At 41.6% G+C, this 133,442-nt stretch overlaps 9 protein-coding genes across 14 annotated transcripts in view; 2 read left to right on the top strand and 7 right to left on the bottom strand.

Annotated features, from left to right (window-relative positions):
* Window positions 1–18,621: 18,621 nt before the first annotated feature.
* On the bottom strand, window positions 18,622–52,221 carry kctd6a (potassium channel tetramerization domain containing 6a). Its single transcript, XM_004547375.2, has 6 exons — window positions 52,083–52,221; window positions 49,330–49,421; window positions 39,589–39,758; window positions 28,443–28,695; window positions 19,429–19,587; window positions 18,622–19,296 (listed from the first exon to the last, which is right to left on the bottom strand). Exons 2-6 carry the CDS (start codon window positions 49,354–49,356, stop codon window positions 19,186–19,188), a joined length of 720 nt encoding a protein of 239 aa, XP_004547432.1. The 5' UTR covers window positions 49,357–49,421; window positions 52,083–52,221; the 3' UTR covers window positions 18,622–19,185.
* Window positions 52,222–53,003: 782 nt separating this feature from the next.
* On the top strand, window positions 53,004–60,151 carry LOC101485703 (uncharacterized). The gene is made up of 5 exons (XM_076884199.1): window positions 53,004–53,887; window positions 55,184–55,351; window positions 55,464–55,642; window positions 55,742–55,982; window positions 57,421–60,151. Exons 1-5 carry the CDS (start codon window positions 53,315–53,317, stop codon window positions 57,877–57,879), a joined length of 1,620 nt encoding a protein of 539 aa, XP_076740314.1. The 5' UTR covers window positions 53,004–53,314; the 3' UTR covers window positions 57,880–60,151.
* A 1,387-nt stretch (window positions 60,152–61,538) lies between these two features.
* On the bottom strand, window positions 61,539–65,864 carry pdhb (pyruvate dehydrogenase E1 subunit beta). The gene is made up of 11 exons (XM_004547374.3): window positions 65,715–65,864; window positions 65,571–65,630; window positions 64,544–64,651; window positions 64,385–64,447; window positions 64,248–64,283; window positions 63,591–63,781; window positions 63,410–63,504; window positions 62,891–63,001; window positions 62,716–62,807; window positions 62,504–62,645; window positions 61,539–62,279 (listed from the first exon to the last, which is right to left on the bottom strand). The coding sequence occupies exons 1-11, from the start codon at window positions 65,751–65,753 to the stop codon at window positions 62,134–62,136; spliced, it is 1,083 nt and encodes a 360-aa protein (XP_004547431.2). The 5' UTR covers window positions 65,754–65,864; the 3' UTR covers window positions 61,539–62,133.
* A 4,820-nt stretch (window positions 65,865–70,684) lies between these two features.
* pxk (PX domain containing serine/threonine kinase) lies at window positions 70,685–93,079 on the bottom strand. Of its 2 annotated transcripts, XM_004547373.3 has the most exons (19): window positions 92,837–93,079; window positions 88,659–88,709; window positions 87,294–87,341; window positions 85,911–86,097; window positions 84,410–84,487; window positions 83,558–83,631; window positions 82,708–82,782; window positions 82,324–82,428; window positions 81,462–81,563; window positions 81,195–81,356; window positions 80,854–80,971; window positions 80,659–80,737; window positions 79,292–79,340; window positions 79,121–79,198; window positions 78,011–78,097; window positions 77,794–77,857; window positions 77,503–77,562; window positions 76,241–76,269; window positions 72,715–72,835 (listed from the first exon to the last, which is right to left on the bottom strand). In XM_004547373.3, the coding sequence occupies exons 1-18, from the start codon at window positions 92,936–92,938 to the stop codon at window positions 76,253–76,255; spliced, it is 1,536 nt and encodes a 511-aa protein (XP_004547430.1). In that variant the 5' UTR covers window positions 92,939–93,079; the 3' UTR covers window positions 72,715–72,835; window positions 76,241–76,252. The 2 variants fall into 2 exon arrangements, with proteins under 2 accessions (XP_004547428.1, XP_004547430.1); XM_004547371.4 differs by lacking the exon at window positions 76,241–76,269 and having other exon boundaries at window positions 70,685–72,835.
* A 1,202-nt stretch (window positions 93,080–94,281) lies between these two features.
* Window positions 94,282–94,959, bottom strand: LOC101465350 (hydroxyacyl-thioester dehydratase type 2, mitochondrial). The gene has a single exon (XM_004547368.5). It carries the CDS (start codon window positions 94,957–94,959, stop codon window positions 94,483–94,485), a length of 477 nt encoding a protein of 158 aa, XP_004547425.1. The 3' UTR covers window positions 94,282–94,482.
* On the bottom strand, window positions 94,907–99,253 carry rpp14 (ribonuclease P/MRP 14 subunit). Its single transcript, XM_004547370.4, has 6 exons — window positions 99,098–99,253; window positions 98,415–98,567; window positions 98,242–98,326; window positions 96,652–96,728; window positions 96,455–96,533; window positions 94,907–95,043 (listed from the first exon to the last, which is right to left on the bottom strand). The coding sequence occupies exons 2-6, from the start codon at window positions 98,504–98,506 to the stop codon at window positions 94,987–94,989; spliced, it is 390 nt and encodes a 129-aa protein (XP_004547427.1). The 5' UTR covers window positions 98,507–98,567; window positions 99,098–99,253; the 3' UTR covers window positions 94,907–94,986.
* A 759-nt stretch (window positions 99,254–100,012) lies between these two features.
* LOC101485424 (abhydrolase domain containing 6, acylglycerol lipase) lies at window positions 100,013–109,660 on the bottom strand. 3 transcript variants are annotated; one of them, XM_076884197.1, is made up of 10 exons: window positions 109,501–109,660; window positions 108,993–109,080; window positions 106,112–106,242; window positions 104,377–104,536; window positions 103,306–103,419; window positions 102,977–103,109; window positions 102,736–102,893; window positions 101,844–101,898; window positions 101,141–101,241; window positions 100,013–100,655 (listed from the first exon to the last, which is right to left on the bottom strand). In XM_076884197.1, the coding sequence occupies exons 3-10, from the start codon at window positions 106,228–106,230 to the stop codon at window positions 100,476–100,478; spliced, it is 1,020 nt and encodes a 339-aa protein (XP_076740312.1). In that variant the 5' UTR covers window positions 106,231–106,242; window positions 108,993–109,080; window positions 109,501–109,660; the 3' UTR covers window positions 100,013–100,475. The 3 variants fall into 3 exon arrangements, with proteins under 3 accessions (XP_076740312.1, XP_024658112.2, XP_076740313.1); XM_024802344.2 differs by lacking the exon at window positions 108,993–109,080 and having other exon boundaries at window positions 109,501–109,659; XM_076884198.1 differs by lacking the exons at window positions 108,993–109,080; window positions 109,501–109,660 and adding an exon at window positions 108,875–108,976.
* A 2,939-nt stretch (window positions 109,661–112,599) lies between these two features.
* On the bottom strand, window positions 112,600–130,791 carry lmcd1 (LIM and cysteine-rich domains 1). Of its 3 annotated transcripts, none has more exons than XM_004547367.4 (7): window positions 130,575–130,791; window positions 121,759–121,862; window positions 121,125–121,380; window positions 119,503–119,652; window positions 119,127–119,369; window positions 116,546–116,764; window positions 112,600–115,299 (listed from the first exon to the last, which is right to left on the bottom strand). In XM_004547367.4, exons 1-7 carry the CDS (start codon window positions 130,599–130,601, stop codon window positions 115,189–115,191), a joined length of 1,110 nt encoding a protein of 369 aa, XP_004547424.2. In that variant the 5' UTR covers window positions 130,602–130,791; the 3' UTR covers window positions 112,600–115,188. The 3 variants fall into 3 exon arrangements, with proteins under 3 accessions (XP_004547424.2, XP_014268750.2, XP_076740311.1); XM_014413264.3 differs by lacking the exon at window positions 130,575–130,791 and adding an exon at window positions 122,618–122,739; XM_076884196.1 differs by lacking the exon at window positions 130,575–130,791 and adding an exon at window positions 121,547–121,615.
* A 2,075-nt stretch (window positions 130,792–132,866) lies between these two features.
* Window positions 132,867–133,442, top strand: part of mcm2 (minichromosome maintenance complex component 2) — an 8,484-nt gene continuing 7,908 nt past the window's right edge. Inside the window, exon 1 of the mRNA XM_004547366.4 lies at window positions 132,867–133,008. Coding sequence (XP_004547423.1) covers window positions 133,003–133,008 — 6 coding nt within the window. The 5' untranslated portion in view covers window positions 132,867–133,002. The remainder of the gene's footprint in view (window positions 133,009–133,442) is intronic.

The following is a 133,442-nucleotide window of genomic DNA, read 5'->3' as shown; positions in this document are numbered from 1 at the left end:
CTTGCCTGCAAATACTTGCTAACTACTAGCTAAGCTAGTAAAATTTGCCAAGCAAGGAGGGTCATGAAGCCCTAAAATCCGGCAGCTTAACTGCCACAGCAAAAATTAAAACATACAGCTCTGCAATCACTTCCGACCTAAATTAAGACAGAAAACTAAACAGCAGTGGCGTTTGTAGGGTTACTGAAGTTGGGCTAGCTGGTATATAATGATGTGCTCTGTGTTGGCTAGCCACACAGCTATGGTTAACATAATATAAATACAGTGAAGCAGGAAGCAGGTTTCATCAGGTCATCCCTTAAAGATTGGATATCCCACCTGCTTTGAATGTTTTAATGCAGTACAGTTGTTATTATTATCACTTGTCACCAGTGTTGGGTGTTACTGTATTTAAATTACTTTTCCACTGAAAAAGTAGAGTAACTAATTACTGTTCATTTTTAGGTATTTTAAATACAGTTACTTACAATGTACTTGCGTTACATTGTAAAATAACTAAACTCGCTGAAAATCATTATTTAATTTCAATAATTTATCTTCTAAAGGTAAAAATAAACTCTGCCGCTTTAACATCGCTGTAGTGCAGCTGTACGTCATTTCACGCCAGTTTCCCGCATAGTCGTATTCTACAGTGGAAGATGTCGGACTCGGCTGAAGCGAGGGCCTGTTTTATGAAATGGAAATATTCCCGTCACTTAACTTTTCTAAAACAAGCAGACAAGAACATTACGGTAATATGTAAGCTATGTCCTGGGGAGAAAAAATTATCGGCCGCTGTCAATAGCACGAGTAATCTGCTGAAGCACCTGACACGGCAGCACAGACAAAGCCTTCTGAGTGAGCCATCTTCATCATCCATGGATAACACCGCGGCAACTCCTGCTGAGCAGACGAAACTTGATTTCACTTCAGCAACACAGAAAGTGTCTGATGGTGAGCTTAAGAAAATGATTGCAGGCTACGTTGTGGAAGAGATGCTACCGCTGCGTAATGTAGAGTCTCCGTCTTTTAGGTGCATATTAAACAAAATACCTGTGTGTGGCAAAAAGGCAGCACTGCATGATCGAAAAACGTTTTCTACTTACTTAGATAAGTGTTATGCTGACATGGAAATGGAGCTTAAAGAGACATTCGAGAGTTTGGAATATATTTCCACGACTGCTGACATTTGGACCAGCCATAACAAAAGTTTTCTCAGAATGACGACACACTGGATTGATCCTTCTACTGTTGTAGAAGGACATGCAGCGCTAGCATGTAAAAGAGTTCGAGGGAGACACACATATGATGTCATCGGCAATGAAATCGAGCAAGTACATTTGGCTTATGGACTGAGCTCTAAAGTGACAGCCACTGTGACAGACAACGGGTCCAATTTTATCAAAGCTTTTAGAATGTTCCAAAAATCAGACTCTGATGAGGAATCGGAAGAAGATGGAGAGGTGACATTTACTGATGTTGAGCAGACCCTCTCCACAGAATCTGAAGGACAGTTTTCTCTCCCTCCACACTTAAGGTGTGCATCACACACACTGAACTTAATTTTTCATGATGTTGAGAAATGGCTTCAAGCAAATGAGGCAAAATTCATCTACAGAAGTGCAACTTCAAAGTGTTCTGCAATGTGGACAAAAGCAAACCGTTCTTCTGTTGCTTCAGAGTTGGTAGATAATTTTTTCAAGAAAAAACTCATAGTACCTGTTTCAACACAATGGAATTCATTTCACGACGCTCTGTCCAGGATCACTGACATTCCCCTTGCTGAATTAAATACTGTCTGCACTCAGTTTGGAATCAAATGCTTCACTGGTCGGGAGTATCTGTTCCTAAAGGAGTACTGTATCGTGTTGAAGCCACTCACTGTTGCACTATTGCAAGGAGAAGAGAACTGCTATTTTGGAATCCTTCTTCCAACTCTGGAGATTCTAATGTCCAGGATGCTGGCACTGCAGAACGAGCTTAAGCTGACAGCATCCCTCCCCGATATCATTGTTAAGGTAATCTATATATAGCCTTACCCTAAAATAAATTTTTGTTTTATTTATCATGCTCTTATGTGAAGCGTCTGATGTATTTTTTTCTTATAGGCGATCAAGGTGCGCTTTTCTTCAATGATGGACAATAAAGAAGCTCTCCTGGCTGCAGTCACTTTGCCTAAATTTAAGTCACGCTGGATCAGAGAAGAAGAGAAAAAAGACATGGTTAGGGCAATGCTTACTACAGAGTGCCGTGGGTTGTCTCTTGAAGACCAACAACCTGCTCAAGATCACAAGAACCCTGCTAACTCCACTGATGACTTTTTTTCATTTGAGGAGGACGACTGTACCTACTCTGCTGAAACAGAGGTGATGGAATATTTGAAATCTGCTGGGTCTGAGCTGGGTGTTCTTAGCCAGTTTCCCAGGATTAAGGCCATTTCACTGAGGTACAACACAGCCACACCATCAAGCGCACCAGTCGAAAGGCTTTTTAGCCTTGGTAATCTTGTGCTTACACCCAGAAGGAACAGACTGTCAAGTGAACGCTTTGAGAGACTTACATTAATGAGATACAACAACTTTTTCAAAAACAACACAGCTAAGTAGTACAAAAAATGTTTTGGAAAACATGAGTGCATACAGCATGCAGGAAATATGGTGCTCATTGGTTTGAGGAAATTTCAGAGGAATTCTGTTTGTTAACTAAAGTTCAGAGTTAACTTCACTTTGTTGAATCACATGATTACATACATTATGTATGAATATGTTACTCATTGCTTTGAAAATGTAAAAATTTTAATGTTTACTGCGTGAAATATGTCATGTATAACATTTCTTAAGTTAAGCTTTTTTGTTATTCAGATATGTTGCAGAAAAATATATTTGTTATTCTGGAATTGTGTTTCTTAGCTAAAGAAAGTTACATTCCTTACTAAAAAATGTAATTATTAAAGAATGTTTTTTTATAGAATGTAATAAAGATGATTCAGGAAGCAAAAGGGCTAAACTATTTCATGTTGACTCGTATTTTTTAAAAAATTATTTATTATTTAAAGAGTTTAATTTCTATTGTTTGTCCACTCAAGGTATATGGGGATTTTAATAAGTATTTAGTTAAATTACTTATTGAGTAATTAAGTTACTTTTCAGACACAGTAATTAGATAAGTATTTTAAATACAATATTGATTAAGTAATTAGTAATACTAATTAATTACTTTTTAAAGTAACTTACCCAACACTGCTTGTCACATCCTGTTTATGACAGTTAAAATAAATAACATTCATATAAGAAATAAAATTGTCTGTGTAAACTGCTCGTGGTGTTAAATAGGCCTATACTACTGTACTTTAATGTTGGTCATAAGAGTAGTACTTCAAGAGCCATATATTTTATGAGGTGGTACTCATTGTAAAAAGTTTGAGAACAACTGATCTGTGGTATGCTCATTGGCTAACAATTTTGGTGGTGATTTTACAGTCAGACTTATCCATCTCTCATCACATGAAGAGCTAAACTGGTGCCCATCACATCCATGACATCATCCAGCATGGAGGAGAAACCTAGATTTCCCTCATCCTGGCCACCTCACTTGAGAGGAAATCCAAGTCAGCCAAGAAATGCAATTTCTCATCTCCCCAAGGAGGTATCCAGGAGGCATCCTAATTAGATGCCTAAACCATCTCAAATGGCTCCTTTCCATGTAGAGGAACAGTGAGTCCACTTTGTCTCTCTCAATTTACAAAGTTTCTCACCCTATCTCTAAAGGAGAGCCCAGCCAGTCTTTGCAGGAAACTACTTTCCACTACTTGTATCTGAAATTTCATTCTTTCAGACTACCCAGAGCTTGTGACCAGAGCATTGATTGCCCAGATTCAAAGTGGCCACTAAATTCATTTCCGACTGAATACCATGGTCTTGGAAATGTTGATTCTCATTCTCACCACTTGGCTGCAAACTGCTCCCGTGCAAGTTGGAGGTAACCAAATGATGAAGGTAATAGAACCACATCATCTGCAAAAAGCGGAGATGAGATTCTGAGGCCACCAAAATAAAGACCCTACACCACCTGGCTTATCTCAGACACTGTTGTTGGAAAAGAAGGCCTGGTTCGCAATCTCTGCTCTAATTCATTCTATCAGACTAGGACAGGACAGGGCTCTATTTAGGCCATAGGCTGATGACCCCAACCTCTCATCCTAAACATTTTTTCAAAAAAGCCAACAGGCTTGGAGGCTTTAAAACAAGTCTTTACAAACCAACCACCAGTTATCCCACAAACCAATAGCTGATGTTACAGCCACAACACATTTTTTTTAAAAACTTGTCCCTCTTTGGGGGGGATACCTCCACTGGGTTTAAATCTGGGACTCTCTGCCATTTGACCTTAGAACTGAAGAAGAAGCTTCTCGGATGAGAGGTGAAACGTCTTCAAGCAACTTAAAGAAGTCCAGACGCTTTTCTTTACAAGCTCCTTTGACAATGGTCAGCATGCTGTTTATTTTAGGACATTGTCTTGAGTAGTGTGGACTGGGTCACTTTCCAAAGGTGTGTCTGTGAAGGTTCTCAGTCATCCAGGTCATCGTAGTCAAAGGAGATTGCAAAGAAAAGCGTCTGGACTTCTTTAAGTTGCTTGAAGACGTTTCACCTCTCATCCGAGAAGCTTCTTCAGTTCTAAGGTAAAATGGTGGGGAGTCCCAGATTTAAGCCTAGTGGGAGTATCCCCCCACAGAGGGACAAAAGGACCCTCTGATGATCCTCTAATCGCCTGAGCCAAGGTGTGAAACTGGGTGTGGGTCCCAATCAGCCAGGGTTTCGGGTGAGCTCATTGTGAAACCTGGCCCCACCTTATCATGCGAATTCCTGAAGTCAGATGGCCCAGGATGTGAGTGGGCGTTAAGGCGTCTGGGGAGGGAACTCAAAACTGGATTATAGATGGCAGACAGTTGGTGTCGTAAACCACCGCCTCTGTTCAAAGATGGTCGCTCACAGTGGACATAGATGGCTTCTTTCACTCCTCTTTCAAATCATCTGTCCTCTCTGTCCAACATGTGAACATTGGCATCCTCGAAAGAGTGTCCTTTATCCTTAAGATGCAGATGGACAGCTGAGTCTTGTCCTGTGGAGGTGGCTCTTCTATGTTGTGCCATGCGCTTGTGAAGTGGCTGTTTGGTCTCTCCAATGTAGAGGTCTGGGCATTCCTCACTGCACTGTACAGCATACACCACATTGTTAAGCCTGTGTTTTGGAGTTTTGTCTTTTGGGTGAACCAGTTTTTGTCTGAGCGTATTGCTGGGTCTGAAATGCACCGGGATGTCATGCTTGGAGAAAACTCTCCTGTGTTTTTCTGATACACTGGCTACATAGGGGATGACAATGTTGTTGCGTCTGTCCTTCTTATCCTCCCTCGCTGGTGTCTGATCTTCTTTTCTGTGCCTCTTTGCTGACTTTAAGAACGCCCATTTAGGATAGATGCACGTTTTGAGTGCTTCCTTTACATGTGTGTGTTCTTTCTTTTTTCCTTCAGGCTTAGAGGGAACATGTTTTGCCTGGTGGTGTAGGGTCCTAATTTCCAAAGGTGCCGACAACGATGAGATGATGGTGGACAGATGGGACATTAGGTTCCTGTCACATGGATTTATTTTGTCATTCTTTCTCTGAAACAGAACTGCAGGTTCCCCTGAACCAGAAGCATCGATGTCAACAATAAATGGAAAACACAGGTCAAGGGTTAAGCCAGGATTGGTGCAGAGTGTTTGAGAGTGTTAAATGAGTACTGTCAACCTGCATGGGCTTTGGATCTGACACCGCCATGTGTTCTCTGCCTGCTTGCTACTCAGCAAAAAAACGCTCTAAGGAATGTGGAAATTCCATAGGATTAGAGTTCACGGACCCAGCTGGTCCGGCGGTGTTGATGCTCACGCACATGGTCTTCCAACGTAACGAACATAGAAACAAGTTTATAAAGAGAATGGGTAAATCTTTTGCAGCGAACTCACTTGCCATGTCGTCATTGAAGCCATGGAGGAAAGCACCACAAAGCACTGTTTCCTCCCTGCCTGTCTCCTCAGGGAGGAGTATCCACAGAGTAATCTGCAGCACTTTGTTTTCCTTGTTGGATGATGAATATGCAATATCTGCGGAATCTGAGCTAGTCCTTTTTACAAAAACACATCTGAACTTATTCATAAACTCAGCATAGGATAATTCAACATTGGAATTAATTAGTGCTTGAGCGCACTGCAGTGTCCTGCCTTTCAGATTCAGTATGTAAGTAATTTTAGCCATTTTCTGAAGCATAGGTCCTGCAAAGCTTCTTTGTAAACCTGGGAAAGAAAACCTTGTGCTTCATCCCTCTCACCAGAGAAGGCTTTGGTTGAAGGCAGATCCTGTGGAAAAGGGCTGGGGTTGACCAAAGCAACACTGAAACATTCCACTAAGTTTATTTACCGTCTGAAGTAGAAAGTAGATAACTCTTTATTGTCATTGCACAGTCATACATAGTACAGTAGTACAATGAAATTGGAAAACTGTCCTACGTCGGCACTACATATAACACAACACGACACGATATGACACATCACAACGCAACAAACAGCACAACACAGTATATTAACTTAGTATAAAAAAGAAGAATAAGTGTATTTGTATTGCACACTGTTATTATTGCACATTAATTATTATTGCACCTTGTTATAAATATAAATATTATTATTGTTATTATTTTAAACATTGTTACCTCCCCCCTAAAAAAGTCCAGGGAGGTAGCCAGTCAGGGCAGCTATTTACATTGATCAGGGCTATTGCCCTGTTGTAAAAGCTGTCCTTGAGTCTATTTGTTCGGGACCTCAGCAGCCTGAACCTCCTGCCAGACGGCAGCAGCTTAAATACCCGGCGTCCTGGATGTGTGCAGTCCCGTAGGATGCTGCGTGCCCTCTTGAGACAGCGAGTGATGTACAGGTCCTTCAGGGAGGGAAGAGGATGTCCAATGATTTTTTGGGCCATATTGATGACCCTCTGGAGTGCCTTTCTGTGTGCTGTGGTGCAGCTGGAGAACCACACACCGATGCAATATGTCAGCACACTTTCAATGGAGCAGCCGTAGAAGACGGTCAGCAGCTCCTTCTTCAGGTTCATTTTTCTGAGGATTCTCAGAAAGTGGAGACGCTGTTGGGCCTTCTTTAAGACCGCAGAGGTGTTAGAGCTCCATTGGAGGTCTGTGTCTATGTGCACACCCAGAAACTTGAAACTGGAGACCCTTTCCACGCACTCCCCGTTGATGCTGACAGGCTGCAGCTCGGACTTCCTCCTTCTGAAGTCAACTACCAGTTCTTTTGTCTTGGTGGTATTGAGGTCCAGGTTGTTATCTACACACCAATCTGACAGCCTCTGAACTTCAGCTCTGTATGCCGTCTCATCTCCCCCTGAGATGAGCCCCACCACGGTGGTATCATCTGCAAACTTGATGACTGTGTTATCTGGGTGGGAACTAACACAGTCATCTGTGTACAGAGTGTACAGTAGGGGACTCAGTACACAGCTTTGTGGAGAGCCGGTGTTGAGGCTGAGGGCTGAGGAAAGATGAGGCCCCACTCTAACTCTCTGTACACGGTCTGAGAGGAAGTCTCTGATCCAGCGGCAGGTGGTAGAAGGAAGTCCAATTTCCAGCAGTTTAATGATTAGTCTGTCCGGGAGTATCATATTGAAAGCAGAGCTAAAGTCAACAAAGAGCAGCCTGGCGTAACGGCCCTGCACTTCCAGGTGAGAGATGGTGGTGTGGAGCGTTGTAGCAATGGCATCTTCAGTTGATCTGTTAGCTCTGTATGCGAACTGGAGCGGGTCGAGTGTGGGTGGCAAGCAGGACATGATGTGACGTCGGACCAGTTTCTCGAAGCACTTCATTATAACAGGTGTTAGAGCAACTGGTCGGTAGTCGTTGAGGCTGCTAATGTTAGTACGTTTTGGCAGTGGGACAATTGTGGCTGACTTTAGGCACGACGGGATGCAGGACTGGGACAGTGAAGTGTTGAAGATCTTAGTGAAGACCCCAGCCAGCTGGTCTGCACACTCTTTTAGGATCTTTGCGGTTACCCCATCTGGTCCGGCGGCCTTCCTGGGGTTCACTGCCCTCAGTGTGCGCCTCACCTCATATTCCTGCACTATGAGGCTTGGGCTGCTGCTGCTGTCCGATGTTTTTGCTGCTGCTGCCTCTGGTCCCTTCACCTTAAAGCATGCGAAGAAGTGGTTCAGCTCCTCCGCAAGCTCCGCATTACCCAACAAGATGGCGCGGCCACGTCCAGACGCCTTCCTGACCGCTCCGCTCCGACTATCTACTTTTCTTGTTTTTTTACCTATTTTTTGCTCTGGTTTACATCCCAAAATCCTCTAGTCTTATAGTTTACGACAGCGGATCACTTGTAAACATCGGTGCCAAGGTTGCACATCTAATCTTGGACACTTTTAAACCCGACCCTTCCTGGCCGCCAGAGATTCTACGCGGCGCGGAGAACAACAAAGGACGGGCCGCTCATCCGAGGCGCAGAACAAAGAAGCGCCGGGGGAAACGCGCTGGTATTAGGAACATACTGAGACAGCAGGCGCATCGCGCACCACTGCCCAGTATCCTACTGGCCAATGTACAATCCATGGAGAACAAGCTCGATGACCTAAGAGCAAGGGTCACCTTCCAACGTGACATGAGGGACTGCAACATTCTGTGCTTCACGGAGACATGGCTGACCCCCACCATGCCGGACCAGGCCGTAACTCCGTCAGATTCATTCTTTGTGCTCCGCGCGGACAGAACGGCAGAGTCGAACAAAACCAAAGGTGGAGGAGTGTGTTTCATAGTAAACAGAAAGTGGTGTGATGCCAGGAGCATTTCTACTCTCTCCAGCGGCTGCTCGCCACATCTGGAGTTCCTGAGCATTAAGTGCCGCCCTTTCTATCTGCCCCGTGAGTTCACCTCGGTCATCGCCACGGCGGTCTACATCCCACCCCAAGCGGACACAGGTATGGCTTTGTCCGAATTACATGATGTGCTGAGCTCGCTTCAAAACAAGGACCCGGGCGCAGCCCTCATTGTAGCAGGAGACTTTAACAAAGCGAACCTCAGACAAGTCATGCCAAACTTTTACCAGCATGTCTTGTGTCCAACGAGAGGGGATCGAATTTTGGATCACTGCTACACGCCATACAAGCAGGGCTACAAAGCTGTCTCACACCCGGCTTTTGGGAAGTCTGACCACAACGCCATCTTCCTCATTCCCCAGTATAAACAAAGCATACGGAGGGAAGACGTGACCACGAGGAAGGTAAAACGGTGGACTGCCCAATCAGAAGCTACGCTACAGGACGCACTCAACGACGTCGACTGGGACATGTTCAGAGCATGCGCAGTCGACATCAACGAGTTTACGGAAGTAGCAGTATGCTTCGTCAATATGCTAGCGGAGGAGATTATCCCCACTGTGAGAGTCACCACATTCCCAAACCAGAAACCGTGGATGGACAGATCGATCCGCACTGCAGTAAACGCCAGGACCGCCTCCTACAACGCGGGTCTCGCCACTGGCGATATGAGCGCCTACAAAGCGGCCTCATACGGCGTGCAGCGTGCGGCGTGCGGTGAGAGATGCCAAACGCCGGTACCGGGAACGTGTGAAGTCCCGCTTCCACCAGGGGGACACACGGAGTATGTGGCACGGACTACGCACCATTACGGACTACAAAGCCAGGGACACTGCGCCGATCAACGCCGACTCTGCATTCACCAACGAGCTGAATCAGTTCTACGCCCGTTTCGAGGTTAGCCAGGCGGCTAATGCTATCTGCCGCCTGACTACCGAGGACAGTGACGTCATCAGCGAGAGACCGGTGACCAGCATTGCGGAGCATGACGTCCGAGCGGCTTTGAGGAGAGTGAACACAAGGAAAGCGGCGGGGCCAGACGGCATCACCGGCCGTCTGCTGCGCTGCTGTGCTGACCAGCTAGCAGGTGTGTTCACTTACATCTTCAACGAGTCCCTGGCGAAGTCTGTGGTCCCCACATGCTTCAAAAGATCCACCATCATCCCTGTGCCCAAGAACAGCAAACCCTCATCCCTGAACGATTACCGGCCAGTTGCACTGACCTCGGTAGTAATGAAGGTGTTTGAGAGGCTGCTGAAGAACATCATCTCCTCCTCCATCCCAGACACCACAGATCCACTGCAGTTCGCCTACAGATCCAACAGATCCACAGAGGATGCCATCGCCCACGTCCTACACACCACTCTCAGCCACGTGGACAAGAAACAGGGTAACTATGTGCGAATGCTGTTTGTTGATTACAGTTCAGCGTTTAACACAATAGTGCCCTGCAGACTGTTCACAAAGCTCAGGGATCTGGGACTTAACAGCCGTCTGTGTGCATGGGTGTTGGACTTCCTCACTGGCAGAACTCAGGTAGTGAGGGTGGGCAGGTGCTTCTCCAACAGCATCACCATCAACACAGGAGCACCTCAGGGATGTGTCCTCTCGCCACTGCTCTACTCCCTCTACACTTCAGACTGTGTGGCCACCCATGGCTCCAACACCATTGTGAAGTTTGCTGACGACACAGTGGTGTTGGGTGCCATCTCCAACAACAATGAGGCGGCCTACATGGATGAAGTGAAGAATCTGGCATCATGGTGCCAGGACAACCACCTCCAGCTGAACGTCGGCAAGACCAAGGAGCTGGTGGTGGACTTCAGAAGGGGTCAGCACAGAGACTACAAGCCCATTATCATCAATGGAGCTCCAGTGGAGAGGGTGCAGTCCTTCAAGTATCTTGGTGTTCACATCTCCTCAGACCTGACATGGGCTGCCCACATTCAGGTCCAGACCAAAAAGGCTAGGCAGCGCCTGTATCACCTACGACAACTGAGGAAGTTCAGGGTCTCTCCAAAGATCCTCAGGATTTTCTATACAGGCGCTGTGGAGAGCATCCTCACACAGAACATGACATCGTGGTTTGGGAACAGCTGTGTGAAGGACCAAAAAGCTCTCCAGAGAGTGATCCGTACAGCAGAACGCTGCTGCAGGATTGCTCTCCCCCCGCTTCAGGACACCTACACCAGGAGATGCCGGACTAGAGCAGCGCAGATACTGAAGGACCCGTCCCATCCTGGCAACAAACTGTTCCAACTTCTGCAATCTGCTAGAAGGTTCCGCATCTTCCGGGCAAGGACAGAGAGACTCAAGAGGAGCTTCTATCCCCAAGCCATCCGTGCCCTAAACACACACACCCGCCCGCTCACATCATCTCACATCATCTATAATTGACTGAGACAGGACTCTCTTCCAGACACTAAACCAAGGAACAATGTACATTTCAAATTCCTTTAATTTTAAACATGTTTATATTGTCTATCCTGTAAAATAGTCAGATGTCTATTCATATTAATGTACAGAATTCACCTGCTTGCTGCTACTGCTACTACTGCACATTCACCCAATGTATATACTATATGTGTATATATATATACATATGTATAATGTTCTTCCTCTACAGCCCCCCCCCCCCCAATTTTTGCACATGTCGAGGACTGTGTCAGGCTACATTTCACTGTGTGTTATACTTGTATAACTATGCATGTGACAAATAAAGAACCTTGAACCTTGAACTCTCAGTCAACATGGTATTGCAAGGTTTGTAGTTGGTTAAGTGCTGAACTCCCTGCCATACCTGTCGTGAGTTGTTGGTGGTGAAGTGGTCTTCGATCCTTCTCTTGTACGCTGCCTTGGCCTCTCTGATGCCTCTTTTCAACTCAGATCTGGCTGCACTGTAATGCATACCATCACCGGATCTAAAAGCGGCGTCACGTTGCTTCAGCAGGACCTGGACCTCTTTAGTCATCCAGGGTTTGTGGTTGGAATACACCCGGAGACGTTTGTCCACAGTGACACTGTTGACACAGAAGTTAATATATGAGAGCACTGATGTTGTGTGCTCTTCAAGGTCCTGATGTTCGAACATGCTCCAGTCCGTGTTTTCAAAACAGTCCTGCAGCTGATGTGATGCACCTTCTGGCCAGGTTTTCTCAGTTTTTGTGAGTGGGGGGGCTCTTCTCCTAATGGGAGTGTATGCAGGGATCAACAGCATGGACATGTGGTCTGACAAACCTAGATGTGGTAGAGGGGTTGCTCTGTAGCCTTTTTGGATGTTGCTGTAGGCTTTATCCAATGTGTTTTCCCCCTCGTTGCACATTTAATATGCTGTTCAAATCTGGGGAATACTGACCTTAAATCAGCGTGGTTGAAGTCCCCAGCTATAATGTGCACTGCATTTGGATGAGAGTTCTGCTGGTTGCTTATTGTCTTGTGCAGCTCCTCCATGGCCAAGTTCGCATTAGCATCGGGTAGTACATACACGGCCATTACCATGACAACAGTAAACTCGCGAGGTATGTAGACAGGTCTGCACTTCACAGTCAAATATTCCAAATCCGGGGAACAATGGCTGTCTACAGTCTTTGTGTTTTTGCACCAGCTGTCATTGGTCTAGATGCATAAACCCCCTCCTTTGATCTTACCGGAGTGGCCGTTCCTGTCGTGACGGTGGACCGTGCGGCCTGCTAGCTCAATAGCCGAGTCCGGAATTGATGGCTGCAGCCAAGTCTCTGTGAGTAATATTATGCTGCTGTCCCGTACACACTTGTTGACTGCGATTTGTAATCTCAGTTCGTCGATTTTGTTGGTTATGGACCTGACTTTGGAGAGGAAAATACTCGGAAGCGGTGGCTTAAATGGCTGTTTCTTTAGCCGAGCTAGTGGGCCCGCCCTGCAGCCATGCTTTTGCCTCCTTTGTTTACGTTTCCTCTTTGTCTTGCCGCTGGGAAGAACCAACCACGGAGACCCTGGAGCTCTTATTATGTCCTCTGGAATGCCGTGAAAGTGGTGGTAGTCCGATGTAATGCTCCTTGCACAGCGTAATCCCAAACTCAGAAGGTCCTGACGACTGTAGGTGGACTCGATGTATAATAATAAAAAACACACACATCCACACAGATACACGTAGAAAAAGTAAAAAACAAAACACCGAATGTGAGGAGCAGTGAGCCGCTGCGTCTGTGCGCGCCGCCATCTTGTGACTATAAGTCTGGATTATAGGTGAGCTGACAAAAAACTACTGTGTGCGCTCCAAGCTCTTATTCCTCCCTACAGGGAGATTGGGTCCAAACCAAGATTAGTGTTGTTGGGTTGATGGTTGGAAAGATTGTTCTGTCATAAGAGGACAGAAGGATGGACCAACAGTCTGAGCCCTGGAACGGTTTAACATATTTATTTACAAGTTTGTGAGTTTAAAACCCATTAGCACAGTTGGTGATATTTCCAGGCAAACTGTCAAGGTAACACTCCTTGATGTGCTGCACAGCATACACCATGTTTTTTAGTTTGTGTCTGTGAGTTTTGGGAAAGTGTAGCTGAGTGCACTGGTATGTCATGCTTGGAGAAAATTCTCCGGAGTTTCTTTGACAAACATGAGACATAATGAATAACAATGTTCTGTTTGTCCTTCTGTTTCTCTCTAGTTGGTGTTTGACCTTCTTTCCTGTGCATCTTTGCTGATTTGATGAAGGCCCGGATGGATAACCACAGGTTTTAAGTTTTCTTTAAATGTTTGTATTCGTTTCCTCCCTCTGCTTTAGAGGAAACAGTAGGTTCTAGTCTGCGTGTGTGAGTTTCCAGTAAACCTAAATCTTGAGGTTTTAACCTTTCCACCTTTTGTTTTTAGACCTAAAGAAGCCTCTAAGATTTAAGATTTAAAGAACTCAAGGCGTCTTTTTTTTTTAAGCTCTTAAGAGTACCTGCATCAATTTGCTCAGCATCAAACTGAAGACCAGTTGCACCCTCATCCAAAATCTCTGGCTCTTCTATCTATAACCTATAGTTCTTCTAAAGGAGATCCTCCAAATTTTCCTTCCACCACCTGACTATTTCTGCATTCCAGTTACCTTGGAACTCAGATGTCAGAGCACAAAATTGACATCGCCCCCAAGTTAGTGTGTTCTAATAGTAAAGTTGGAAAAGCACTGAAAAAGGATTTGTTTCGCTTCTTAGCAAGGTAGAGACATTCGTGAATGACTAGCTATACGGAAAGTTGAGAAAAATTTCAGATCTAGTCTAATGCCTGATACCAGACATTATTCACCCATTGTTGCTTGAAGTTGTGAAATGTGATTCACTTTTTACTGTTTGTGGTTGCTGCATCACTTTCAGTGTGACTGGAGCTGGAGAGTCCGCGCCCAGTGACACAAGCTGTTACCTGTCAGACAGGAATATAGTGATCCAGGTCCAGACGGGAACAGACACTCAGCTGGGAGAGCTTGTTTTGAAGCATTGCCGGAATGCTGGTAATGAAAGTAGAACTAAAGTCGATAAAAAGTAACTTGGCATAACTTCCTTAGGAGTCTAGGTACTGGAGGATCGAGGATGAAACGTAGTACTATGTCAACTGGATCACTGACCACGGCATCATCTCATTGGAGATTTCAGAGGGTCCAGGAGATGTCAGCAATGGATTAGAGATGGGACAGTGCAAAGTGCTCATATGATAGGTCAGGAAAAATAGTTGCTGTGACCTTTGAACAGAGAGGGTTGCTTACGACACCGACTGTCTGCCGCCTACAATACAGTTTTGAGATTCCTTCCCAGGCGCCTCAACCCCCACTCACATCTTGTGTTAGTTGACCTCAGTAGGTTACGTGATTGCATGAGGCAATGTCTCATAATGGTTTCACCAAAAACCTCTGGTGATAATGACCTAAACCTTGTTTCACACTTCCTGTGATGAGGCACATGATCAACATTGGGTCAGTGAAACTCTTAAAGGATAACCCCACTGGCGTTTAAATACCTGGGACTCTTTACGATTTGGTTTTAGACTCGAAGAAGCTCTCAAATAAGGGGTGAAACGTCTTCACAAAACCTACACAAGTCAAGTCACTTTATTTCAAGCTCATTACAATAGAACGAGGGGGAAAATTCAGGCTTAGGACTTCTTTAAATGCAGAGTTTTAGACAGCTTCATCTACACTTGGCTCTGTTATATAGAATCACAGGTGACCGAGCTCAAGAGTTTCACCAACCTGCTATTTATATCTTCTGCTGATTAGGGTCAACCAATCAGAAGAATGTTGGCTTAAGACAGTGGTTCTTAAAATTTTTCTGCCATGGCTCACTTTAGAAGCTACAGAAAATAAAAATGTCCGGCAAACCCCATAATAAAATAATCTTCATTTTAATAAAACAAACAAGGCACAATAGCATGAGCTATAACCCGATTTCAAGAAAAGTTGGGTCGTTCTTTCAAATTACACAAGTCAATATTTTATTCACAACAGAACATAAATAACATAACATGTTTAAACTGAGAAATTGTACACCTTATCCACTAAATGAGCTAATTTAAAATTTCAAGCCTGCTACAGGTCCCAAAAAAGTTGGCATGGGGACAAAAAAGGGCTGAAAGGGCAAGAAAGTTCAAAAATATTTACCTGGGATAACATCTAACAAGTAATTCATTTAACTGATCTCAGTATTCGGTCTGTAACATGATTAACAATATAAGGGATGTATTAGAAGGTCTCCTCTGTTCCTCAATGTCACATTGCAAAGGCTTTGCAACTCTCATTATCTACAGTGCATATCATCATCAAAAAATTCAGAGAAACTGGAGCTATCTCTGTGCATAAGGCACAAGGCCAAGGATTATTATTGGATGCCCATGGTCTTCGGGCCCTCAGACAACACTGCATCTCTCATCAACATGATTGTGTCACTGACATTACTAAATGGGCTCAGGAATACTTCCAGAAACCACTGTTGTTTAACACAGCGGTCCCCAACCCCCGGGCCTCGGACCGGTACCGGTCCGTGAGTCGTTTGTTACCGGGCCGCGAGAGTTGAGGCTCAGGTGTGAAATGTATGGTTTTTAGGGGTTTTATCGGTTTTCAGCGTTATTTTGTTATCATTTTTATTGTTAACTCAGTTTTCCTGGGTCTTTTCATGTGTGTTATGAATAAATCTTCTTTTTTTCATTACCGGTACTAGTTTTATTTTGTTGTATTTATCCACGACACCTTAAAGGCCGGTCCGTGAAAATATTGTCGGGCATAAACCGGTCCGTGGCGCAAAAAAGGTTGGAGAACGCTGGTTTAACACATTCCACTATGTCTTGTTGAGATCTAGCAAGAGTAGATAGTTGCTTGGACAAAATTCACAAGATCACACAAGATTTCAAAGTGCAGGAAAATCTCTGGGGTTATAAGAGGCTGTAAAGCATACACACACAACGTGTATTCTATTGCTATTTATTGTGGTTTAACATGTCAAGGACAAACATATAATATTGTCTGTCTCTCTGTGTTAGCCCTGTGATAGACCGGTGACCCGTCCAGGGTGTACCCTGTTCCTCGACTCCAACCTTTTTTTTAAGCTTCAGTTATACGAAACATACTAAATAACTGACAAATAACTAACCACATCTGCTTAATCATCTCCAACACCCTGAAGGACAGCGGGGAGGACAGCATAATTTGCAGTCCACAAATATAATTAAAGAGGACATGAGCGATTTTGGATTTTGCAAAGCATGGCGTTCCCTTCAACTCAACCGTAAGGAATATACTTTTTTTCCCCTCACATGTCCATCACTCATACTCTTGTCTGGATTATTTCCTAGTCAACAGCACACTGACACTGAAATACACCCTATAGTTGTCAGCAATCATGCTTCTGTATCTTTAATTTTAATACATAAGAAGATCATTCCGCCAAGTAAAAACTGGAGATTTGATACATCATTGCTTACAGATGAAGATTTTATTAAATATTTTAAAAAACAGTGGGCTTTATATTTAGATTACAATGATCTCTCTGCAACATCCACATCTGTTCTGTCTTTTTGTCCCACCTTCGTTATTATACTTGATGTGGGGGGTGGGTAAAGGCGTAGAGTGTCTGGGGATTGCCTAGCGACAAGTTTTTTGGGTGGGTTCAACCCGGGGGCTGTGGTCATGACCTGGATGGGGCTCTGGTCGCTCTTGGGTGGTATTTTTCTGGCGGCTGGGGGAGGGTCTGTGTCGGCGGACGTAGGTTACCGGCCGTGGGTCCGGGACGGGTTTGGTGACTTGGGGTTCTGGGGATGCTCCGCCTCCGGGCTGGGGTTCTGGCTGGGCCTTGGTGGCTTGGGTCCTGGTTGGTGTGTCGCCAGGGTTGTGGGTAGGTGCATGCCTGGGGGCCCACCCCTAGCGCATGGGGGCCTCTGGTGCGTCATGGTTGGAAAACTGTAATTCATTATTATCAGGATGTCCTATTACTCCCTGAAAAGCCTTCAGTTGATCTAAAATACTGCAACCAGAGTAATGACCAGGACTAGAAAGAGAGCGCACATCTCACCCCGTATTCGCTGCCCTTCATTGGCTCCCTATTAAATCCAAAATCGATTTTAAAATCCTGCTCCTCATATATGAGGTCTTGAATAATAAGGCCCCTGCTTTTAAGGTCCAACCCTACTTCCCTACTTTTAAGATCAGGCTTAAATGTTTGTTTTTGATAAAGCATATACTTAGGGTTGGATCAGGTGACCTTTAATCCTCCCTTATGCTGCACTGACTGTTTCTTCTTCAGTCACCTTTTTCACTCACAATGTGTTTATACCTCTCTGCATTTAATCATTAGTTGTTATTAATCTCTGGCTCTCATCCACATCACATGTTTGTCCTTTCTTCCTCCCCTCACCCCAAACCAGTCATGGGAGATGGGTGCCCCTCCCTGAACCTGGTTCTGCTGGAGGTTTCTTTCTGTTAAAAGGGAGTTTTTCCTTTGCATGGTACCAAAGCACTTGCTCATAGGGTTGTTTATATGATTGCTGTGGTCTTTCCTGTTCTCTTTGTATTATTGTAAAGCACCTGGAGGCAACCACTGTTGCACGATATATTAAAAAAAAAAAAGAAAAAAAAGAATTTGAACTAAGTAGAAAATTAAATTAATCACCAGCACTGTGTCCTCTGGGTTAAAGAGGGAGACCTTCCAGCATGTTACCAGCATTCAGTTCAAAAGGTAGATTCTCTGATGATATTGGGGTACATAAGTGCATACAGTATGGGCAGCTTGCATTTTTTGGAAGGAACTATGAATGCTGAAAAGTATATAAAGGTTTCCCTATAGAGAAAATATGGCACATCATTAAACGAAAAATACGTTAAAGACAACCACAAACTCTTCAGCAGCTGGAAACCTATATCAGGCAAGAATGGGAATTCCAACACCAAATCTCCAGACTTATAACCTCTATGCCCAGACGTCTTCAAGAAGTTTTGAATAGAAGAGGAGATGCTACACCATGGTAAACATGCCCCTGCCCCAATTTTGAGACCAGTAGCAAGCATCAAATTTGAAATGAGGTAATTCTGTGCATAAGATTGTAAAACTTCTCAGTTTAAACATTTGTTATAGAATTTATGTTCTGTTGTGGATAAAATATTGGCTTGTGTCATTTTAAACTCTTTTACGTGTCATTTTGTTCAAATTCAAAGTTTAGACCCCCCCCCCCCCCCAAAAAAAAAAAAAAAAACACCCCTAAAACCCAATTCTGACCAATTTTAATAACACAAAACTAACCTTTTTTTAAAAAAAATTTTTTATTTGTAGTGAACAATGACTGGCAGACAACCAATTTTCGACCCCACTGACGTGCCAAAACTGTATCCAACACTCACAATGTACTGAAAGATATGATGAAGCATTCAAGGTATTTGATAACTGAACACCTGCATTTAAAACCATGAATATTAAAATCAATCAACTATAATCATTTTCAATCTGTTGGTTTACTCCAGATTAGTGAAGTCCAACACTGAGGAAGTGACGTGATAAGCAGACATTCATAGATCCAGCTCATCTCAAAAGGTGCTTGAGGGTCAAACACAGACAGATTCCACATGCTTGAAGTCTGTCTGTAAACGTTTGTCCATTGGGTGTTTGTTTTAAAGCAGTAGTAGTATTTGTTGAAGTTCTCATGATGTCAGTGGCCTCACTTTGTACTTTAACTTTGAGTGGATTAACTCAAAAACACAAAACATACAATGTTTTCACAAAACAACAAACACAAAGAAGTTTCTGTCAGTGCCTGATGGCACATTAAATATCTGTAATGTAAATCAATCCTTTGTTTCATCCATCACTCATCGACTTTGCGAGCTCGGCGGCAGAATGTCCAGTGATGTTCCACTGTGTTCTCATTAGCCCGTTCGCTCATGTGATGAACACGTGTGTTGCGTATCGTAAACCCCTGAAACATGAAGATGGACACAAAGTCATAGCACCACATTAAATCCAATTATATTATTGACTATATTTGGTTTTTAAGATAATTTATTTCTACACACAATGCTAGCGGTGAGCTAAAATAAAATGGACTCACAGATTTGGAGATGAAGTCGAGGAGGTGGACACGCAGGCTGACCTCCTGTTGGTGGTCACATGGCCCGAAGGTGAAGGACACCTGGTAATCTCTGGTGTCCATCATGTGTTTGTTCCATTTTGTGAAACTGCAGGAGATTGACTCCAGCATTGCATGGATCTGGAGAAAGAGAGAACTGTGTGAGTGGTTAAACTTTAACACCATCTCCACCAATTATGAGATTTTCTGGAGCAAATATGAAGATATTGACTCATCAATAGCGATAAAGCTTTCACCAAGGTAGGAGAAGGTGTTGAGGTTGTTACATATGTACAAAAGTACAGCTGTGCATCGTCAGCATAGCAATAGGAGAAGCCCTTGAAGCAGTTTAGTAGATGATCCAGGGTAATATGTATAAAGAAAACAGAACTGGATCAAGAATTGAGCCCTGAGGTACCCCTCACATGGGGGGCACAGATGAGGACAATGTAGTTATTAATAAGAATTCTGATGGATCTTTTAACTGAGTATGATCAGAGCGATCATAGTGGGGATCAGTGGGGACCCAGAATGCGGGCTCGACATGTTGTTCATATAGACTTCAAAGTAAAAATGTATACATAATATAATTATACAAAGTGGTAACAGAAAACCTTACAGTGCCTGCCTTCGTGACATACGTAGTTATTATTCATCTCCAATTCTCTTCTACAATTTGTCTTTTGTCCTTCTTTCTTTGTTAGGTAGATAAAATAGAAGAATAGGATTTAAAATTCAAAATAATTATCACGATAATTCAAAATACTGTTTGGGCTTCTTTTGTAGGTATACAGTGGAAGTAACACAAATTATGTCGCTTTTATCGGCACCTAGTAATTAAAACCTTAAAGAACACACCTAAAGGCTGTCAGCCTCTGTAACCATTTGCTTCCAAGTGACTAAATTTATACCCACATTCCAGAAGTGTGTGATTTACCATCAGGTACTGTATTTAAGTTTGTGTATCACAGTCAAAGCTGCTGTTGTTAATTTTTCAACATTGTATGCTAACCAACCCCAGTCGCAACTTAGTATTTTTTGTTATTACTAATGGAATATAGATTTTTAAATTATTATAATTTTTGTTTATCTGTCAGATTTTCTTCATTGTGTTGTCAGTAATTCCACAATAACTCAGACTGAAAATAATCTTAATGACAAATGAATTTAAGACTTTCAAAAGAAAGGATGCGATTGTCATGTGACTCTCGGTACTGTTAGCTGACATCAGAATGATTCGGTGGACCAGCATGAGGTTTGTTTAGAAAACACATTTCTCACTTAACAGTTTAAACATGAAATATTCACACACACACAAAAAAAAAACACAAGTTACAAAAATTCACAAATATGCTCTTTGAATCTTAATCACAAAAACAGCTAGCCATTTACCTTATTGTTGTGCACTTATCATTTTATTACAGCAGTGGATAAATATGTTTAAACGGGCCACAAAGCTACAGGTCGTAATGTTATATTTCATTCAACCAGCAAAAGTTGCTTTTCTAATTTCATAACATTAGGATAAAATTATACATTTTTTTTGTTCCTGGTTAATATTATGTGTTTGATGCCTTATTGTCAACTGGTCATATGTCCAAAATCTACAAATTAATTCATCTTCAAATTCATGTTTTTATAGAGTGATCATCTGTGGGAGCAGCCGATCACATAACCACGGTATGAATTTCCTTCGGGATTAATAACACTCTATGAAAAAAAAATCAACTAACAGCTGACTTACTCCACAGCTGAAAGTGATTGCTGCATGGTAATACCTTACTGTCTAGTTTTTTAACTTCTTACTTTCTTAAAAGTGCATCCCCAGCTAGTGTATGTTGCTAACTTTCAGGAACAATTGCGAGACACTATGATACACCATTGCCCTTAAAAAGATTTTTTTTTAAAAAATTGGTCCATTTTTATGAACGGAGAAGATGCGACTCTCTATTCAACATCTCTGAGTATAAACCCATTTGAGAGCAGTTCCAGAGATACCAAACCCGCTGTTAATCTGTCTAGATCTGTCAGTGGTGTCTAAAACTGAAGATAAGTCCTAGAGGACTAAAATGGAATATTCACACTTATCTGGGTTCAAAAGAATATCATTAGCAATTTTTTAATAATACTGTTTCAGTGCTGTGGTTTCATTAGTAACCAGACTTGAATTTATCAAAGATATTGTTTCCCTGACAGGTCTATCAAGAATTTTTTAATTGAATGCAAGTTTAGAAATGGTTCTGTAATTGGGATCTAGAGAGTGTTTTTAAGCTGAGGGAAGACAATGTTTTGCAGTAATATAGAATGCAGCCAGATGAAAGGAAATGATTTATTTTAGACGAGGAAAGATGACTGGCAGAACATCATTAATAAATTTAGGAGGGACGTCAGCTTGGAAGGAAGAAGTACCTATGTGGGAGACTATATTTTAAGGAGATCTTGGAAATCAGATAAAACTTGGAAAATAAAACTTGATGAGACAGTTGATCAGATGAAAAGGATCAAGACTTTTCCATTGTCTTCTACGGCAATGAATCTAATCTGTTGGGCTTTTATCAGAACTATGCTATTGAGAACTGATGAACATACACTAACAAACCAATGAACTAAATCACTAAATTAAAAAAATAAAATAAAATTAGGTGTTGATATGGGCAGATTGGAAAGAAGAGCTGAAAACCTAGCTGCCGAATTCTCATTAATGATACAAGACTGAGGAGTTTGCTTCTGGGAAGACTGGGAAGAACACTGGCTCTGAAAAAAAAATTATGCAGTCATGTGAAATACAATAAAATTATGGAGTCAAATGAAATATTCTTAACTGTGATAGGATTAAGAATATATATATATATATAAAAAAAGCTTTAGACTTCAAACTACAATCTCCTGCTCTGAAGTCCATTTCTCATCTTAAACACGGAACAACATAACAGGTTTTTAATGATCAGATTTATGAGCAGAGAAGCAATGCAACAAATACGAAAGGATTAACATGAAGCTAGACATAGCTTCAATGTCTGATCATAGCCATTTAATATTCAAATAACTTGTCAATCAAATATCATATTGAAACAAAAAGAAAAGAAAGGCATGCATTTAATTTCTCCACTTCATTAATCCAACAGATAGACTGGCTCCTCAAAGAGAAAACTGACTGAAGCTTTGTGCAGCCATCTGTCCTACTACAGAGCACTTTCTGCTGTCACACCACACCCACTGGGGAGATAATGTCGATGTTTCACCCATGTTTGCTGAGAGAGTGAAGATTTATTGCTGTGGAAGCCTTGAAGGAAAAATGTAATCCTCAAAATAACAATGATGCTTTTTTGAGGAGTTGAGCAACAAAACTTGTCACACAAGTACATTTTAGTCCCCTGAAGGTTCTAATCTATATCAGATATTATGTCATCGTATTGCCTAGCAACAATCTAGCAATGGATTAAAATGACCTGTGTTTACCTTTTATACATCTATAATGCCTTATAAAGAAAGTTTATCTTATGACAATAACACCCTCCATCCATCTAAATCTACAGCTTCACTTGTCCTCAGCTGTCCCCTCCTGGTGACACTCCTGAAACATCAATCTGTCTGTAAAGCTCCAGTTTCCCTCTCCCCTCTTGAACAAGACCCTTAGATATTTAAACTCCTTTGCTTGGGGGAGCAGCTCATCCCTGACCTGGAGTGGACACCTATCCATTTCCTGCTGAGGAAACCTAATTTTTAATTAACAAAAGCTGAATTATGCATGGTATATTATGATGCAATCACATTGCCTGGTAATCACCCAGCAACTGCCTTCTTATTGCCTTTATGCATCTACAACAGCTCACAAAAACATTTTGTTTTTTCCTTTTTTTTGTATAATTTCAACAACATCTCATTTATATCTACAAAATTTGAATTATAGACTTTTAGCAGGCTATAATGTACATGTTTGATAAAACAGCTTGGACACTCGAGTTAAAACTCCCTCTCTTGACATTGATTAATCTCTTAAAACTAATTTCTGTTCATCAGAATTACATATTTAGAGTTTTTGTCCTCATTTACACAAGTAACTCAACACTTCTGGCTCTTTTAGTATTCATGAATCTATGAATATAACATCAGCCACCGACTCCTTTGCGTCCTTCCCCACCTCCAGAGCTTTCCTCTGCTTCTGTGAGCCCCTCTCACAAGTTTCAAGCCACATGAAGGGAGACCCAGTGCCAGTCTACACTGCTGAAGTGTGCCTTTCATTATGCAGGCAAGGAAAAATCTGAAGCAAAGTGTGAAAATCAGGAGGTCACAAATAGAAGAAAGAGTGCTGTTCTAGGAGTCAGGGTAAAGAAGTTTAACACTTCTTGGAAAGCTTTTACTGCACACTTAAGGTATCGTCAGTTCACCCATCTGTAAGGTGCTTTCACATGGGCTGTGATTTGAAACATGTTATTTTCAGTGGTTTCCACCTTGCAACGATGGTCTGGTGCTGTGCTGAGTAAAGTGCAACTGCAGCACAGCTTGGGAGATCCTGTGGATTTGAAGTTTGCCATCAGTATCATGGCATACAAAAAGGCACCTAGCCAAGCTAATTTTATAAGTCTGAATTACCAAAATTACACAACACATGTTGAGTTTGTATTGAGACCACAGGAGGAAAACCCTTCCTTGAAAGGGTTTGCATTAAAATAAAATATACACAACAAATGTGCTAACAGTCCTTGAGAAATGTACATAAACAAAGCGTAGATGTGTTATGAACACTGTGTGGATCCCAATATAGAGGTTTCAAACCTTTGCAGTTCAGGTTTCAGCACTCTCTCACCTCTTATTCACTTTGAACATGATGGTGCAATTTGTTGCCAAACTGAATTGTGGATTGTGGAGTTGGGAAATGATTAACTTTTCTAACAGGATCCAATCAAATGAAGTTATGAAAATCCCTCACAGAATAGAGAAGATGTTGCTTGTGCAGCCTGTTAGCCGTCCAGCTTCTGGGCTACAACCCGCTACAGATCACAGAAAATTAGGATTAATGTATAAATTTAAAACATGTATTTAAAATTTTGTAGGAAAAAGCAAAAAATACTGGTAGCTGCTTCTCCTCAGTCTCCTAGTAGATGTACCTCAGCTTTATATTTGAAAGTCCTAGGTCAGCGGTCCCCAACCCCCGGGCCTCGGACCGGTACCGGTCCGTGAGTCGTTTGGTACCGGGCTGCGAGAGTTGAGGCTCAGGTGTGAAATGTGTGGTTTTCAGGGTTTTTATCGGTTTTCAGCGTTATTTTGTTATCATTTTTATCGTGAACTTGGTTTTCCTGGGTCTTTTCACGTGTGTTATGAATAAATCTTCTTTTTTTCGGTACCGGTACTAGTTTTATTTTGTTGTATTTATCCGCGACACCTTAAAGGCCGGTCCGTGAAAATATTGTCAGGCATAAACCGGTCCGTGGCGCAAAAAAGGTTGGGGACCGCTGTCCTAGGTCATTTGCAGAAAAGTTGACCTCTGACTTTGAACTTACCGTAATTGTCGGGCTATAAGCCGCTACTTTTTGCACAAGCTTTGAACCCTGCGGCTTTTAGTCAGGTGCGGCTTTTCTATGGATTGTCCATGATTTTTGTCATATCGTAAGACGATTTGTTTTGTTTGTTCCGCTGCTGTACGGCACTACGTTGCCTGGCGGAAGGGAATGTGATCAGACACACAGTATCGGGGTTCAAGGGTGGTATGTTGGTCACATGTCCATCCGCCAGGCAACATAGTGCCATACAAGTAGCGCGAAAAACAAACTTCAAAGTAGCGCTACGCGTTCAGCGGGAGGCGTGGATGATGTGCGGCGATAAACTTGCGAAAAGCAAGTTATGCCCAACTCCACCGGTGGAATCTGACAGCGTGGAAAAGTGTGCAAACATCCATGATCACCAACGGATTTCGAAGGGCTGGACTGCTGCATGATGGAGAGGAGGACACCGCCACGGCCCTTCAGAGGGTGTTCGACTCTGACACTGACAACGAAGTAAAGAAGCTGAGAGTGGATGACGAAGCCACCCTGAGCCTGTTCGTTTCCGACACTGGAGAAGAGGACTTTGGTGGTTTTAGTGCGCAGGAAGATGGTGGTGAATGACTGACTTTTCTTCTTGTTAAAGCCGTGTCACAGCACCTGAGCCTAAAAGGTAGTCCAATCTATTTTTCTGGTGTGCTGTAGGTTATTGTTATGTACTACATTTGTTACTCATTTATGAAGCGCAGTTAATGTGCAAATATGTACCCATAACTTGTTTTTCAAAAATATTAATAAAAGGGATGTGTCTCCAAACAGCCATCTCTTTCCTGACATTTCGCTTTGTGCATATTCTCTTACATATGATAAGTCAACATTGAAACACCTGCGGCTTTTAGTCAGGTGCGGCTAATGTATGTACAAAACAGGATTTTCCCCTGATTTTAGCTTGTGCGGCTAATATTCAGGTGTGCTTTGTAGTCCGGGAAATACGGTAAGTAAAAGTAAGTAAAATTTATTTATATAGCACATTTCACAGATAAAAATCACAAAGTGCTTTACAATAAGATCAGACATACAAGTTAAAATTAATTAAAAGCCCGTTTGTATAAAAATGTCTTCACCTGCTTTTTAAAGGAGTCAGTAGAGTCTAGACAGCGTAAAGACAACGGCAGAGAGTTCCACAGCCTAGGTGCCAGCGCCTGAAAAGCCCGATCCCCACGTGTTTTAAACCTAGTACGTGGGACCACCAGTAGCCTCTGACTTGAAGACCTAAGTGCTCGGGATGAAGCATGAGGTTTCAGCAGGTCAAAGATATACTGGGGAGCTTCACCGTGCAGAGCTCTAAAAGTTACAACTAAAATTTTAAAATGAACCCTAAAATTTACAGGCAACCAATGAAGAGAAGCCAAAACTGGAGTAATGTGTGACCTCTTGTTTGTACCAGTTAAAAGTCTTGCCGCTGCATTCTGTACAGACTGAAGGCGATCCAGAGCTGATTTGTTGAGACACGTAAAAAGACCGTTACAATAATCCAAACGAGAAGAGATAAATGCATGAATAATCATCTCAAGTTCTGCCTTTGACACCAGTAGCCTGAGTTTAGAAATGTTTCTTAGATGATAAAAACAGTTCCGGACAAGTTGTTTAGAGTGTTTAGATTGTTTAGAACTTGAGGTCAAGGTCACTGAGATTCAAACTCATCCAAGGTTTTTAGTAGTTGTGTCTATGGTATGAATTTCAAAATCCTATGTCATCTCACTCTCAAGTTATTGCATTCACAACCTTGGGTGTCCACGCTGTCTACCTGCCCAGTTGGGTCATGAAAATACGCCATCAATTCACTTATGATTATGGGTCAGGCTTCTTCATCAGATGTGGCCTCCAGCTTGCACTGGAACAGTTTGCAGCTGAGTGTGAAGCAGCAGGAATGAGAATCAGCACTGAAGTCTGAAGCCATGATCCTCAGCTGGAAAAGGTTGGAGTACCCATGCCAGGCCAGGAACGAATTACTACCCCAAGTGGTCGACTACTGGTGATGGCCAGAGGGGCTGATGGCGCGATATGGCAGCCTCGCTTCTGTCAGTCTGCCCCAGGGTAGCTGTGGCTACAACTGTAGCTTGCCTCCACCAGTGTGAATGTGAGAGTGAATGAATAGTGGAATTGTAAAGCGCTTTGAGGGTCCCAAAAAGCGCTATATAAATGCAATCCATTATTGTTATTATTATAAGTGAAAGAGTTTAAGTATCTCAGACTCCTGTGAGGGGAGAGGGCATGTCCCACCGAGAGGAGGCCCCGGGTAGACCCAGGACAGGCTGGAAAGATTATATCTCTTGGCTGGCCTGGGAACACCTTGGTGTTTCCCCAGATAAGCTGGAGGAGGTGGCTGGGAAAAGGGAGGCCTGGGTTTCCCTGTTTAGGCTGCGCGTCCACATTGAAATGGCCGAAAACACTTACGTTCCAGTACTGCGCGTGCGTGAAACGCAAGAAGATTTGACCTGCCTCATTTCTGTCTGCTGCTTATTTACTTTCCGGCTCTTTGAAACGTCGTGGCAAAATGTTGAGGAAAAGCACCGAGTTTTTTAAATGGACTAACTATGAGGTGGAGTTTTTGCTGCCAGTAACACAAAAGTACAAAGTTGCAAAAGATAGTTAAAGAATTTGAAGAAAAGCTATCTGGAGCATGTACAGACTGATATTAATCTTTAATAAGGCTGTTAAAATTGAGAGCAAACAAAACAACTGCTGTCTTACTTTAATTGGTCACATGACTGCATCATATGACTAACATGCGTCATCATTTTAGAAAGTTTGCATTTTCGCTGTCCACACTGCGACGCAAGAGCAGTTTTGCACGTTTTCAAATGTATGCGTTTTCGAGAGTGAAAACGCCATCTCGGTGTGGACGGGAGGCCAAAATGAAGAGAAAACAACGCACCCAAAGCTACTGTTTTTATTGTTTCTTCACCACTTCCAGGTGTGAGGACAGTGAAGAGAGAAAAAAACAAATACTGCAGAGTCATCACACTCTTCAGAGTCTGTTTTAAACTTCAGTGAACGTAGAAAGATATTCAACAATTTAAGATTCCGGAATTAATAATATATAAGGGGAACAATTGCAATACTGTAAATGTTAACTTCACACAGTGTACTTTTTCCAAAAAGCACGTCACATCACTTATTTTGTAGTGGTTAAACTAGTTAAAAGAAATAACCTATTATAGGAGTCCCAAATTAGTTATGGTAAAACTGTAATAATTAATATTATTTTTTAAAAAGTAATATTTCCAGTCAGCATGTATAGACACTCAATGGAAAATGCAAAAGCAGTAGCAGAACTTAAAATTTATGAATCAGGCATTAAGCATAAAAAAACGAATCAATTTTATTTAAAATTGTTTGTTTTTTTCTAGAAGCAGACTCAGAAGCAGTCTAAAGGAAAAATAAATAAATAGATATACTGTAAAATCTGCTGTGATAGATCAATACAGCCTGACCAGGCCTTTTCCCACTGACCTTGGTGGTGATGGTGAGCTGGGTGATGATGACTGCAACAGGATTGGAGTACTTGGAGAGCTTTCTGGTGCTGGACAACTCAACCACCTCTTCGTAGCTGTCTGTGGGGTAGGGCAGATGCGGCTTGGGGTCTCCCAGGCACTGGATAAGGGGCTCAATCTGATAGAAGTCAGCCTCCTTTCTTAGCAGCTCCGTCTCCTTGAAGTCACATGGCAATGTGAGCTCTGACGTCCGCAGGAAGTTGAGGATGTAGCTGAAATAGCAGAACCAGAGACAGGATTAGTCAAGACTGCTGAGCCAACAATTCTGAGCTGTCAGTTAAAGTTGGGGCAGGAGAGCTGCTAAATGATGTGCAAGTAAGCTAAATAATCATGTTTCATACATTTTTTTTCCTAATGTTCACTCTATATGACATTAAAGAGATGTTATATAGATTGGGGTGGCTGTGGCTCAGGTGGTAAAGCATATCAGCTACTGATTGGAAGGTAGGTGGTTCAATCCTTGGCTTCCCCATGCCAAGTATCCTTGGCCTAGTTGCTCTCCGATGCGTTCATCGGAATGTGAATGTTGGTTAGACTGAACTTGAGTTTAGAAGCGCTTGTATGAATGGGGTGAATGAAACATGTTGTATACAGTGCTTTGAGTACTCCAGGAGAGCAGAAAAGCGCTATATAAGAATCAGTCCATTAAAGAGAGCATATTCCTAATCATTGTCCAACAAAAGGTTTTCCCCACTGACTTTGATTTATTTATATACTACAGTGGAGTCTAATATGTGAAAAAGCACCATTTAGTAGATTTATATGTTATTTTAATAATCTGTCCATCCAGTGCATCCATCGTCTACCACTGGTCCAGGTCCTGGAGGATGCTATCTAAGCAGAGATGCCCAGATCTTCCTCTCCCAAGCTAACTTGTCTAGCTCTTCAGCGAGGCATTCCCAAGTCAGCCAAAAAAGCACAGAGGGAGATGTACTAAGCGGGACAAATTAGTCTAAGGTTGCAAATGAACCAATGGGAATGGAAAGTTTTCCAGGTGATCTGCCAACAATTTGCTTGTTTATATAGAAGGACATCCCCGAGTGGGACTCACCCAATTATTGGAGTTGATTCTAATTTGGTTGTATTCTAGTTTGTGTGAATGGGAGTATAAATGGTTGTCTGTTTCTCTGTGTATGTCCTAGAACACACTGGCAACCTGTCCCGGGTGTACCCCATTTCTTGTGCCATGGCAAGACAGGCTCCATTCCCCACAACCCTGAATTAGATAAGTGGGGGGAAAAAAACAGATGGATGGATGGCTATACCAAGACGCAGCCACTTTATTTCAGTAATGACTGGCATTCTGCCAAGAGCAGCACAAATTAGCAGGTCATAAACAAACAGAGCCAATGAGGAAACGAGTAAAATACTGATAAAAAAAATTACAGTGTAAATGCAGAGTTTATCAATTTGTTTCTTTCTTCAAAGAGCAAGGCAATTTAGATCAGTGAGAGGAAGCTAAAGGAAAAATCAATGGTTCTATCGTAAGGGCTAACTCATCTGTTAAAAAAAGAAATAGCTAGAGACTGTGTGTGGATAAAGGTGTGTAAATTCTGGATGAATCTGTATTCTTGTATCCCTCAGACACACCACATTAATTTCTGCTCTGTTTCACTGAAATTTTAGCATTACTGAGGACTAGACAGACAAACATTCAGGTTAAGGACGCAAAGCTTTAAGAGAGAGACAATGTTTTGCATTGTGCTGACAGCTTTGAGCCATCCACCTGTGCCAATTACACACTTATTCTGATAAACTCTCCCTCCATCATCACACATGAAAGAACACTCCTAGTGGCAACACATACATATCAGTCACAAACTACGATGCTTTTTCGGTATTAAATCGAGCACAGTCTAATGCCACATACCTATATCAGGTCTGTGTGATTTATTTAAATAATGTCCTCCTAAAATGTTGTGTTATGAAAGGAAAACTCATAAATTCTTATGAAAGAATTAACAGGCTGCAGAATTTCCCTTGGTCCCCCAGCAACCACCACATTCTTGTCAGATGCCCAAACCAGCTACTAGCAAATTATTCTTTTTATTTCAATGTGTTTCATTTTTGTTTTTGTTCTGGAGGTTTGCGAAGGCCTCAGCAACTCGAGTCCCCTGAGCCCAGCCTCTCTTTCATCATGAGATTTTTGGACTCATTTTTCATTCAGCCATGCTTCACAGAATCCCAGGAGGTTTTGAGAAGAACAGAATAACATAGTTCAGGGTCAGACTGAATAAAATGTTGATTCTTTTTTCCATTAGTTAACTGCAGGGGTCGGCAACCCTAGGCACGTGTGCCACAGTTGGTACGCGAAGGGTTAACTGATGGCACGGCCATAGCTGGACTGATCATCGGGCATTTGCTCGGTGGCCCGATGATTTTTTTTTTATTATTATTTTTGTAACGGTATAAACAATGAAAGGTGTTGGATTGGCCAAATGCTGGCCGGTGTGTAAAAATAACTCAGCTGTTTGGTGGTGGCATTGCGGAGCTTCCACAGATTCAGTAACATTAACAAGTGGTGGAGGCCAGCATGTGGATGAGGGAGATCGGAGGCAGGACGAGGAGAGACCCGAGGCGGCCGCTGGTCCGAGCGTCAGGTGAACTGAACTTCAGGTAAGAAGTTATGACCTGCAGTCTATCTGGGTCAGATATAAACCAAGTTTAGGTGGAGTTTATTTTTGTTGTGCTGACTTTTTACAGTCAGTTACAATAACTCGTACTGCGTACTAGCTAGCATGACGGAGTTTCTATACAGCTGGGTGGGTGCTTTGATGTTACTGATGTTGAACTTTAATTCATAAGGTTAGTTAGTAGAGTTACCAACCGTCCCGTAAAAAGACGTAATCCTCCCGCATTCAGAGAAATTATTACGCGTTTTGTGTTGAGCTGAGAGGGGACGCAGTTTGTCCTGGGCTTCAGCTAGAATGAAAAAGGACACAAAGGTTGAGTTATTCTTTGTCTTTGCTGCACAGCTGCCTCTTCTTCTCTCATTCTCTCCCTTCCCTCTCCTGTTGTTACTTCAATCACGAAACTGATCAATGATCAGCTGATCGGCTTTTCTCTCGTTTGTTTATCGCCCACTTTGCGCCAGAAAGAAGAAACCGGCGGATGCCGCGCTAAACAACAGCAGCATGTTTAAGCTTGATCAGCTGTTGTTAGAATTTATTTAATATTAATTTCTAGTATCAGCTGAGGTTTGCTGGAGCCACAGCTGTAAAAGCTGCTGGTCATGATATCGGTTTGTATATCTGGTGAGAGGGAAACATGAAGATGAAACCAGGAGATGTCCTTACTGAATCATCACAGCTGAACAGGTGATGGAGAAACAGGTTTACCTTTTAGGTGACATGAATGAGTTGAAGGGAAGTTATGAACTGTTTCTGACAGACAAATAACACCAATATCATTTTCTAAGTAGCTGACAGCTGGTAACTGTCCTCTTCTTAATGACGGTATCTTAACTAACCACCCCAACTACCAGACTAAAAATAACTTAGCCTACTGGTAAGACGGACGTTGTTAGCTTTCCACATTCCGACACTTCAAAAGCTTCAGCAGCTTTCCGCTCAGCACAGCATCAGCACCACGGAAATACACGGATACATCTGTAGACTTGAGACACAATGCATTTTTGGGACTTTCAGGTGTATGGACCAATGTTTTATTTTCTGATCAAACCAGAAATCTTTAATGAGCTGCTAGATTTGTCTCGCATTAACTGGCTGAGTTAATGCCAGTTAATGCAACATCGAAGCAGCTGGAATCCACAGCTGTGCGTGTTCATGGAGCTGCATTTTCACCGGCTGGACATCACTACCTGACAAGTTTAACTGTCTTCAGAACATTGCAGAGGCCTTATTGACAGTATTTGGCTCTACATATCTGTGTGAGCAGATTTTCTCTCACATGAGTGTCCTCAGGTAGCCGTCTGAATGCTGGACACGCCGAGACCTGTGTCTCTGAGTGGGAGACCAGAGATCATATTAGCATGTGTGTCTCTGTATTAACAAACATGCCATATCGGCTTCGTTTATTTTTCTTATCATTGTTGTGAGGAGACCATAAATAGCATTTGTATTTTCCGTTGTACAGTTCATTTGCTGTTATGGAGTTCTTGTTATGGATAAAAAGTGTCTTTTTTTGTTTCAAAATAGCTGATAACTATTCGCTGATAGCTGCCAACATCTGCGAACAAATATTATTCTATAAAGTGGTTCTATATAGTGTGTAACTGTTAATATAGAGCGTTATTAAATTTATTGCTAATGCAGTCATGTGGCACACTGACCTCTGAGGAAATTTTAAATGGCACTCGCTATCAGAATGGTTGCCTACCCCTGGTTTACTGTATTTGCAGCTGTTGAAAAAAAAATTGATGATTACTGCCATTAGGTTCTGGATGTATTAAACAGACATACTATGTTTAATACAAAGGTTTCTTTAAAGTCCTTTAGTCAAAGGCTTTTGTTGGTTGGGCTAGACTGTGTATTAACGTTAACTGTTACATAGCAAAGAGAGCTTATGTTAACCAAAGAGTTTTCACAGGTATTCTTGTGGTTGGCCAGCAGGGGAGACTTTCGGCAGCGGATAATGAGCCTCTTTGTTTCAGCCATCTACACAAAACATAGCAAAAAACCCCAAACAAACAAAAAAAAACAAAAAAAACAAACAGGTACTAAGTTGAGTGTAGCCCAAATATAAATAGTAATTAGTTAAGATGTCTTATCATACTATTGTAATAATAAGTTTAAGCCAGAGTAAAATCTGTTTTACTAGATTTTAGTAATTTCCTAATTGCCTACTGGTGATGGCCAGAGGGGCCGATGGCGCGATATGGCAGCCTCGCTTCTGTCAGTCTGCCCCAGGGTAGCTGTGGCTACAACTGTAGCTGCCTCCACCAGTGTATGAATGTGAGAGTGAATGAATAGTGGAATTGTAAAGCGCTTTGAGGGCCCCAAAAAGCGCAATCCATGACTTTGCTCAGCCAATCGGATGGCATGTAGGTCATAGTAAGCCTGTCCCGGCTTCCTCCCGTCAGATGTGTGGAGGCAAGCCAGGTGACAGAGCTGTTGCAGGTTTGTATTGGCAAACACTTGCTTTTCCCGTTTTTAATGCATTTTTTTAACACCAACTAACTTATGCGACTTAGATGCTGATTACTGTGAGCCAGAGCCGTAGTGTTGTTGTGCACTGAACGGAACGGAATTGGTGAGTTTGAACTTTTAATTGACTGTTTGTATTGCTACCAGCTGACGCTAATTGGCGGCTGCCGGTCCAAACATTTTGATTTTGATTTGACCGATATTTGTTGAATAACAAATGTTGTGAAGCTATATAATATTGTAGCGGGTCAGGGCTGTTCGAGGTTCTGTTTGTACAGTACCCACACGCCGAGCCGCCAACCGCGAGCAGTTATGCCTACCACGCCAGTTAAGGTATCGAAATACAATGGGCTAACCCCGCTAGAGCCCTACCTCTCACAAGTGCGGCTGGCCGCCAGACATAGTGGCTGGAGTGAAGAGGAGACTGCTACACACCTAGCGCTAGCATTAGAGGGAGATGCACTGCAGATACTCCTTGACCTAGCCCCGGCAGAGCAGCATGAGCTCCAGGCCCTCACCGCGGCACTCGAGAGGGGATTCGGGCAGCGGCACTCCACTGATCAGAGCAGAGAGCAGCTGACCAACCGGAGCCGTCGACCGGGGGAGAGCCTGGGCACCTTTGCAGCAGACGTGTTGCTGTATGCTCGTCGTGGCTACCCGGAGTTTCCAGCAGCAGCCTGTGAGGAGCTTAGCCTGCATGCTTTTCTGCAAGGACTTTTCCCAGAGCGACTACGTCAACACGTCCGCATGGCCATGCCTCAGACCCTCCGTGAGGCGCTCCTTGAGGCTGAAAGGGCCGAGCCGGTGCTCACCTCGCGACCTAACCAGCAGGTGCCCCCCCCAAACTACCCCCAAATCAGAGCCACAGACTGTGACGGGGAGGGGGAGGTCGCCGAGATGTCCCAGCTGCAACCCTCGGTGCCCCGGAGGCGTCCTTGTCGACCGACCGACCGCTGCTACCGGTGCGATGAGCCTGGCCACGTGGCGCGTGACTGCCCAGCACCAGCCCCGAAGACCAGAACTACGCAGCCTCAGGGAAACGAGGAGGGAGCGGTGTAGCGAGGGGACCACCGCTCCAGCTTCCTGCCCCCCTCCAAGGACGATGCACAGTGGTGGGCCGAGTTAGGTAGAGTCCCTTGAGGTGCCCGAGCTGCTGTGTTGAGGACCAGCCATGCCAGGCCCTGGTGGACACGGGGTCTACCATTTCCCTGATACGACCTGGCGTGCTCCCTGAAACATCCGGGCCACTGGTGAAGGGTTGGTTGCCCACAGACACCCAGCTGATGACCGTGATGGGGGAGAAAACTGTTATGCGGGGGAAGAAACCGTTGTGGATCCGAGTGAAGGATCTAGAGCTGGCGCACAACTTCTGGCTCGCCGACATTCAAGACCAGTGCATCATTGGCCTGGATCTGCTGAGCCGCTGGGGGGCCTGCGTCGACACCGTGAAGCTGGCTATCACTCTTGGCGCAGAGACTTTTGCCCTCCAGCGTGGCCAAAAGCAGGGAGCGGGGACCAGACGAGAGAGGCGTCGGGCAGCTGCCGCTCAGCAGATTTCGGATGCCGGTGGCTCCGGGTCATCTCCACTCGCCTCAGCCTCTCAGCCCGACAAACCTCCTTCAACTGAGACCATCGAGGCTGTTGATGACCTTTGGCAGCGCAGCAGCGTAGGCCTCAACGTCGACCAGCGCCAGCGGTTGAGGTGCCTCCTGGACGAGAATGTGGGCATCTTTGCCGCCAGTGACAAAGACTGTAGGGCAGACGAGTCTGGTCCAGCACACCATCGACACCGGCTCTGCTCAGCCCATCCGTCTGCGCCCACACCGGCTGCCGCTACTGCCGCTACTGCCTGCGACAGGAGGAGCGGGCCCAGGAGGTGCTGGGGGTGGCTACTGCTCAGGCCACAGCCAGCGGAGGGGGGTGGCTCCCATTGACAACGCAGCAGCTGAAGCGGGAACAGGAGGCCGACGCGACGTTGGTTCAGGTGGGGGCCTGGCTGGAGGCGGCGCAATGCCCCGCCTGGACGGTGGTGTCGGGACAGGAGCCCGAGGTGAAGGCCTACTACTCCCAGCACAACAATCTGGAGACCCACGACGGCCTCCTGTACCGGAGATGGCGGGCCCCCGGTCAGGGCAGAGATCTCCTGCAGCCGTTGGTGCCTCGGTCGCTGCGGTCGCAGGTGCTTGAGCTGGTCCATGGCTCGGTGGGGGCAGGGCACTATGGGAACGCCAAAACTCTCCGCCGCCTCAGGGGACTGTTTTAATGGCCTGGCTGTCGACGGGATGTGGAACTGCCCCCCTTCAGCAGTACCTGGTGGGGGCCCCAATGGAAAGAGTGGGAGTGGACGTCCTAGGGCCTTTCCCCGTCACAGAGTCAGGGAACCGGTATGTGTTGGTGGCTATGGACTATTTCACGAAGTGACCAGAGGCCTACGCGGTGCCAGACCAGAGCGCAACGACAACGGCCGAGAAGCTGGTGGAGGAGATGTTCCCCCATTTTGGGGTCCTGGCTGAGCTCCACAGTGACCAGGGGCGTAACTTCGAATCGAAGGTCTTCGGGGAGATCTGCCGGCGACTGGGGGTGGAGAAGACGAGAACCACACCGCTCCACCCACAAAGCGATGGCTTGGTTGAGCGCTTCAACCGCACGCTGGCCACCCAGCTCGCCATTCTCACCAGCCGCCACCAGCGGGATTGGGACCGACATCTGCCCCTGGTCCTTTGGTCGTATCGGATTGCGGTGCAGGAGTCCAGCCAGTGCACACCTGCTGCTCTGATGTTTGGACGGGAGCTCCGGACGCCTGTGGATCTGGTGTTCGGTCCCCCCCCCCGAGCCGGAGATTGATGGTGGGCCAGAGATGGACTACTACAGGAGGCTGAGGGAGCGGCTGCAGGTGGTTCATGACTACACCCGCCAGGCCCAGGCCAGCGCCGGAGTACGACAAAAAAGAGCCTACGACACCAAGTGCCGAGGGGGGGTTTTCACGCCTGGCGACAAGGTTTGGGTGTACTGCCCGGTTCGCAAGAGAGGAGTGTCCCCCAAACTCTGCAGTCACTGGCAAGGGCCGGCGGAGGTCGTGGAGCGGCTAACAGACGTGGTGTACCGTATCCGCATGCCGGGCCCGGGGCGCATGGTGGTGTTGCACCGGGACAGGCTCTCACCGTATCGACTGCTTGCTCTGGCAGATGCCGGGGCAGGGGATGATGGTGGCACCCCATGTTCTGACCCGAGGGACTTTTCCCCCGCCGGTCGTGACCGGCCGGTGCGCCAAAAGAAGGCACCTGGACATTTGCAGAACTTTGTGTGGGGTAATGGGGTCGTCGGGGACGACTGACCCCTTAGGTGGGGGCTATGTAGCGGGTCAGGGCTGTTCAGGGTTCTGTTTGTACAGTTATGTTTTGTTTATGTTGCCATAGTGACAGGTGACGCCCTCTCGCTGCGACGGTGTGTCCTTCCGGGGTCAGAGGGCGCCCTGTGTGTTGTTGTTGTTGTTGCTGTGCTGTTGCCGTGCTGAGCAGTTAGCTAGCGGCAGTGTTTTTCTGCAGATGTTAATAAATGGCTGTGCTCCCTGGCTAGCTCACGGGAAGCAAGACCAAACGATACCTCCGTCTCCTCCTTGTCTGAGCTCGCCACAATATGTATATAGCAGTTGGAATGTTTCAGTTAAATCCTGATTGGCTAAATATACTGTTTATTCATTTATAAATCGTGTACACAGGAACAAGAATAACTTAATGTATGTAGCTTATTTGGCTGACATTTTTGTATTATTCTTGTCATTTCTTATTGGCCTTGTTTATTTAGTGCAGGCCAGGTGAACCTTTTTGGGTATGAAAAAGGATGGCGAGCCAATGAACGGCTAGGAGCAGGAATCATTCTGCATTGAAGCTTCCACTGGACTGGTAGGAAGTTATCAAAGACGATGCTCTGTGCCCATTTTCCGAATACACTGATTTCCGCAATCATACACACCATTCCCCCGTTTATGGACAATAGTGCTTTGACATCTCTCATGGACATTCAGATAAAACTCATGGACTTCCTCCTCTTCAGTGTGGATCAGTGTTTTTGATGTTAACATGTGTTATTTATGGGGAACTTTTTTGAGAATCTATATTGCCTGGTATAAGAATAAGAATAAGAATTTGCTTGTCTTTGTGCACCCCCACTGGGTTTTTGATTAATTGAATAGCTGCAGCAGGAGTGATTATTTAAGTTTTCCTTTTCTTTTCTTGTTATTTTTCTTTGGTTTCGGTTAAATACATGGTACCTGCAAAAGCATTTTGTGTTGTGTGTATTTATTAATTACTGCCTATCAGCTCCAGTAGCATTCCTAAATCTTCTGATTAATAATAACCTGATATTTCACTCAATACCTAGCCTGTATTAATTCATTAGCGCTTCAGTGTCTTGAAATTTCCTGTACTTATAACAGGATAGCTTGGACATTCATTTGAATGGTGACTTTCCAGCAGACTACCACTTGCCATGTTATCCATTTAATCTCAGCTGACACAGCCTTAATGTCCCTTTTTCCACTCATATAGTGCTGCTGCCCAATCTAGAAGCAGTTTCCACCAAGGATACACTGGTGCCAGTGCCGAAAAGTATGACTTCACATAACTTCTGGGGCCAAAGTTCGAACCACAGATGCAAATAGCTATGGTAGAGAATACCACAGGAATTTAATGATTAACAGGCCACAGATTCTGTTAACAATGACTGCGTTCCCATGGAAATTACCTCAACTCCTGATAGTGATACTACTTGAGAATCAATAGACTATGTGCACGTTAGCATATGCTACTTCAGGTGCGGAAACTCCTGTGGGGAGCTTTGTTTCCGGTGTCCTATTCGTGCCTTGTTTACGGTCCAAAACAAGTTAAGCAAATGAATGAACCAAGCGGCGATTTACATTTCTATAGATGTCTTGGGCATTTACCCAATATATCTGTAAATGATGTTCATCGACTTGTCGATATTTTCCCCCCCGCGCCTCAGAGCAAAACAGAAAAGGGATTCAAATTTTATATTTCTCAGTATCTGTAAACAGCAGTCCCTCATTTATCACGGGTGTTATGTTCTAAAAGTAACCAGCGATAGGTGAAATCAAGTAGCCAATTTTATTTTTTTCATCAACATACAGTACTGCACTTCAGAGTCACACTGCTAGCGATCGATGCAGCGATTCTGTACTGTACAGGAGAGACGTCACGGAGGAGATCGTCTGCAGCGATCAGGATGCAGGACAATGTGATGTAAAAAAAACATGCAAACCTGCACTAAAAAATCTGCGAAACACCGAGGTGAAAGGTGAACCGCGTTATAGCGAGGGACCACTGTAATTTTGAAGGTAAGTCACAACATACCCTTCGTAAATACTAATGTATAGAAACCCTTACCAGCAATAATTCATTTTTTGTGTGGCTTTTTTTCACGGTTTGTTAACATGCTGTGTAGGTGTGTACTTGACTAGCTGATATCGACATAATGGGGAAACATCTGGTTTGACTATTGTTCACCTGTAGTTTGAATGCTGAACATTTGCCTGTTTAAATCATAAGACCAGTCACTATACAGATGTGCTTCTGAATGTGGACGATGTGTCTTCTGATTTTGTAATGCAGTTCTGCTTGTGTTGAGTGATGTAAACAACTGATCGATCTAAACTCTTTAAACGTCAAAATTGATCATTAGATTTTTTATGACACAACAGTGGTGAGTGTTCCCACCTTCTGCTCTTTGTAACTTAACGCGATCTTTCCGTTTTCGAGTTTTGGACATGATTTTGGAGTATATCTTCGCAGTAGCGATTGACCACAAAGTAAAGCTACCGGAAATGTACAACCCCACATCCGGTCTCAAACCAGGAAGTTAGCATTTTCTCATGCACAGGGTCTATTATCAAACCTCTTGAAACTTGGCCAGGTCCTCAACAGCACTGCATTGCATCTCATCAATCAACTGCAGAAGTTAAAATAAAAAACCCATCTCACTCACCGAAACAGTGGGCCGTCACGGTCAATGAAGTAGTTCCCGTGCGCATCCCTGACAGTGGGGAGGTCACCTCTGAACATGGCTCCCAGCATAGAGTCTGGGTAGCGCTGTAGCGTAGACAGGGATGTGCTATACACACAGCCGCCCACATTCAGAGTAACTGGCTCCCCCATCTGGACAAAGTAGGTAGGCAGAGATAACACTCAAGGCTTTTGTCAATGGCAGTTTTTTTCCACAGCAGACATTGTGACTTCTCACTAGGGTTGTACCTAGGGCTGTTCGATATAACGATATATATCGGATAACGATATAAAAACGTCTATCATTTCATTTTACGCTATCGTTTGTTTCGTGGTGTCGCAAAATAAACTCTTTACAGTAATATGTTTTCACCGTTTTGATGGTCACTGTAGTGGCTATACTAATTTCTTAAAGTTCTCTCTTTCTCTTATATTTAATATAACCACACTACGGACGGACAAGCGTTTTTATGCATTGTCGTTAGCAACAACGACGGTAAAACCATCGCGTGTCCGCTTGTTTATCTTCCACATAAAACTTTTGGAATAAAGCTCAAGATCCTGTTGACTTTTCAAAATAAACTTAATCACATAAAAGAGTATGCAGAGTACTTACGGATAGGGATGGGTACCGGTATCCGGTGCCATCATGGCACCGGTTCTGACATAAACGGTAGTAACCAGACCGAAAAGCAGCGCACATTTCGGTGCTTTTTTCCCCTGAGATGTCATACACTTTGGATTCTAGCCAATCGTTTTACGTTTGCGAGCGTAGTAGGCGGGCCCAGGTACGTACGTTCTTTTAGAGCAGAGCTACAGATTAAAAATGCCCAAAGCGAAGCGGTCAAAGTCTGGCTGTACTTCACAGCAAAAGATGCAAACTCAACAGCCTGCAACAAGTGCTTTAAGGTGATACTGTGCAAAGGAGGTAACACCTCGAATCTGATGAAACAACTGGCGACGCATAGCGGGGGCTTTTAAAGCCGAGAAATGCGCCGTATTTGATAGCTTGCTGCAAGAGCTCACACCGAGCACATCTACTGCGGGTGTGGTGCCTGTTATTGGACCCGGAGTTAGCAACATCCCCCAAAAACCCGAAGAGTAGAGTCCTGGCTCCTAGCCCTGCCAGTGTAGCAGAAATGATGACGGATGATGATGGCAGCAGCAGCCGTTCTTCTCTGCGTGAGTAGCTTTATGTTGTTGGTGTGTAATTTACGTTGAGTAGGCTAACCACGTTATTACATTAATGCAGGTAAGGTGAACTAGCAAACACGTCATAGTTACATGTGGCTGTCTTCTTGTTTGATGGCAGATGCTCCCTTCACCCTGGCCAAAAAGGCTAAAATGACCAAAGAAAAAGAGGGAAACAGCTAAACATGAGAGGTTTTTGGATAAAGTGTGTGTTCTCCATTCTTTAAGTACCGGTTCGAGCACCGTTTAAGCACCGGCACCGTTTCAAAAGTACCGGTTTGGTACCGGTATCGGATAAAACCTAAACGATACCCATCCCTACTTACGGATGAGAAGCAAAAAAGAGCCGCCAGGTGCTAAAAAAATAAACCTTAGACTAAAATGTTAGAACAGGCTTTTCCCCGCAGCACGCCGTGTAATAAATACTCACAAAGAAAACGGCGGCTGTTACAACTTATGTCTAAAAATGTATAGTTTCATGCTTCGGTTAAAACACTCGACTCCAGGTACACGACGCCCAGCTGGAAACACTTTACGCAAGTCGAGCTGCCCGCGATTCTCAGAATGTACATAAAATGTAAAATTTTTGTGATTTATATCGTTATCGGGATGATAGATGTTTTGTATCGGGATATGAGATTTTGGTCATATCGCACAGCCCTAATTGTACCTAGATTTTCAGTCCCATGCAGACTCAAGGGGTTAAACAGTGAAAACAGGCCTAATATGCATGAAAATCAGGAGAACATGAGCATGAGACTGAACATGATGACCTAGGCTACCACACAGCTGCGAGCTGTTTCAGCCTGGGCAAAGTGCTATAAAGAGTATGAGACAAAACAGAAGACAGACACGGACATTGCTCAACTCTCAGATGCAGACTTGAAGACTGGTCTCACATTTGCTGGTGATGTGTCTATCCTTTATATTTTGACATCAAATATTGAACCTGGCTTATATCTACTTGTTCAAGCCCAAAACAGACTAGATTTCTTTCACTGAACAAGAACAAAAAAAAAAAGAAGAAAAAAAAATCAAAAACAAAACAAAACTTCAGCGCAATTTATTCACAGCTCTTTTTTAGAATGTTGATCACATTTTTAATCACCTAATTGTAATGTCTGATTTTATATACCTTTATTAATCCCACAAGGGGAAGTTTCATAAGGCTGCCAACCTATTGCACGCAATGGCGGCGCCATCTTACCCTCCGACCATACATACATTACACAAAACATCACATGGGGAAGACAGGTCAGAGAGGTATAACAATGAAAAATGCACCACATGAGGAAAGATAAGGAGGAAAAAATAACTCCCCCCAGACTGAGCTCAAACAGGGAGATCAGTTTGAGAACAGAAAAAAAAAAAAAACACCTCTGCACATAGCACATGAAAAAAAACCTTAATACACCAAAGAAACACATGACAAGCAACAGGGGTGGGTAAAGGGTGAGAGACAGCCGAGTTAGACAGTACATCCGGGCCTGCGTGCTCTGGTCTCCTTGATCCACCGTCAGCATCGGAAAGGAATCCGGTTGTTCAGTCTGACGTCACTAGCTGTGTCTGGGTCTAAACTCCGCTGCAGGTCCATATATCAAACGATCACTATGGCATTACTGAGAGTTGAAAAACTGTCTAAAGTCTTTCATCTTTAATAAAATGATCAGCGTTCTGCTCTACCAGGTGTAACAATTGAGTTTAACATCCAGGCATCCATGAAAACGGAATTTATGACATTTAACGGAGTTAGAAGTTAGCAGGGAGTTAGCTCGCTAGCTTCTATCTAAATACAATATAGCATGTCCTGACTGCAGGGTTTTGGAAACAAATTAAAACGTACAGCTCTGCTATCACTTCCAGCATAAATGAAGACAGAAAACTAAACAGCAGTGACGTTTGTAGGGTTACTGAAGTTGGGCTAGCTGGTATATAATGATTTGCTACGTGACCGCTAGCGACACAGCTATGTTAGCATAATATAAACAAGCTAACTTTTTTTCCACTCGATAAAAGTTAACGTGAGTGTTCTCGGTGGTCAGGAACAAATGTAATCGCATGGCAGGATGCTGTAAAAGGACCAAACTTCAGCCAGGAGAACAACTGAGATAATCCATCCACAATACGAGGTTAGTCATTCATATACTGCTGCATGGGATGGGCTGTAGTTACATCCTAAGGTTTTAAAAACTGAGCTTAAATAAATGATTAGCGGTAATAAAAGCAGAGGGAGGTCAACAGTGGTCGCACCATCCGCTCCGAGCTCCCTGACCTGCACTCAATCTACAGCAGGCGGTGCTGGACTAAGGCCAGGAAGATCGTGAAGGACCTCAGCCATCCCAACAACAGACTGTTCTCTCTGTTGAGGTCAGGAAAGCGATTCCGCTCCCTGAAGACCAACACAGAGAGACTGAGGAGGAGCTTCTTCCCGCAGGCGATACGGTCTCTCAATCACACCACCACACAGTACTGACCCACACATATGGTTCTTACACACACACTGGACTTTCTGGACATTGTTTTTGCACAACACTGGTCACTATATTCTTCATTTCCAGTTAATACTTGTACAGCTGCTGTTATTGTGTATATATTTATTTAGATTTAGATTTCTTCATACATTCTTATATAGTTCTATATTGTGTATTGTGTATTTTGTTGTACAGTTATTTTATTTTCAACTTTAATTTATATATTTTATCTTATTCTTCCCAGTTAAATTTACCCTTCATTCTAATTTGTGTTGTACAGTTATTTCATTTTTAACCTTAATTTATATTTTATTCCTTCCTAGTTAAATTTACCCTTTTTAATTTTTCATATTTATTTCCTATCTTATTCATAGCCTTTCCTTTTTTGTTTTCTTTAGGTCACGAGCAGTTGTCCAAGCATTTCACTACATATCGTACTGTGTATGACTGTGTACGTGACAAATAAAATTTGAATTTGAATTTGACTGTTTTAGGAGCTTTTTGAGATCAAATAGAAGAAAATACATAACATTAAACATGTTAACAACACAAAAGCCATATTAAACGCAGACTACTTTAGACCCGGAAGTAGGATTCGTCGCGTGCTCTGGTCTCCTTGATCCACCGTCAGCATCGGAAAGGAATAAGCGTCGAAGGCGTTTGGAAAGGGAGGGGGGATGAGTGTGTGCATATCAGTGTATATGTATGTGTGTGCGTGTCCAGAGTTCAGCTGAGACAGTGTCCTTCGCCCTGCTAGGCTAAGTAAACAGTCTTCCAGCCAACCCAGGTGGCTTTGCATGGAATGGGAAGGAACAATCTAAACACAGTCGTTATCAGGGTGTTGTTGTTCAGCTCCAGCCTTGCGACCGCAGCTGGCGCCGAGAGGGTATCCGCATGAAGTGATGGTGCCTTTTACTTTAGTGCGAACAGCTCATATGAATTTCAAAGCAGTTCTACAGTCCAACACTGGTCCCTCAATCTCCCGTTGGAGAGCCGCGAGCTTCGCCATACTTGCGTTCTGTGATGTTGTCATTTCTTGTGCTCAAGGAGCTGATTCTGAGAACTCACGACAGTGTGCCTCCCCGAGATGTCATCCAATTTGCGCTCAGAGATGTTATTCCGAGCTAGCCCTTCCGAGATGTATCCAGTCTGCAGTCAGAGATCTTATTCTGAGTATTCACAGCAGCCGTAGCCTTTCCAAGATCTTATACGTGCTGCACTCAATGAGCCCATTTTGAGAAACTCGCGCCTCTTCCCATAGTTTCAATCCCAGCAGGCAGCCTTGTGGGGGTTTGAACAGCCGGTTCCGCTTTCTTAATTCTTTGATAAGTCAGGGCCAAGCCAGCTCTACACCTATCAGTAGTAGTTTATAAAGAGATAAAACTGTATTTGAGCAGAACTGAGTTTAACTTATTGATGAGGCCTTTCCCAAGAGTACCAGTTTATCATGTGACCCACCCCTGAACTAGAATGATATAACCTGCGGTTGAGCATTACATAATTATAACTTTGACCTTTGACCCTTCTACTAAAGAAAAGTACTGGAAAAGTAGGAAACACTGTTTAACAAGTTTGAGGTTGAGATCAACATTAAACAATGAAGCGTCACATGGATTGGCACTACTCAACACTTTATTATAGTCCTCATGTATTGCCTTACAAATTGTGGGAGTGTTGCATTTTATCTCACAACACACGTGGTTTTCTGAGCACAGGTAATCAGTATTTTAAGTTTTGGAGGTCTACCAAAGTCGAATTTTATGTGTGTATTTTGTGTACTTTATCTGGATTTTCCTTTATGCCATTTAATTGGCTTTGAACATAGTGGAGGATGGAGAGCACATGTGCTGCTTTGATAGGTGATAGTTCGGCAGAGGAGTGAGGTACTGGAGTGTTTCAGGTCGTTGTGACCCGCTAATGGTGGTAAACACAGAACTGGAAAATACTGGATTTTCTGAGCTGAACACATGCCAGAGATGACATCAGGACTGGAATTTTAAGGGGGAGTGGAAAAGGTTAAGCCTAATAAACCATTCTCTGAATTGAAGCGAAAGCCCCTGTGGGTCTGGAGGGGTCCATGTGTCTACAGTTTAATACCCCAGGGGACCTTTTTGACAATTTCTGTCTATATTCTCAGAGTTTTTTTTGAAAGTGATTTTCAATAAACTGGAATTTGAAGCTACAACTCCAATGTTTTTCAGATATATTAGCACCAGCTTGAGAGTTTGGATTGACTAAATTTGGTCTTTGATTTTAGTTTTTTGACACAACACTACAATAATCTGTAATATTAAATCATTTCTAAAACACTAAAGTGTCTGAATTTTGCAGTAAAAGGTTTGAAAGCACCAATTTTCATCAGCTTAACATATCTCCCTTGTTCTTATCCTCGGATAGTTTTCTGAAGGTCATGACCAGAGTGAGGAAACCCCAAAATATCTACACAAAAAAAGACAAGAAAAAGATCACACAAAGAGAAAAGGACAGAGGTGCCATCATTCAAATGCCAGACATGTTTGGCTGGTGAAAGGCTAGCAGAGAGAAGGACAGGTTGGACAGCAAAATGGCTGCATACCAAAAAAAAAAAAAGACAGACAAACAGATCTGATTTACAATAATTTCCTTATGAGGACTTGTTGCTTGTCCAGAAAAACTGGTCAAGTCCAGACCATGTGCTACACAAACAGCTCCCTCGGGAGGAAATATAAGCACAGTGGTAGGTTCAAATGCACTGATCATCTACAACTGAGCAAACAAATGTGAAACTGAATAAACTGAATACGGAATCATATAAAATCATGTCTATGCTTCATCTCAGTCTCTGCCCATTTAGTACTGGATGGTATACTTAATATAGCTGTATACTGGCCTCAATTTCACACATGATAGGACTTCTTTAAATCCTACTAGATCAATGAACAAAGACACAGCCACTGGGGGGTTTTATTATGATGTATTTATAGTAGCCACTAGTAGTAGAAACCACACACTGACACATAGCTTGAACACAGCCTGGATAATCCTCCTTTCTGAAACTTTGAATGACCAAAATTTACAAAATGGACTCATTGTTCAATCAGACCTGAAATGAGTCAGGGCATGATGAGTCAGGGCATGGTGGCCATTATAAACAATAGATATTTCCCTGTTGGCTTCACTTTTCAGACCCAGAAACGGTCAGTTTTTAAAATACTATAAGATATTATATAAAAAAAACAATTAGTTGATAACTAGAAGAAGAAGCTCCGCTGACACACAGAGACAGGGAACCAGGTATAGAAGAAGTAGAAGTGGAAACAGGAAGCAAAGAAATCTATGTTGATTTTTTTTTTTAATTTTGCTTTCTCTTTCTTGGGGTGTCCACTTCCTGACACTTTTTCTATCCTCCTGATGTGCTGTTCATCTACATTCATATCTTATGCACATAATATTAAAAATTCATTGTGTGCATACTGTGAGTACAAGATAACTATTATTAGAATATAATGTGTTAAATTTGCTTAGATGAGAGGGTCCAGCAGTAGATCAGAGAAATAGGGAAGTGTGTTTCAGTTTGATTTAGCTATAGGCCTGAGTGTGTGTAATTGTGTAGAGGGAGAGGAATTTATTGACACTGGGGGTCTGCCTGCCATAAAAGGAAACAGGAAACTACAGTTGGGGGATGCTAGGACTGTATGGAACAGATAGTATAGAGAGGAGAAGTCTGTTACCCATTGTCCCTGAATGTAATAAAAGCTTATAATTGTCACAACTTAGAAGTAGGTTTGCAGGAGACCCTTCACATGCTTAGCTGTAAAAGTAAGACAACAAGAGGCCAATGGCCCAGTGGATGCAGAGTGGGGGTCTCAGTGCTTGTAATCTGTCAGCTATGCTTTGTATGTTTTGTAGAGGAATTTGGTGTAGTTTGGGTGAGGGGAGATGGACTTTTATGACCTACAGGACGTCACATATACAGAGACGCACAGTCTCTCACGTGCACTCACATACACACACAGGTATGCGCATACACAGGCACTCACGTGCTCGCGCATACATACACAAACAAAGAGTTTACAACACATGATAGGGTCGCTTCTATAAAACTGGTTGTAACAAACAAAGAAGTGATGATCTGCAGAGGGACACCGGCCTTGCACATCTCCCCTTCTAGAAGATGCGTGCGTAACTGAAGATGAATAAAGGTTTTGTGAAATGACTACTGAGTCCGGTGTAGTCTCTGGAGGCCCAAGGAATAAAAAAAGAACTGGGGTGAAACTGCTTTACGTAACAATACCCACACACAAATAATAAACTATTTGTGAAACACTGTTCTGTGACTTTATATTTTCAAAACATCACCGCTCCTCTTCTTAAAATGAGTCTGTTCCTCCAAAATGATGACTTTATTCTAAGCTTCTCAAAATACTTCAGCTTCACTCTTGAAATATGCCTCATCAGATATTTTCTCATAAATTTAACATTGATTTTTGATCGTTTTCTCCATTTGAAAACTTGCGTTTTAGAATCAGAATCAGAATCAGAAAGGGTTTTATTGCCAAAATGTTGAGCAGGTTTACAACATTAGGAAATTGCTGCGGTGCTTCAGTGCAAACATACTGTCATAAATTACGCTTAAATAGACATGAAAAAATAAATAAATAAATAAAAATAAGAATAAGAATTAAAAGTGCTAAGTAGATAGATATATACATGAGTGCAGGTGGTGATCAGTGCCAAACATGGAATGATGCTGTGAACACAGCGTAGGGTCATGTGTTAGTGGTGGGAACAGTCATACGGTTATTGTTCATGTGTCCAACAGCAGAGGGGAAGAAACTGTTCTTATGGCGAGAGGTTCTGGTGCGAATGGACCGGAGCCTCCTGCCTGAAGGGAGCAGGTCAAACAGACTGTGTCCAGGGTGAGAAGGGTCAGCTGAGATCCGAGCTGCACGCCCCAGTGTCCTGGAGGTGTACAGGTCCTGCAGAGATGGGAGTCTGCAGCCAATCACCTTCTCAGCAGAGCGCACAACACGCTGCAGTCTCTGTTTGTCCCTGATAGTGGCTCCAGCATACCACACGGTGATGGAGGAGGTGAGGATGGACTCGATGATTGCAGTGTAGAATTGCATCATCGTCCGTGTTGGCAGGTTGAATTTCTTCAGCTGCCTCAGGAAGTACATCCTCTGCTGGGCTTTCTTGATGACGGAGGTGATGGTGGGCTCCCACTTCAGGTCCTGGGTAATGGTGGTACCCAGGAAGCGGAATGAGTCCACAGAGGTGATGGGGGTGTCAGTCAGGATGATGGGGGGGAGTCGGGCTGTGTGCTTCCTGAAGTCCACAATAATCTCCACTGTCTTCTGGGCATTCAGCACCAGGTTGTTTTACAACTTGTCAAAACAAATCTCTCACCACTCCAGCGGTACAGAGGATGATCTGATCTTCATGTGTAACTGATGAACAAAAGGTTTTTTGTACTTTGTTTAGTTTTTGGGGTTTTTTTAGAAAGAGAGATGAAAACAGATATTTTCTTCGCCTCTCATCAAGGGAACTGTTGTGATTTGGCCCTATATAAAACAAAAATGAATTGAATTTTCTCCAGAGTGTCATCATTCTAAACTGCTGATTAGCGAGTCTTCCTATAGTCTAGGAACCTCTTAGCTGCTGCACTGATTTGTCATTAAAATAACAGTAAGTAATGACAAGCCTGTGCACAGCAAGCCAAAGTGCCTCTTAACTGGTGTTTTTCCTTCATGACAGAATAATTTGCACTACAAAGTTTGAAAGACAAAGTCTAAATGGAGTTTGTGTGGATTAACTTATTATTTTCATGATCTTACTTTATTGTAGTTTTAGTTATTTATTTATTCAGATAACAGTTAACAGTTTCATATTCTATATAGTCCTGACAGAAAAATGAGCCATGTCAGTGATGAGGTGCATGAGCCAGTCATGCACCTCATCACTGACAGCATTACTTTTCTCTTATGGTAATTTTTGGCTAATGTGATGGCAATGCTTTTAAATACTGGATATTATAAAAGAAATCATATTGTGTTATAAAATTAAAACCGGTTACTACCCACCATGTGACCCAGGTCTCCATTCTCCATCTGCAGTCAATGTTTCTTCTTAGTTCAGGTGGTCGAGAAGATCATTTCTCAGTTTCCACAAACACCTGCAACAAGAGGGCGAACAGCTTGTGAGATGGTTGCCATGGAGACGAGCAACAAGCTGATGCAGCGGCCGTCACGATCAGGAAGACTAATCGAGGCTGATTAGTCTCGAGTTTGCCGACATGTCCTATGCACACGGCCAGCCGGTAAGAAAGGGGAAGAGATGCGTTTCTTAAATCAGATGAATGAAGCTCACACGGCGACTGATTAATGGAACTCAAACAGCATCTTAATGAGCCGTGATTACGTTTTAAAATCACAAATCAGACCCAGCTGTGGCTGAAAGGCTGAAAATCTCCAAACACTGCTTCTCCTATGTTTAATTTTAATTTGGTGTGGTTCAAAATGACTGCAGCAGCACTGCAGAGGTTTTCTTAGTCCACTCATTCTTCCTTCCTGTCATATTCAGGCACCCACATTACCTACAATGCTACTCAACAGCTGATAGTTTGCTTGACGTGGTAGTGGCTAATGTAGCCTTGATGAGCAAACAGAGGTGGCATAAACTCAGTCATTTAAAATCATCTTCTTCTTGTTCTTCTTCTTTCGGCAGCTCCCTTTAGGCGTCGCCACGGGGGATCTGCCTACATTTCACACCATCTCTAGCATCCTCCTCTTCTCTCACACCAACCTTCTATATGTCCTAACTACGCCCATGAGTCTTTTCTCTGGTCTTCTACTTTTTCTCCTGCTTGGCAGCTCCATAATCACCATCCTTTGTGCAGTATATCCAGTATCTCTCCTCTGCACATGTCCAAACCATCTCAGCCTTGCTGCTCTAATTTGTCACCAAATTGCTCCAACCTCAGCTGTCCCTATTATGTACTTATTTCTAATCTTGTTCATCCACACCACTCTCAACAAATAGCATTGTAACTCTGCCCCTTCCAAACCATACATCATTGCAGGTCTCACTACCAACTTGTAAACTTTCCTTTTACCCTTGCTGCTATCCTAATGTGAAAAATCCCCCCTGACACTCACGGTCCTCTCCACCCTGACAGCACTCTCGTCTTCACCTCTTGTGCACTCTTTGTTGCTTTGGATGGTAAACTCATCCACCTTTTTATCTCTACTCATTGCATCTTCAATGTTACACTTGTCTCCTCCTTAAAATGAAATTTTCATAGAGGGGCTCATAATTCTGTACTTGTCTGTACTTCCATCACTCCAGGTTCTCTTGCTACCCTACTCTCAGAAAAGATCCCAATGTCCCTGCAAACATCGCAGTCCACAGATTTCCCTGATGTAATCCAACCCCAACCTTGAACCCATCTGTCACTCCTACTACACACCTCACCACTGTATCGCTGTCCACATACATGTGTTGCACAACCCTGACACTCTTCATTGCCACTCCTGGCTTCCTTGTGCAGTACCGCAATTCCTCTCTTTGCATCCTATCGTATTCCTTTTCTATATTCAAAATGACACAGTGCAACTCCTTCTGACCGCCTCTACACTTCTTCATCATCACTCTCAAAGCAAGCATTGCTTCTGTAGCGCTCTCTCTCAGCATAAAGCTGTACTGCAGCTCACTGATCATCACCTAGCTTCTTGGTATGGCTCATCAACTTAATCCCTCTGTAGTTATTACAGCTCTGTATATCACCCTTATTCTCGAAAATATGCACCAGTAGGCTTCTTCTCTATTCCACAGACACCCACTCACTCTCCAGGATTCTGTTAAACACTCTGGTAAAAAGTACACGGCCATCTCCCCTAGATGTCTCCAAACCTCTTCCGGTATGTTATCAGACCAACTGCCTTTCCACTCATTCATTTAACAATATTAATAATAAAACAACTCCATAGACTCCCAAATGCTTGGGTTATTAAAACTGGCAGTCTTCAGTCTCATAAGTCTCTGCTACACTTTGTACATCTTCTTTTCATATGTACATATTCATGATTGACAAACAGATTTTTATGTATGCAAATCACAATAGTTACCACAAACTACAGCTTGCAGGTTCAAAAACGTTATTATATTTCATGAAGCCATGCAAAATTTGATCCTTGTACCACAAACCAAGTTAAAACATTTCGAACTGAGTAAAATTTGGTTTTTAAATTCACCAAAGCTCAAATTTGAGCCCTAATAACGTCTTAAGTACAGACGACAGAAACGTGAATTTCTCACATTTACTCTAATAAAGGAAAATATAAAAATATACTTAAATACTATTAACTGTATTAGCACAGGAATAAAAGTTACTAACTGCATATCTCCATTTCATATCAATGTGAAAAAACGATTTGTAAATGTCACTTTAGTCTTTGTGCTTGGCAGATAAACACACAGGCAATTCCACTGACTAATTTCCTATTCTGGGTCTGTTTTTAATAATTACTACTTAATTTATTTAGATTTTTGAAGAATTTCTGAATTACTTAGAGAGGTAAAGTTTAGATATTCCCCAGACCAAATATTCCTCGAAAATCTAACCTAAATGTAACCTTGTTGAGATATGAAAACGATCAGGTAAAGGCCTGATGAGTGATCATAGTTCAGTTGAAGGCTGGTATCTATCTCACTGAAGCTGACCAGTGTGCTGCGGCTAACGCCTGCTAGCTCGTTAGCATCATAGCTGTAAGGGGAAAAAAGCATCACACCGATACTTTCATAAAAACATATATTTAAAAAGTCAGTCGTGTCTTACCTATAACGGCTTCATCACTACCAACCACCGCTTCAACCACAAACACAGATGGAGGTTAGAGCTATTGCTAGCTAACCTGTATGTCCGTCATAATTAATACTAAAGACTTCCGGTAAGATCTGCCAAAATAAAAGTGGAGAATGTAAATAAACCAATAAACCTACAGTGTGCAGCTCGAATGAATCAGGAAATAAAAAAAGGAACTTGATAGATATGAAAACAAATGAGCTATCAAAGTCTAAATATGAATTACACAAGATATGTGAAAGCCAGTCAAGAAAATAATCAAATAAGTATATTTAAATGATTGAAAGAAAGAAAGAAAGAAAGAAAGAAAGAAAGAAAGAAAGAAAGAAAGAAAGGTTACAAGAAAGAAAGCCCAGAATCCCTCTGTCTCTATAATCAATGGAAAGAGGGAGGGCAAGAATTCGTGAATTTTGGAACCACAATCTAGAATTAAACACAGTGTGTCCACAAATACATCAGGAAGCTACATCCCGGAAAAGAGCTGCTCAAAAATGCCTTAGGCAGCAGAAGACAAAGGCATGAAGACAAAGGTATGAGGACACATAAAGGAAGTGGGTGATATCAAGAAATCCTATCAGTGGCTAGAAAAGGCCAGCTTAAAAAGACAGCACATAGCAGATCTGCCTTAAATAGCAGATCCACAGAGGCAGGAGTCTACCATGGCCAATAGGATTCACATTGCAGACTGTGCAAAAGTGCCCTGGAGACTTTCCAGGATGTAAGATGAAAGCTGGGACAGTACACTGAGAGCCACACCCAAGTGGCTGGGTGGGTTAGGAGGTGTGACCCCTAAACTGGAAGCGTGGCTGATTTATTTTTTCAGTTCTGATTATGAGCTTGGGAGTGTAGCAATTACCTCCCACCACAGGGGGCGCACAGAACAACCGGTCACCCAATAGGGACACGATCTGTTTTATTTATCAGAGACTACATCCTGTAGCTCTCAGCTCGTCGGTTTTCCATTTGTTGCCGAGTTTTTGCAGCTGGAAGTCTGCCTTTATTTTCACTGCACTGCACCGAATATCAACCAGATTTTCTCTCGCACATATCTGTGAAGGCCCCTAGAGGAGTTCCGCCGGGCAGCGATTCCAGGATAACGCTGGCGGGATTTGACGTTAGCTCACACCGTTAGCCCTCTGCTGTGAACCGGATCCGGACAGAGTTTTTCTCTCTGCGTATCTCACCACAAACAGAAGACTGAAGTTATGATGGCGAGTGAAAATGCTGACGCCAACGCGGGGAACGATGAGGAAACGGGTCCCTCAGCCGAATCTAACGAGCACGACTATGCCCACACTGCAGACACAAACTTGGCGAGCTCTTCCACCAATCCTCCGGGAGAGCCCGTGCAGAGCGTCCTGGTGCAGCCCTCTGAGTCCCTGCAAATGGAGCTTCCAGAACCCACTGTGGGTGCAGAGGTAGACTGCCCTGTTGGGAATGAAGTGGAGGCACAGACCGGAGTACACCCCCAAAAGACTGAAGACTCTCAGTTGGCTGCTCAGGCGGTCCATCGCGGAGGTCCGCGGCGAGTGAGGCGGCCGGAGGACAAAAACTGCTCCTGCTGCAGGCTCGAGTTCGAGCGGCACGGTCGGTCCTTCAACCGGAGGGCGGTGTACACGTTCACCTCCCCGGAAACTGTGCAGTGGGCCTTCCCGGGCTGCGTGGTCCACGAAAAGTCCTTCCTGTGCGAGACGTGCGCGCAGGTGATCCGGAGCAAATGCAAACGCAAACAGAGCGGGAAACGGAATCTGTGGCTGAAGCCGCCTCCGACTAAACCGGTGTGTGTGTGTGTGTGTGACAGATGGTGTGAAAGTTCAGCTTCTCTATTGTGTATATAAGCACGTGTAGGGCAGCAGGTATTTCCCCTTTGGTTACAGGTATCGCTTGCAATTACCCCCCCTCCCACCAGGGGGCAGCATTTCACAGTGAAATCTGCTGATGTTTTTGAACATGAGCTCCTGAGTTTGTAGTTGTTTCCTTTTAGTCTCACCCCCATCTTCTGAAGGAGCTCTACTTTTTCCTTAGGTTATCATTACCATTGTGTCCCAAACGACTTATCTGGTTGACCCAATGTACTGTGTTGCGGTATAAATTCATAAAACAAAAAGTATGGCCTAACCTTAGTTGAGCTGCAGCTAATAGTGCTTCAAAGCAAAACACTTGCATTTTTGGACATAGCAGTTGTTTCTTTATATTCTTTTCATAGCTACTTTTCTGTCCCATAGACTAGAGTCCTGGCTCAGAGTACTGTTTTGGTAGTTTATCAAAAGTGGTTTGAATCCTTTGTACAGACAGAAGTCAGCTTCGGTTTATTTTTAGACATATGAAGCATATGTTCATCTGTTGGAAGGGCCTTAGATAAAAAGGTAAAGCTGCAAGTAGAGGGATGCAACTTCCGGGTATGCGGTCCAAGAAAACATTGTTTTTCTTGGACCACATGGGGCACCTCCTCTGATTTAAAAAAAAAATAAATGAATAAATAAAAAATTTAAAGTGTATGGAAAACTAGGGGAAAATGACTCTGTTTTATGTAATGTTTGATTTCAATAAAAACTTCACAGAAGTTTTTGCTTTTTCAGTTAGTTTCAATTCTTACTTAATTCATCATGATATTTATTTATAAATTGGAGTCTTCTCATCATTGTGAGGAAAAAGGACAATAAGATTATGGTTTATGGTGGCTTTGCTCTCTAATTGGTAACTTGTTACCATATGTGCAGGTTTCATAACCTTCACTGACCAGTTGGTGACATCATGTCTTCTGTTCTTTATATACAGTCTCTGTCTACCATCAAAATCTGCAATTTCCTCTTATTTTTTCTGCATTTCTGCCATCTGCAGTTTTTCTCTGTCAGTTACTTCCTTGATAAATGTTGTCTGTTAAAACTGTGGAAAAAATCCACTTCAGATTTTCCAAGCCGAATCACAAATCTTGTACTGAAATGCTTTTGTAAGCACATTTTTTTTGAAGTTGTCATTGGTGTGTTGGTGTTTTAAAAACACTCTTACTGTGTGTGTGTGTGTGTGTGTGTGTGTGTGTGTGTGCGTGTGTGTGTGTGTGTGTGTGTGTGTAGTCGCAGGTGAATGATAAGAAGGCGGCAGGTTGCAGGATGGGGAAAAAGAGCAAAGCAGCGCTGCTTGTGAGCAAGTCCAGCTACAAAGCTGCTTTCCAAATGCTCTGGTCCTCTAAAGGTGCCCGGAAACCCATGATGGAGTTCTGGAGCAAACAGCTGAAAAATGAGGTGAGGAAAGAAGCTTCCTGACATCTCGTATTTGATGTCTTCTTAACTGGTAGCTGTTTTTGTTATGTAATCGTGACTGCCTGCATTCTTGTGTTTCCTGGTGATGTTTTAGATGAAGACGCTGTCGCGACTGTCAGACAGTCCCTTCCATCAGAAGGTATCTGGGAAAAAACCGCTGTCGTCCTTCCCCTGGCGGCGATGTCTGAACTGGGTTCAGGAAAAGGCTCCGCTTGTCACCACGTGCCTCCGCTCACTGTTCCCAGACATCAATGCCCTCTACAAGAGCAACAGGTAAGTCTGACTCGGAATGTTTTTACATCAGTACTAAGACTTCATCTCATCCAAGCAAACGTGGGTCAACAGTTTGAATTTTCTTTATTTGTTCGGCAGCCAGCTGACAGAGGAGCAGGCTTTCATGCTGCTGGAGCGACGGACTGTGGTGGCGCTCTCCATCCCTCTCTTCACCAGGAACATCTGGAAGAACAACTTCCTGCAGGCCGCTCTGGGGGCTGAGCTCCGCCTGCAGGGCTGCTCCGGGTCCGCCCTTGAAATCCTCAACACTATGGGCCTGTGCCAGAACAAAGACACCGTCAGGTTGCTGCTGCACAGACTGCGAAATGGCAAAGACATGGTGAGTGTCACCACCGGTAGGGCTGGACTGAAAACAAGATAAATATGCAATCTGTGTCGATGTGGCTGAGATTGAACTAATGTGTGAACTATAGAATCAAGCAAGTTTTAAAAATGAAACTCTTCATGCCACCAAAATACTTCAAGACAGTGATTATGTGACCCCTGCAGGTGCTCTGTGGGGTCGGGTACTGTGAGGACGTCGGGGATGTTTGAAGTCCTCTGGGCTGTGCTTTATTTTTTTTAACCAGACATGTGTTTAACTCATTCACTGCCATTGACGTCTATAGACGTCAATTGAAAAACTTATGTTGACTGCCATTGACGTCTATAGACGTCAATGGCAGTCAACGTAAGTTGAACTGAAGCCCACCAGCAGTAAAAGTAGACCTGCAAGGAGGTGCAGGGTTTGTGCACGTAAGGGATTGCGCAGTGAGACAAAAATGTGGTGCAAGTCTTGTTGTGTTTCACTGCCAGCCATTTGAAAATGGCTGGCAGTGAATGAGTTAGTTCACATGCGTTAATGAATCTGTAAAATAAACATGTCCTTGATTATAAAGGCCTGGACTAATCTACATCCTTGTATAAAATCATCCATCCATTCTTGCATTTAAAAAAACAATTATTATTTTTTTTGTCATTTAGTTGGTCCAGCTCTTGGGGGCTAGACTTCTCACTCCCCAGCCACCACAACCAGTGAGGCATTCCCAAGCCAATGTGTCGTGGCTCAGCCTCAGGGTCTCCTCCCAGTATAACATAACCTCTGAACCAGGAGGCATCCTGGTCAGATGCTGAACACCTTCAGCTGGCTCTACTTTGAGCCCCTCCCACATCTCTAAGGGAAAGCGCAGACACGTCTGCTGCATGTATGTGGGATCTCACCCTTTTGGTTAGTACCCACAGCTTGTAGACGTAAGTGAGGGTAGGAATGTGGCTCCACCAGAAAATTTACAGCTTGGTTTTTAAACTTGTCACATAAACAAACCCGTGCACAAATCCCCTGCTCCCCTCATTCATGAGACACATCCTGAGATACTTGAACTCCACCACTTGGCGTAGCAACTTTTCACCCTTTTCTGCTCCGACACTTGGAGGTGCTAATGCTCGTCTCAACTTCTATACAATATAGTTTCATTTTGTTTTTCCCTTTTTATTTTAAGACCACGATTCTTGCCATGACTATTCAGTGGCTGTGGGGAAGATTAAACAAAACAGTCAAAGATCTTTGCTCAGCACAAATGAATGGACTTCATGATGATTGCTGTGTGGGGGCGAGGGAATCCAAGCTTTATATGTGATTTGTTTACATTTAGAAAAATGTTAGATTGGTCATTTAACATGAAATTCAACCAGCTAGCTGTAAACATACTTTAAACTCTTAAAGTGATATTTTTGACCACACGGGCGCTGTTTTTGACTGTTTCTATCGATCGACACAGGATGGAGACGCCGGGATGAACGCTAAAGAAGAGCAACTGAAAGAACAGATGGGAGAAGTGATGACAGATGAGGAGGAAGATGAAGAAGAGAAAGATGAGGAGGAGGAAGATGATGACAATGAAGAGGAGGAAGAGGAGGAAATGGTGATGGCAGTAGAAGAGGAGGTAGTTGAAGAGGAAGTGCAGGACGGGATGCAAGAGGAGGAAGAGGTTGAGGAGGATCGTGCAGAGGAGGAAAAAGAAGAAAAGAAGAGAAAGAAGAGGGCGAAAAAGCAGAGGAAGGAGGAGAAGAGGAAGGAGAGAGTGAAACGAAAGGCGAAGGAGCAGCAGGAGGAGGATGACGACGACGATGATGATGATGAGGACTCGGAGCAGAAAAAGAAGAGGGTGGTGGTTGTGAGGCTCGGATTGCTGAAGGGACACTCGGAGGTCGGACGATCAGATCTGTCAGCTCCTTAAGACTGCAGGCCCCTCCTCCAATCAGAGAGCAGCACAGAGTCCCCGCCCTCTTCCCTGGCATGGTTAGTAACTGTAGAGGGAAAGTAATAAGAGCTTTACTATAAATGTTATGTTTCAGTTTGAGCCCAAGAACACAAAAACTGCTCCAATGTGACTAACAGCAAAACACCCACAGCTGATTAATTATGACTGAAAATCAACAAATTCTTCCTTTCATTGTAACTCATAGCAAATTAAAGAAAATTCAGATTTAAAAAGGAAAATAACAAATTTGGCTCAAATCACAAGAACAGCAACAGGATGAAGTACAATGACCTAGAGAATAAAAAAGTAAAAACACTGGGCCTTTTGCTCTTTTAGTTTGAAGATTAAAGTAATTATTTCACATGATATTGAAATATTATGTTAGTAAAGTCAAATATAGCAACAGAAAATAAACGTTATGAGAATAAAGTCATTTTGTTTTGATTATTTGTTAGTTGATCGTGCTTTAAGGTTTTGCACTCGGTCACAAGTTTTCACATTAAAACCAAAATATTCTCTTTATAGTATTTTGAACTTTTAGTAGCAGAAGATGAGATGCTGCTAAACATTGAACAGCGCTCTCTGTCAGGAAACTCTGTTAAGCTAGTTCATTGATTTACTGCCAAATTCCATTCACCAAAACTTTAATGTTAGTCATCCAAAAGCTGTATATAGAGCAGCTAGGGCCACTTCAGAGTCTCAGATTAGCACAAGTGAGGCCTAGCAGGCAGCGATTGGTTACACCTGGCTTTGTTTCCGTACCTTCCCACTCTAACTGTATGCCTAACAATCTCCAAAACTATCAGTTCTATCAAAACCCACTGCTTATAAAGTCGATACAAAGTGGAAAACTATCCATTACAGACCAAAACATGTTTTTATTTGTTGTAAAGTCATCCATTTAACCATATGACTCTATGGGGATTGGCTCGTGTTTGGAGACAGCCTCAAGTGGCCAGCACATTTCTATTCTCATTACATTATGGCTTGATTCTCATAACACTGAATCTTTTTCTGCTCATAAGATTTACACTTAAACACACCCTAACTTTCAGTAAAGTCCGAGCAGTTCCCTCCATGGAGTTATTCTTAAATTCTGGATATCGATTGAATCTCAAAGCACTTCCCTGTAATTACACAGTTACTCTTACAAAAAAAATTAAACTGCTTGTGATGCCATGTAAAATGCATGAGAGGGGGGTACAAGCTGCACTTTTAGCTTCAGAGAGACTGGATATCCTCAAACACTTTGACTAAAGCCATCAGTGACCGTCGTGGACTCCGTGTTCATTGGACTGTCAGAGCTATCAGGAGGTGAAAATTTTCTAATCCTGCTGCTGTTACGCCATCTTTATTTTTACAAACTGGCAGCAGAAGATTGTGCGAGTTTGATTCTGAACACTGTGACGTCTCAAAGGACTGAGGCTGGGAGCTGAGTAGATCCACACCCGAGAAAAGGACCTGGACTTTTTGTTAGCTTTGATGAACCAAACTGAAGCGATCGAAGGCTTTGGTGTGCTTGTTTGATGCACAGCGAAGCTTTTATGCATCGTTTCTTCGTGTCATGCTGGACCGATGGCAGGATTGCAGATTCGGGCGCCTGCAGACATCATAGCCACTGAGTAACCATTAAAACAGACTTTCAGTGGTAGTTAGTGTTCTTATGTTTGGTTTTCAGGAGATTGTTTAATGTATCAGAGCTTTTAGAGGAACTTTTTTGGCATGACACGAACACAGTGGGAAATGTGTAAAAAGCCTTTAAAGATGTGATAAATACCAAAAAAAGTTCCTTAGACTGTAATTTCAGTGAAGTTTACTAATAAGTTTCAGAAAAGATAATTTTTTGCACTTCGGTCCTGATTACAGTGGAAATGAATGTTAGATAGGTTTGGGGGGGGGGGGGTTTGTAACTGTAATTTGAACCAGAGTGTGATGTTCTTTTCATGGGATTATTACAAAGTCAAAGACCTGTAACATTTAAGAGTTTAAAAATGATGATCTGTTTGCTCAGTTCAGTCTGAGAGCTTCCTGAAGCAGGACACTCTGTAACTCGCTCTGATTTGTAACGAGGTTTGGTCCGTTGGGGTTTCTCAGAGTCTCAGAGATGGTTTTTATTTTTATGTTTAAGTTGTAGATCGCTGTGTTTTCCGACTGATCTCAGATCTGACGCTCAGACAGGGGAAGCACAGCGAGTCTGAAACTGAGATTCTTACTGCAAAAAGTTAACCAATAAAAATGTTTAAGGCTACATTGACTCTTGTTTATTGCTGCTCTTAAAGGGTATCCGTGATGTTTTTCCCTATTTTCTGTCACATATGAACACAATATACCAGTGTATATGTTTAAACAATTTATAAATAATGAAGTCTGTATATAAAGAGGCATAGCTAATAGGCACCAAATTCTCTTTGTGGGGGCCAGATGAGGGACAGCCAATGAGGAAACTGTTTAGACAGGATGTACTGAGGTGCTGATAAAGGCTCAAAAGTACAGACCTGGAAATTAGCACTATGCATCTTTTTAATCCACATCACATAAACAGTCGCTGGGTTGTGACAGCACATCATCTGCCTCCATCCAGGACTTTGACCAGAATTATTTTAATCTGCATAAAGATCATGAATCATGCACCAAATGCCCTTCCCAACACAACTCTCCTCTTTTTATCTGAACTGGGCACCAGTATAAGGTGCACCCTGGGCCTGTGGGTTCTCCTGCTGACTGAGTGTCCTCAAAACCAAAATGTACAAATTCACTGAGGCTCTGTTTCTCAGGTGTGGATGAAACCTAACCCTAGAATAAAAAAAAAATCTTAATCTTCTAAATTTGCTTTTAGTCCAGGACAAGGATTAGTCGGGAAAACTGGCTGACACTGTGTGACTGATTCTATTGCATGAACCAGTTTTAATCTCAACCAGTAAAACCACTGGATAACAAACAGTTGAAAGTATTCTTCTTTCAGAGCTGTTGAACTCCATCAATTTAAACTAACAACACACTTTGTTGTCATAATACAATGAGTAACTGCACTTCATTAACCTTGTAAGGTCCCAGTCATGACTCTGAGCCCAAGGTGGCGCTTCCTTAGGAGACAGATCATGTGCTCATTGGAAGGTCAGTGATGTGATCCCCGGCGGCTGCTGTCTGCATGCCAACGTGTCTTTGGGCAAGATACTGAACTCTAAGCTCCCCCTGATGTGTGAATGTTAGAGCACGTCACTTCAGGCCTCACGGGGTTAATAAAATCTGAAGTTAGACCTTTATGGAGTTTGGTCCAGGCGTCTGCAACAAATTATTACTCTGGAAATCCAAATGTTTCAGTTTTCATTTGACCTACTGGAATGTGAGCTGTTTTATCCTCTGGATAAAACAGCTCACATTCTGGGTTGGGAAGAGTTTTCTTCAAGTCTTTTCCCATCACTCAGACCTCTTTCCAACAATTTTAATCTGTCACAGTAGCAGTCCACCTGCAGTTTCTCAGCCAGCATATTTCAATCTTTTAGTTCAGATTAGTCTAGTGTCTTCAGAAACTTCAGTTTCCATGGGTTTCTCTCAAGATGAGGTCTTTAGTGCAAATCTGGTCAAACAATTCAACTGTGGGCAGGATGGTGTAGATGTAGTAAATCAAACAAAACTGAGGATCAAAGTTTATTTCTGCAACAGTCAACAGAAATGAGCCGCTACATTAAATGTTTCCAGCTCACAGCGGTGCCATTTTCCCCATTTTTAAAGACAAACCCCAAGTCTGAGTTAAGTGAAGTGTGCGTTTTAAAGGCAGCAGCAGGATGACTTTCATCCCAGTTCAGATGAATAAAGAGTGGAAAAATAAAAATGATTATCCAAATCTGAAAAACCTCTTGAGAAGGGTAATTGAAAGCAAATAGCCGAGAACAGTTAACAGATACTTTAGAGTCCAGACTAATTGGTAAACTTTGGGAAGAGTCAAAAATTTAATTTGACAATAAATTACAGCCAACAGATTGTACGATACATTTTTTTCCTCTTCTCTTTTTAAAATTGGGAAAAGTGCAAGAGAGCAGCCAGAGCCACAGACAGTTAAGTCAAGTTAGTAACAGAGTTAACACATAGGTGCTGGGATGACTGAAACAGTGTCCACTGCTCTGAGCTACACAGCTGTGTGCATTGTTCAACATCTGGAGCGCTTGGCGGTATTTACACATTAGATATTTTGCCACCATCTGTAAACAAGAACTCCGGTGGATGAGGGTCTCAGATGTTGAGGGTCTTTTTCACAGAGAAAATGATGTCTTTGACTTGCGGCAGGCTGTGGTCCTCCAAGATTTTAGCGTATGGCATGGGGATGTCCACGCCAGTTACTCTGGTAACAGGAGAATCCAGGTAGTTGAAGGCAGGACCTGAGAAATTAAAGGCATGTTAGTCTCGAGGCCTGAAATAATTAGAGGTTGTGACTTCAGACTGAACAGCTATTAGTAAATACACGAGCAATCATTACAGTGTCAATCCCAATATGTGTCATCTATGCTTTGGCTCCTGAAGATCCAGATCTAAGAGTTTAAGGGAACCAGTTATGCGTGCAAATTTTATTTTATTTTTTTAAATTAGTTTGAGCTTAGATTACCTTCCATGATCCTGGCACAGATCTCTGCTCCAACCCCAAACTGAGGCCAGCCACCCTCAACAGTCACCAGGTGATTGGTCTTCATCACACTGGTCTCAATAGACTCCACATCCATGGGTCGGATGGTCCGAAGGTTGATCACCTGACAGACAAGAAATGGTTAAGACGCTTCTGAGCAGTCTAGCTCAGCCAGTCAATAGGTGTTGCATTACCTCACACTCTATTCCCTCTTTGGCAAGGACAGCTGCGGCATCCAGGCAGTGACCAACATACCGAGAGTGAGCAACGAGGGTGATGCTATTGCCTGAAAAGGACATGTTCAGAAATGACTTTTGAAGCCTCAGTGTTAAAAACTTGGGATCCAGATCCTGGTGTTCTGTCACTCACCTTGTCTCTCAATCTTTGCTTTTCCAATGGGAATGGTGAAGTCTTTGGACTGCGCTTCCTCTGACATCTCAAAGGGAACGCCATACAGCAGCTCGTTCTCCAGGACCACCACTGCAGACAGATTCAGTTCACATGTCTGTTTGAACAGCCAGGCTGCTACAAACTCACTCAAGCTGCATTTTCAGCTGATGTTTATGCCATTTTAAATACTTTCAAACTATTAGGGGAATAATTTCTGCTTCTCCTGGTAGCACCTCATCCTGTGAATGAGGGACAAGTGCCTTGATTGGTAGCTGGGAGAAGTGTTTGTTGCGTTAAAGTTACCCTCCAGAGCAGAACAAGGACTAGTCCGTTGCAGTCCAACAATGCTTGAGTTACTGTTTGACTTTTGGCTGAGACAAATAGGGACCAGCTGGCTTGTTTAATTAAAAACTTTGTAATCAACTGAGCTAGCAGTGCCTGAACATTGATATGCAGGGTGACTGTCCAAGTTTTAAGCATTTCAGTGTGGCATCTCACCAGGATTTTCATCTCTGATGGCTGATTTCAAGAGGCCTTTAGCATCTTCTGAGTTCCATGGACTTACAACCTTCAGTCCTGGACAGTGACCATACCTGGAGACAAATGACAACACTGATGTCAGAGCTGCCAAACATCAGCTAGAGTTACTGCAAACAGTAAAGTGACGTCTTGAACGCACCATGCAGCAAAGCACTGTGAATGCTGTGCAGCGACACCTGCTGATGCTCCATTAGGGCCTCTGAAAACAATTGGGACTGACTGTAGCCCAGCTGACATGTAGTAGGTCTTTGCTGCAGAATTTATGATCTGGTCAATGGCTTGCATGGAGAAGTTAAAGGTCATGAATTCACAGATGGGCCTCAGACCAGCCTGCAAGAGGACATTGATCTTGTTAGGGAATTTGTCACTTGCAAGTTTTAAGTATCAGGTAGTTTGTGAATCTGAAGAGCTTTCATAATCTGTACTTTGAAGCATTCTAGTCTAAAGGAACTCTTATTTTGGCATTTATGGCTTCAAGGTAGGAAAAGTGCTTTATTATACAAGTCAAGGTGGCTTGGGAGTTGACTGTGTACTGCTTTATTGAGGTGTAAAGCTAATTTGGGGGGGCAATGGAGCCATAATTCAGGTCTGTAGAGAGCGAAGTGTGCACAGAACTGAATTACTGCTTAGAATTCAAGTGTAATTATGAAGATGTTGAACTTACGCCCATTATCTCAGGTAATTCTTGACTAAAAGTTATTATTCAGTGTTTAGAATGACGTTTTAAACAAACTCAAGTGAAAATGTTACAAAAGTCAGTGTTTAGTATAGCCCATCAGGAACATGTCAGACTTACCATAGCAGCTCCAACTGCAATACCAGTAAACCCCATCTGCACCAAAAACAAAAAGTTGCTAAAATGAGTCCAACACCACCAGTGGGGATACTTAGATTTGTGGAAAACATCTGTTGGGCAGGCAGTTTGTATCTCACCTCTGAGATTGGAGTGTCAATAATTCGTTTGTCTCCATACTTCTTCCACAGGCCTCTGCTCACCTGCACCAGTAACCACCATTAGTCTGACTGCCCTCATTGGGACAGAACACAAACTGCCTCCAGGAACTTCACTTGCAGTCTAAGCTTTAAACTTACCTTGTAGGCACCGTCATACTGGGCGACTTCCTCACCCAGCAGGAACACTCGCTCGTCCCTCTCCAACTCCTCATCCATTGCCTGGTTCAGGGCATCACGGACTGTCATCTAACAGTGGCAACAAAACCATCAGTACAGGTCAGAACGCTGCTTTCCACAAACTGAAGTTAAAATGTAACTAATTGACGCCACAATAGCAATTCTCCATCCAAAACCTGTTTCACATAAGGCTGTAAACATTCAGGAGACTTTAGTCTCAAGTGGCAATCAGAAGACTGGAGGCTTTAGTTCAGAACCCAAAAGCTGAAAGTCACTCTTGGTAGTTATTTGTATCCAACACAAGTAGAAATTGTTTAAATCTGCTTAATTTTGTCACTGATTTAATGACCACTTAAAATCACAGCTCTGACCTTAAACTTGTCCGTTACTCTGCCCTAGAGTGCACAGTCTGATGTCAATGTTACAGCCAATGGTCCCTCTAATTTGTCATGTGTCTGAGCGAACACAAACTCCCTGAGCGATCCCTTGGACCTCCCGCCAATTATGAAGGAACTGCTTGAAAGACAGACCTGATACACGAGCAAGCCCAGATACAGCTACAATATTTAAAGACACTGACATGAGCATTTCAGCAGCACTTCTCGTTTTGCAGTTTAAAATACCTCAAATTTCAGGATTTTTCTTGCGGTTCTACTTAAGTGTGCATTTTGTTGCCTGCACTGTTTCAGAGCTTAAGCTTTGTTTCAATAGTTTTCCCCTTAAACTTCTGACAGTGACTTATGTTAATGTGAGACAGCTGTCAGCGCGATGAGGGCTGATGTGATGTAAACCCGCATCCCTCTGCTCAGTGACCGCACAACAGCACGACCCCTAAACCCTTAACACACGTATTTAAAACAGGCAGCTACTGACTAAAACAAGTCTCCACCCAGTTTTCAGCCTGTTATTGTTGTCTGTGCAATTAAAACTACACATACCGACATCATTCGCTGTAGAAACAGCTAGCCTGCTAGTTGCTAACACTGACCTGTACTGCGGCCGGAACGCTCCTGTGAAATTCCCGCCGCTGCAGAGCTGACACGGTATTCTGCAGGAGAAAAGAAAGGACGCACGAACATTACACTCCCAGAAAGACCAAACAGTGCTTCAAAAACATCGATTTAATCCATACCTTTCCGGAGCGGAGAAAGAACCTCAGGGACGCTGCCATCTTGAACCTGTCCTCTGTCGAACTGGAGTGACGTAATAGTGGAAGCTGGTGGATCTTAACCAATCAAGACGGCACTTCATAGGTTGATTGGAACGTGTCATTTCGAACAGCCAATCACAGTGGTCAAACAAATAAGGAGGCGGGAGAGTAGAAAATGGGGGTAGAAATATCCAAGGACACGGAGCCGCGCAGGCGTCAATATGGAAGACCAATACGGCAAAACATACATAGATAAATAAATACATAAATAGTGTGATTCACTACTTTTTCATTCATTTTTTTTATTTAATCTGTGCACTTTGACATTATTTCATATGCAACACATATTCAAGTTGGCAATGGAAAATGGCACTTTGTGTGTGTGTGTGTGTGGGGGGGGGGGGGGGGGGGTATTTTTCTAGTATGCCACAATAGAATTTTTGTTTTTGTATTATGTTTGACTGCAAGTTTAATTTCCAAACTTTTTCATATCCATTAAGAAATATGTTTCCAATCCTCATTCTGATCAAGCTCTAACGGTACTGTCAGTTTACCAGATATCATCATAGAAAATGAGTGAAAACATGAGTTGAACATTTATAACACACACACACATTATGTATGATTGTACGATTATGTATGACATATATGATTATATATTGAAGGTTAACTTTACTGGTATTTATCAAATTAGTGCTTGTTTTAAGATTCAAGATCCGTTTATTTGTCACACACATATCACGTAATAGCAAATAGAAGTCATATATACGTGCATATTTATTTGATGTTGCCGGTCCTCAAACATCAAAATCAGTCTCAGTGCTAATTTCTGTGCTGAGAGGAGACAGGAGGCTATAACTAAGAGATGCAAAGGTGTATGCTTTGCACAAGTCTTTTTAGCTTCATATATAGAAGAGGTGTGGCCAAACCTGGTAGGGCTGAACGATATATCGCATTTGCGATAATATCGCGACATGATCAAGTGCAATTTTCTAACCGCAAAGGCTGCGATTATACTCTGGACATGTCCAAATTCATGGGCTGCATCCTCCTGAGGCCGCATTTGTAGACCGATTACGTCACAGCGACGCGCCGAAGGCTGTCCAAATTACTACCATATCCCAGAATTCATAGCGCGGCCCAGCCAAACTCCAGTTTCCAACAATGGCGGCCGCTACTAAGTTTTAAAATTACTCATACTAATCTTTCTGGGTCACAAAATAAACTTTTAACATATTTTCAGGCGAGAAAGTAGTTGTGTAAACATCAAATATCTGCTCGGTTTATCAAGATATCCCATATTTGCAAAAGTGCTTCGACGTTTTCAGAGGCGTCTGCTACCCACCAGCTCGACAGCTAGCCGGGAGCTCGAGGGTTACTGATGCGGCCGAGAACGGCACAACTCCCGGCACGTCATTTTCAGATCACCGCGGAGTTTCGCTGCTCGGGTTAAACGTAATATATAAGTCACTTAGACAACCTAAAAATGTTATTGTTGGGCTTTTTTCAGTGTTTTGTTTGTTCGTGAGTAAATCGGTTTGGCTGAGATTAAAGTTATTAGATTAGATAAAATAAAACTTTATTAATCCCCCGGGTGGGTTCCTCCTTGGTTTTCACACAGCTGACTAAACGTCAAACAGAAAACTTATTAAACAGAAGTATGAGACAGTCGAGAATTTACGCCAGTGTCTGGTTATATTTTAGATAGCAAGAAGCAGACGGCCGAGTTTATTAAACTCCACCGAGACAGCGGTGACGCTAATCAGAACTAGACCGTCCAATTTCACGCCTTTAAAATTTAAAGGCGTGTTTGTGTGTGTGTTTATACAATTGCTATTATGTTTGCACTTTATGTGTAATTTTACTGACTGCAGAGATCAGTAAGATGTGTGTATTTTTTATTTATTAGTTTTATTTATTTAATATTATTTTTTAATTGAATGACTGTCTAGTAGTTCACACATGTCGAAAAACTGAGTGTGGTAAAGCCACTGATTTTTTTTTATGTATATTTCTGCAATCTGCACATTGTACTGACTTTCATTTTAATGTTTACACCAGGGTTCCTTGTCAGCACTTTATGCTCAGATGTTTGTAAGCTAAAAATAAACTATTGTGTATGTTCAAATATACTGTTGTGATTGAAGAAGTTAAATAAAAATGTCAGTCATCAATTCATGCATCACCTCATGTCATCATAACAGAGGTCTGTCTTCCAGGAAAGAACAGTTTAAAATTAATGTAATATAGTATTGGCCATACTATATGATGTATTGCTTGTCTTTGTTTAATAATACAGAAGACAAAGACCTTAAAAAATAATCGCATATCGCATCGCAATCGCAATATTGGGGCAAAAAATCGCAATTAGATTATTTTCCATAATCGTTCAGCCCTAAAACCTGGGATATACAAATAAAGGTAGGAGGAAGATGCTTTAAACAACTTTTAATTCAAACATTAAAATAATCCAACCTTGAGTTCATTTCACCTTGAACATTGTGTCACGATGTGAATTAAATTAAAAGTGACCATAAATATAAAAGATGCAATTAACACTGTTACACCTGAGACCACAAAATAGTTAATAGTTATAACATAGCTGTAACAAAACAGTTGATGATGTAGCTGTGTCAGTGTCACGGAGGGATGGATGCCTCATTTTGGTCTATGCCTGTTGCCAATGCTTCTTTATTCTTCTTGTCTCACTCTTGCCATTTTTCATGATGTGGGTAGAGCCCCTGAGTAAAGGCTCTGGACACTAAAGAGGGAGTCATATTACTTTCTTGGACTCAAACAAGAAAAATATTATATATTCATACGTTTTATATGCAGGGCCAATATTGGGTTTTTAGCAATGTTATGGTCTGCTTACCTACCTCATCAGTTTATTTCCAAACAGAAGCAGATGGGAAGGGCCAAACATTCAGGTCAGTTGGAGACACGTGCGCTCAGTTGATCCTCTATAAAACCTACCCTTCCTCTGTGTTCAGGGAACTCTTCTTTGTCAGGCAGCTCTGGCTACATCACTACTCTTTATGCTTCCACCTTTGCAACCTCATCACTTATCTTTTAGTTTCCTGTAAGAATCCCTCCCTGAGCAAACCTTTCAACTTGTTGATAAGCTTCCATATAAGATGTCACATCATGCCTTTTCCATCTTCAACTGTTCATCACAACTGTAACAAACATGTGGAAATAAACAGGAAACTGTTTTTTTTCCCCAAATGTTTATTCATTTGATACAAGTATTATTTATCACAGCAGGGATGCCAAATCCATTTCATGTTTGCTGATGATGAGGGGGTCCTCTTGCAGCTGCATTAATACACTCCTCAGGAGATTAGAGAGAATTCGCTGCCTTGGATTATTTTTATTAACAAACATCCCTATGGACCGGGCTTCCACCCCTCTAAAGTGCTGCAGAGACACATTCTGGTTAAACATAATGAGCATTCACACTGGGCTGATTGCACTGAATGATGAAAGTAAATTATTTGAGCATTGAGCTGTCATCGAAGGGCTAAAAACTTGGTTTTTAAAGAGTCCTTAGGTTACAGGATTCACCTGAGCTCCAGATTCAGCCACCAACGCTTCAGCACACAAGTTGGGTGATCAGGAATAAATCACCACAGGTGGCCACAGTTTGTCGCACACAGTGGGTCCTGTCTGCCCTGTGGTGACAGCTGTAAACGTTGCACGTAATTTAAAGGCATAATTATTCACCTGTTGTGTTTTCTGTTGCAGATTTACAAGGTTTTACCACAAATCTGTCCAGTAAATTGAAATCAGGTTGTAGCCCTGTTAGTTTAACTCAGCACAGGGCCAGTCAGTCTGCCTCTTTTGAATCAAATATGCAAAATTTTTTGTTTTGTATCATCAGCAGACTTAGACTTAAAAAAAGCTGATGACCTTCATGATGATTGGACAGAAATGGATCTAAAGCACAGAACTTATCGGCCAAGAATTTTGAAAAGTAGTGAGTCAGCATTATCTGCTCTGAAATGCTTTCTTTTACTGCAGACTGAATATTTTTGGGTTTTCTGCTGTCAGAAAGAACAAATAATCTGATAACATCATGACTCAGTAATGCTTAATAATTATACAGACACGTGGACTATTGTTAATTGCTAACCAGTCTAAGCCACATGCTGAAGCGTTGGCATACTACCATCCACAAACCGATGAGATCCATGTGACATACTGTCATGTACAATAACAAAAAAACATTCAGATTTCTTTAGGCACTATCACCCAAATGGGTATGGCACAATAAAAACAAACAAAAGTCTGGACACAAACATTAAAACAGAGGAAAAAAACAAATGTTAAAGAATCAAAATCAGATATCAGGGTCTGAAGTTAATCCTGAAGGCGAGCTGAGCTCTATGGGGCTGCACTTCATCCACAAAACTTTAGTGCTGAATGTTATTTGTGTTTAATGTTACACAGCACTGCATGCTTGGAAAGAAACAGTTATATGAGCAAGAATAATCTTCCCAAATACACTCAGGTCAATAATGAACCGGTTACATATCTAAAGCCTTGGTTCAAACTTCCATAGTTTGTGGCATTAGGTTAACTATTCCCAGAAGTACATGTAATGTTGTAATGTTGATGTCAACGCATTATCTGTAGTTTACTTGTGAATGGAAGGATGATTAGAAATGATCTGGACTCTGGTCAGTGACGTGAAGAGACTGATGGACCAAAATAAAATTAGGTAAAAAAAAAAAAAAAAATTGAGGATTTACTTTAGGTCAGGAGAAAATGTGATGTGAGATTAATTTAAGACCCTGCACACAATCAGATGCCGAGCTGCTCGTCGCTGTGCATCCAAGTTGCTCTGATGCGGGGCAGTACAGACGCAATGATGTACGATAAACCTCAACAGCAGGCGGCTAATTTTAAATTCATGCTGCACTAAAATGAGAGACTGTGAGGATACCAGGTGAGAGCATTAATGTTATTGTTCATTTCCCTTTAATCCAACTGTAGCGCAGAGCTAAGGAGAATTCTGGGAAACTGTTTTCATCAACTGTGAGTGAAAGGAGCTGGGATGCACACAATCACACCTTATTTCCTCACACAGATGTTACTTGCTTCACGCACAGCGCCTAAATTTATTAGTCCACCTCCCAGCATAAGGTTTATGCCCCAGCTGCATAAGTAATCAGTATTGGTAATTAACAAATTTGTTCTTTTATTCATTTCTGTAGCAGAATGTGCAAGTTTTTGAATCAAAATATTTCTAATAATAAAAAAAAAGAAATACTTGTTTTTGTTATCCATGAATTTGGAAATTTACTGTTTTACAAGAACAAAATTAAAGCATGATATATTTTGATTAAGATGCCAAATTAGAGTCATTTACATGTATTTCTGAACAGAAAAGCTTGTGGTTGAATGTTGATTGATTTATTTCTGACTTCCACTCACAGCACTCCAGAGTGCCGGCTCACATTTGGCTGTAAAAAGATGAATTCAGTTTGCCTCATAAATAATGATATAGCTCTGATCTAATGGTTTTTCTTTTATAACAGGTGGTCTAATAAATTTATTAAACACTGTACATCACATCTCCCTCCATTATACTTTTCCCACCTCTTATTTCTGGGGGGGTTATTTCTCCTAAACCTCCCATTGCCCCCTCATACCATCATCAAATAAGTGTGCACAAACAAACAGCTGGATGAAAACACACGTAGTGTAGTTTGTAGCTTCCTATTCATTTAGCTGCTCTTCGTTTTGTGCTCTGCCTCGTGCAAAATATTGCGCCAGTTTGGTCCAAAAGAAGGGGAAAAAAAGGAGATAAAGATGTTCAGAATCAATCTAAACTGGGATTGTTTCATGCTTAAAGAGCTCGTGAGAGAGAGGGTACAGTCTGAAGAACTGTGGAGACAACTGGGGGAAATGCAATGCAGAGAAACAGACCAATGAGCAGAGCGCCGGTTAAACCTCCACTGTTTTGTGCTGCAACAAACACTTTTGCTCTCCAGTCATTTCTGTCTGTAATTTCAATGTGATGTTTGATACTCAACTGAAAAATATCTGCAGATCAATAAGAAGCAAATAAACTTTTTTTCTGCTTTCAAACTCTCAAACCAGGAAGTTGACTTTTTCTTGAACAATGCACTGCATTGGTATTTTGTTTTAATTCAATACACGGCATGACGATGAGTTAATTACAGACAGAGACGACCTGTAGGTGTGTTTTGCAGCTCAGTTGTGAGGAAACTGGCTGAGCACAACCTGTGCTCAGCCTCAGCCTGAATCATCTGTTCAGAGATGATTTAAAAGGAAAGTTTGGTCTACTCCATACTCAGGACTGGTGAAGCACCCTGACACCATCGAAGTACTGAAATTAAGAGTCCTATATCCACAAAATGCAACTTCACCATCGAGCAGGGGGCAGGAATCCATGGTTGCTCCACAATTTCTTCTCACACATTTTTAAGTGCTACTTTTACAAGCACAAAGAACAAAAATTAAGCCAGCTGGCTGTCCGCAGATCAGCCAGAAGAAAAGCTCACCCGATTCAGTTTCCCGGTTTTTATCCGTTGTCTGTCTTTTAAGGACAAAGTAACCAGAAAAGACAAAACCTTAAGGTGCCTAAGATTGTCCAGCATGTTTCAAAGAGCAAACAGGGGTCGCCATTTTACCCCACCTGTCCTCGAGTCTCTCCAACCACAGCAATACATTAAAAGTTAAAAAAAAAGCAGGGGGGGGGGGGGGGGGGGGGGGGGGAAGCAGAAACAGCAATAAAAACAAAAAAATTGTACTTGGATCTTTTGTTAGTGATTTTTTCACATCTTGGGGGAGGGCCTTCACCACAGTGCAGAACTGGTGTGTCGGTCATGTTGCCATATTGAGGACAGATTGTGTCAGTGGACGTGGTCAGACGATGGGTTTGCTGTGGTCGATGGTATCGGCTTTCTTCAGTTTGCCCTTACTGAAGGTCTGGATGGAGCTCAGCAAGGCGGCACGGCCTCCTCCCGCTCCATTAGAGGAGGACAGAGGAGGAGGAGGACAGGAGGATGAGTCCTGTAAGGGGGGAGGAGGTGGCGGTGGAGGAGGTGGAGGGGCAGGAGCAGTGTGGGATCCTGGGTACGAGACAAGCATAAACAGGAGGAAGTGTTAGAGGAAAAACAAAGGTTTCAGGGAATATTCCTCTGCAGCTGATTGCACAAAGATGCTCTGGAATCTGGTTCTGATCTGAAGTAACCTGGAAAACTTTATGGATCTAAAAGAACTTGTAACGCTAAACAAGGATGATCATGTTTCACCTAATTATTTCCACATGAACACTAACCTGCCCACTGTCAGTTTTAATGGAGACACTTAACACTGGCAGAAAGTAAACCAGTTCCACAAAGAAACACAGTAAGACTGAAGTTTGGGTATCCACGACTTTGTACTCATTTGATAATTTATAGTCATTTTGCTAATTTCTAATAAGCAAAAGAAAATTTTCAATTGAGTCATCTGGAGGTACAAATGTATTTATTTTTTTTGTAAACTGGGACAAATGTTTAGTACCAAAGGGATTTTTGATATTTATGGTCACTTAACTGGCCTGTATCTGTTCACATTTTGGTTATTAGTTTCTCTTTAAAGTTTATCCATGAATCATTGGATTAGTTTGATACTTAAGGAAACCTTTTATAATCGTTGCCACCTTTGAAGCATAATTTAGGTCTTTCTAAGTGTGTGATTACAAAAGACATCACTAGGAAGAATTAATCTCTGCACTGAATCTAAAATATACATACCTATGTGTCACAAATGGAACACATGCCTCACAGCTCTAATTTATACCCGTTAATACATAACTTCTATCACATAAATGCATTTTATGTACTTTATTTAGATATTGTCTTGATGATATTTTATGTGTCTAAAGAAAAGATGGGCGCTGTTTCCAGAGAGACTTTATCTTTGTGAAAGCAGCAATCTCAAATATCACTATGACCAGGCTGAACTCAATCCATCATCAATTTCAATGGAACAACTCTCAATTCCTGACACTACTCGGACATGTTTTCTCCAAATACTTGTGAGAAACACAGTCTAGTGGTTCTTAAAATTAATACACATGTAGTTAGTGAAGTCTCTTTTGTCCTTTTCTCTATACAAACGGCTCCAGTTAGAGCAGCACTCACGAACTTCAGTACCAGCTTCTATCAGAATGAAATCAGAGTTCTAGAATGTTCAGCTGAAGTTCCAGAACCTCCAACTTCATCCACAGCAACAGAATTCCAAGCTCTCTCTGATTGGATGACTCTTACAGCAGTGCATTCTGGGACTTTTTGGCCTCATATTCCTTTGTTTCCTGAACATTGAACTGATGGTGAATTGAACTCAAACCCGTTACGCCTCTTACAGCTGCGCCATTCTGCATCCCCAAGCTCCGTGAAAGTCAGGGATTACAGGCAAAGAAGCAAAATGCTGGGAAGCGTTAACATGTGGGTAAAGCGGAGGCCAATAGCCGCGACTGGAGTTCGCCAACTCCACAGTGAATAATCCGTGACATAATGAAAGGACATCCATCAGTCTGACAGATGGCAGCCGACCTGGAGAAACCGTTCTGTGCACTCAGGGTGTTTGGGGATGATTGATGATTTTTTAAACATAAAAATCCAACTGTAATAATTTAGCGAGTGCAGAACCTTTTGTGGCGACTGATTTTTCTCCAGGATAGCTGTGTGACAAGATCACTTTCATTACGTTTGGCAACCACAGTGACCTTCAGGGATTTTTCATGTAATATTCAGATGACTCTTCTGTTAACGTCCACAGCTACACTCTCAGTGAGACCACATTTCACGGTTAAATCGACAAATTTGAACTGAAATCTGTGACCACATGTTGTGCACCCGATTTAAGTGTCACATTGTTTCAGTTATTAGGTTTTGTAAAGGTTTGTTACTGTAATGAGCTGGAATGTTTAAAGTTAAGTTGTTTGTTTGTTTTTTAAAATTGATCACAAAATCATACAGTTTACATCAGTTTCAATGACACCTGTCATCACTGACAATGCCACCTCCTACAGACTGCGTCTGACCAACTGACAACAAGTTTGTACAATAAACAGTATTATAAAAAAATAAATTAAAAAAAACAAAACAACAACAACAACAACAATAATAATACTAAAAAAAATTTAAAAAATTAATAATTAAAACCATGCTGCCACAGTGGCACCCATTGTTTTAGTCTGGTTACGAAGGCTTGAGCTGATTCTCATTCATTTTGGTGTTTAGAAGCCAGAGGTGACAAGTAAAGGAAGATGATGGTTCTTTCTGACTATTATGATCATCACAATTTACAAAATGGACTTCATGTTTTATTCAGCATGACCCGAGACTACCAATTGAACCCATTAACTCCTCAGGAAAGAGCCATTTTCCCCGTATACATCCATACAGCTGCCCTTTTTTTTTGCAACCACACAAATCGCCGCCTGCTGGCCTTGACAGGTTTAAGGGTCTTCAGCACTGACTTGACCTTTCAGACCATCTGTGGTTTGGAGAAACCTCAAGCCCCTCTGAACAGTTATTTACTTGGTTTAAATAAAACTGATGAGATGTTTTTATTGCTGGGCCTAAAGAAAGAGGTTTTGGCCAGTTATATATGCATATTAAAAACACCCATTTAATCCAAAAGTTAGTTTCTTTAAGATTGCTGTGGACGAAGAATTATCTGAATATGTAATAAAAATAAAAAATAAAAACAAAAGATACAGAAAAACCTTAAATAAAATGAGTTTTTTGTGATCTGCAGAAGAGCTGTGTAAGGCAGGGAGGAAAAGCTATGGGGGTAAAATGAAAAGACATTTCACAGCTAATGGCACAGAGAAAATTCAACTAATACCACCTCACAAAGTGTTGGAATGATGATGATGGAAAAAAGAAAAAAAAAGTATCACCTCACCCTAACCAAATAACCATCAGACAAAACAAACAGACAGACAGACGTGCTCTAACAGACTGACCAGGCAAAGCTGACCAATCACAATCTCCAATGAAAACAGCCGGTCTAAGTCAAGAAGGAGTTTGACCGCCTGTGATGTTTGGAAATCATTGCAGATTGTGAGTTTTTTTTTTTTAAAGATGTGCGTACACCCCCATTAACAAGTTCTTTCATTTTTCATTTCAGGACTCAAACCTATGAGAGCGAGATTAGCCAATAAGACACAGTGATTACATAAACTCAGTTTGGCAGTTTGGTTTGAAATGATCAAACGCTGCTGATGTTTCTGAATCAAAGACTATTTGACAGCGTAAAAAAAAAAAAAAAAGATAAAGGATTAATGGACATGAGTATAAAAGTCTGATTACAAATAGACCAAACAGTTTAAATCAATCTCTTTCCTTCATTAGCGGCCTTCATAAATGTGACCAGGTCTTATAACGAGGAACTGGGGTATACAACAGCTTTAAAAAAAAAAAAAAAAAAAAACCACTGGAGACCTTCATCATCATTGACATCAGAATCTTTTACTTTACCCAAAGACACGGTCAGAATGGAGCATGCTCTACAGTGGAGACAGCACAGGAAGGAGAGAGAGAAGGAGATGACAGTTATCTGTTCAGTGGACCAATCAGCATTTACACAGTATCACCAGGACGAGGAGAAGGGAGAGGAAAGCAGAGAGGAGACACTAACAGTAGGGAAGGAAGCTGGTGTTGACTTTGTGTCAGCAGGTTTTGTAAGTTGGTGACATTTTATATTTTTCTTGCTGCTCTATATGATGTACAGTTTACAGATGTATGTCTTGAACCAAGTTTAGATTAAATATATTGCAGAGAAATCTAGACGGCATAAAGCACCAGCGCTTTGGTATTAAGTACAAAAAAAAAAAAAAGCACAATCTGTGTGCCAAGTTTAGAAATGGAGAATACCAAAGGCTATGTCCATCTTCTGAATACAGTCTATGGTTTGTACCAAAATTAAAGAAACTTCCTCAAAGTGTTTGAAGGTATTATGGTTTTCTTTTGTCTGCCTGTCCATCCCATTTTCTTTCAAACGAGGCTGAAGTATTAAAACTACAGTAAAATACTAAAACAAAAAGCGCAAGAGAATGGATGGATGAAAAGCTTAACCACCTTGATAACAGAGTTTTAGGCGTGGCTGTGTTGACTGACAGGTGCTCTGACACAGGAAGTTATAGCAGATCAGCTTCTGCTGAACTTATTTCAAGTCATTATAAACTAACCCTCTTCATTGTGTGTGTTGCTGGTGCCGTTTGTGTGAAACAGACCATCCCAGAAGCTTGTGGTTCAGTTTTCAGATGATGAAACTGTGGCTACATCAATGTTTCATACCACTGGGGATGGACCGACACACAGCACGTAGATTTTTCTTTTTTTAAACAGTAAGAAAAATACAAAATTTTGGCAGATTTAAAGTTTAAAATATGAAATGAAACATCCAGGTTTCCCACCCTGCATTCACCTACCTAGAGACAAAACAAAGTCAATAAGATGTACTACTACTGCAGAGACAGATACCTGCCTGAAAACCACACGATGAGAGAAGAGGTGAAGAGACAGAGACAGACATTTCAAGTTAATGATTAGTCTTTATAATCAAACACGCAAATTTCAGATGAAAACTGTTATTGATGTGAGTCACAGCACAGCCCTGGCAGGTTCTCGTCACAGGGGGGCCCGACACAGTCTGTCTGACAATGTCCAAAACAAAGAGACAGGCGGGAGAAAAGCAGGCAGTTAAAGTGACAGCTGTAAAGACAGTCTGACCGACGTACCTGTGGTTGATGGGGGAGTGGGGGAGGAGGGGCATGTGGGCGGGGAACTAGCTCCAGAACCTGAAGACGGAACAAAGAAACCCCTTTAATCATCTTTAACTTGAGAGTGACCCTTAAACTTTAACATCTCCTGGCATGTTAGAGGTTAGATGGTCTCTTTAACAGTAACAGATGAAAGCTGCATGTGCCATCACAGCCAGCCTCACATACTCGGTCCTAAATTCCTGATCTCATTGACAGATGGCGGCGGCGCTCGTGTGCCAAGAAATGCCTCTAACAGCAGCGACCTACCAGAGTTATTGTTATTTCGGACCGAGACATCTTCTTCATTTTCATAAGCTGAATGTCTGGACTTCTGCAAAGATAAAAACATAGCTGTGTGTTTAATTCTGGAACGATCTGTAGGCTGTGTATATCAAATGTATTTCACTTCAGACAGAAAACAACAACCCGTTTTCATCACAGAGGAGGTGTTAAACTTTAATTAGAGCTGCTCGTGCGTGCTGACCTTCCTCGCCAGGATCTTTCTCTTCTTCTTCTCCTCCTCTGAGCAGTGATGAGACTGAGCTCTGGTCAACCTCCTGTGTTGGTGCAGCTGCAATCAGACAGTCATACAGAAAGTTATTTTCAACATCAGGAAATTTCTCATAAAAACTGGCCACCCTGTAACACTGCACTTAGACGTGCTCGTAGATCTGTGTATCCTGTATTTCTGACGCTGAATATTCTTGAACAAATTAAGCAAATAACACCAGAATAAATTTGTTTTTCTGGGTCACCCGAGAGTTTTGAGTCTTGACTGTATATAATAGATGGACATAGCCAACATTACATCATCCACTGGCAAAACCTTAGAAGCCTCAAGCATTTGAACATCAACTTGTGTTCATTTAGACTTGAAGCTAGCGACTCTATAAACTCATCAGGAAAAAAAAAGATCCCCCCCTGCTGGCTGTTAGAAATAGTGCAGGTTTGAGACATTAAAGCATCTGTAAGCCGCATCCATCTTTAATATACAGTCTATAGCCATAAACTGATTTCACCTTATTTGTTTCACACAGAAAGTCCAAAATGTTTACAGTGATTTAAGAGACACCAGGTGTATGATTCATGTCACAACATGTCAGCCTACTAGCTGAACTTTACTAACAATGCTGCTCACACAGCTTTTTACCCCATGTTCTTCTCTTCTGGTGAAATCCAGCCTGGATGACTGTGACCAAACTGATCAAGAACAGATTCACACTTTTTCAGGTCTCTCTTAAATCTTTCCTCTTACTCATACTGGTCATACTTTCCTGTGTGCTTTTAATGCAAGTGGGGGAAAATACAGAGTCTTTGTTCCCGTAACCGTCTGTGTTAATCAAATCAAGGCAAGTTTCTACAAAGTTGCTGTCTTAAGCTTAAAACTTCCTCTTTTTGTGTTTACCGACAGAGTGGACAGACTTGGAAATATTCTACCTACATTATCAAGGATTATGGGAAATACAGTGATCTGTGGAGCATTAAGCCTGAGCTAAACCGCAAAAGTAAAAAAAAAGAAAGAAAAAGAAACAAACAGCAATGCAGAAAAATTATTGCTCAAGTACTGTGGGAGGACAAAAGAATGTTGACCCACCAGTCTCTGCTCCTCTAGCAGCCTTTTCTCCAGGCTCTCCTTTGCTGCTTTCAGTGCTTCCTTCAGCCTGCCGGGGACCTGGAGGAGGATATTTAAGATATTATTTGTTTTTATTCTTCATCTTTGTTGTTGAACAAACTCACGGCAATAACGTCAAACTAAACCTCTCACCTTAATCTGGAGCTTTTCTGAACGTTGAAGCTGGACATCGCTGAAAAGCCTGGAAAACAAAAACTTTGGCTCAGAAAAATAAACCTTACACTTCTCTTTATTCAGCTTCTATGTGACTGTCTGCCGCTCATAAACACAAAATTGAACAGGCAGTGGCTGAGGCTTTAGCTCTCACAGACAAAGCTGTGTACCCGATGCAGCCACATGAGGATGTCCTCCTCTCACTGACATCATACAGAGCCAGGAGCAGAACCGGAATGTCAGTGATGCAGTAGCTCACCCAGTTCACAATCCCTGACTATTCAAAGGCTATTGTAATGTGTGAAGTACAAAAACACAGCACAACACTTTGTTGTCACTAGTTGGCTGTATTGCAAAAACTAATGATATTAAAATCTACTGAGAAGTAAAAGAGGGTGAAACAGTCAGCACAAATTAATCTCATCCAAATGTTGTAAGCGGGACAAACAGACAGTGGCCATTACATGAGCTCATCGGTCCTTCAGGCAGTCAAGGTAAAAACAGTCTTAAACTGAGTGTTTATAGCAGCCTGACATCTGAACCTTTGTCTCACAGGGATTATTTGAACATATGCTTACCTCATTATCTAAAAATAAATAAATAAAAGGCATTAAAAGCCATGTATCACACAATCTGTATAGGAGCCTTATAAAGTGTTCTTTTCATCCTCTCCACTGTAGGTTTGTTTCACACAGAAAAAGCGTAACTGAATTAGGAGTAATTTAGCTGGAAAGTCCTCTCCCACTCATGTGCAAATGTCACAGTGCCAAAGAGGGCAGGCTTGCATGCTTTTGAGGACCCTGAGAACTATACCAGCTTTGGCCCTTGACAAGTTTAACAATGTCAACAAGTCAGAGACAAGAAGCCAGATGAAGGAAGGCCCTGGTTCTCTGGGCTGATGGTGGGGAAACAAGACTGTAAGACAACCTCATTTTACAGAAACTGAAACAAGGTCATCTGTCCGCAGACAAACTGCTGATTTATGTGAATCTTTACATTTGGCAGATTTCTGCAGCTATGATGGAGAGAACATGCATTTACAGTCCTTTTTTGGGTTTGTGTAGACATAACTTTAAAAAATAAATAAAAATGGTAAATGGCCTGCATTTGTATAGCGCTTTTCTAGTCCATAGGACCCCAAAGCGCTTTACACTACATTCAGTCATTCACCCATTCACACACACATTCACACACTGGTGATAGCAAGCTACATTGTAGCCACAGCTGCCCTGGGGCGCACTGACAGAGGCGAAAAAAGCTCCTATGTGCACTTGTGGGATAACAAAGACTCCCCGATGGCTTTCAAGCTGTGTTTTACTTTAAAAAATAAAAAGAGGTGAACTCACGGCGTCTGCATGAGTGCCGACACTGTTGGCATCCCACTTTTACAGGCTTCTGTGGACAGAATGGACTGCAGCACCGACCCTGAAAAATAAACCATCAAAGATCAGCAACAATAAAACTGCAATTGCTCCATTTAGACATTCGGTCTCTACATATTAAAATACAGGATGCGTGTGTGTGTGTGTGTATTTACAGACCCACAGCTGTGGAGGGGGCAGGGGGGTACTGCTCGATGGGCACGCTGTCTGGCGGTCGGCCGTACGTCATCTCGTACAGTAAATGTCCAAAGCAGAAGACATCAATGCTCTCTGTGGTCTGCCGTAAACACACAAACAGTTTCTGTCTCTCAAACCTTCAAACAACAGTTTGTGGATCATCTGGCACACTTGGTTTATTTAGTCTCTCAGTTCTTAATAAATCATTTCAGAGGTCACACTAACTACATCAATGATAAAAAGAATCTCTGTGTTTAGGTTTAGGTCTTATTTTAGCCTCAACTAATCAGGCTAATCCAAACTGAGTCAGTGTGCGCACATACGTTAATTTTTCTGAACTGGGTGAAGGCAGGTCGCAGTGCAGAGGGAACTCCCAGCATGCCGTTCTCCACGTCCATCAGTCGACACACGCCGTCATCGACAAGAACGTTAGACGTGTGCAGGTGACCAAAAAATATACCAGCGTCATGGAGGAGCTTTAGTCCCTGGATATAAACACAGAGATAGTCACACAGTGTATGTATATATATGTATGTGTGCATACATGTGTGTGTGTATATGTGACTCTGTGTGTATATGTGTGTCTGTACCTCCAAAATCTGTCGGCCGTACAGCTTTATGTGTGGGAGCTCGAGGCCCTGACTCTTCTTTGGATTGCAGTACTTCTTCAGGTAACTCTCCCTGGGCTTCACCTGGACAAAGGAAGATTTTTTGTTTGAACTACTTTTGACCAACTTGACAAACACAGCTTGATCAAGCCTATTTTAAGGAAACACACCAATGCAACGCATACAGGAATCCTTCCTCATGCAATAAAAGTCCCATAATGCAACCCATGTGTTCCAATATGATGAATGCTATTCTGTAAAAAGCACACCAGCGATGTTTTATTTTAAATTTAACAACTGATGCTGCTCAGCTATGGCTTCATATCACACAGGGAGACATTTAGGAGTGTTTAGTCTACTCAGGGTGTTTAAATCAGTTTCTCCATGTCGTTCCTACATCTGACTTCCTGCCTCCCTCACCTGTTGCATGGAGCTTGACACAGCTTCTGCAAAAAGTAGACCCAACGCTACTTTAAGCACAACTGACAGGAGTTGTCTTGAGTAGGGCGGAGGCAAGTCAGGTGTTATTCCCGGCACAATTTTAATGCAGGCAGAATCTGACAAAACTGCATTTTTTGACTTTGGTAGAGGGATTATGGTTAATAATTGTTAATATTTAATAACTGCTAGCAGTGCTTTGTCTTTTGTTGGTTTTACACATTGTAGTTTGACTTACTGGGAAAATATGAATAGTGCAAAAAAACTATAAACCATGTGCATATAGAAATAAGTGGTTCCATCAACTGTGACTCATGAAATTAGGCTGAAATTTCAGGGCGCCTCTCTTTGGTTCAGATGCTGTTTGACTATCTGAAAGTTTGACTGGAGCACACAGACTGTTTACCTTACAGATGTGGTCTCTCAGAGAGCCCTTCTCACTGAACGGCCGGATGAGCAGCGCTGAAGACTCACTGGTGCTAGAGAACAACAGTGGACAGAGATATGGGATCTGTCGAGGAAGAGGAGTCTAATCACTTACAGGCTATAAATGGAAACATATGCAACTCTGATCAGGTGTTTGTCTGTTATACCATTTATAGTGAAGTCAACTTTGCCATTTATGTGCAAAGCTGGCTAGCTTTAGCTGGATTGTCAGTTGACAATTCATCAGAATGAACAGTTTCTAAATTGATCTAACAAATTAAGGTACATGATCACGTCACTAGCTAGCTCTGATGTCACAGATTGCTTTGTCTAATTCTTGGACAAATATGTGGTGCGTACGTACAGACAGGCTGGTCAACAGCTTTATGGCTGACTGCAGGTCTTTGTCTGACAGGAACTTATCAGGACCCAGGTCCACCTACACACACACACACACACAAAAACATGTGTTACCCCACCCTGCTGGGTGATACTATAACATCACCTAATTTTATTGAATCATTTGATGTCTTCTGAGCTTTTGAGGGAAGAAATGTCACTTAATAGTCACATTTTTACCAAAAAAGTCTTATGTAAAAGAGCAAAGTTTTTCTTGTTTCCACATATTTTTGCTAAACTCTTGAAAACTGTTTCTGTGCACTGTCTTCTGAACTCTGCCAGTATCTTATAAAACAAAATATTTTGGTGATTACAGCATGTGCTATCTAATGTAGATTATTTGAATAATGCATTTCTGACATTCTTGCCATCAGTTTGGAGGCTGAGACACTGAAATATGAAGGATTTAACTCACGAGTCATAAATCAGAGTTTCCAGAAGTCAAGAGCTGTAAAGTCACCTTAGCAGACTTACAAACACAGAGAGATGTGACAATCTTCATCTCTCCAAAAAGCTTTTAAAATGTAATTTATGGTAAAGTTAGCAAACTTTTAAACCAGTTTTCATATGATTTGATTGGCAATTCTATACATGCAGCTTTACATGCAGTTAACCATTAAAATAAATATTTATGATAAGTGCTTCTACAATATAACTCATCAAACAAGAGCCCGCAAGAGCTCCAAAGCCTTTCAAGTTGTCTGCAGTGAAGAGGCTTTTGGCAAAAGATGATATTTAGCCACCATTTATATTTAATCAATATTTTTTAACTCATCATTTTTCATTGTCACAGGAATTCTTTCTGTTTTACTCACCCAGCTCAGCAGGTACCTCTCTTTGGTCTGCTCTTTGTTTTTGACTAAAAAATATTTCTTTCTGATCCTCCAGCCTGGAGAAAAAAGAAAAAAAAAACCACAAACAGAAAACAGCGCCTCACTTTAACTGTAACTCAGCCAATAAGAGTCAAACATTTAGTCTAATATACTGCAGGCACCTTCACGGGCTTCCTCTCACAAATAAAACACTGAATTCATATCCAGCTTTACGCTCTCATAGGCTGCACAGATTTTGTTGCTTCAGTCTTAACTGACTGGTTTGGCCGGTCACCGTTAGCAGAACAACGCTTTTAGCTTCTGTGCCACCCCCTAAAATTCCTCCAGCTTCTTAGCAGTTAGCATTTTCTCATAATTACATTTGCAGCTGTAAAGGCTAAAGCGATCAAGTCAATTTAAAAAACAACAAGGGTGCACCGTAGTGCTGTACAATCAAAAATGAATAAAACAGGTGAAAATACAGAAAAACAAAACAAGAAAAAAAAATACAAAAGAAACATGTCAGTCCTCAATTACACTGAGCTTACTCCCCATTTATCAAAAAATAAATTAAATTAATGACTTCAATTTATTCAAATAATGGCTGACACAAACCCATAGTCACTGCATTTTAATCTAAAAGAAAAAGTGTAGGAGGATTAACATAAATTGACAATAACAGATGTCAGCAGCTGGATGGAAGGTCTGAACAAACACCACCAACCCCTCCATGATCATCTTAATTAGAAAGGAAAACAACGCTCTAAAAACTGCAGTCACAGCACTCTGTTCACTAATGTTTTATAACTGAATCAGTCCGATTTCTTTTTAACATGTCATGTGACTTAAACTTACCCATGTCTCTGAGAGGCTCCAGGACCTCCCACTTTGGGTCTGACCTGAAGAACATGGAGACCTGCTGCAGGGCAATTTCTGAGAGAAAGAGAGCCACACAGTACACTTTAATGAAACTAAAGTCTCCTTAAATTACATTCTCTCTGAGTATGGGCTCACGGCAGCCGCAAGTATGAGTTCTCAGACTACAGCCGTTGTGGGAAATATACCAAAACAAACAAATCTTCATATGAGGAGTCAGAAAATAAACTGGGAAGAGACCCATGACAAATTTGCTTCCTTTTACTTCTGAACTCATATATAATTTTGATGTCAACTACAGCTGTGTAAAGTTCTGCATCTTGCAGGATTGCAATCTAGATGTGCCATTCAGTGTTTAGTTCCTGCTGCAGTGTTTCCAGAACCTCATACTGTAGTGATCATACACACACTGTGAAAACACCAGCCACATCGACACAGCTGCCCAAATACTGTACATGACAGTTGCTCCCAACAGTCCGTTTAATGTCATCTGCTTCCTGGTATATCAGGAAGTGGGAATGATGAGCAGATGACACGACAGCTCTCACAACTAAGACAAATCTGATATGAACCCTGCCCACTGGAGCTCATAAAGCTTTAAATGTGTTTTATTATTTGTATTTGTTTTTTTACGTGCATGACCCCTAAGCTGATACTGACGCGTTACATCATCTTGGGTTTATCGTTTTTGTGTTTCTGGCTTTTCTGGTGGTCGCTGGGCGGGAGAACTCAGAGAATCTGATGATTTCTGAATCTTCAAAAGAAATCAACAATGACAGAAAATTGTTTCATATGCAATAAATAACCAATCGTTATGAATCATGAACGGCTGTATTGTAAAGTAACGGATGTTGCTTCACTCACTGTGTGTTGCTGATCTTATCACATTAACCGCATGATGACTAAAGTTTAAAAAAAACAACAAAAAAAAACAGCAACATGTCTCATATTTCGTCTCTTTTGAGTCACTCTGTCGCACCAAAGTCAGAATATGTTAAAAACTACAAAAATGTATCTGTCACAAGACCCTTTCATGCATCTCCAAACCAAACCGACATGATTGCACCTTTAAGTCCCATCAGTCACATTTTAGAAACCAACATTACTTTTGTAGTTCATTCCTGCATATGAAAACAAAATAATAAAATAGTCATTTTTTTTATATACTGTCCTATTTTCTGTTTGTTCTGTTGCTTAACCCTGGGTCCTAATGGGACCATATGCAGCTAAACACCATCAAACAGGTGAGATAAAGGCTGTGTAGCATGTTTGTTGTTGGTGGCCAAAGAGCTTTTGCGAGCTGTTTTCTGTCTACAGCTAAACATGAATCATCTTCTGGCATCAAATCAGCTGAAACCGTTTCACGTTTTATTCGAGAGGAGGGGGCTAACAGGATCATTTAGGAATGTGTCCCAAACATCCACTGAATCGCCAAGCTTACGGACATGTGTGAAATCCAGTAAACGGAGAGCAAGCAAACCTGTGTAGTTGGCAGAGTAGTTGTTGGGGTCCAGAAACTTCTTGACTGGGAGGGAGCTGCAAAGCAGAGGATGCTGGGTAATTGTGTCCAGATAAGTTTGCAGTCCTCTCTGCCTTTCTGCAATGAACTCCCGGTCCATGTTTCCAATGAGCTTCTTAGGAGGGAGAGGGAGGGTGATGCCGCACACCTGAAGAGGAGGACAGAGAAAAGGATTCATATTTTTATCAACAGGCTTAAACAGATGTTTTTTCTGTATATTGGAACACTACATGAAAGAAAATCACAGTCACTGTGTTTTCCACAGTTCTTCTGCATGCTGACTGAAGACTGGGGGCTGATGGGACGTCAAGGTCAGAGTGAGACCAATGGAGAGGAAACGAGCATGCAGAGCCTCAGCAGAAAAACGTTTAACTTCCTGTTATCCAGGAATTATATGTTTTTACTCTGAGACAAGTAACTATCATATCTTAAGCAGTCAGATACAACCCAGCTCCACTGACTGTTACATTCAGGAAGACATGATAACTGACTGATAAAGTGTTTAGTGTTATTATTAGATAGAAATGATCTTTTCCTCAGTCTATGTTCCTGTCAGGTAGAAAGCTTTGAAATGCAAACTTCCTCTATATGCCAATATTTGCTGCTCATGTTCTTATATGTATTGCATCACTGTATATTGCAACATAGAAATATGCAGAGCCAAAAAAGCAACCACAACATAATCTGATCAGCAGAAGCTTTGCAGACTGAGCACACTGTGGTTTCCCGGATTTAAGCATTGTTCTACTTTCTCTGAAAATGGAGGAACACTAGATTACAGAAACATTTAACGTAAATTTTACATCCATAAAACCCACTTACTGTATGTGTTTGCACTTCCACTATTGTCCATTGCTTTTATTTCCTCCCTGTGTGTAGTTGTGGACTGCAGACCTGTAGCATTTTGTCTCTGTATACTTTCTAAAATTAAGACTTCAGCTGCACATTAATAACAATGAATCAGTGCAGAGATGACTGCCGGCCTCTTATACCACCAGCCGAGCCTTCAGGAAAATGTAAACAGAGTTTTGAACCGGACGTAACCAACCGTCTCTGAGCTTTCACATACAGGAAGAAGATTGGGCAACACTGTTTTAGTGGCTGTATGAGTGTCTAAAGGCACTTGTAGTCTCTCACATATTACTGCTGCTCATTTCCACAGCTGACTACTGTGAGCTATGTGATGTCTCCAAGTGTGTCGTTTCCACGACGTTCATGCGAGCAGCATAACGAATTCAATGTTCAAACTGCTCAAACGTCAATGAAACGATCTACATACCGAGTCAGTCTCTGAAACACAGTGATACTTCATTCGCTGTCATGCAGTTCATGACTGGAACTCACCATCAGGCTGTTGTTAAGAACGTCAAAGTCACTGTAACGTCGAATCACCTGCAACAAACACACACACACACACACACACACACCTGTCAGGACTGCAGCGTTACAGGTCATTAAGATTCTTTAAACGTTGACTTTGAAGGCAAAATGTGAGGTGAGCATATGTATCCTGCCTTCTTTAAAGTTCCTCCAAGTTGCACAGCTTAACACTAAAAACATTTTGGGTGGATATTTCCAGCAAGCTCTGAATTAAAATCATAAAAAGAAAACTGAACTAATGATACACAAAGGATGTTTTTAGAACTCCCTTTTTAACAGGAAGAGAGCTTCAGTAGATCCAGTTGGGCAGGAAAGAGAAGACAGAAGAGTAGCACAGAAAGAACCAAATCAGGAGTATAAAGAGGTGTTCGGTGCATCACATGAAGTTCCCCCAGCAGTCTGAGCCTATAGCAGCGTACCTAAAGGATGCTCCAAGGTCACCTGATCCAGCCAAACTATCAGCTTTTTCAGAAGGAAAGTAAGAAAGAATCAAAACTAGGAGCGGGTTCCAAAGAAAGGGGGCCTTACTAGCTGAAGGCTCTGCCTCCCATTCTACTTTTAAATACTCTAGGAACCACAAGCAAACCAGAAGTCTGAGAGCAAATGCAAATGCAAATGCAAATGCTCTCCTGGGATAATAAGATACTTTGAGGTCTTTAAGAGATATAGGATCTGATTAGTCAACACTTCGTATGTGAGAAGGATTTTAAATTCATATCTAGATTTAACAGGGAGCCAAAGAAGAGAAGCCAGTGTGGGAGAAATATGCTCTCTCTTTATAGTCTCTGGATCAGCTGGAGGCTTTCCAGGAAGATTTTAAAGGAACACGATAATAAAAAATTACTGCAATTCAGCCTAGAGTTAACAAACGTATGCAAAATGAGGTTTTCTTTGTCACTCTGAGACGGGATGTTTTTCTTCTTTTTTTTTTTTCAATTTTGTACACATGACACAGCAGTCCTACAAGTTTGTTTAAGGCATGGGTTAAAGTAAATATCCGGCCCAAGATGACTTGAGGTTCCTCACAGCATTACTGTGCTGATATGTTTTATGTTTATCAGGAGACAGCACACAGGCAGGGGAGTATAGCAACAATTACTTCTGTTCTAAATCACATTTGTTTTACTTCAATTTTCTGCTAAAGACTAAAACAGATGCATCAGCAAACAGAGAGAAAAAAATGCACAGAAACAAATAAAAGCCAGGATGAAACAGCAAACGCAATCTACACGTTTGTGAGGACAGCTGTAGTACAGTATGTGCCTACTGTGGATGTTGGGCCACTGATTCTCCAGGTGACCAATTTGAGGTTGTTATTAGAAGATTTACCTGCCAGCTGTTGTCTAAAGACACACCCCTCTGGACTCGGATGATGTACTCCTGAGAGACAGAGAAAAAATAGAAAATAGAACCATTGTTTTATTATATAGTGTAATTGTGTAATTTAAAACAAAAAGCCGAGCTGAGAATAAGGTTTCACTTGGATTAAATTTAACCTTTTAGAGTCACTAAAAAGAAGAAAGCAAGCAAGAAAGAAGGATGCAAGAATTCAAAATTAATGGATAGATGATAGATGGAGGAAGAAAGGAATGAAAGATGGAAAAGGGGAGGGAAGGAAGGAAGGAAGGAAAAGAAAGAAGCAAGGCAGGGAGGTGGATGGATGGAAAACAAATAACAATTGAAAGAAAGAAGGATAGATGGAAGAGAGGAAGGCAGGAAGGGAAAAATAAGGAAAGAAAGATGGATGTGCATGGAAAGGTGAAGGTTGGTTGGAAGGAAGGAAAGAAGGAAGGAAGGGAGGGGATTGGTTAGGATAGTATAGATGGATGGCCAGGTGAAGAGTGAATGTGAAAAACAAAAGTTTCCACCAAAGCCAAATTGGAAGCAGGATAATGATTTTAATGAGGTTTCATGTTTTAACGATCAAAACTGTTACTAAAATCCACTCACTTGCACAAATGTAGTAAACAGTAAATAAAAATTAATAAAAACACTTAAAGAAAACAAAATTGAACTACAAATTGAACAACAAAACAAACAACTCTTGCAGCGAGGCCAGCTGTGCGGGAAAGGCACCGTTAAAGGAGTTCACATATGTTGGGTGAATCCCCTTTCTGTTTCATTTCCACATAAATGATCCACATCAGAGGATCTGCCTGCGCATGCCATCCTTGTCACAGATCTTTGCAATGAAGCTGCTGAGCAAAATATTTTCTCGACCGTCAGAAACGATGGACGCGAATATGAAAACAGGACCGAGCGTGTAAACCCTGCATTTTCCCCTCTTTAATCCTCTCAGTCCACTCACCGTCTATTTCAAGCTTTCAGAGGTTCAGATTTCTGCTGTAATCGTGCAATCAATCATGTGAGCCGAGCAGCTTCATAAACAGCTAAAGGCCTAAAATCACCGCCGCCCAGCTGATGTTTGTTAATACATTTTGTAGCTTCAGGCCACTAAACTCAGCTCCTCTTTCACCTTTTGAACTGCTGTCTTTTTATCTTTTCTTAAAACCTTTCGTTTCATAAAGTAAAGTCACTCACATGAGGTCCACTGAGGTGGCCAGACCGATGACTTTTATACACAACTGCTACAAAACCAAATGTGTTTTCTTAGTCGATGTCTTTATAAAATGTTTTATATTCAGTGACGTGTACAGCTTCCAAATGTGTATATCTTAGAAACCAGTCAGGATGAATGTGAACTTCCTGTTCTTGCCTAGCAAATATTGTGTTTATACTAGTTTTCTGAGATATTACATGGATACGTTTCAAAAGGCTGAACTTTTACTTTTTTACTGTTTCCGTTCACTTTCGTTTTTGTTGCTCATATTGGATAACAAAACAAGGTGATGTTGAATTATATCACAAATCTTCGTCCAAAGCGAAAATAAGACGAAAGTAAGTTTTCAGATCACTGTTGAAGAACAAACAAACACATGTCATTCGCATTAGCAGAAGTAAGATGATGAAAGGAGGAAATACCCTAAAAGAAAACTGACATTTCTCATTATTCAACAGCTGCACTGAATTATAATTTGTGCACTGAACCATTGTAGCGACCTTGACTTGATTTATTCGGGCTATGATGTTTGCAGATGACACTGTGATCTATAGTGAGAGGGGGGAGCAGGTGAAAGAGAGTCTGGAGAGGTGGAGGTATGCATTAAAGAGAAGAGGAATGAAAGCCAGTAGAAGGTGGATGAGTTTACTATCATCCACACAACAGGTGAAGCAGAGAGTGCAAGCAGGGTGGAGTTGGTGAAGATAAGTGTCAAGGGTAATTTGTGACAAAAAGACAGCAGCAAGAGAGAAAGGGACGGTTTTAAGATCTCCTATGATGTGTGGTTTGGAGATGAAGCCACTGAGAAAAAGAGAGGAAGTAGAGCTTTCGGAACCAAAGTTTAAGATGCTCAGATTTTCAATGAGAGGGACAGAGGAACAAGGATGGACAGGAGTAGAAAAAAGGACAGAAATAGGTACTGCCAGAGGGGCAGCTCAGGTTGAAGTAAAAGAAGAGCACGGAGAATATTCGTGGATGCAGTGAAAGAGGACATCCAGAGGGATGACAGATGAGCATTTTTAGCCATTAGATTTTTGTTAATCTAATGGCCAAAAATAACAATAAAATGAATACACTCCTTTTAAGGGAGTTAACACAACACTGCGCCTGTTGTATTCGCAGACCAATAATGCCTAATCACCCCAGAATTTTATCCAGCTGTTATGAAATTTTACAGCAAGTCTTTAAATTCCCCAAATCTTCGAATTACGGTAAGGTTGTTACCACATTAGAATTTCACCTGCACATTACCTGCCAGAAGAGCTCACCATAATCAAATTATTCACATATCCACAGAAGAGTGAAAACTTTGTTTATGAGGTGATTTGTCTCTTTTTTGTCCTAATGAATTACACTCAGAGTAGTGAATGGAGGTGGAGAGAGTGAGTCTATAACAGCAGATGTAAAAAACAACAACAGTTGCACTGACTGGATTGTGTCAGGTGCTGTAACACCTGCCAAATGAGACCATAAACCTCCATAGTGCACACTGACACTTTATGATGTGCATCATAAACATGATTTAAATAATTAAATTAAAACAGAACCCTGCATCTAATGGCTTCTTCCCATTGCATGCACTCCTGTAATGCAGTGTTGGAAACATCACTGTAAACGAAACCCTGTGAGAGACTCAAGCCCATCAGTGTTTGTTTCTGTGTAGTCAGCTGTTTGTAATTGGTGATAGAGCAGAATGACTAGCAGTACTTTACTGCCTGAGCACAGTGCAGTAACCAGAGGCCTGTCCTCTCAGAGCTGCATTAATTCTGGAGCTGCTTACATGTTGGGAAACTCTGGAAAGGTCTTGTGACAGTTCTGGCATCACACAAAGAGCAAAACATAGCTTTAAACGCACAGAGAGCTGCTTATTTTTGTTTATTCTCACTGTGGGCTGAAGAATGAGGGAAAACAATAGCCCCGTGGATTAACAGATATAAATAAATACGTGGAAACAGGACGTTAATGATTAATACTCACATCCAGCTGTATTAGTGCCTTCAGTGGAAGACATGATTCTATTTTACAGTGCTGACATTAGCGTGCTAAGCTAACTGGCTAGCTCAGCTGATCGCAGCCGGACTGTCAACAACAAACAGGCTGCCATGCACCCATTATCGGACAACCGCGACAGTTCAACGACACCAAGTTTACTTTATTCACCAACGCTTCTCATTGTAACGCTGCACATTTTGCTATAACGTAACATGGGCATTGCTTTTTGCCTCTAAATCTTTGGCCTTTAACGCCATCAGACACCGCCCCGAACTCCAATGAAAAATCAGATTTTACAGTTTCTGTGGATTTCAGCAGTTGCTTAATAATAATCACACATTTTATCAGCTTACATATACACAGACCAACGCTCACTTTGATCTGCTCTAGTTAACTTGTCAAAAATCACATTTTTGTTTTTCAGCACTAAAAAATATGCAGCTGAAGAAAATAACTACAGAATATAGTTGAGTTGTTTTCTCAGAGTGACTGCATGCCAAAAATTAAATTAGCCCATTAAGAACAAAAAACAAAAACAAACCATCAGCCAACGAGTGTTGCTGTTTCAACAATAATCTAAAAACGCAAAATATTTTAAAGGACTTTGGTATATAATGAAAAACGGGGACTCTGAAAGCGATCCTTGCGGGGAAACCAGTGTCAGTGCTCCACTGTAATCAGCAGAAAAGCTTACCGAAAATCAGTGACAGCAACAGTCTGGGAAACTACACTAAAACGAAACTAGTCTTGTCCAGCGTGTCCGATAATTGAACTAGCCACATAGCCATCGACTTAAAAACGCCTCCTTGTAAGAAAAAAAATCCCGAAAACTAATATTTTTCGCCACAGCAGCACCAATGAGTGAGTCATGCTGAGGAAACATTAACAACGATTTTACGGTTGAAGCCGCGGGCTGTCAGCGGTGAACCGGCGGGGATTTTCGGTTAACACTTACCGTGTGGGACTGCAGATTCTGGCTGGCTTCGATCATCGCCGTCAGGGGCACTGTATCGTCTAGTAGCAGGCTGCCGGGGGCCGGCTTCTCCAGGAAAGACATCCTGGAGGGTTAGCGGTGGAAGTCCTATCTGATGTCAGTCTGTCAACGCGGGGAAGACGAACTGCGGAAACCCGAGAGAAGACAACCAGCGAGTTGATAGCCTAGCTTGGATATGCCGTAACCAGGAAGCGCAGCTCGGAGCAAACGTCACGCAGATTCCCCGTTTTAATTGGATATCGAGAAACCCCGTAAAGAAGCTTTGTCGCCATCTGCTGGTTTGGAGGAGAATGGTTTCTCAAACTATTTCCAAATGATAGTTGTTATTTTGTGTACTTAGAATTACTAACAAAATTTTGGTCAAAATTTATCTAAACAATTATGTTTGTTTTTTCTTTCATTTCTTCTTTAAGCATTTTTATTTGTTATTAGTCATATACACATTCATTCAACCAAATTTTTTTTAAATTTGCCTTTAAATTAGTCTAAAATGTCAAAAAATAAACAATGAATATCAGGTTGAAGGATAGAGATAAATCAAATAAATAAAGTAATGGAAATAAAATAAAAATCTACAGCCATCTGTGTGAAATAAACAATATTTAAACTAAACCATAAATGAAAGAAATGAAGTCAGACACGTACAAAAAAAAGATTTGTGCCTTTGAAAAATTATTTAATCAGATTTAACTATGACCACTTGATTAGAGTTTAGTTTAGAAATGCTTTAAATAGTGCTCTGCCAGTGTACACTCACTAGCCAGTTTTTAGGTACACGTTCAACTGGTTGTTAATATAATTATCTAATAAGCCAGGTAGGCATGTAGACATTGACAAGACAACCAGCTGAAGTTCAAACTGAGCCTCAGAATGAGTTGAAGATTTAAGTGACTGAAGGTGGCATGGTTGTTAGTGCCAGACAGGCTGGTGTTCTCACAAACTGGTGATCTGCTTGGACCTTTCTGTACAACCATCCAAGCAGCGTCTCAGTGGGTGAAAATGTCTAGTTGAAGTCAGAGGAGAATGGCCAGATTTAGCACAGAGCATCATTTCAGTCCAGCCGAGTGTTGTTGTTGACCATGTCAATGACTCTTCTAGGCTTCAGTTCTCAATGCTAACAGGGTATACCTAATGAAGTGGCCGCATAAGGTTCACTTGACTGAACAGTTCTCCAGCTTCACTTTGTAGTGCTCAAAAAGTGTTGTTTCACATGATTAATCATGAAACATGGAAATATTAACATGTCATTATGTTAAGTAAACATAATAAAAAAAAAACTCACCCTTATAATCAGCTGAAGGAAATGAGTCAGTAAAAAGAAAAATAGAAGGATCACAGTATGGTGGAAGGAAAGAAAGTTGTGTGTGTGATGTGAGTGAACAGGTGGGTATAACAACACAAGCAGGTTTGAAAAATTCAAAGACATTTATTATTTTATCTCCACACAAAAGATTTCAAAACAATAAACAAAGCAGAGCTGGAAACAAATATTAGATGCTCTGCCTATAAACACGTTTTTCTTGCTTTGAGCAACAAAACAATAATAAAGTCCCTCGTGTACAAAATACTATTTTGAGGAGACAGTGAGGGGTGACCACCACCTCCTCTCACTCCTTCTGCTGCTGCTCCTCAGGCAACATCACCATCACCTCACCCTCCATCACCACTTTATCCTTAACAGAGCACGTTACAGCAATGAAGGCGAATGACATCTTAATCTTGCGGACTTCGGCTTCGGCCAGCACCTCCTCTCCAACGTAGAGTGGTGCCGGGAAGCGGATCTCCTGGTACAAGAAGATGCAGCCTCGACCCGGCATCCTGGTGCCGAGCACGGCCGAGATCAGGCCGTTGATGAGGACGCCGTGCACGATAGGTGTCTCAAACGAAGTGGTGCTGGCGTACGCCGGATCCAGGTGGAGGGGGTTGGTGTCACCTGTCAGCTCAGCGAACGCCTCCACGTCACGGGAAGAGAACGCTTTGGTGAGGGAAGCTCGCTGGCCAATGTGGAGTGACCGGCTGAGGTGAGGAGCCGCTGCGATGGAAGACAGCGGTTTGTTAAAGACTCGCCTCCACAGGAAACTCATTGCGAAAAAAAGAAAGCTCCTCCGGCCTCAGTCGAGCTGCAGATCCCGACTGTTTCCCGTCAGTGCCAAGAGGAACGGAGACACCTGAACACAGCACAGAGCAACAGAAAGATGGTCTTTATAATGTCTCGGATTAAATATTCCTCAAACACAAATGATCCAACATTACTGTAACATTCCTTAAATTAAAGGAGACCTAACTGAAACCTTTGCAAAATGCACAACTCAAAAATCATCCTTATGAGGCTTGGTCACGATTTTCAGGCTTTAAATTACAAAAATGTTATTGTTTTATGGTTGGAAGCTTGTTTCTATAACAAAAACAAAACAAAATAATTTTTGCCAATCATAAGTCAAAATTTTGGAGTTTTAATCTCAAAACTTCAACTTTACTGGAAGTTTGGCTCATTTTTACAGGAGTTTTAGTTAGTAAGTCAAAATTCTGAGATAATAATCCAAAGTTTTGACCTACAGAAAGAACAAAATGTTCGTTTTCCATAATGGGCCTCTAGGGGAGAGACAGCGATCTGAGCTGTGGTCCATGCATCTGTGAGCCCTTACAGAGCACCTTGAGAAACAGGATGTTTCTTTTAGCCACACCAACACAATCTTTGCTCACAACTGAAACTTAATTCCACACAGGATAATCCAGCATCAATTGCAGAAGCACCAGCACAAGAGGCTATAGTGCCAAGACATCTAAAAAGAGCGGCCTTGCTGATACAGTCCACGAGACGCTCTTAAGGGGAGATCAGCAACTCTAAATGAGTCCCTTTCTGAAACTTTTTCAGCACACCTTGTATATGAGACAGAAATATAAAAGGGCAACGTCCTATTTAAGTCAACGATGATGTTGCATGCCTCCCAGTCTCTTTCTCATGGTGGTGAACGCCGCATGATTGCAGCCTTGCTATTGTGCGTCACATGAATCCCTACTGATCACCTTATCTATTGTATCCTAATTTAATCTAACAACAGCAGCTACAAAAAGAACAGAGATAATCGCCTCAGAGGTCATGTGGTTCAGGAGGGGCGGTAAAGTATTCACAGCTGATAGTCTCAAGGTCGACACAGAGCTTTGATGCTCGGCACAAAAAACACACGAGACCCAACCATCAGAAACTCTGTGGAAGGTGACTGATTGGTTGTTCACAGACTTGTGGCTCAGAAGCTGAAAATTAGTAAAGAACTTCACTTTGTTCACCTTCATTTGCAAACAAGAGACTATCCTACAGATGTGTATATTACAGCATGTTATACTAGCACAAGAGAGGATAATGTGCATCAAATTAGCAGCTTTAATGATGACAATCTGGAGGAAAAAATGTTAAGATTTTCAGCAAGTTTGGTAGAGTTTATTTTTCTGCAAAATATGTAAACTCTATTTATTTGTCATCACGCGTCACGATTCTTTAGTCTATTAACTTCTCTAGGAGTGGATCACCTCTGAGAAAATTCTTATTATGAGAGAAGAGCGGGGATCAAATCTGCTGACCTGCAGGACTCTGAAGGCACAGGCCTTGTTCTGGTAGGAGCCGAGAAGAGTCAGGGAGCTCCACAGCTTCACCAAACTTCTGCAAACACACACAATAAAAGAAGAAAATGATACCAACAAGTGGTGGTTAGTCTGTTTCAGTTTCAGCTGTCCCCACCACCCCACCCAGCCCCCTTTCTCTCATGGTCGGTGGTCACCTGCTGTAAACACGGAGGAGAGCGGTCAGGGTGTCCTCATCGTACTTCAGGACGTCAAAGTTTAACGCTGCTCCCACCTGAGGAGTGAAAACAAAGTAAGAAAAGCTAAACTGCATCCCTCCACGCTACGCATGAATTAGGACCCTGGATTCAGATAGTTTGGACTATCCAGAACATCTCCCTTTCCTTTTCATCTGCTTCAATCTCACCCTCCACATTCAGCATCTTCCTCCTCTGCACACGTCCAAACCACCTCAGCCTTGTATCTAACTTTTGCTCTAAACTGAGCCTGAGCTGTCCCTCTGATCTACACTCATTTCTAATCCCACCCATTCTGGTCAATCCCAATAAAAATCTAAGCATATTCTGCTCTGCCTTCTTTTTTTTTTTTTTTTTTTTTTTATTAGTGCAGTTTCACTCATGTACTTTTCATGTATTCTGTCTTGCTTCCATTCCTCTTCTCTCCAGCACATACCTCCACCTGCTCCCTACTCTAACTAGAGATCACAATTTCATCTGTGATCATCTTAGTACATGGAGACCCCTGGCTGACCTCAACTGTCAGTTTGACATTTACGTGAAGATACATTATCACAAAAAACCCAAAAACAAACAAAAACAAGACTGATCCAGATCACCACAAACAAACAGTCACCTCAAAGCTGGGATGAGCCCCACATCTGGTAGAATACACTATATTACCAGAAGTATTCACTCACCTGCCTTCACACGCTTATGAACTTGAGTGACATACCATTCTCGATCCATAGAGTTTAATATGACATCAGCCCACCCTGTGCAGGTATAACAGCTTCAACTCTTCTGGGAAAGCTTTCCGCAAGGCTTACAAGTATGTGTTTGTGGCGGGGTGTGGCCTGCGATGCCGCTGCAGGTGAGATGGACTCTACGGCATCTACAATCTACACCACTACAAGTAGTGGTGTACTTTACAGCACTCCACCCGATGCTTTGCTTGGCCTGGCTGCAGCTGCTTGGCTACGGACACCCATTTCACAAAGCTCTCTACGGACTGTTCTTTGATCTAATCTGAAGGCCACATGAAGTTTAGAGGTGTGTAGAGATTGACTCTGCAGAAAGTCGGCAAACTCTGCACACTAGGGCATAGAGACAGCATTTGCTGACCCCACTCTGTGATTTTACATAGAATACCATTTCATGCTGAGTTAGCGTTGTTCACGCTCGCTTCCACTTTGTTAATACCTCTAACAGTCGACTGTGGAATATTCCTTAGAGAAGAAATTTTACAAGTGGACTCGTTGCACGGGTGGCATCATATTACGGCATCACACTGGAATTCACTGAGCTCCTGAGAGCGACCCATTCTTTCACAAATGTTTGTAGAAGCAGTCTGTATGCCTGGGTCCTTGATTGTATGCACCTGTGGCCAAGACAGTTACTGGAACAACTGAATTCATTGATTTGAATGGGCGAGTGAATACTTTTGGCAATATAGTGTATTTAATGCAAATTAATCCTCACATTATACAAAGGTTCTGAAACTCAGGAGAATAAAACAAGTAAAACAAACACAGAAGCTCCTTAACTCCTCACCGGTCTTCATGGTCTCACCTCTCCATACAGAGACTTCAGGCCTGTGATGATGAAGTACTTCAGTTCAACGGCACTTAGTCTGGTTGACTCATCCTCCAGCACACTAAAGACACAGAGGAAAAAATAAAGTGTGCGTGTGTGTACAAATATCAGCACAACATCAAACTCTAAAAATACGATGAAGAACTTACAGGCGGACCTTCAGGTAGTGGTACGGTGAGGCGTTTTTCAACACGACCCGTTGGTAGACAGACGCTTCTTCTTTCTCCTCCACCTGTTTCATTCTATCAGAGCATCAGTGGCTCAGCCTCTGTCTGATGAAGAGCAGCAGGTGGATCAGCTGACTATAAAAAAAAAATCAAAACAGTGGCGCTTACAGAGAGTCTCTTCGTCATGTCTGCATTTTATCGTTAGCCAATAAATACCTGTACTAAAGCAGGAACTGTGTGCGTTACACTTTATTTTCCACAAGCTTGTGAGGGCCTGTCAGTGTGTACTATCAAAGACTTGTAGCAGCAGGTGTTTAAAGCATTTTGTAAGTATTTTAGTTACGGGCTGGACCTTTGGCATTTACACAAAAGCAAACAACAAAGACAAACAGGAACACCTCAGAGCAAACCTGATAAGCTCTAAAATATTACGTTTTGGGAAGCCCAGAGATCTGACAGTGAAACGTCAATAAAAACACGAGGAAAACTCCGTACAGCCTTTAAAACCCGAAGCTGAAAGCGGCTAACCCTGGACAAGGTGAACCCGTTAGCTTCAGCTAAGTTATTGTAGCTGCTAGCTGATTCTCTGTTATCGACTCCGCACACAGAAATGAAAGTTTTTAATTTGTTCTGAAGTTTAATAAAAGCAGAAGCACTTCACTCACCAGCTGCTAAAACGTGGAGGACACACAGCGTGCCGAGAAGTCCGCAATCCCAGAGAAACGTCTTTCACCAAGGGGGAAGGGGACCCCAGCAGCGCATGCGCAACCAGCTTTTGCAAAGACGCGTAAAACTGCAAGATGGATCACTCTTCGCCACGAGACGGCTTATTTTGTCTTGTACGTTGAAAACCGGATATGGAAGCTTGTTTCTGCCACTGCCACAAAAAACAAACAACAGTACTAACTCTGACAAAATAATTTAAAATTAATTTGTGAGTTTTTGAGTTACTGAATCAACATTTTGAGGTAATAATCCAAATGTTTTTTCTAATGGCTGACATTTTTCTCTATGGAAATAAAAATTAATTATTCATTTATTTTATTTTTTTAATTTCAGGTTGTATTTGACAGGACTTGATTCGTCGCCCTCACAATGTCAAAATAACATTTACAACTTGTGTAACCCTAACCCTAACCTTTCAGTGGTGCTATTAAATAGCATATAGCATATTAAACTTCACAGCTTGAGCTTACATCATTCATCTTCTTCGACACACATCCTGCTTTGATCTTGAGTGGGCCAGACCAGTGAAACTCCTCCTGCTGTCAGTGTAAAAAGAAGTTTAACTACATATTCAGTCCCAGCTGAACTGCTACTTTACTGCAATACATTGCGCAAAGTAGTTCTCTCTACTTTTTTCATCTTATTTTCTTTTTAATCATGTTACTTTTAGTATTTTAATCATGTTTCATCTCTTCAAACACATTTCATTGTAATGCTGACCCTGTACTAACAACATGTGACAAATAAATCTGAATTGCAGGGCCTCATGGGCAGTGACTACTTCCTGTGCATCTTGAATAAATTACTTGATGTGTTATGTCTTCCAAAATGACAGGATTTTTCAACCAACAATCTTAAACACACAAAATCTTTTAATTCCACCATTTTTTTAAACTTTATATATTAAAGTTAATAGCTAAAGGTTACAAATCACATATTAATCAACAGTAAATGTTTCATTGTAAATTCAGTCTGATGTGTTTTTGTGATGTTAATTATGCAGTCAGTCCACTGCATAGTTCACAAACAGCTGTAAACAGAAGACTACAATGCAGTTTTCTGAAAGTGAAACATGAAAACGAGGATTGATACCATGACATTAAACTCTAAAGATTATGGATATCAGCCGCCTGCAGGGCAGTGAGTAAAAGTCATACAGATGAAAACATCAGGAATATCTTAAAGTAAAGTAATACTTTTGTGCGTTTGTTCAGTTTTTTTTACAGACATAAACGTTGATGTAGAAATCTCATCATACTTCTCCTCTCCTTCATCATCATGAGGTCAGGGGTCGGCGTACAGTTCAAAGGTTTTTCTTCAAGAAACTTTCTTTACGTTGCCATCGCTGACTGCCTGCTCAGACAGGAAGTCCGTGATGAGTTTGGCGGCTTTTCTCGGTCGCTCAAGAGCCACAGAGTGACCACAGCTGTCCAACACCGTCACCTGGCAGTGAGGCAGCGCCCCCTGCAGCACAGCGGCGCCCGAAACGTCCAGCACCTGAGAGTTCAGACAAGTGTGTTACAGCTCTGTGTGACGCTGCAGCACGGCTTTACTGACACACTGAAATATCCCAACACCACATGACGGAGATTTACAGATTTACAGATATTCATGCTCTGTTGTCAATTCGTATAGACTTCCAAATGAAAATGAACTTCGAACTTTACAGCATTAAAAGGCACATTTACAGCCTGGTAGAAATTGTTTTTTATTTCAACAGTACAATTTAATTTTTTTCTATCTTATTAATATGGATACAGTTAAAGTTTAAACTTCTCTCAACAGTGATTCAATAATTTAAATATGAAGGACGTAGTGAGCACAAGTAGATGAGGAGGGCCACTTGGCAGTTCTGATGACCGGCACCCCTAATTTTTATTTTTATTTTTTTAAAGAAGCAGTACATACCCGCAAAGGGCGGAAAATTGGGGCTGAGACATCGTTTTCTAATTATCATCACTGCTGTGGGGTTGTGAATTTACCTGGTCTTCCTTCCCCCAGATAACCTGCAGGGGCACTGTGATCAGATGCATGTTTTCTTGTAGCGAGTGGCGAGACTTCTCCCCGACAATCTCCATGAACACTACACACACACACACACACACACACACACACACACACACACACACACACACACACACACAGGGGCAATGAGTTACTAAAGGGAAAATGATTACTGCAGAGTAGAAGTAGACACAATCTGCTTTTCTCCCTGCTTCACTGTCTTTATACAAGTGAGTCATATCAAAAGTGCTTTCCTTCACTAATTAATTTATCTGAAATGTCAAATAGAAAATAATGAAAAAAGGCAGGAGGCAAAGGGTCAGATCAAATCCCTCAGTAATCTGTGACTGTCGATGGAGCACTGCTTGAACTCAATTCACTTCAATATATATAGCACCAAATCACAACAGCCGTCGCTTCAAGGTGCTTTATATTGTAAGGTAGAGACCCTACATTATTACAGAGATGCAAGCATCTCTGCAAGCAACCCAGTAATCATATGACCACCTTTGAGCAACGACTTGGTGATGGTGGGAAGGAAAAACTCCCTTTTAACAGGAAAAAAAACGCCAGCAGAACCAGGCTCAGGGAAGTGCGGCCGTCTGCTGTGACCGGTTGGGGATGAGGGGAGGAGGACAGGACAAAGAGAAGAAAAGAGCAGGTGATGGTGAGCGGACTGACCTTCTTTGTAGAAATCATTGTTTGGGATCCTGTTGGCAAGGAGACCGCTCAGCACCTAACAACACACATGCACACAAATGCAAATAAATAAAAAGAAAGAAAGAAAAGCAACAGCAGTACTGGCAGTGTGACTGAGAGCAGGTATATTGTTACAAGCCTTAAATGCAAAGTGACCCAGAAGTGTCTGTGTGATGGTTGAATTCTGTAAATACTAAAGCAAGCTGGAACATCTTTTGTGGAAAGAAAGGAGGTTCAGAGGAACAAAATATCATACTCTCTAGGATGCTACTCTCTGCATTCATATGCGCCTTTTGTAAAGTTATGATGTCTTTTGTGAAGCACTTTGCAATGTGGGTTTATGAAAATGCTCCATAATTAAAGATATTCCCATATCAATGATAAAAGTGAAGTAAGGGTTGCATTATAACTCAGTTCATTGCAGATCTTTCTGTGTGCAGTCTGCATGTTTTTCCTGTCCTGCTTTTCCAGCTTCCTTTAGCAGTCCAAAGATATGCATGTGAGGTTAAGTGATTCTAAACTGGCTGTAGATGTGAGGTAGATAAAATGCTTAAAGTGCAAAGAATAAAGAATAAAATAAAGCAGATGACAGTCTGCAGGATGAATTTGGAAGAGGAAGCTATTAAAAATAAGACAGCTACTGAGAACAGGGTGAAGTATTGTAGTTAAACTTTGGTCAATTTTAGCTTCACCACAGCAAACCGTAAAACCCACAGTCACATTGTTTAAATACTTCAATGTGATTTCTCCTAATTCCTTACAAATTCTCCTTCACATCTTTCCTTGTCTTAATGACGTGCTGATACAATGAATCATGCGGATAAGGAAACTTGTGAAGTCATTTCTACTGTGCCCATGCAGCTCAGCCCTGTACCTGTCGGGGGAGTTTTGGGGGGGTGTTACAACAGAGTCTCAGCATGTCCTCGAGTTCCTGAATGGTGGTGGGGACGAGCGGGATCGACTCATCCTTCTCACCCATCTCCAGCTCCCTCAGGCGACTGATGAACTCCGAGTCCGTCGGGTAAACCAGGCCTGTTTGGGAGAGAAGATGAGGAAGAGGAATTATGCAAACCTGATCATCATCAGCAAATGTAAGGTACGTCTGCTGAGTTTACCTGCCGGGCAAACCAAGGTGACACTGGATAGGTGGGTGGAGTAAGTGGCAGCGTACACCCCTGCGACGTTGCCACCCATTGACGTGCCGACCAGGTGGAAGGGTCTTTTATCGAGACCGATACTCTGCACAAACTACACAGGAAGAAAAACAGAGAGGTGAGTTTTGAAACAGGACAGTAGCTTAGTGCTTCTGCTGTGGTCCAAACCTGGAAGCCTTGCTTTGATTACAAGAATAACCTCCCCCTGAAAGATATCCCAGTGGTTTTTCCAAACTTATAATTATTACAAAGTGTGCAAGTGTCACACACACACACAAATTTGTACAGACCTGGTGGATTCGTTCAACCTGACCGCGGATGCTGTAATCCTCTGGACCGGTGCGACTTGTCCCCTCGTGTCCCGGCATGTCCACACACACCACATGTTGGTTTCTAGGGAGGAACTGGAGGAGAAAGCAAACACTAGTGATGGTAAATTTGATTCTTTTTACTGAATCGAGTTTTAATGAGTCACTCACCAAAGTGAATCGGATTTTTTGAGTCATTTGATTCACTGAGTCAGTTGACCAGAGAGTGCAAAAAATGTACATTTTCACTCAAACTTAATTTGTTTAAGTTTGAGTTGGGGCGGTAATGCGCCTTAACATTGGTTGCCAACCAAGAAGAAGAAGAAGCTGTGAGCCAGGAGGGGGTGAGTGAGTGAGTGATTCGTTCGCTCGCTCTATGATTCAGCACAGGAGGGAGGGGGTTAGTGAGTCCTGAGTGATTCGCTTACGCTTACGATTCAACACAGGAAGGGAGGGGGTGAGTAGCTCAAATGTGCTGTTAGCATGTTAGCAGAGTGATGCTACTGTGAACTGAGGAGCTATTTTCTTGATGTGAGCTTCTACTCACATCTACTTTTTCTTCCAGTTCAGAGCAGAAATGCTTTTGTTAAGAAACTGGCTGTTGTTTCCCCCCCCCCCAATTTTATTTATAAGCTAGATATATTTCTACTAAGCGAATTAGTTTGCTAACAGAAACAGGGATGAGTCAGTGAGTCAGTTGGGCTTGTGAATCATGATTCACGAGTCAGTAAAGTGATTCTCGAGTATTGAACGATTCGTTCACGAATCGAACATCACTAGCAAACACACCAGAGGCTCACTTACATACACTTCATGACAGAAAAGCTGGAGAATCACCAGTCAAATCTGACAAAATCTGCTTCAACAGTTATAGATTTTTGCTCAAAGGTAAGATTTTACAAAGGGGACAGCTTCCACGTCTCCACACACAATTCACCAACCCTGTGTTTCCAGATTTACACATAGCTGAGCTGAAGTTCCTTTTTTAGCAGTGAAAATGACACTGTCACAAACATGTACATCTGATGTTTTGATTTATTTTTGTGTAAAAACCTTGACAACAGGTAGCCACATATCCTTGGTGGCAGAGAAGCCGTGGAGCAGCAGCAGTGATGGTGTTGCGCCTCCTGGTGCCCCGCGTGTGGAATAACAGAAGTGGTAATTCCCACTGTGAGAGAAGCGGACAACCAATCCGAGCCTGCGGCGCCAATACCTGCAGAGATTTACAGGTGAGCCGTTATAAAGTCTCATGTTCTGGATGTTCAGTGATTCCTGAGGATTAAACATGAGGCGATCCATCCACTAACATTATGAAATAAATCATGTGATTGTGTAGTCTTTAAAAACAAGATCACTGTTTCTGAATTTTCTCTGACTCTGATCATCACTTTATTTTAGGATTCAGTTCAACATCCTGCAGCTGCACATGGTTTCATATGAAAAGGGTCATTGTGCAGTCAAAACTGGTGTGAGATCACATTAATGGGAAAATCCCCCCACAAAATAAAAGCACACTAGAAAATTAAAGGTTTATCATGAAAAGATGATGACCTGTAGAAATCATTTTATAACGGCTGTTATGAAAATAAGAGTGATGCTCTGCCACTTATTTCCATAGTTTGTTCATGTGATTGTTTAATAATTTATTGTGCAACACTTTGGATATTCATATCAACCACAAATGCAGCTTCATTACTCAACATAAACATAATAAGGTGAATTTCTGCTACCCTTACAACGGTCAGGGTTAAAAAATAAAAACCAAACAAAATAAAAACAGAGGTCAGGAACGGTCCCCGAAATCTGGGACCAAAATGATCTCGACAGATAAAAATAATCTTCTACACAGTCACAGATTCACTGTTAATTCTTTGCACATGTTTTTCTTCTTCTATTACATGTCAGTGAGTCAGCACTTTGTGTGTGTGTGCGTGTGTGTGTAAGACAGAGTGAAGCAACATCAGTAATCCAGTAATCAGCCAGCATGTAGTTTTTTTCACAGCTTAGTCTAAAGTTCAGAAGGAAAGGTCACTGCTTTGGCTCTTTCACAATAAAAGCATTTTTGAAGCTGTATTGGAACACAGGAACTACATTATTTTAATTCAAATGTAACGCGTGTCCAGTTTGTCTGCTTGTTGCTGTTGAAGGCTTTATCTGGTGGGTTTAGTAACTTTGAAGAAAATTGCTTGGAGTAACATTTATTAGATTTATTTTCATAAAAAAATAAGAAAAATGGAAAACCACTGTACAAAAGTGCAAAAGTCCTGAGCCACCAAGTCTTTTTCCTGTTTCCTTATCTTAAGAATGGCTTCTTGGCAGCCACCCTTCACTGACACCATTTCTAATGATACTTCAGTGAACAGTAAAGGGATCAGCCAAAGGGTCAGATGACTCTTATGGTCCTTTGTCAGGTCTTTGCTGGATTTTCCTATTTCTTAAGGACATGACTCAGATACTGCTACAGTTTATCAGCTGTAATTTTTCAGACCTGTAATTTCTTTATTTTTCCCTCATGAAAAGCAGCCAATGTCCAAAGAAAAGGTTTGGAAGACCTCCAGAAGGCTGGACACCTACTGATGATGACCACTTAAAAAAATCACAACAAAGTCTGGCTGCTTGGAAGCAAAACATGAGAAATAAGGAATGACTTGAGACTTTTGCAGAGTACTGTAGGTGGAAAATCTTTTCCATTTCTTCTGCTATAATCCAGTGGTGTGCCTAAACCAAACAGATACAAGTCTAACCCGCCTGTTTGTTCTCTGTGTGTATGTCCTCTATGTGCCTTTACCAGTTGTACGCCTTGAGGAGCGCTCCAGGCCAGAACAGGAAGGAGGTGACGAAAGCGAGCACGGGCACAACCAGGACACCTCCTGCCAGCATTATCATTTTGGCCACATTCAGCTCCATCGTTGCAGCCTCCTTTAAAAAAAAAAAAACAGATCACAAACTGCACTCTCAGCTCAGTTTAACTGTAGATAATCAAGCAGAAACTGAATAATTTATTAGTCCCAGACGAAACTGTGTCCTCACAGTTGCTCCAAGACAGTAAGAAGAGTAACTACTAGAAGAGTAACTGTAACTTCGGTCATTGCTGTGCTTTTTTTGGAAATCGAATTTCCCAGAGGAACCCACCCGAGGGATTAATAAAGTTCTATCTTATCTTATCGTATCTTATCTTAGTGTTATACTGTATAATAATAATAGAAACAGACGCTGAGTACTGCATCCAGAGTACTGAAGTGACAAAAGTCCAGTTAAATCACTCAGTCTTGCCTCAGTCAATGAAACATTTAGCTGTAAACAAACATATAGTCAGGGAAATGTGCTGGTTTATTTATGCCTTTACTCCAAAAAAAGACAAAGCCTAACTTAAGCTGATAAATAAAAAATATTCCCATAGCTTTCCAAAGTTATGGCATCACTTTTTTTTTACTTTTAGTGTAAAAGATCCATTTTTCCACTGCAGAAAGCAAAGGTGGGAAAGCATTTTAAGTGTAATTACATTGCTTATAATAATAAAAGCTTGTAATAAATGAAATTCAACTCACTAAAAATATAATACAAACTTCTTGTAGGTTCCCTTTAAATACATTTTAATTATACTTAAATGCTTTGGAAAAAAAAACTGGATGAAAGAGAGCAGGTAGAGCTGAGTGTAAAATATGAACCCAAAACTCAGTAATAGGAGTTGCCTGCTCAACCCAGTGAGCTAAACCACCATATGTTAGCTTGTTTCTTAGCTCTAATTATCAGGCACCTGCGTCCGTGGCTTCCACACAATATGTCATAAATGCAGCATTGAACCAGGCTTGATGGGTCAAATATGGCAACTCATGGTAACAGCAAATTGACACAGCAGTTGTTAATAGTTAACGTCGAGGTATTACTTCCATCTTTCATATACAGTCTATCAGAGGTGTGGACTCGAGTCACATGACTTGGACTCGAGTCAGACTCGAGTCATTAATTTTATGACTTTAGACTTGACTTGAAAAAATGTTCTAAGACTTGTGACTTGACTTGGACTTTTACACCAATGACTTGGGACTTGAATTGGACTTGAACCGGTTTACTTGAAAAGACTTGATATTTCACCCCAAATATAAAATTTAACATGCATATTATATAGAGATTGAAAATGTGACGTCATTCACGGGTAGAACCGCAAAGGATTCTGGGAACTCGTGGCAAGCGGTACTAGCGCACGCAGGCTTTCAATTAAAATCAGTTATACAGCGATAAAAAGAAACACAAAAATGTCAAGAAGCTGTTGTATTATTAACTGCAATAGCCGGTCGCATGACAGCCACGGGAAGCCGACGGGTAAAGAGATCGGTTGTTATCGGATTACGTCATGGAAGAGAAATTGTTCGAGCCATGTTTCCGAAGTAACAAAGAGGCGACTGGATTGCAGTCATTCAAAGATCAAATATAACGTCCCAGAACCCTCCAGCTCACAGGTTAGTCTGCTCCAAGCATTTACACAAAGGTCAGTCTGCTGTTGTAGTTAATGCGTCATTTTTCTTAACATAATTGGTGATATAGGTTACAAGCAAGTCTGGCGCTGAACAGAAATTGTCGCGCTATGCTCCTTTATTTATTGTGCATAAATAGTAAATTATCCTGACACAATATTGCGTTTCGCTTCTGTTATTATGGTACACTGACAAAAACACATACTTTTATTCACAGGATAAAACAGGTTTTTTGTATGACTAATTGCCCAGTACGATTACAGCATACAGTATTGTTGTCACTGCTACATTTCTGTGATGCTACCAGAAATTATTTCCACTACTAATTAATTATCGTTGAGCTCAAAGGTCCTATTAATAAACGGTTAACGAATGTGTATTTATGAAGACGATTTGTGAGACTGGTAAACTTATGATACGTACGATGGTCTTTCGTTCTACACGGTGCATTTCAAGGTCCTGTACCCATCCGTCGGTAAACTGTACCTGGGCTTGTTGCAGTGACCGGAAGTTACTAAACTTCATGAGTGTGTGCACTCACTCCAAGAACCGTATAATTATAAATATGCATATAAATATGCTAAGATGAGATAGCTGACTTCATCTAACTAGCAAATGTTTTCCAGGCTACGTTGGTGATACAGTTTTTTTTAATGTGTATGATATTTTTGTCAGGCGATTTTAAAGCTGGTCCTACAACCGCATCCAAGAATAACATGCAGCGTATCTCAGAACTGTCGGTGAAAATTATTCTTGGAGCTAAGTTTAATTGAGCTGCATTTTAAAGAGGTGCAATTTCACAATTTGTGTATATTTTCTAAGTTCACTATTTTGTATGTGTTGAGAAAAACACAGATTTTAAAATTACATGGTCTAATATTTACATTTAGCATATAACTGCAACATTCTTTTTTCGTTGTTTTTTTTTTTAAAGACTCGAAAGGACTTGAAATTCAAAGTTTCAGACTTGTGACTTGACTCGGACTTTTACACCAGTGACTTGAGACTCGACTCTGACTTGCCTGACATTACTTGAGACTTGACTTGAGACTTGAGGATAAAGACTTGAGACTTACTTGAGACTTGCAAAACAATGACTTGGTCCCACCTCTGCAGTCTATGATTTTGACATGAAATCGCAATTAATGCAAGTGCCACAAAATCAACAGGATACAACAGGATTACTTAACCCACTGAACAACGTCCAGCGCTGCAAGCCCAACCCAGAAAGACACTGAACCTTTGAAGCAGCTGCAAAGTTCACAGTTTCCGGAGAAAGCACCTGTAGGGGGAATGTGCTTAAAAAATAAACTACTTCTACTCGTAATATACCATAGTAATACACAGTAATCGGGATTTGGAGGTTTGCTTTGATGTAGAAATCAGACCAAGTAAAAAAGTGCATTTGTTAGGAGTTTTTTTTAAAAGGTTAGAACCGGAAAATGAGTAAAACAAGTTTACATTGAGAAAAAAATGCGGAAGTTTCCTTTAACCGTAACGGTCACAGGCTTAAAGAGACAAACTTCTCTTTTTGAATATTTTGTTCACTGAGGGTTTGATGGTAGAACACCAGATGCAAAGGTTACATTAAAAACTCGTGTCCTTTTAACCTGCTGAAAACGTCACATCGGACATAACGCGGACACCTCAGGCTGAGTACTATAGCGCTTTATCTACACCTGCAGGGTCAGCGGCGCCCTACCTGTCAGGGTCCTCTTCGAGCTGTCAGTGCCGGCTGTCCTCCATTCAGTCCGCTGCTCTTCCTCCTCTTTCACCTAAATTACATAACAGCCTTTCATCCGCACTTAAAGGGATACTGCAGAAGAAAAATGCTGTGCTGCATTCAGGTGCCGTCAGAAACAGAGGATGTGTTTCTGTCCAGTGTTTTGTGGCTCGGAGGGCTGGCAGCTCCCCAGTTTCAGACTGGGAGGAGACAAAAAGCCTCGGAGGGTTGCATAAGAAAGGTCATTGGCTAAAAATCTGTGACCAACCAAATGTGCTGATGATCCTGCTGTGGTGAGAAAGGAGCAGCTGAAAAAAGATTTAAATAGTGGTCTGAACTGATTGGAGCTCAAGTGGAAAAACACAATGTCAGGATTTAGCAACATATCTGTCACTGCTTGTGTGTAAATGCTAGAAAACGTTCTCCTTCTTTCTTCTTTTGATCATCCAAGGGGCCTTGAACTTTTGCCGTTTTTTTTTTTTTGCCAAAAACCTAATTTAAAGGCTGCCAGTCTTCGTGCATTTGCTAAATTATACACTGAAAAGCACTTTATAATAAAAGGAAAGAATATACTTAGGATCTAAATAAGAGGGTTTTAACAGTATGACAGTTGCTAATAATAATGAATTATAATAAAGCAGGAAGTAGTCTGTAATATTGTTTGAAATGTGAAAATAGCTGGAAAAGAGGGGAAAAGTTATAAACTTGTGATTATTTACAATAAAAAGACCTGCTGTGGTGATGACATCGACTTCTGAGCCGCAGAGTCTTCAAGCCAGTTATTATCATCATTTTAACTTTGTATTAAGAAACACTTAACTTGCATTAACTATTTTTGAACCAATCAGCACACAAACACCAGCACTTTCAGTCAGTCATTTAAGTTTGTTGGTTACTGTGAGTGTGAAAAGATCATCAACCTTCTGAATGAACAACTTTTACATTCCTAACAAACTCAAGGAAGCTTTCAATGCTCAACAAACTGATTTTCAGCCATATTAGGGATAATCATGTTGTATAATCTGTGTAGTCAGAGGCTGATATTACACAAAGATGAGCTTTTCTCCCTGCTTACAATGCACACTATTAAAGGCCATAAAACTCTGCAGATCAAATAAATTGTCTCACTTTGGGGCTAAAAATATCCCAATCTGTTTTTTCTTTCATGGTTCAGGAAGCAGCTGTCAGACGGTCAGCTGGGTGATGTAACTGCCCGGGAACGTCAGTCCAGAAACCACAGGAATACCTCACATTCCTGCAGGTAGTAGGTCAGCACACACACAGACACACACACACATATTAGTGGAGTTTTGTAATCCTCAGTGATTCTAATTTTTCTGCCTGCAGCTGGTTTATTTGAGAAAACTACCTGATTTGTTCTTGTGAAATTTTCATTTGCTATGTTTAATTTTTGATGATTAATCAATGTCTGTGTGTCATAGATTAAAATATAGTTTTAGTACAATGAAGAATATTAAATATTTGCTGTTGTAACAAGCAGTCACTGCCAGTCAGTGAAGAATAAGATGCTTTTAACAAATTATCTGTGTAAACATGCATCTAACCTTTATTCAGCCAGGGGGGAAAAGACTCCTGAGAAAAGAAATCTATTTACAACAGTGTCCTGGGCAAGAAAGATGCGGTAATGTAACGGTAAAGTAACGGTAATCTAATTACCGTTTTTGCAATAGTAATCCGTTACTTTACTTGTTACTTGAAAAAAGTAATCGGATTACAGTAACGCGTTACAAGTAACGTGGGATTGTTGAGTTTACCTCGTCAGTGGATTATTGTTGAAAAATCTTGCTTTGGAAAGGATTGCCTAACTAACTCGTTGTGTTTGCCTTTACTAGGAATTGGGAGTGGAGTGTGTTTCACGGGAGTGGAGCCACAGTTTGGAATTGGAGTTTGGAGATTGCTGTGTCCTGTGTTTGGGTCTCTTCCTTACCTAAAACCTGACAGAACTATCCAGCCAGTGATGGACCTCGAGCCCATGAGATATCGCTACAGGTGAACTTAGTGGAACGCCATGGAAAGATGTTACAACACATCACCAAAGAGTAGAGTGTACTCCTCCAGGTGGTAACGGAACTAAAAGTCATGTTGGTAACACCACCATCCTCACTATAATCGACTGGTTTTCCAAGGCCGCCCATTTTGTGGCATTGCCTGGATTGCCTACTGCCTTGGGAACCGCCAAACAACTCATCCAACATCTTTTCCAACTGCATGGTGTTCCTCAGGACATCGTCTCGGACAGGGGTCTACAATTCCCTTTCCAGTTGTGGAAGGAGTTTTGTTCTGAACTGAGGGGCCAAATCAGTTTGTCCTCTGATTTCCACCCCCAGACTAACAGCCAAGTGGAGAGGGCAAATCAGGAGCTGGAAGCCGTCCTTCGTTGTGTTGCCTTCTCTAACTAGTCCATGTGAAGTGATCAGCTGGCATGGGTCGAATACAGCCATAACTCCATCATGGAGGGTTAGTTGGCTGTGCCTTCCATTCAGTACTATGCACATCGCTCCTGCTGGTTGTAGCGGACCGCAAGGGCAGTTCTCCTCGAGACCATGGAGCGAAATAAGTGGCTGGACGATCACCGTTGTGTGTCGGCGGCGGCCTACCAAAGCAGACAAAAAGTTTGGCTCTCCTCCAGGTAAATTCCTTTGAGAACTGAGTCTAAGAAACTAGCTCCCTGGTTCCTTGGCCCCTTTGAAATCCAATCCATTCATAACCCAGTATCTGTCCTATTAACCATTCCTCGCAACATGAAGGCTGACAAAGTGTTCCATGTTTCTCAGGTGAAACCGGTTTGGACCAGCCTGTTGAGTTGTTTTAGTCCACTTAACTGAAATCAGGTTTGCTTGAGCATCAAGCTCATACTCCCAGCCTGTTTTATTTCGTGTTACTCAACCAGAATTAAGCAACATGGGTGCACCATAAAAACCAAATGTTTAAGTCCAACGGTCAGAAGGTCATCCCATTGTTGTTCAGGGGAGTGATAGAATATGCTTCATTTTTTAAATCCAACTGCTAGGAAGAAGCATACTGCTTTTGAAATTTAATAACCACAATACACAACAGGACACTTATTCATTTATTTTATTTAACTGAAAACAGCATTAAACATAGTGGGCTTTCACTTTTTCATCATATCTTTATAACTTTATTTACTTGATAAAGCATAATTTTTTTATATATAAATATTTGTTGCTCATTCATCCAGAGAAAGATTAACATCTTATTTTTCTGCAAAATTCAGAGGTGTAATGACTAACCGAGTTGGGCCAACAGCTTCCCTCAGCTTCCAGTTTTTGCACCATGCTAGGCTAAACACATTAGCTATTACAATAGTACTACTACTACTACTGCTACTACTATTGGAATCAGTGAGTGGAATTGGTATTTAGTATTGACAGTACTGTCTATTATTTATATGCTACATCAACTCAAGCAATACTGCTAGCAGTTAAATGATAAAATACATAAAGGCAAAATGTTAGCTAGTGCTACTCTGCTAGCTGGTTGTAGCCTACATGAAAAGAGAAAAACAAATCCCAAAAAAGAAATTTAGGATTTGGGTTTTATCTGTAAACTACTGTATGTCAGAGAGATTTTTCTGATATATTTCTGACTTTAATGTCACAAAATCCTATTTCCCGCTCATTGTTTTTAACCTTGAATGGACTTAAAATGCAGTTGCTGAATTTAACACATGGCCAACTAACTTTGCAGCTTTATTGACCTCCAGTAGTGTCCTCTCAGTTTAAACTAAAATTGTCACAAAAAATGTTTACATTTATAAAGTTTTCAAAATATATACGAAAAAGAGGGACTAATTATTAGGAACAGCATAAAGCAGCATTTAGCAGCAGCAGAAACTTAAATTTATAAGAGGTTAAATGATTATTGAGTCTGCAGTTTCTTGAAATCAAACACATTTAACACAACATGGAGAAAGAATAAAAATAACAAAAACATTACATATATAGTATTAGCAGATATTTAAATCAATACTAAAATCGTGATTATGAAAAACTTATTTAACTAAAATCTGCTGTAGATTTTTTTTTTTTTTTTTTTTAAATCCAGCTGTTTTTTTTTGTTTTTTGTTTTTTTTACATTTTATTGTATTAATCAGTGCTACCTCTTTCCAGCCTTATGCCTGTCCAGTTTTTACAAGGCTTCAGTCCAAAACTAACAGGTAAAGTTAAAACCTGACCTAGTTAGATAAGTTAGTAAGTTAGATAACCCTTTGTTAATTTGGTATTAAGATAAAGTTAAGATCAAATTATTTCAACTGATCTTTTTTTTTTTCATTCAACTGCCAAGTTTTCTATAAATTACTGTCAGTTTAGGAAGTTTAAGCTGACTCCCGAAAGGCTGATTCTGTTCATCTGGACTTCAGTGGGAGAAACATTTTGTCACTCATCCAAGTGACTTCTTCTAAGTGCGTTTTCAGTTTCTCCAACTGAAAACGCTACATCCAGATGAACAGAAACAACCTTCTGGGATTTATTTACCTGGCTGATTGAGCATGCATCAACACATTTAAAGATGACTGTTAAAGTAGAATATATTAAAAAAAAACAAAAAAAACACAGTTCCTTGTTACTTCGTATGAAAAACAAATATCCTTTTTGCACAAAGGTGCAGACTCGTTTTTTCTGAGAAAAAACTTTAAGGGGTTCGAACACAGGCAGAAATGACTTTATAACAAAATAATTTTTCAGTGTAAACCTTCAAAAAACAAACTACAACAGTGTCGAGTAGGGCTGCTTCACACTGTTTTCACACACTTTTCTGCCCCTTGACCCTGTTTTAACGCTCCAATAGTTTAATGACTGCAGCAGTCTTACCCCGGCTGAATTACAAGGTCAACAACACAAAACACAAAAAAATATTTTTCAACACAAGCACATATTTTGAAATTATGAATATTTCACCCAGAGGAGAACAGTTTGTGCTAAGAAAAAAATCCAGAGGAATCAACATCCATGATTTCTTGAGACAATTTAAAATAATTACTGACCTAACCAGATGAAGTTTAACTAAAGACACATGACTCAAATCTGCAAAAAACACACCAACAAGTCTCTCATGAAAATGAGTGAGAATACAAAGTTTTCTCAAACAGGACAAGGTGGCATTTTATTTAGTTATTTACTTACTCATGTTAACTTCAACATTCTTCAGTTACTGGGTAGTTTCTTCATTTTTTTGCTGAAATTCAGCTCTGGGTTTTTGTAAGGTTGCAGGCTAAATGCAGAACATCTGTTTCCTGTTACTGTCAGTGCTATAAGTGCCAATACATCAACAAAATGTTTGCTGAAGTACTTAAAGCACTTTTGTATAAACCAAACAACTCCTTAAAAATTTGGAATACCAGTAATCTGAATAAGTCAGTTCACATCAATATCACCTGAAGTATTTCAAACTATAGTAAATCTGCTGCTGTGTTTTTGTAGGAAAGAAGATTTGCTAAACTATCAAGTGAACATATGACTTAAAGACTTTTAGCCCCAGTGCGTATTTAAACTATACCATTTTTTCTTTTATATGAAAACAGATGCACTAATTTTATTGATTTGGTTTTAGATTTGTTGATTTATTTATTTATTTTAAACTTAAAATTGAACACCACATTTTGTAGTGACTCCTACACATGGTGACTCAGTGCTGACAGGGTGTATCCAGGGTTTGCCCGCATTTCCAGCAGCAGTAATGATGAGGATGCCATGCTTGTCCGTCCTTCGCCGTGAGAAAAGACTGGCTGAAAATCAGCTGGAGAAACGGAACAGGAGGGGGGATGAGAATGATGTGAGAGAGGACACAAAAAATAAAAACAAAAATATTATTCTGATAAAACAAATTATATCTGTGGTGTTGCGTAGAGTTGGTAGACTCATTTCCATTTTTATGCAGTCATTTATTCTCATCTGGGTTTAAAACTTAGTTCATTATTAAATCCACATAAGAATAAGCTATGTATATACGAAAATACTTTAAAGCTTTGTATTATTATCTACTATAACCTATAACAGGGCCTTTTATTGTTATTTACCATTTAAATAATTTGTAATAAATGTAATAAAAAAGGAGCTAAAACATATTTTTATTATTAACAAAACAGAAGAACTGTATACAGGCTGTCTGAAAAAAGATGCATTTTGAAACTATGACATCACCCATTGTTTTTAAAGTCTAGGCTTCTGTTGTGACTGTTGACATCTAACCTTTTTGAAACGGATGACATGACTGAACCCCCCCCCCCCCCCCCAAAGATGCTGCAGACTCATGCATTAGCATCTAGCAGGTCACAAGGGAGGCTGGCACTCGAGCCTGTCTTACTTTATTCTCCTTATCATCACCATTTTAAACAAATGGCCCGGCATACTTTACTAAATTAATATCATGCACGTTTTATGATAGTTTAAAGTAGCACTTCAGCCCATCAGGAAAGTGTTTGCAGTGGTTGTGGATGGATGACACTGCCACATAGAGCTGTCTTTTCATACTCAAATGCAAAGGCATAATAAAAGATGGACTTAGCGAAAAAGCCAAGAGCTTGCATTCTGTGTAATGGCCACCAGGGGGTGTTTGTAAAAAGACTTCTCGTACGATAGAAACCTGTGAGGAAAACAGCCTTTGTCCTGACCTCTGTGAAAGTCCTTCTAATGTGCTAGTGGGCTCAGTAACTCACTTTAGGTCATACTGAATAAAAAAATAAAGTCATTTTGTAAATTTGGTTCATTCTCAGAGTCAGAAAGAGGGATTATAAAGTGCATGCTCAAGCAAAAATCAAAGTTAAAGAGGTTTAAATGTGACAGCAGTTAGTATTTTATGGTAGTTCCTCTCACATGAACACCTTATTTACAGTGTGTGATAAACTAAATTATTGCTATGTGATGACTTAACAGTAGTATATGGTATTGTTTTGTTTCAGATTTTCTGATTTCATGAAGTTCAGACTGCAAACAGATCACCAACACTTACTGATCAGCAATAACTACAGGGAGTGAAGCCTCACCTCGTCGCAGCCCGAGCACCGTGGCCACTGTGTCTGACAATAGTGTCGTCCGCAGAACAGCTTCTGATTGGACCAGAAGTAGACCAGGTCAGCCAACATCTGGCCGCACTCTGAACATACAAAGCACTTGGGATGCCACAGGGCAGCGTGGTAACCTGCACGCTCTGCATATACTGCAGGACTGTCCTTGGTAACTTCACCTTGGCAGCCGGTGCAATGCTAGAGGACAGAAAACTGTGTGAGAGGTCAAGTACGAAATTAGTGAAACAAATGTAGAGTCTCCTGATCCACAAGAACTTTGGTTTAAATCAAAACAGAAAATTCCCTCCACAGGGAATCTAGAAGGATTTCTGGATCCCGATCAGTTTAAAAGATGACATAAATCTCCACCTCACTAATCAACCAATCACATGACTTCCCCAGGTAGAACAGGTAAATATACATCTGATCTCAGTTCTTTGAGCACACATGGTAGATGCAACTTTGGCACGATTTTGCCGTTGCAACACGTGAAAGTAAAAAACAAGCATGCTGTTCTGTTCTCACTGAAATTTGATAGAAAAATAGAAATATTTTCAGTAGAAACACAGAAACAGGTTTTAATTAGAACTAGAGATGGCACGATACCACTTTTTTATGTCCGATACCGATACCGATATCATAAATTTGGATATCTGTCGATACAGATATGAATCCGATAGTGTTTTTTAATCAACAAAACTGTTTTTTTAAATATCTTGCTGCATTTTGTATAAGTTCATACTCAAGTTTAAAACAACAACTACACTAAAGCTATTCTGTTATACCTGTATGCAAAAGAGAATATTTCATAGTTCAGCAATACTGATCAATCTAATAAACTTAAACCTACACCATCCTCCCTATTCTGGTATTTTAAAGAGTACTTAGCATAAATATTAAGCAACCTAACTAATAGGGTTCCAACTCCCAGCAACAACAAAAATAAATAAATAAAAAATAGGGAACCACCCCTCACGCTCCACCTCATGATGCTTAATCGACGTAATCAACCTTAATTTGATGCAGTGTGAAAAAAAATGCACAGAAATCAATTATTTTTCAAGAAATATTAAATAGATTCAACAGCTTTCTTCAACAAAATTGCAGACTGCACAGATGGTACCTTCCCAAAGGAAAAAGTACTATAGCTTACTAGGGTATATTAGACTTAATAGTTACTATATACAGTAATTGACTTCTATTCATTTTACATCAAATTAAAACTTTGGGTGTCAGATAATTAATTATTAAAAACAAGACATTTTAAATGAGAATAAGAAAGAAAAGTATGTCTTTGTGCCCCCTTTTCCCTGTTAATGCCCTATTGGCCCCCCTGGCTAAACTTTGCTAGATCCGCCCCTGCACAGTTACCAGCGTCAGCTACGTAGAAAAAGATCCTGGAGTAGAAAGTAATATTAAATACATTCTAACAACAGCTTATCAAGCTTAAACGTGCTGCTGTTGTTCAGCCGCTGGTTTCCTCTTTCTGGTGCAAAGTGGGCCAAAAGCAAACAAGAGACGGGATCAGCTGATCGTTAAGCAGTTTCATGATTGAAGTAGCAGCAAGAAGAGGCAGTCGCTCCATATATCGCTTGTTAAGCTTAACGCAGGAATGCTTTACAAACATTCAGAGATGGACTTACACACTTGCTTTACTTCTCTCGGGGATAACTTTGTCGGAGATGAAATGCCGGGTAGCTAGCGAAGCTCCACATGCTATCCAGACCACCGACAGGTCCCGCATGCCACAGCCGCTCTATCACGTGATGCATACTGCTCCGACGTGCTAATGTTCTGAGGTGAGTTAGGGGGTGTTGCAAGTTTTCTGAGGTGCTTTCGTGATATTTAATGGATCGGATTACATTTTTTATTTTTCTCCGATATCCGATCCAGTAATTTAGGTCAGTATCGGACCGATACCGATACGTAATATCGGATTGGTCCATCTCTAATTAGAACCAGTATTGCAAACAAGACTACAAATCTTTCTTTAGTGAAATAAAGGGAGCAATAGTCGACCAAAGAGTCCCAAAAATAGGCATAACTGGGCAGCGTTGGCAACATTAAGTGTTTCAAGTCAAACTAAAACCACATTTAGTCATCCAATTTTGCAGTTTTTTGTTGTTACAAGAAAGAAGAGCTGGCTGGAGGAACACGGTGAAGTTAGTGTTTGATTGAAAGGGGGCGTGATGCCCCTGTGCTGTTGTTACACCACACTGAAACAAAGCAAACAAACTTGCCCTACATGTCATGAGCAGACAGCATGTTAGCGGTACTGATCGTGAAATAAGACCTGAGAAGTTGGATAAGGAGACTTCAGCAGGCTGTTGTGCAGAGTCTGTCTGTGAGCTCAGTAACACTTTCTGCTCTTACTGTTGTTGTGACTGTATTTGATTGGTTTGATGTGAATTCGATTTCCTATGTACAATTAAAAGGTTGTATCATGAAACAAAAAAACCCTAATCATTAATCGAAGCTTTCTCTCTTTTCCTTCGTATTGACAGATCTGCAGCTGGTAACAGCTGGTGATTAAAGCATCCAGGGTCATACACCCACTTACATATTCAGTCTTGTTGTTGTATTCTGTCCCATTTGTGGGGGAGGCGACACTGCTGTTAGATGAACCGTGATCCTGATGCTGAGGAGCATCCTTCTTATTGCTGCTGCTGTGTTCCTTCACCTCCTTTGCTGTCCTCTGAATGGCTGCTTCCCTCAAAGCTTCACCCTCACCGGGTAAGGCCACCTCTCCTACTCCCAGCACTTCCTGTTTGTACTGCTTCACAAACAGCAGCATGGAGGAAATCTGCAGGAAGAATGACTCCATCATGAAAGTGATTAGCCAACTTTTAATCTTTTGATTATAGGTGGAATGATTACATACTGCTCAGGTCATTGATAATCATGTGTGTTGAACTAGTCACGGCAGAGTAATTTACCTCCTCCTCACTGGCCAGGCTCTGACACTTCATGGGGTCCTGATCGTAGGCGGGGAGCTGGATGAGGAGCTGCCTGCGTCGCTCCAGCGCTCCAACAGTCCCTGAGACTGGCCTCTGACTCTCTGGGAGGAGCTCCATGTATTGCATGGCCTTCAACAGATGATGCAGTTTTCACAAATTCAATCTCTCGATCTTTTCCCACTGCTGAAACCTGAGCTTATCTAACACATTTTAAGCCGTCATCGGACTCTCCCGATGTCGTCACTGACACATCTGTGGGTTGTCAGATTACTTCACCAGAGTGAAGCAGTGACTAAAAGTGTGGTAGTGGGTTGGAAAACGCAAACAAACAAAAAGTGAGGGATGAACCAAACGAGATGTTCAAGGTTTTTAGAGGCACATCTGGAAAACAGTCCCCCAGTTGGATTTGGATCTGCCTCTACAAGTTCAACCGCAGTAACGTCTGTCATCTTCATAATTATAGGCTGGGAAGCCTGAAACATACTTGAGTCAGGTTTTAATGGGACAGTTCATATTCTTCATACAGGAAGAGCAGCACCAACTGAGGTAAATCTGAACTAAAGTGTCCTGAGTGAATAAATAAAGGAAGAAGTTTGAGTTGTTAACTTGATGATGAAAATAAAATGTAATTTCATGCATGAATTTTTCTTGAGTTTTCAGGGTCCTGGATTGGTGACCCAGTGTTTGTGTTTTTAATTTAAGTTTTACTCTTTGAATTATGGTTTTCTGTCATATTATATCCATTGTTCCTGGTTTCTAGGGTTCTGTTCTGTTTCTGCACCTTGCCTCGTGTTTCCATGTCTCAGTATCTAGTCTGCATCACCATGAATGTCTTGTGCTTCCTGTTTTATTGTGATAATCCCGTTCAGTGTGTTGAGTGGCATGGATGGCTCAGTAGGTAAAGTGGTTGCCCCATGATTAGAAAGTCGGGGACTCAAATCCACTGAACGGCTACCCTGAAGTACCCCTGAACAAGGTACCGTCCCTACACACTGCTCCCTAGGCGCTCGTGTCTGCCCACTGAGTGAATGGGGCAGCCCATAGGAGTAATTAGTCCCTATGCGGACATACACATTATTATTATTATTATTATTATGAGTTTTGCTTCTCTGTGTCCTGTTATGTCAGATTCGTCCCAGCTGTGTTCCCGATCCTCTCATTGTCCTACTTGTGTATTTAAGCTCTGCGTTTTCCTTGTTCTTTGCTGGTTCATCTGTACGTCTTCCCGTTCTTCATCCCCTACATTTCATCTGTGGTGTTTCCATGTCTCCGTTTCCTCATTCCCAGTTTCAGGTTTGTTCATATTACTACTACAGCTGTTTGATGGGGTATTTCTTTGGCTATTTGCATTGTCCATTTATTCCAGAGCTGTGCTTGAACAGGTAGCTGGAAGCAATAGCTGTATGCAACAGCTGAGCTAAATAATATCGCTAAAATGGAGCTCTTTACCGTGTTTGTGGTTTTGGTCCTGTTAGGTTATTTTAATGTATCTATCTGAAAAATATCCTGTGGTATCCAAAATCCATCCACTATTTTTAAATGAAAGAATGAAAGAAAAAGAGAATCAGCAGCAGTCTCCTGCACTCCACAGTGAATCCTACCAGTTTCTGGTTGAGGCCGGCAGGAGCCCAGTCATATGTGGTGGTGTTGAAGGTCGGGTCTTTGCGTGACACCACCGGATTGGTGACAATCATTCGGTTTCTCTTGTACATGCGAAGGCCACCACCTCCTTTAATCTTCGCTGTCAAATGGGAGCAGGGCGAGTCTGCGAGCAGGCGTCCTATTCGCTGGTCGTCTTCAAGGTCATTTCCAGGAGCGTGGTCGACCGTGCTGCAGCCACACACTGTGCAGGCTTTTCTGGATAGAAGAAACACCAAAAAGGATAAGCGACGATTTAAATCCGTTCTTGTCATTTTACGTTTTTGTTTTGTTTTTTGGCCAAATATTACTCTCTTTGGCTTGCTCAAATAAAAGCCGTTTGAATGCAAGACAAGGACATTTAACTTGTGTTTTTCCAGCTTGCCTGGTTATTTCTTCCATGTAGTCTGAAAACTTGGGAGTCTGGGCATGTGGTTTGACAGCCTACACCCATCTGGTGTTCAGTCACAAACATATTTAATATTTTTCTTCAAAAGGAATGAATGTGTAAGTAGTGAGGGAGCAGTGGTGAGACCACTAAAATTTTACATTTCCTGTACAGGAAAAAAAATGAATTAAAAAAGGGGGGAACTGTACCTCCAAGTATGTGGCTGAAAACCAGAGCAGCTCTCCTTACATATGAGACAGATTGCTGCACGTCCTCCTCCTCCTGCACCTCCTGCAGTCTGCTTTATAGACATCTAAAGAGAGCACAACACATCACAACAGATAAAGGGCTGCACAATTAAGGCTGCACTTCTAGTCAAAGCATAGCATTACGATCTCGTGAGGTATATCTGTAATTTAAATATACTCATCATGGACATGGATGTCATGGTAATTATGCACATTTAATGATTTCTTTGAACTGTTCTTTCTCTAGGCTGGAATGACTGTACAGCACACACCTTTAATAACTTAAAAAGAAAACAAAAAAGAACTGAATGCACATGTTTGAAGTTAATTTAGATTTTTTTCTAATCTCAATTGAGTCAAAAGTATGTACATAGACTCAAATATCAAATATAACTATGGTTGACCACTTTACCTGGAATAACCGCATTCAGAGTTCATTTAAATATGTTGGTTTCTTGGCATGGACCTGGCTTTAAAAGCATAATCTACAAATTTTCAACAGGGTTAAGTTTTTGGGAAAATCATTAGGCAGAAGAGAACGGATGGATGGATTACTCAATCTATAAAAGGGTTTATGTTTTGAAGGGAGGAAGGTTCAGGGCTGAAGCAATCAGCTTCATGGGCTCATCCGGTTAGAATAAGAAAAGCAGCCATCTAATGCAGAATTATTTTCAGGGTACTCCTTTTATTCTCAAATAAATAAGGCAAAAAAGGAAGGAAACAAAGACACACATGGACTGCCAATGCTGAAAGAAAACAGAGATTCAAGTTACTCATTACCTTAACATTACATAAAATAAAAACCCAAACAGAACCTCACCTCAGCTGCCGCCCCGTGTGGAAGTGAGGAAAGAGTGAGCCAAAAGTGAATGCAGTCCTTATGTACTGTGTGACATATAATGTGTGACAGGTGAGTGCAATCAAGGACAAGCACCACACCCAATCAAAGGTGAGAGAACTAAACAAGGTGCATCTGGTGAAGTGAGTGGGTGTGCTGGGATGTGCTAAAAGGTGGGTCTCTACAACAGTTTACAAATTAAATGGAAGGATGGATGAACGAGTTTTCTCCCACTAAAGTCTAACGGACACTAAATGACATCGAGGGGAACTATTTTTCAACCACGACTAGAAGTCAATAAAAATCTTCCAGCTGGTGCTGAACAAATTTTGGTTATTAGTCACTTTTAATAGTTTACTTGTCTGAATAACAGTAGGTCCTTGTTTTTTCTTTAATATGTAACACTCACTTTAAACAGATATGCTCATCTATGTACTATAGGGAGTGCAGAATTATTAGGCAAGTTGTATTTTTGAGGAATAAATTTATTATTGAACAACAACCATGTTCTCAATGAACCCAAAAAACTCATTAATATCAAAGCTGAATGTTTTTGGAAGTAGTTTTTAGTTTGTTTTTAGTTTTAGCTATTTTAGGGGGATATCTGTGCGTGCAGGTGACTATTACTGTGCATAATTATTAGGCAACTTAACAAAAAACAAATATATACCCATTTCAATTATTTATTTTTACCAGTGAAACCAATATAACATCTCCACATTCACAAATATACATTTCTGACATTCAAAAACAAAACAAAAACAAATCAGCGACCAATATAGCCACCTTTCTTTGCAAGGACACTCAAAAGCCTGCCATCCATGGTGTTTTGATCTGTTCACCATCAACATGATGGAGCATTGTCCTGCATGAAAATCATGTTTTTCTTGAAGGATGCAGACTTCTTCCTGTACCACTGCTTGAAGAAGGTGTCTTCCAGAAACTGGCAGTAGGACTGGGAGTTGAGCTTGACTCCATCCTCAACCCGAAAAGGCCCCACAAGCTCATCTTTGATGATACCAGCCCAAACCAGTACTCCACCTCCACCTTGCTGGCGTCTGAGTCGGACTGGAGCTCTCTGCCCTTTACCAATCCAGCCACGGGCCCATCCATCTGGCCCATCAAGACTCACTCTCATTTCATCAGTCCATAAAACCTTAGAAAAACCAGTCTTGAGATATTTCTTGGCCCAGTCTTGACGTTTCAGCTTGTGTGTCTTGTTCAGTGGTTGGTCGTCTTTCAGCCTTTCTTACCTTGGCCATGTCTCTGAGTATTGCACACCTTGTGCTTTTGGGCACTCCAGTTATCTTGCATCCCTCTGCAAGATATCTCACTATTTTTGACTTTTCTGAGCCTGTCAAGTCCTTCTTTTGACCCATTTTGCCAAAGGAAAGGAAGTTGCCTAATAATTATGCACACCTGATATAGGGTGTTGATGTCATTAGACCACACCCCTTCTCATTACAGAGATGCACATCACCTAATATGCTTAATTGGTAGTAGGCTTTCGAGCCTATACAGCTTGGAGTAAGACAACATGCATGAAGAGGATGATGTGGACAAAATACTCATTTGCCTAATAATTCTGCACTCCCTGTATGTTTGGAAATTAGCCTCGCTTTATACACATTAAGACTTTTTAAGACTTCTACAGCTGCCATCACTATACAAATAAGCTGCACAAATGAATGTAAACCATTGGAAAGCATTGGTATTGTGCCATTGTGTGTTATTCGCCCTGAGTATAACTGGCTTGAAACACAGATAGCTCAACCAGCTCTGCAGGTAGTCAGTTTTCCAAATACACATATTTTAATTTGCTGATGGCATTTTTTTTCAATTGTAAGTACATGTCTCATGTGATTCTTCATTTTCTTCTTTACTCTTTTTTTACAATAATGTAAGTGAATGCCTGATTGACAAAATAATCATAACTAGGTTTTTCTGTAATGTTTAGCCCACTTCCTCTGCTAATGAGGACTGTTAGATGTGGAAAGTATGTGAGTCCTGACTGAAGAAAGAAATGCAAACAAAAAGTCCAAGTCATTAGAGACTCGTGTCACGCAGAGAAGACAGACGAGATATGGGGAATTAGACAACATTTCCAGACAGTTTGACTGTGGTGATGATGAGTACGATGATGGTGTGTGAGGAAGCACTGGGCGAGACAGAAGATGTGTTTTGTTTTTTTCCCCAAACATTTCTCAGTGGGTGTGGGAGGAAGAAAAGGGAGTGAACACCACACACACACACACACACACACACACACACACACACACACACACACACACACACACACACACACACACACACACACACACACACACAGGATGGATGATCTCATCGTACCACCCAGTGACTTCATCGTCACTGTCCTGACAAACACAGCAGATTCCCCCCTTTGCGGCTCTTTATCCTGTTTACTCTGTTAGCATTGCGTACATTAGTTACAATGAAAACACATTTTTTTGGACTTGTTAAGGTTACTTGATTAGTTTTCTGGAGAAATTTAAAAGAGAACAAAGTTTGTGCGTCTATCATGACTTAAAACAACCACCTGTTATAGTGTGAGTAAACAAGAGGCAACTCACTAACTCGGTTCTCACGAGAATACAGAGAAACGGAGCTGAAGTGTTTCTGGATTCGCAGCTGGGAGGGTGCGGGAATTTGGGGCAAGTTTAGGTGGAGAACTGGCAAATTTAGCCCACTTTGACCAACCTTAGACTATGCGTGGTGACCTTCAGCTGTCCAGGATACAGTTACAGCACCGGGGCTTTGCCTAATGCAAGTATTTTATTCTGGCTTGCCAGAGTATTAAAAGAGCAAACTGTTTTGGCTTTCTGGCTTGTTAGGCATTTAGTTGTTATAGCAAACAGCTAACTTTTATGTCACTACTGACAGCTAAACAAAGAGCAACATGTGAGTGATGGCAGACTGTTTCTAAAGGCTTTGGCAGGAAATCTGAAGACTGTGCTGCTGAAACAACCTGCTGCTATTTGTCTGGACTGTCCACCTATCCATCTGTCAGCAGGCATTAGCTCTCCCATCCCTCCTAAAAGGCATTCGCTCACGTAACATTGCTGAATACATGCAGAGACACACACATTCGAACAAGATATAGACATACAAACTAAAACCTCTGCTCCATTCAAGTTTTCCAGCCTTTTCTTTTAACCTTGCAGCAAGGTCATTTCTCTGTTTTTACTCCCATCCACACAGCTTAAGTGAGGATACAGGCGTCTTCCAACCAACAAAAAAAAAAATGCTAAGAAGGAATTTGCCAAACAAAATGAAATTGGGTTAAAAAGTGAAAGATGATGACATTAAAAAGAAAAGAGGTTTCTTTGGGTTTAAATGTAGAAGGACACTTATCGTCTTTAAAAACCTTTGAACATCCATGAATCTCTGAAGCTCTGAGTTTTGGCATTAAAACGTTCATCTAACTCTAGGAAAGAAGGCAAACATGTTAGTAATAACAGGGTTCCTTTTCAGGCAGAGTGATGAATCTGATGCCACCAGCGAGGTGTAAAGACAGAGACGGAGAGTGTGTTTAAGTGTGTTTGACTGTGAAGCGACTGGTGATTGGTGCGTGTTGAAAAGGTCACAGCTGAAATAGAAACAGCTGAAGAAGAAAAAGACTTCATTAAATCCCCTTGGAGTACACTGACTGGCTCACTGTGTTTATTGTTGAGTAATGAGTGAACATCAGTCACCAGGAGGTCAGAGTGAAGCACCTCACTGAGGTTTGAGGTTTGAGTCGAACGCAGCTTTAATAAAGGGAAATTTCACCAAAGAAGGCAGTGTGATTTCTGTCTTCCTGTAGAAAGCCAGTTTGTCAGATGTTTGTTTGAAGAATTTTTACTAATGAGTCATAGTCAGAGCAGACGTTACTCAAAAGCTCCTTCAAAAAGAAAATAAACAAGCAGATCATGCAGTATTTTTCTTTTTGAATGGAGGTTTTTCTGTACTTCCAGAAATGCCTTTTTATGACTATTAACTTATTTTTAAGATATTTTCTCCACGTGCTTTGGAACAATTGACCGTATATGATCGGATTTGGGGAGTTTCCTTGCCATAGATGCAAAATGTTAATTTGATCATCTCCGAGCCACCTTTTGCCCTCAGATTGCACCTGGATCTTTGGAAAACTTTAGTCTTTGGGATGTTTTTAGTTTTGTTAGTCTTTAAGAAGCAGCTAGACAAGCAAAAGCCCACAAACTGGGAACAGCTTGGAGCACCAGTAAGACAGGAATGGGTGGCCATCAATCAGAATTTAAAAATACAGACTCTTTGCATACATTTGTCTTGTGGAATGCTTATGATTTTTTTCACTACATCATAGAAACATGTAAAAAATATGACGTAAATAAAAACTGAAGTGTATGAAACACAAGAAGTCACACACTTTACATTCGAAGCATGTTTCTCGTCTCACTTCTGTTTGTCCTTCTGTGCAGAATATGATGAGTGATGTGTGAACTGTGCACAGGATTCAACACTGTTTTATCACAGTGACTGAAGCTTCTCAGCACATCCACTGAGAGTAGTTTCTATGAATATACCTGCTCGTGAGTAGTAGAAAGCTTTCTTCTTTTCATTATCTATTGTTACTTTTCAGCTTTTATTTGCTGTTTTGTTAGGTCTTGGAGAACCATATTCAATTTCAAGAATGTTAACTGCACTTAGAGAACATGTCTGGCATTAGGACTTGAAGGCTAATGTCTCACGTTTCATGTAAAAACACCAAGAAACTCGATAATAATACAAAACCGAAGATCATCATAAAAACAACACCAAGTGAGATCCAGTATCACGGGAACTAAGATTCACACTATACTTGAAATAATAAAAGAATCAAAACAGGAAATCTCAAACTCAACTGGTCAAATCATCAAAAACTTCAATAGAACAGCAGCGAAGAGATAAACGAAAATAAACATAATAAACAAAAATCCAAAAGCTGCAGGGAACAAAATCAGGCGCCATGACACACTTCAACAATCTCATGTGCCTTAGAACAAGACAGACCAACAAATCTATCTCAACACAACACACAACACATACAAGCACAGTCTTTATCGGCAAAACAAACAGTACAGTAATTAGAATAAGTTTATTTTTTAACAAACCTCACTCTGCTGCAGGGCAAAGGGATCAAAGTGCAAATTTGAATCTAATAATAAAAGTCCTGATCCATTATAGAGTTAACACAGACCCAGACAATTTCTAACATTCACAATTATTACAGCTGATGACAGGAGGAAGCTGTAGCAACCAGACAAAACTGTTTTGTTTGAGCTACCATGAACCCTTAAATTACCGGCTTATTGAACATGTTATGAATTGTCTTCATTTACTTATATGCATATAAGCATGCATATATGCAGCATACTAACCTTTGTCTCCAGTTAGTTTGGACACCAGTCATACTGACTACATATTTTGGCAGCTTTATTCTTACCTCTGTTCATGACAACAAAAAATACTGAACAGTGTTATAAGCTGAGGAGAAAGCTTCCTTTTTCTGAGGAAAACGTGTGGCCGTTCTATATTTAGGAGTCAGATAAGGCGGGTATGTTGTAGGTGGGTACACTTGGCTGAGCTTCACGAGTAATGTCAAACACGTTGGCTATGTGAAGTGGAAACTACAGGAAATGCTGTGAGATAAGAGGCTGGAGGTCACAGAGGGGCAGCATCTTGACTTTGAATCAGAGCTTTGGCACATGGCATCCTCTGCATTTCCTGCTGCTCTCCATTTAAGACAAAATTGGACAAAAATGCCACGAGTGAGCTGCTGTTTCCAGCTGTGTCACAGTCTCCGGTTACTATTTAAGAGTAAACAGTGGCCTGAAGGAGGAAAAGGCTGGATAGGATAGTGGAGACCACAGGGAACTTTTATTTTTACCTGTAGTATACATATTTAAATCGGTTGCTGTTGGTGACTGTGTTTTGGGGATTTGTATTATTTAGTTTATAGTTTTGCAACATTTCCTGCTTTCAGTCATGAGATTGTGGATTCATCATTTTTATTTTTAAACTTTTACTGCAACAAAAGTGATCATTTTATGGCAACCTTTCTTTTTCTTTGTAACCTCAATATTCATAATATGAAGCTTTTTGGGGGGCGGGGGGGGGGGGGGGGGGGGGGGGAGTTAACAACATGTAACAAAAGAATAACGAGAGGGGTGCATGTATGGGGGCACACTGCAGGTTATTTCAATGCTGGTGATGGCGGTTTTTCCAGCTCGGGGGTATAAAGACAGGGCTCACGCCACAAACAGGTGACGCTGATCTGTCAGGTTATCATCCTCGGACTGATGTGACCTCTGGACAAACAGCCAGAGGCCGAATTACAGGAGGGATCTGTGGGAAACAAAGTGCCGCCAGCACAGACCCAGCAGGCAGATCAGGACCTCGTGGTCATGGATTACCTTCGCTGACTGAAATAGAAACCTCCAGCTGTTAGACTCAGACTGCAGAGAGATGTGTCCAAACTGACTTTAGCCTACAGCACTTATAAACATGACCAGAACTGATCACAGTGACTAAAGCTTGCAGAAAGCTCGACTCAAGCTGGACTTCTGTTTTTATTTGTTTGGAGGTTCTTCCTCATTGGGTCAGATCAGGACATCGGATGTAATAATGTAATCTGAAATCAGAAATCAAATTGCTGTAAAGTGTGTTAAGTGTGTGTAAGCTCAAAGTGTGTACGTGGCCCATTATTCATTTAAAGTTAGAGGGTGCCATCACTGAGTTCAGCATTACAAAACTGAGTGCAGTGTGGTTGTGTTAGATTCACTAATGCTGCTTTCCAGCTTACTATGATCACAATTACTATTATTACTATGATTACTATTATTAAAATGTTTTCAGCTTCTACAAGAGTCACTTTGCATGACACAGAGCTCAGAATAATCCTTATTTATATCACACTATCTTATTCTCTCTTATTCATTACCTGTCCATCTCCTTTTAAACCATCAAACTCATTTCTCTGTTTTTCTGCATGATAAAGAAACACTGCTGTATTAAATGAAAGAAATCTGCCAGAATTTAATTGCAGTAAATTGTAAGAAATAAATGTGTAAAATTACAGAGAAAGCTCTGGTAGCTCAGACTGTCCTGTAATTATAAGAAACGTCTTAAAAATCAATTGCTTAATTACTCTTGGTGTAGTATGAATGGCAGAGGAGGAGGTTTTTATCAGCAGGAAAAGCTGTAAAACGTATGAAAATACAGTTAAAAGACTAAGTCTATGTCCTCTGTTATATTTTCCAAAGATGTGCTGAATTGGAATGTTTCCTGACTGGATTTTGGCCCCTGGCCTCATGTTTGACATCCCTATTTTAAAGCAACTTTCTTCTGATTGGTTGCTCCTCAGGTATACCTGAGATGACCATATTAAGGACACCTGTCTTTATCTGATGTCATACAGATCCAAGTCTAGAATGAAACAGTCTGAAGTCTCGGCTTTTGCTCACAGGAATTACTCACACGCACACTGACCTCATTATGTGAAACTTTGTGTTTAATGTGAGCATACACCACTGCAACTGCATATAATCACAGGAAAGAAAGAAAAGCAGGATAGGTTACCTTTAAATGAACATCATACAACTCAGATGACACTTGATTTTCTGTATAGCTAAATAAAATAAAACCTCTCTCAGACAAAAATTCGTGATCTTGAACACTGATGAATGAATGTTGAAGAAATGTGAGATTCTTCTGAGGCTTGAATGTAAAACATCCACACTCATAGCTGACAGAGATTTCAAACCTCTAAATGTCAGGAAAGCTCACTTAGGCACATCACAGAGTTCCTTCTGACCTTACACTGATGTGATGTGCCACACCAGCAAGTGACCCTCTGACCCACTGACCTCCACATCTGGAAATATCTGTGAGCAACAATCTGTACTGATGCAGATGTTTTTACCTTCTCCATGGCTGAGTTCACGTCCATGTAGTCCAACGTCCGTCGGCGAGCTGTCTCCTTGGCTCCTCGACTCCGTCTGCCGCCGCTCTTCCAGAACAATGAGACTTTAAATTCCTCTCCCGTTGACCGCACTTCCTCACTCTCCGCCCACAGTCGGTTCTGCTGCCACTCTGCTCCGCCGGCCCTCCACAGCTCACAGCAATTTAACCGTCCACACCTTCATCAGCCCTCCTTTCTTTGTCCTCTGCTTTTACATTTCTCTCTTCTCTACACTCAGCAAGATTAAAACTGACCTTTCTCCTCTTCAGCTGTAAACTCCTGCTTTTACTTTTCCATTCAGCGTATTCCCCCCACTCTTCCCTCCTGATCTGTGTGGTTGCCAGCTCTGCTTCTCCACCCTCTGCAACATAAACTGAGCAGGTTTCTTCACCTCTTGATTTTGTTACAACACGCAAGGGGGGAAACTGGGTTGTTTTTTGTTTGTTTTTTCCTGCAAAATTTCTAATCTTCCAGTTTTACAGTCTGCTAAGTGGGGAATTCACACTGCTGTGCTAAATTTTGCAGGCACTTGCAGTGTTGACTGTTCCAACCACAGCTGCATTGTCCCTAATCACAGCTGCTCTCTGCTGCAGAACAGCACACTGTTGGGACTAACTGGATCAGTGAGGCCTGACTGAACTGTTTGTGTTTTTAATCTCAGACAAAGACTGAGAGGGAGTCCCTGCTCACACTCCTCCAGCCAATCAGAGTCACCCTGTAAAACTTCTCAGCCAGTAGGAATGGCTGAATTTCCTCCTCCTCCTCCTCCTTTTCTGCATTTTCAGTGTGGCTCAGAAAAGCTTAGACCAAGGCATGAGCAACACACCTCAGGTTTGCAGGTCCAGACGAGGCCTAGTGGTGACTAACACGGCATGGCCGTGTTTTTGTTATGGCTTTGATTTCTTCAGGATTGGTCTTAGCGGGCTGTTGAAGGTCCTGTGAGTGCAGAACAACGGCTTCATAGCTGAAATGTTCTGGCGATCCCTCTGACTGTTGATGATCGTTTTCTCTCTCATCTTGTGCTTTTATTTTGTAGCTATCTGTGTCTATCAGAAATAGCTACAAAATAAAAGTCTATCTCTGCAGCTACACCTTCTTGTCTCTTTCTATGGCTTAAAGCACACAGCTTTGAATGAGCAAACTAACATTCAAATCAAGCTGATATGTTGGCCTGGTCTGAGCTCTTCAGTCTGCACATGTTAGTAACCCACCCTTTTTGACAGTAAAGTCATTCACTTGTTAAAAACCCAACGCCATTGCAGATAGGCCATTATCACACCTGTTTTGGTACTAAAGGGATATGTTTAGATCCTTTGAGGCACTTTATGTCTGTAATTGATTATGATGATGTGATTTATATGGATGCTTTGTCAGAATCCTTACTGATGCTAGATTCTGTCTATCATGGAGCACTGATTCAATATAAAGGCTTGTACTATTCACTGTATGCTGTATGCTCAGGTTGAGCGGTCTTCTTTGTCATGTTATAGCCCTAGCCACTGAATTGTTGTTATTTATAAGGCTATTCACATAAAACAGCACACATTTGCTGCCTTCTTACTTACTGGCTTGCATTCATCAACTCAATTTATCAAATGAGCATTCAGCTTTGCAGCTCCTTGCTCCTGGGATCAGCTGCAGAATCAACTAAAATTTCAGGAACTGCCCTCACTAAATGAATTGAATTAATTAAACGAAGTCACTTCAGGCTGCAGATGTTTTCCTTGAATATGTTTAACTTTTTTTCTGGCATTATAGAATTACTTTTACTAAAGCATGTGTTTTTGTTATTATTTAAGTTTCTAAAGTTTGTTTGTTTCTGTGTTTCATTCTTGTCTCACATTCTTCGCATCTATACATACAAATTATTATTATTTTATCTTATTGATCCCTTATGTGTTGATTTAATTGATGTTACTTACGCACGTGAATATTTTTTGCAGTGCAAAACCATCCACAGGAGGGCAAAAGCCACTTTATTTTTACTGTAGTGAGGATACGAGGGAGGAAATAAAGCGGATTTGAACGCAGCCAAAAATTTCCCGGGAAACGATACGACGTAATAAACCCTGCCCCTCCATCGCGCTCAGACAAAAGATGCGTTCGCTTTATTCTGCGGCTCGACCCTAGCTGTTTTTATTAAGGTCATCACACAACAGGACGAGCGGTCGTTCTGCTCCTTGTCTTAAAGCGAACACACCGTGCTTTAAGTTCCCTCCTCTTTCAGGCAAATACACCAATGAGAAAGCAAAACCTCAGCCGTCTCTCTTGAATATTCATGATTTTTCGCGGGCTTTGAGTGTCACATGGTCCTTTCGCGCGAAAAGCGACTCACTGTAGGAAGAAGAATAAGTAGCTTTTGAAGCAGCAGCAAGACAGAAACGCAGCGATGGCGGTGAGTAAACTCATTAAAAACAGGAGCAGTGCTCTAATGGGAGGGCTCAGCTTGTAGGCAGAGGCGCATTAATCTATACGAAGCAGTTTTTACCAGTCAGCTTTAGTTTTTCTGGGAAAATAAACTTTGTTCATTCGTCGAGTCACAACAATGACAGAGAGCGTCATCAAGAGTTGATGTAGAGCTTCATTCTTTGCCAGATATCAGAATTAAAAATATACGTTATGAAGTTTTTAACTGCGCGTGTTTTGCTAAGAACCGTTTTTCACCTTCGTAGACTGGACCCAAAACCCGTTGTTGTTTTTTTGTTCCTTCGCTGTAAAAAGGAGACCTGCCATGTGGTCAGTTAGCTTGTTTTTGCATCTGTAAACCGTCTCAAGTAACAACCGAGGAATAATAAAACTTTTTTGAATCTTTACACCCCTTGCATGAGT

Source organism: Maylandia zebra, linkage group LG5 (assembly GCF_041146795.1).
Source record: "Maylandia zebra isolate NMK-2024a linkage group LG5, Mzebra_GT3a, whole genome shotgun sequence".
Lineage (NCBI taxonomy): Eukaryota > Metazoa > Chordata > Actinopteri > Cichliformes > Cichlidae > Maylandia > Maylandia zebra.
The sequence above is the reverse complement of the archived record's forward strand: the minus strand, read 5'-3'. Positions and strand labels throughout refer to the sequence as shown.

Bases quoted from the DNA above. Each gene is read 5' to 3' on its own strand.
- kctd6a (XM_004547375.2), bottom strand. From the start codon at position 49,356: ATGGAGAATGGAGACCTGGGTCACATG. The intron at 19,588-28,442 runs GTCAGTGGGAAA...CTCTTTCTCCAG, and splicing joins AGCTCACCATCACCACCAAG to ATCCATGCAATGCTGGAGTC. The intron at 19,297-19,428 runs GTGAGTCCATTT...TTCATGTTTCAG, and splicing joins TCGACTTCATCTCCAAATCT to GGGTTTACGATACGCAACAC.
- LOC101485703 (XM_076884199.1), top strand. From the start codon at position 53,315: ATGATGGCGAGTGAAAATGCTGACGCCAACGCGGGGAACGATGAGGAA. The intron at 55,352-55,463 runs GTGAGGAAAGAA...GTGATGTTTTAG, and splicing joins GCAAACAGCTGAAAAATGAG to ATGAAGACGCTGTCGCGACT. The intron at 55,643-55,741 runs GTAAGTCTGACT...TTTGTTCGGCAG, and splicing joins GCCCTCTACAAGAGCAACAG to CCAGCTGACAGAGGAGCAGG.
- pdhb (XM_004547374.3), bottom strand. From the start codon at position 65,753: ATGGCAGCGTCCCTGAGGTTCTTTCTCCGCTCCGGAAAG. The intron at 64,652-65,570 runs GTCAGTGTTAGC...TGCCACTGTTAG, and splicing joins GCGTTCCGGCCGCAGTACAG to ATGACAGTCCGTGATGCCCT. The intron at 62,646-62,715 runs GTAATGCAACAC...CTTGTCTGTCAG, and splicing joins AAGAGGGAATAGAGTGTGAG to GTGATCAACCTTCGGACCAT.
- pxk (XM_004547371.4), bottom strand. From the start codon at position 92,938: ATGTCTTTCCTGGAGAAGCCGGCCCCCGGCAGCCTGCTACTAGACGAT. The intron at 82,429-82,707 runs GTACGTACGCAC...CTTCCTCGACAG, and splicing joins AGCTGTTGACCAGCCTGTCT to ATCCCATATCTCTGTCCACT. The intron at 81,564-82,323 runs GTAAACAGTCTG...TCCTTTGTCCAG, and splicing joins TGAGAGACCACATCTGTAAG to GTGAAGCCCAGGGAGAGTTA.
- LOC101465350 (XM_004547368.5), bottom strand. From the start codon at position 94,959: ATGAGTTTCCTGTGGAGGCGAGTCTTTAACAAACCGCTGTCTTCCATC.
- rpp14 (XM_004547370.4), bottom strand. From the start codon at position 98,506: ATGAAACAGGTGGAGGAGAAAGAAGAAGCGTCTGTCTACCAACGGGTC. The intron at 98,327-98,414 runs GTAAGTTCTTCA...CTGTGTCTTTAG, and splicing joins CACTACCTGAAGGTCCGCCT to TGTGCTGGAGGATGAGTCAA. The intron at 95,044-96,454 runs GTCAGCAGATTT...TGCTGTGTTCAG, and splicing joins GTGCCTTCAGAGTCCTGCAG to GTGTCTCCGTTCCTCTTGGC.
- LOC101485424 (XM_076884197.1), bottom strand. From the start codon at position 106,230: ATGGAGCTGAATGTGGCCAAAATGATAATGCTGGCAGGAGGTGTCCTG. The intron at 104,537-106,111 runs GTAAAGGCACAT...AAATCTCTGCAG, and splicing joins CTCCTCAAGGCGTACAACTG to GTATTGGCGCCGCAGGCTCG. The intron at 103,420-104,376 runs GTTTTTACACAA...TTTCTCCTCCAG, and splicing joins TGTGGCTACCTGTTGTCAAG to TTCCTCCCTAGAAACCAACA.
- lmcd1 (XM_004547367.4), bottom strand. From the start codon at position 130,601: ATGGACGTGAACTCAGCCATGGAGAAG. The intron at 121,863-130,574 runs GTAAAAACATCT...TGCTCTCTTTAG, and splicing joins TGAACTCAGCCATGGAGAAG to ATGTCTATAAAGCAGACTGC. The intron at 116,765-119,126 runs GTAAGTGGGTGT...TCTGTCCTCTAG, and splicing joins ACAACAACAAGACTGAATAT to CATTGCACCGGCTGCCAAGG.